The sequence below is a fragment of the Pteronotus mesoamericanus genome, unplaced genomic scaffold (assembly GCF_021234165.1).
Source record: "Pteronotus mesoamericanus isolate MK-2021 breed Mesoamerican mustached bat unplaced genomic scaffold, CSHL_Meso_final contig_169, whole genome shotgun sequence".
Lineage (NCBI taxonomy): Eukaryota > Metazoa > Chordata > Mammalia > Chiroptera > Mormoopidae > Pteronotus > Pteronotus mesoamericanus.
Window position 1 is genome coordinate 6,179,484 of NW_026555068.1, and position 139,484 is coordinate 6,318,967.

General features: G+C 38.4%; 2 protein-coding genes and 1 pseudogene across 2 annotated transcripts in view; 1 reads left to right on the forward strand and 2 right to left on the reverse strand.

Annotated features, from left to right (window-relative positions):
* Positions 1-67,018: 67,018 nt before the first annotated feature.
* On the reverse strand, positions 67,019-118,836 carry IDO2 (indoleamine 2,3-dioxygenase 2). The gene is made up of 10 exons (XM_054565791.1): positions 118,646-118,836; positions 101,844-101,939; positions 96,095-96,214; positions 93,073-93,191; positions 91,018-91,032; positions 89,676-89,775; positions 87,677-87,794; positions 75,977-76,028; positions 69,398-69,546; positions 67,019-68,131 (listed from the first exon to the last, which is right to left on the reverse strand). The coding sequence occupies exons 1-10, from the start codon at positions 118,742-118,744 to the stop codon at positions 67,776-67,778; spliced, it is 1,224 nt and encodes a 407-aa protein (XP_054421766.1). The 5' UTR covers positions 118,745-118,836; the 3' UTR covers positions 67,019-67,775.
* Positions 86,651-87,221, forward strand: LOC129064630 (cleavage and polyadenylation specificity factor subunit 5-like; annotated as a pseudogene).
* Positions 118,837-135,085: 16,249 nt separating the features above from the next.
* IDO1 (indoleamine 2,3-dioxygenase 1) overlaps positions 135,086-139,484 on the reverse strand; it is a 13,782-nt gene continuing 9,383 nt past the window's right edge. The window contains exons 6-10 of the mRNA XM_054565765.1: positions 138,829-138,928; positions 138,164-138,281; positions 137,051-137,102; positions 136,446-136,594; positions 135,086-135,441 (exon numbers count right to left, since the gene is read on the reverse strand). Of these exons, the coding sequence (XP_054421740.1) occupies positions 135,086-135,441; positions 136,446-136,594; positions 137,051-137,102; positions 138,164-138,281; positions 138,829-138,928 (775 nt within the window). The remainder of the gene's footprint in view (positions 135,442-136,445; positions 136,595-137,050; positions 137,103-138,163; positions 138,282-138,828; positions 138,929-139,484) is intronic.

A 139,484-nucleotide genomic window follows, 5' to 3' on the forward strand; every position in this document is an offset into this window, starting at 1 on the left:
AATAGAGAAATTAATTCTTTCAATCTTATAACATTTTGATGAAGAGTTTCTCCTCAGCTATATGAGGATGCTTCCTATCATCTTAAAACAAAACAAAGCAAAAAAAGACAGTCTGATGCAGTTTAAACGATTTACTTTAAAAAATTTTGTAATTTACATTGAAGCTAGGACTTTCTACTAGTTGTTCTGAATTAGTGAAATTTGTAAGTGAATGACAGTAAGCAAACTCTGGTTTGATGCTCTAGGGATGTAGTTAGTTGGCGAAGCTCTGTGCGTAGGGATGTCACGTGGCAATCAGCTGAATTCATTGCTTGTGCCCATTGCACACTGGGTAATTTGTTTTTCAATTCAGCTGCTCCCAATAAGAATTTGCACTTGGCAATTATTTTTGCTGCAAGTCAACTTATTTGATAACTTTACGTTTATTTAAGTTACTGTTTCTCTTCCTCTACCCTTTTTTCCTGGTTGACTTTTGTTGAATATACTGTTGTTTATTTCTTCAGGTTCGATGAGTTAACTTTTACATCTTGTAACAGTTGAAGGAGTTAATCTTTTTTTTTTTTACTTGGTATCTTGGTTATTTTTTGAGGTACTACTCCTGAGTGAAATCTGACTCTCATTTTGAGAGCTGTTGGCGATTACCGAATCTTTCTCTATCTTTCTTTTGGGTCTTTGGGTGTCACTTAGTTATATGTCAGAGCTCCTGGCCTGCAAAGTAATGGCCAGTAGATAAACTACAGTAATTTTCAACAATTTTCTTTATTACTATATAAAATACCTTTATTGAAGGACTTTCAGTGTAAAACACTGTCATCAGAGTAATAACCAGGTCAAATCTCAGGATATAACTTCTCTCAACGTAGAAAAGAAAGGCAATTTCATTCTTAATTTAGAGCATGTTTTGGTGGTATATGTGACTTTTTAGTTTGCAAATTTTCAACTTGCATGTACTCTTTACATTTGCATATAATTTATACATTACGGAGCCTTGTTCTCACATCAAAGTAAGTTTTAAGATTAAAAGATTTCCAATAAATAAATAAATAAGTAAATAGATAAAAGGTTTCATGGTTGTTAAGTCTCTCTCACTGACGTGATCTGAATTGTCAGTGCCGAGAGAGTGTCAGCTCAGGGAAATGAGCTAGCATCAAAGATAAGGTTGGTATTTTCATTGCTAAAAAAAATAATGACAACTTCACATATTTCAAACTTTTTAATTTACTTTTTTGTCCTCTTGAATTAGAGGAGCAGTCTCCCTGTGGTAGTTCACCGTGAGTTCTGATTTCATTTTTATTTTACCCATCAGGAAGTGCCAACAAGCTTCAATGGCTGGAGGTTTATTGTATTTCATTTCGCAGGCAAAGCGGAGTCATGGACCATGTTATACAACTCAATCTCTCTAACCCCCTTCCCTTTCCAGAAGCCTGGAGGTTGGGCTGACCCCACATAGCTCAAAACCCCAACCCTCTAATCTCAGACTGATTTTTCCAGCATACCCAGTCCCCATATTGAAACTATCTAGGGCTTCCCTGGCAGCCACATCATTAGCATGAAATCACCGTGTGGTCCCAGGGGTTAACTATGAATAACAAAGTCACCTCTACCGTTCAGAAAATTTTAAGGATTTAGAGTCTTTGCCCTTGGAACCAGGGATGAAAAGCAGTCAAATTCTTTATCATACAACAGAGTTCAATAAATTTAGCTACATTTATTAATGTTATCATAGCATCGTGTATCATAATAACTTTGTGAGGCAGGGAGAGTTTTTATACAAATTTTCACATGTGTTTTTTTAGAGATGAGAAAACAGTGAAGATGTAAAGGTGTACTCAGTTCAAGATAAAACTTCTGAGACTCTTTACAAAACCAAATAATTTCAGAGAGTAAATAAAAATGCTGGACATGTCACATATTTTCAATTTTCAGATTTGTAAGCAAAAGGATACAAGGGCTAACTCTAACATATCTCTATAAGTTAAGCCAAATGTTAAAATGTGTACTTGAATTCTGTGTTAATTATGTATAACAACAATTAAGAAATAACTTCTATGGGAACACTGATGAACTCATTTTTTGAAGAAAAAATAGAGATGGAAGGTAAGCCAGACCTTCCAATGTACAAACTACAGATGTTTGGCATATGCTGTTTACAATCATTATCATTGCTGGCAAACAAGGAGAGTGAACTCCTGTCAAAATGTCAGATTTGCCTATATCACTATAGGTTTGATTTACCTCATTCCGCCCCAACCCCCGCCCCGAAAAGCAATAACAGACTTAAAAGATTACATTAGCATTTTTATCCCTTTGTCGCAGTGGGTTAGATGATGGCTTTGCATACTATTAAACAAAAATAAAGATATTCGAAAAGTGTTCTGCTGCAATTATAAGATGAAAGGAGTCTTGTGGTTCACTTATTTACTTCATCTGGAGTCTGACTCAGCAGACAGCAATACAAAAAATGAGACTTGCTTCACCATAGAAGGTGCAAAAGGGAGGGTTAACTTAATAGGCCTTTGAGAAGGAATCTCAAGAGAGTATCTCTTTTGGCCTCCTTCCTTCAGACAGTTACACAATTCGGTAACTATTTATACTTGAGACAACTAAGGTCAAAAACTAGGTGATTGGATCAGGAATCTGTGGTAGCTCTTTTTTTAAGTATGAATGCTACCAAAATAAGGTACGCCCCAAAGGCCATGGATTTAAAATGTTTCTCAGCAATCCATTTACTTCATGTGAACATATGTGATAGAAACTGTTAAAGAACTATCTTTAAGATGCTGAGACCTCTTCAAGAAAAGACATTCATTGTTTTAGACATTTCAAGTTACCTATTTTGTATCACATTTAAGGAAAGGCTTTGCTTGTCCACTTCCCTGTGTCAATTTAATGTGATTTATTTAGATAATCATCTTAAAGTTTTAAGAGAAACTGGCTCTACTACAGGGTTGGAAACTTTTTGTTCATATAATGTGTTAGAATCATAAGCCATCTACAGGGGAATGTTTGGTTACTCTGTGACTATGAGAGAAATTATTTTCTTTCGTTCCTTGGAGAAAAGATTGGAGAGAGAAGATGCACCTAAGGCAGAGCCAGAAGCAAACCATTACAAAGGCATTAGGCTCTTTCCACTTCTGGGTAAAGGGCAAAGTCAGGTGAAGTCTAACCATAAGCCATGTGTCAATAATTGGTTACTTTTGTGGTATAAATGTAAAGTTCCTAAAATGCCCCCTTTGGGAGTAAGATCTTGTTTTGGCAGAATGTTTTCTTAACATGAGCTAGTTATTTTACCATGAACAACAGTTCTGAGGTCGGTTTAACTCCAGCACTTGTCTGGAATGTCCAGGATTTTATATTGGAACATATCAGATGGACAAATGATTCATGTTTTTCATGTATAAACAACTCATGTAAAAAGAGGAATCCCCAATAGAAAAATGGGTGAATGCTATGTACCAGGCACATTTAAAAAGGATGTATGCTAATAACCATTAAACATTTGGGGAAACTGTTCAACCTTGCTAGCAATCAAAGATGTATGATTGTTTAAATAGTTAGCAATTTTTATCTACCAAATTGGCAAGAATGTAAAACTAATATAATCTCTATTAAATGGATGTTCAGGTCATTCTTACCTTATTATAATCACTGGAGAACAATATGGTAAGTATGTCATATTTCAAAGTTTTATATCTTTGAAACAAAAATTCTACTTTTAAGAATTTATATTATGTGAAGGCATTAAGCAGTACAAATTAGTAGTCACAGAATAGCCCCAGAGAGATAGATTACAGAATACGTGATATAGTCAATAATATCATGATAAATACATATGGGGGAGGGGGATACTTGAAGCAGAGGGGGAAACCATCGGTTCACGCCTTTCTAACAACTTTGCTGTACATCTGAAACTAATACAGAAAAATATTGAATATAAACTGTAATTGATAAATTTAAAAAATTTTGAAAAGAATTTATATAAGAGCTTACAAAGATGCTGTTAAAAATGAGTGTTCATTGCAATGAGAATTTGGAAACAATGCAAACTATAGAGGACTTTTTAAATTATAGGATGTTTTATGATGAAATATTTATCATACAGTAATTAACATTATATTCTCAAAGTATAATTAGCATATGGAAATACATCCATGATATAATAACTGCAAATGGCAGACTCCAAAAAAGTACAATTCCTATTTTTTATAAAAAAAGATGATATGCCTAGAAAAAATACTAAAAACATAAGCTAAAAATTGAATACCAGGTGTCTCTAGGTATGAAAATACATTTTGAATTTGATATTTTCATAAATCTTTAGTTTTTAAAAATGAAACATGAATTACTTTTAGGGTCATAGGAGACAATGAATGTTATTTTCCCTAAAGGAATGGGATGGAATAAATAGTCTATCTTCATCAAAACTTCCTGATTCTTACTTTAAAGTAAAAGAGCATGTGAACACATTTGTCACTCCCTAATCAGTTTGATGGGACTTTGATTTGCCTATTAGCTAGTCCTGTGTGTGGCTTTAAGCTAGAGTGAGGAAATAAACACTTTGATTTGGGAGAAAATAGAGCCCAAAAGTTTCGGAGGCATTGCAGCCTCCTAAAAGGGGACCACAGATTAGGTTCTGCCCTGGAGCAGGGTCTACCAGTGGCAGAAGGGACTGTTTTCAGTTGTTCCTTTCAAACTCTGATTGTAGAGCTTTGACAGACCTTCTTTAGTGCAGCATTTCTCCAGTTCTAAAAACAACATCCACAATAATAAGTTTTACAAAGCAACCCAACACGCCCAAGTAGAGAAGAGTTCATGTGCCAAATGAACACACACACACACAAAACAAAAATGTCAATCACACACAAAAACTAACCAACCCTACCCTGTACTGATATAGCTAGTCTATTTTCATTATAAGAAAAAGGACTGGGTATCATAGCGTAGAACTTTACATTGTAAAGGGAGCTCAGCTTATCATGAGCACACAAAAATTGAAATAAGCACTAAAGATAGAGGAAAGATTCAGAATCTCCAAAGTGGGGTAAACTTATTGAGGTGAGTAAAAAAAAAAGTTTCAACTTTTATTCAAATTTATTTATTATTTTAATTTCCGCTTATGTGACTTAAAATTGCATATATAACTATTACATATGTATATAACTATAAATAAACACAGACTGGAGAATTTTGCTCAATTATTATTTTTTCCTTCACAGGGCTCTCTGATCAAAAAGTTTGGAGAACAAAGCATAGTTTATATGTACAAAAAGAATTGAGAGGTGAAGAGATGTTTGGGAATATCTAGTTAGGAAAGTTGCCCAGAAAAAAACATTATTTGACTTGAATCTTGAAAAATATATTGTATTTGGCTAAACATATGTGTAAAAGATATTGTGCAGAAGTTTGGTGTTCAGAGGATCAAATTACAGGACAATGGGCAGGACGGACCTTGGGGAATCCCAAAAGAAATGGCAATCAAATCTTAAGACAAACCACACAGGAAAATAGGTGTGGAGGGGGGATCAGAATGTTCTTCCTCCTAAAGACACTAGGAGGAAATACCAAAGACACTAGTACCACAGTGCCCTGGTACTGGGGCCTTAACAATTGTGGATGCCATCATTTACTCATTCAGATTGATTCTCCACTCATCTCCACCCACTTAATGACCCAGGAGGTCTACCCAGGGCTTCATGAGTGGATTCCCTTGCCCTGTTTTCTCCTTGGATTCTTCAATGTGATGAGAAGTGGGCATCAGAAGATCAGAGGAAAGGGAAGGGTGAGTTTGGAAAATGGACTTCCATGGTCTCCCCATGCTGGTGTGTCTCTTACAAAAGGCTACACATCATTTCAGACTACCCGGTGCTCTTTAGTTTTGGCCTCCAGGAACTACACCAGTCTTTAGCAGTCTCAGACCTGCAGGGTTAAGAGTTCTCCTCTGTTGCTAGCCCAGGGATAGCACAATACATTATTCTCCATTGATTTTCCTCCATCCTGCTCCTACTTTTGTAAAAATTTAAAAAATTTCCACCATTAAACTGTCCCAAAATTTCCCAGTTTGAGCTTGTTAGCTATATCCTGGGATCCTGACTGGCAGGTGCAATAGAGGCAGGTTGGATTTCTAGAAGGCAGAATATAGAACAACTCTAGTCTGAGCGTGGGAGGCTGGGCAGTGCAGGAAGAGAGATGCAGGTTAGTTGGGGATGCAAATACAAGGTTTAAGCCACTTCCTAAAGTAGGCATATGGGGAAGGGTCCCAAGGATGCAGGCACTCACAGTAAGGTATCATATGCCAGCCCAGGAGAACAATGAAGAAGGAGGACCGACGCAGGACTTCTAAGGTTCTGGCAGTGTGTACTTTCTTGATCTGGTAGTTGATTCATAGACATTCATTTTATTGATTATTCTAATAACTGTACATTATCTATTTTGTACCCTCTTCTGTGTGTTTATGTATTTCATAATTAAATACACAAATAGGAGGAAGAGCAGATAAGAGTATGTAGAACGTCACCTATGGTTCTGTCAATTTAACATTTGAATGTTTTATATATTATTTTCTGCTATGTAAGCTTCACCCCAGGCTCGTGAGGTAGAGATTTTTATCCTTTATTTCAGGTATTCTCAGGAGAGTGGAAAAGTGGTGTATGTTAGCTGGCAATATTGTATGAAACAACTTAACCAGGAAAAAGGTTGTGAAAGATTGCCCAGACTGTGGTGCCTCACTTTGAAAACAACCTTACTTACCATCTCAGATCAATTTGTGAGTCAGAAGCCTTTTTAATAAGTAATTATTATCTTCTCAAAGGAGATTTTAATCATATACAGGAAATTTTAAAGTTCAATGAATGTAGAGTCAAAATTCCTGCCAACTTGTGTCTAGCTTTAAAATATTTACCATATTTTTATCAGTCTGGCTTTACAAAGCTAAAAAGAATTCCAATATTTCCTCAGTTATTACAATAATGTAGAATGCTTTTAAAAGAAAAAAAACCTAAGCAGGATAAAGTTTGGCATTATATTAGGTTTCTAAACAGAAAATTCCCCGGTACATATATGCATAATGTCCCCTTGAGACTGACCTAGCAATGGGGAATGGTTTCAAGGATAAAGACAGAAAAATGTTTATTATACTCATTCCCTACTGAGAATATAAATGAGTAAAGATATTATTATTAAACCCCTTGAATTGGATTTTTTCCCAACAACTCACATTTACTACTGTTAATTTCATTTTAAAGTCAATGTGAATTCAGATGTGAGGAAGGAAATGCTTTATTCATATGAAATTTCTGCAGTGATTTATACATGAATGCTTCAGGCAGAAAGTAAGATGAAAGCACTTTACTTCTTACTTAAAATTCTTTTCCACAGTTCAAAAGGAAAATTATTTTTCACTGTGGTTATTGAGTTTAAAGCCACTTAAAGCCCTAAAAAAATCATGGAAGAGGTAGTCTCTGTTTGGACTCAGTCCCATCTTACTGCAGAAGTTGCTTAGGCAGAAGGTTTGGCATCTCAGGGGCAAAAGGGGAGAGAGGAAATTAACCAAGAAGATGGGATCAAACACACATCATAGATAGTCACACTTTAATTTCTGTAGTAGGGTAGTGGGTTAAAAGGAAGGACAACTGTACAGAATTGAATTTTGGAGAGCCTTAAAAACTAGACTAAAAAGTTAACATTTTTCAGTTATCAATAGTAAATAAGTAATACATTCTTAAATAATGGAATAATCCAATACATGTAGCGCTTCAAGAGATTTAGTCTGATAGAAGTATACCAGCTGAACTGTGTGCAGACAAGACACACTTACAGTAACCCACAATAGCAACAATAAAGGCCTGTGTAATTAGGAGGAGGAATGCACAGGGAAATAAACTTGAAATGTAATTCAGAATTTCAATGGAAGCAGAAGGCTTTAGTAGAAATATGTACATGTAAGGAGATGGGAGAACAGGGCGTAATTGCAACACTAGCAGTCTCCAGGATAAGATGGGGGACAGAGAAAGACCACTGGGAATGTGCGTGTCATTTCCCAGCGTCAATGTGCGTTTAGATTTGGGGGAGGAAGACCAGTTCGATTTGGCATGTGAAGTTTACGATGGCCATGGGACATCCAACTAGGCATATTTAATATGTAGTGTGAGTGACACAGCTGTCACCAATGTAAAAATATTGATGTTGGCTAATCCTCCAAGGGAATCAGACTTGAGCAAATAGCAGAGGAAACAAGACATTATTTTTAGTGAGAGAGAAAATTGTGCCATGAAAACAGAGCAAAGGAATAGGAAGAGAAGTAGGAGAAATAGAACATGAAATGCTGTGGAAACACAGACAAATTTTAAGGAGTAGGTAGATACTAAAATCAGACTTTTCCCTGATGTCAAGAACATGAAATTTGAGAACACATTACCTTGGATAAAGCAGTTCAGTAGAGTGGGTAGGGTGAAAGTCAGAACGTAGCAATTGAAGGTAGAGGAGGATATCCAAAGGAAGGTGTTGGATAGAGACCACAGTCAGAAATGACCAGAGACAAGAAGAAACTAGAAGATGTAAAGTAGATTGGAGATTCAGAAACAGAAGGGTCAGCTGCAAGGGTTTATTTTAAGATGGGATTCTTGGGGCATAGACAGCTTTTGAACCTGGGGCTGAGAGGCTGTATGTTTGATACACATTCGTATGGCCTTGTAGGTGCCATGACAATTTTTGGTTGTGTGTCTGCAGCTTAAAATGATGAATTTAAAAATCGGCTCACCGTCATAAGAAGAAGAAAGAAGAAATGCTAAAATAGTCTTTGCATTCAACTTCATTGTAGAAGGCAGCCTCCCAGCCCCCATCTAACTGATTAGAAAACCAACATCTTACTTCCTGCTCAAACTGTGAGGATAGATGCAAACCAGATGTGCTGTGACCTTCTCAAAACCTACACACAGGCAGGAGGCCATAACATACTGTTTAAATACAGCCCACGTGTCGCTAATCCAGGCCCTCATTTTCCATGATGAACCTAAGGGGCTGGGGCCCAGCAGCTGCTAAGGCCCCAGGCTAGAATTTTACAAAGAACATGTTGCCTGGGAGAAGATCCTGTGCCCGGGACAGGGAGGTCATGGCATGGTAACTCTTCTACACTGAGATGTTTCACCTTAAAGGAAGCCACCAGGAGAAATCTGACATATAATTTTGACTTTTTCCAATTTTCTCATAATGAAAAGAAGAAATGGAGACAGGTCCCTGAAAGGTCAACTTTCAGAAACTGGAAAGGACAAACAAAATAGTGGGGTTTTTTTTTTCCAACATGACTCAAGTAATAGACTCTTGCCACTTCCCTTGTGGTTCATTTCCACTGTCCAGTGTATCTCTCATTGGGAATTTTATATTTTTAATATTCAGCTTTGACATTTTTCTTAATTTGTTTCCATTTCTTCTTTTAGACCACCCTGAAAATATTTTTCTTTTCTGTTTTCTTACACACAAACACACGCGCACACACACACACACACACACACACACACACACACACAGGCACGCGTGCGCACAGCACCCCCCCCCCCCCGCCCCCCCGGCCCGGTTTCTTTCTCTCTCTGATTTTAAAGGACTAAGCCTTCAAGTTTCAATATAGCATGTATTTAAATATCAACTGTGCACTAATCACCCATTTATTCTTGTTTTATTTTAAAAGCAATTATATTGCTTTTAGGAAAAATAATAAAATTTTAGGGGAAATTTTTTCATTGAAAAATATAAAGAAGAAAAATTTGCATATCCCACCATTGAAATACAATATTAAACATCCATTAGCTATTTCTCAATGCATATGTATAAACATATGCGTTTATAATTTTGAAAAACAGAAAAATATGTATTTTCTATAAGCACCTCCTTTTACTCAGTATGCCATGAATATCTTTCCTAGTCAAAATGTATCACTATATTATCATTTTAAATAGTTGCATCATATTAAATAAGGTGCATACACTGCAATTATCCTAACTAGTTTCCCAGTGGTGATACTCCAAGTTATTTCATTTTTTTCTATTCAAATTTCAAGAAACAACCTTACGTATACTTTGCTTTTTAAATTTTTTTTCTCTTAATGCTTATTGTTTGTCAGTAGGTTGGCAACAGTTTTCCCTTGAGGCATTCTCTTCCTACTTCAGATTGGCTTAAGGGGTCTTGAGAGTAAGTGATCTTTAATACGAAGAGATTTTATGAAAGTCACATGTTATGTTCTGCTCTGGGCAGGTGAGATCAAAGGATAAGAGATGCATGCAGGCAAATATATGTCTCAAAATAACTCAAATAACTATTAAATAAATATAGATCTAAAAGTGTGCTGAAAGTTGCATAGTCCACTAATTGTTAAAATATCATTATTATAGTGTAATTATGAATGAAATTGCTTCATGTGAATTCCTAGGTATTTACTATGTTTGTAGTGAAGGTAGATGAATAGCTTGAGCAATTACAAGACAAATTGTTCTTAAGTGAATGTTTGAGCAAGCTGACCTTTTATGTACTTGTTTATCACTCTCATAATTTTCTAAGATTTTAAAGTAGAGGTAATAATAAATTGAGCTTTAACATCAATACCACCCCCTTAAATATCCTCCCAAACCCCAGAATAAGGTATTTATGCTTTAGTAATGGACTTCTGAACACCTTAATTTTGGCAGATTGTTGGCAGGTAAGCAAAGCAGGATGTTTGGAGTCTGGGAAGTCTTTCTGAGTGCTTATTAAAACCACCATTTTTCTAATATCTATTTATTTGTCTCCAACAGAGATTCCATGGGTCTTAAATGGGATTAATCCATGCCACTACCACACACTGACACACACACACACATCTCCACAGTTTCAGTCCTTAAAATTTTCTGGTTTTAAGGGTCACTGGATGGATAACAAAGAAATAGAAATAGGAAGAAACATGCACATTCCACAATATTCCATTATGTCTCCAGTTACAAATCATGAAAAGATGAGCCATACTAGACATCAAGGCACATGTAAATAGAGATTGTCAGTCACAACCAGGGAGTAGGGGTAGGCAACATAGACACCCTGCTTTGATAGTGAATTTCTCACAACAGCTCCCGGAAGAGCTAATCTTCTGAGAAAGCATCCTTGCCTACTTCCTAGGAACGAGGAACAGCCAGCATGCATGTGCAGAGTCTCAACTACAGTGTTCGTAGCCTTGTTCATACCAAAAAATTCATGGAAAGTATTATTAGTCCACCACAAAAGAAAAGCAGCATTATTGTAGAATGAAGAGTTATACATGGAAATTTAATATTTCCCAAAGTAGAAAGTTTCTCAAATAAACTTTTGACTTTTTAATAAAAGATGTAGTGTCCTTAAATAAGAAGCAAAACACATATAATTTCCCAGAGGCCAACTTTCTGTAGCTCTCTATTGGCCTCTGAGCCAATCTCAGAGGAATATGCTGAAATAAAAAAATAAATAATGTACATGCCAGAATTGAAGAGATAAAGACTATCTGGTATTCCACAACGGTAACAATGGCTTTCATCTTCTCTGTTATGAGCGTGTGAGAAAGAGTTCAGGAAAGGGAAGGGTCCCCTACAACAGAAAGAGTTTTCATTTGCCTGCAGCTCTTATCTCATTTTAAAATTATGCCATACCCGAAAATAATGTGTGATTCTCTTTTTTTCCAAAGATTTGCAATGGTAGTCCTTAGCATGCGGCTGGTGCTTTTCAGTTGGAGTACTCTTACCTTCAGGGTTATTTTTAAGTTCAAGCTTCTTAAATTGCTAAAATAAAACATCTGCCCACAAATTGGCTTTTCTGGAAGTTTTGGTAAAAGAAAGTTAGAGTTGTTGTAATCAAATGAAAATAGATATTATGGAGTAGAATGCGATGTTAATATACATTATCATATTTTAAAAATTATCCATTTAAGATGTTATCATGTTAATTCAACACTTTTTCCTTTATAGTCCAATGAGAATAGAACAGTGACATATTCTTGCCAACCTCAGGGATACTTCTGTGGAAAATTTTGAGAGGCATTAACCCAAGAGTAGAACACATACTCCCAGTGCGGTATTCAAAATCCTTCATAATGTGGTCTCAATAGTCCTCCTTCTCATTAGATGTGCCAGCTGAAATCTGAACATCAGCTGGCATGTCTACCCCCTCAGCATCCCTCAGGTATGCCAAGCTCTACACAATCCCCATCTCCCTCCTAGGTTGCTCCCTACCTCTGCTTCGCCCTTACTTTTTGTTTTCAGGCGATATTGGGTGCACTCAGGGTGGTATGGCCATAGATTACTTCTGGTTTTCAAAGTTTAGTTCCTGTAAACTCTTCTGACACCCAACCCCTTGGTGATTCTCTTTTCCTCTCTACCACATTAACATTTTCATTCATGTTATTTACTATTGTGACAAAATACATTGTTTGGTTAAAAAAATACATCTTCTTATTTAATTCTATTTATTGTCTCTCCAACTTAGACTGAATATTTCTAGAAGGAAGGACTTTTAATATTCTTCATTACTCCTGACACAAAGTCAAGCACATGGTAATACAGATTATAATACATGGCCAGCATATTAGAGATCATTGAATCTGAATTGCTTATTTTAAAGATAAGGAAATAAACACCAAAGGTAGAAAAGTGACCACTGGATGATTGAATGAGAGAGAAAAATAAGAAAACCTGAAGGATAACACAGAAGAGTGATTTTCATTAAGTTTTTGTAGGGATTAGTTCTACCTAAAGCCCTCTAGCAGTTGACAGGGAAATAGAGAGGCAGATAGAGTGACTGCCACCATAGCCTGTGGCATATAGGTTAGGTCAGAAATATGGAATTTTGTCTGCTGAAAAGGATTGTTCCATTGGTTTCATGCTGGCCTTGGGAGTCTTTCTTGTTGATCTGAAGAATGTCTGGTATTTCCAGAAAGCAGAAGGCTCTGCATTCTTGTGATTTCTATCTACAATGAGCACTAGTTTGGCCTTCATTTTTAGCATGGGTTTATTTTGCGAGTGTTACCCATTCACATGCAAAACCATAAGTCCCATACCAACCCTCTGAAGTATTTCTTTACAATCTCCTCCAAAGTTTTTATATAGGCACTGAACTGGTTTGTTCAGATGTGTCAAACCTTCTTGATTTAGTGTGCTGTCATTTGAGAGGTTGGTGGAGGGTGGGAGTTGAAAGAAATGGGAATACTAGAGATGGGAAATGAGACTTGTATCTACTAGGGCATAACTTGAGAGGGCAGGTCAAGTTGGGGGACTTTTTATTTATTTCTCATTCTCTTTAGAAGACTAATAACATTGGTCTGTACAGCCTGTATTTATTAACTCTAAACTCATAACAGTCTTATACGATGGGTTCCATTATAATCAGAAACTGGGGCTAAGAAAGGTTATAACTTGCCCAAGTAAGCTAGCTTAATAGGTGTCAGTACCAGTATTTGAACCCATGAAGTCCAGATCCAGAGCCATACTTCTGCTTCCTATAGTATAGTGCCTCTCAAAGAAGAGGTTTAAATTAGAATTAAAATTAATTTAGAAGTAAGTTTATGATATAAGAGAAGTTCAAATCAGTGAAGCTTAAAATGGTAGACTCACATTCTTATCACTAATTTAAATTATTTAGGGGATATGGGTTGGTCATATATATATGATGATGTCTGTCTGGAAAAAGTCCAGCCTTTGTTAATATAATGAGAATGGCTTGTGTGACATTCATGTAACCTGGCAGCCAACGAGAGTGGACTGGAATGCACATGCATGAACAATGATGACTGTACTAGTCAGTGGGGGCGGTAAGTGCCGTTGAGGGAGCATGTGTACTGTGTAGCTGTCCAAATGACTGAGCGAGTAGAACAATGAATCTGCATCAAATTTTGCATTAAGTTTGAACATTCCTCCATGGAAACCATTAGAATGATTCAGAAGGCTTTCAGGGATGATACAATGAGTGCAACACAAATAAAAGTATGGCACAAATGCTTCAAAGATGGTTGAGAATCTGTTAGAAGTGATCAACATTCTGGAAGACCTGCAACAAGCAGAACACCTGAGAATGTTGAACGTGCATGGGCTGCAATTAACAAAGATCAGTGACTGACAGTGAAAGAACTAGAAAATGATCTAGGGATTACAAAAACTACTGTGTCCAAGATTTTGACAAAAGATCTTGGCATGAAATCTGTCATGGCAAAAATCATTCCACTGCTTCTGTTATTAGAGCAGAAGGAACATTGTCTGGCAGTTGCTAATGACTTCATTCAAACCTAGATCTACCAATGACCCAGATTTCCTCAAGAAGGTCATAACTGAAGAATAATGCTAGATCTACAGCTATGATCCAGAAACAAAAGCCCGGTCTTCCCAATGGAAGTCATTTGGTTCTTCACATCCCTGAAGAAAGCCCAACAAAGTCGCAGCAAAATTAACACCATGTTAACTGTGTTTTTTGATTGGGAAGGTGTTGTCCATCACAAGTATTCTCCTCCAAGCCAAACAATTAATAAGGAATACTACCTCAATATTTTTCATTGGTTGAGAGATGCAATATGATGAAAACGGCCACACCTATGGACAACTGGTGATTGGCAGCTTCATTGAGACAATGTGCCTGCTCATGCATCACATCTCATGCAGAGTTTTGTGGTAAACATCATATCACCCAGGTGACTCAGCCCCCCTACAGCCGAGATTTGGTGCCCTGTGACTTCAAGCCTTTCCCCAAAACTAAAATCACCTTTGAAAAGGAAGAGATTTCTGTCTGTCAATGAGATTCAGTAAAATATGATGGGGCAGCTGATGGCGATGCCAACAAAGGATTTTGTAGAGTGTTTTGAACAGTGGAAGAGATGCTGGGAGAACTGTGTGAGGTTCCAAGGTGTATACTTTGAAGGGGACTGAGGCATCATTGTCCTATGTATAATATTTCTTGTGTTTTCTTCAATAAATGTCTTTATTTTTCATATTACTGGATACCTTGGACAGACCTCATTATATACACAACTTTAGAGACTCCATAGAGAATTTTAGTTGTCAAAACAATTCAAAATTCAAACATTTGAAAAAATCAAAATTTGAATACTCCTTTCTTACCTAAGTTGACAGTGTAAGAACTTTGTGAAAAAAAAATGTAATATTCATCAATGGAGAGAAGCCTCAGATGCTCATTTGTGAGTGACACCTCACCTAAAGCAAAACATCAAATACAAAATCTACTCCAAAGTGATTCAGACTGACACACTCGTTTTAGCTTCACCTTTCCTGTGAGACAGAGGTTCCTGAGCAAGAAGGGGTAGGTAACATGATGAAAGTTATATTTTCAGAGAATTGTCTGCAGGAGTAGATAGGAGATAAGCAAGGCAAAGAATGAGAAAAGGAGAAGCCTATTACAAGACTATGCCAGTACTTCAGGGATAACTTGACTGTCATAGGAAAAGCCAAAACTTTTGCCACAAAAGATTCATTATAACCCTATGACTAACCACAAAGGAAAGTTGAAAGATGAAGAAATGGAGAATGACTCCAAAGCCTGTAGCCAGGAGTGTAGAGATAAAGTGTCAGTGACAGAAATGAGCTGGCATGGGGTATAGCAGAACGTGAGACCTCCGAAGGCAAGAACTATGACAAATTTATCTTTGCACACCCAGTGCCTGTCACCTAATTAGTTCTCAGTAAATGCTGACTATGTGAATGAAAGAATGAGGTTGAGATTTTCATTTGGGGGAAAGAAGAATCACTTTGAGGGGAAGGTGACATACCGACTTTGAGGAAAGAAAAGTGTATTAATTTGCTTGGGCTGCCATAACAAAGAGCAGCAGACTAGGTGGCTTAAGCAATAGAAATTTATTTCCTTACAGTTCTGGAGAGTAGAAGGCCAAGATCAGGGTGTTAGCAGAATTGGTTTCTTCTAAGGCCTCTCTTCTTGACTTATAGCAGATGGTCCTCTTCTCCCTACGTCTTCACACTGCATTCCCATTCTGTGTACCTGTGTCCTGATTTCTTCTTTTTTAAGGACATCAGTCACATCATATTTGAGTTCATCCCTATGACTTCAGTTTACCTTAATTACCACTTTAAATGTCCTATCTGCAAATGCAGCTACATTGTGAAGGAACAGGGGGTTAGGTCTTTAACATATAAACTTAGAGAAAGACACAATTCCACCTATTAAAGATGGTTATACAACTGCATATCTTTCAAGGAACTGGAAAATTAAGATTATAACATGGGAAGAGGACCAAGGTGAAAGAGTGATTTGAAGGACTTAAAGTGGATGAAGCCATGAGACATATAGTCTTGCAGAGCAACTTGCTCCAAATAGGGAGAAAAATAGAAACAAACATGGGAGTTTCTCAGATAAGATTTGGGGAGTGACTGAATCTAGGTGGGTCCAGGAAGTAATAAAGAGAATGGAGCTTAGTCATTGTATACTGGAATCACAATCCAAACAGCGCCTATCAAAGGATCTCCCAACCTTTATTCTCACTGAGTGGGATGTAGGACAATTACTCAGTTGAGCTGCAACATTGTGCCCCAGGCAAAGACTCATCTGGCAAACAGATTTGGTGAATTTTGTGACTGCAAGAGAGATTTTAGTTTTGTGATTATCAACCTATTTATTTCTGGTACAAGAATGACACTACTTTCTCAAAAGACAAATGAGTGCTTACAACTGGGTATACTGTTAATATCAAAGGAAGCTCCCTGTCTCTTCAATTCTCACATATTTTACTTTCCTCTTAACACTGGATTGGTATGGTTGGATCCACGTGGTATATTTATACCAGTAGCGTCCTTATAGCAACTCACTCTAGGATTTGCACCAAATCATGACTATTGTGATGCTGATATTGTAAAGGTAAATCCAATAAGCCTTGTATTGGCTTAGTGAAGAGGAAGGAAAAACACTAATAGTTGCATGTTGCTATGTGAAAAGTCATAATGTTGATTCTCCTTTTTGAAGAGGTGCTATTCACTGCTAAGGGCCTCATGAAGGCATGAGTTAGAAGTCAGTCTCAGAATTAAATATAAAATTACACTTGAACAAAGACCTTCAAACATGACTTTTTGCACAACCTGCCCATGCCGACCTTTCCTGGACCAGCCTATCTCGTTAGCACTCTACAGTGATTCTCTCCTTATTTCCAGTGCCCCCACCCCAAACTATCCTATCTCATTGACTTCGACCATTCTGGAAATTCTCGGCTCAAATATGATGCCATCACTGAAATTCACACAAAGTTGGGTCCTACCAATTATATCCTTTTAGAACCCCATCTTATTTTTCCTTAATGGTGCCTATTAAATATGACTATTTGATTAATATATAGCAACTTCACAAGACTGGAAGCTCCACAGGGGGAAGACATCTCTATGCCCAGTAAGTAGAACAGTGCTGGATCTCAGCAACCATGGAATCTATATATATAATAAATACATATTATATATATTTAATTAATGAATATATTTCTGTATAGGTATTTGACTTATCATTTTAGCATCTCATGTAGCAAAAAGCAAGTAGCATGGTATGGTAGAAAGATCACAGGTTATGGAATTAGACACACCTGAGTTTAAAACAAGTTTTACATTTTATTACTCGAGATTCAGATGAAAGTGATCACTTAGTAATGGTAAGTTCTCATCCTCTTTGATTTTACTTAAAAGTGTTTCCCTGGCTTATTACTCTCTTGTAATTCTTCTTCTAATTCTGTAAACACTTCTTCAGCCTTCTTTCCTTTGTTCTCAGAGTTCCATTCTGCATCTCTTAGACAAACCATAGGACATCCTGCGTTTAAATACAGTACCCTTCAATCAGATTCTTAGACAACTTCTCAAAGCAATGAAATCCATATGGAAGAAGATATGCACTTTAAAATTAATTACAGAAGACGGCTGATATTAGGATAAGAAGTACATCATCCAGACACATTTCTGTGTTAAGGAAGTCATCCCCAAACTTACTAAAACAATCTGAAATGGAATGGCCTTTCTTAATAGAGAGGAGAAAAATTTGATAATAATCTAGCAAATATCAAACCTGTCAATCAAAGAGAAATTAGTATTATTATTTATTTAATTTTTTATTTTACTGTTGTTCTATTATAGGTGTCCTGATTTTCCTCCCATTGCTCTCCACTGGCCTGCCCACACCCCACTCCCAGAGTCAATCCCTACCCTCTTGTCTTTATACATAATCTTTGACTAGACCCTTCCCCTTCTTTCCCCCCTTCTCCCCCATGCCTCTGGTTCTGTTTTGTTGGTTTGTTTGTTTTGTTGATTAGGTTCTACTTATAGGTGAGATCATATAGTATTTGTCCTTCACCACCTGGCTTATTGCACTTAGCATAATGCTCTCCAGTTCCATCCATGCTGTCGTGAGGGGTAGGAGTTCCTTCTTTCTTTTTGCTGTGTAGTATTCCAATGTGTAAATGTATCACAGTTTTTTGATTCACTCATTTACTGATGGGTATTTAGGCTGTTTACAGCACTTAGCTATGGTAAATAATGCGGCTATGAACACAGGGGTGCATAGGTCCTTTTGAATCGGTGTTTCAGGATTCTCAGGGTATAACCCCAACAGTGGAATTGCTGGGTCAAAAGACAGTTCTATTTTTAGTTTTTTGAGGAAATTCCATAGTTTTCCACAGTGGCTGCACCATTCTGCATTCCCACCAACAGTGTACTAGGGTTCCCTTTTCTCCACAACCTCGTCAGCACTTGTTGTTTGTTAATTTGTTAATGATAATCATTTTGACTGGCACGAGGTGGTATCTCATTGCAATTTTAATTTGCATTTCTCTGATGGCTAGTGATGTTGAGCATCCTTTCATATGTCTATAGGCCCTCTCCATGTCCTGCTCGGAGGGGTGTTTGTTCAGGCCCTCTGCTCATTGTTTAATTGGATTTGTTTGGCTGTTTGGAGATAACTAGGTGAATAAGAAGCTAAAAGTTTCATGGTGGATCTTTGAAACACCTACCCTACCTAAAATCATAGCACAAGCATATACTACAAAAGCAGTTGTCTTCAACGTTAAACCTTAATTTTTTTTTTAATAGAAAAAGAAGGAAAAAAAAATACTGGAAACATTTGCCAGACCAACACTATCCCAAAACAGAAGTCAGTCATCCAACACCCTTACACACCCAGAACTTGGAAGCAAAGCTTCTCAGTCACCGATGATACCTGCAATGAGCTTTAGTCATTGACTAGTGCACAAAACTCAAAGGTATTTATTCAAACCCATTTTTGGTATCAGTTCAAAAATGTAGAAATTAGATGTAGAAATGGGCAAGCCTTAGTTTCAGCAATAATATAAATTGTTTGAACCTATTTAGCAGAAGAAAGAAAAACTACGCAAATCAGTAACCTCTCCAAGGAGCGCGTGCTACCAGGGGAGGCCAGGTAATCTGATGCGGCGCGACAGGCCCTTGGGGAACCATGCAAAAAGCCTGCTGGCCCTAAGACACCAGTGAAATTTGAGTTTAGAATCTTCTGTCAAGGAAAATGGAAATTTTTATTTTTATTAAAATAAATATAATTCACATTTTGGAATTTAAAGATGTCTTCGCTACTCATATATTTTACTGGGTTATTTCTTTTCATTCCCAAGCACATCCTCTGTTCCCTGGTACCTGATGCTGGGGCTGAATTCTCCTTTATTTTGCTTCTGCTTAGCATCTGACAATGAGAAGCACTGGGAGTCAATTGGAGACAGATGGAGGAAGGAAGGAAGAAGACGCTCCTTCATAGTTTCCAGTGTGCATCAGTTTTTCTCAAGCAGCGAGAGACAGTTGGTTACAGCCTGTCCAGGCTCTTAGCATTCCTACCATTCCTAGCACCTGCCTCAGCTGAGTTCTTCAATAATCAATCCACAAAATAGCACAATTAAGTGGCTGTTGTTTTCTACCACTGAGTTTTGGGATAACTTCTTGCGTGGCAGTGGTAACCAGAACACAAGGCTTCTTTTTTTTTTTAATTTGTCCTTGTATTAGGTGCTCAAATAATATTTATTAAATAAAAGGATAATTGCTGAGGAACTAAATGGAGAAGTTGGTGTCAGGACACCAATGATATAGCCCATTTACTCCCTAAAATTGCATCATATCGGCTCTAGAAAGAAGAAACAATCCAGAAACAGTTCGGAAAGCAAATCCCACTATACAATGTAGTTTTTTTCCCCTTTTAATGAAGAGGAAGTTGTTTTTTAATGTTTTAATTAAGGAAGCCAGTTTGTTGAATATTGACACAAAACAGTAATTCCCACGTTTCCCTTACTATGGCCTTAAATTCCCTTTTATTCTCATCCATTCCTGAGACTAGACTAGATTTTCATGCTATTTTAAGAATTCTAGGAATTGATATTAATAAAGTGCTTATAATATCTCACAGTTCCAAAATTGGTAGACTTCTGATGAGTGATTATTAAAGAAGTTTTTATTTTTAATAGATTAGAATAGACATTAAACGTGAAATTGAGATTTTAAATGTTTACATGAACACTGCAGTAGTAATGGGCAGGCACATCTAGCACAGATCTTGGTTTCTTATATCATTTACCAAATAAATAAATAGGCTCCTTGGAGAAATAGCTGATTCTTGGATTGGGACAGGAAATATGCAAGATGAGCCTGAATTATCTTGTATTTCCAGAAAGAAAGAGACTGCTCAAAAAATGAAAAAGCCCACACTGATGGAGTGTTTAATGGATAAAGGAGCCAAATAAAAAAGCTACCAATAGTCAAAGCTTAAAGAATTTGAGCAACAAAATAAAGCAGTATTGAATTAAAATCCAAAGTACAAAATAAATATCTATGAATCCATATTTATAACATAAATTATTACATAAATTGATACATTGAGAAAATGGATAAGTTTCTCATGCAGAAGAATTCAAAATAATTTATGCAGATATTCCAATCTTAAAGAAATGTACCCAAAAACCCCCACTCCTTCAGTGTGTGTTGCATAGAATGACTTCTTTCCCAGAAGTACAGGATCGAAGGGGAGGGGGAGAAGGTAACTTGACACTGGTAAAATCAATCAAAGAAAATACAAATAAACAGAAAGGTATCCAGTGCTCATGGATTGGAAGAATTAATACTGCTAAAATGTCAAACTATCAAAAACCATTTGTAGGGTCAGTGCATACTTATCAAGATTCCAATGGTAGTTTTTACAGAAATAGGAAAAACATTTCTAAAGTGTATATGGAACCACAAAAGACCATGAATAGTGAATGAAATCCTCAGAAAGAACAAAGCAGGGGGCATCAACACTTCCTGATATCAAGCTATACCACAATGTTATAGTCTTCAGAACAGTATGGTACTGGCATAAAAACAGATAAAGCAATGGAACAAAATAGAGAACACAGAAATAAACTCAAGCATGTATGGTCAACTAATATCTGACAAGATAGCCAAGAATATCCAATGGAAAAAAGACTGTATCTTCAATAAGCAGTGCTGAGCAAATTAGATATTCACAGGTAAAATAATGAAACTTGACCCCTAGCTTAAACCACTCACAAAAATTAACTCAAAATGCATCAAAGACATAAGACCAGAAACCCTGAAACATCTTAGAAGAAATCATAGAAAAACAGCTCTTTGGTATGGGTATTGGTAATGATTTTTTGGAAATCACACCTAAAGTATAAGCAACAAAATAAAAAATACACAAATGATACTATAGCAAACTAAAAATCTTCTGCACAACAAACAAACCCTCCCAAATATAAAAACAAACAAAAAAAAAACTATTAACAAAGTGTGTAGAGTGGGAATTGGAAGAAAGTGGTCAAAAGGTACAAACTTTCAGTTATAAGATAAATAGATACTAGGGATATAATGTATACCATGATAACTATAATTAACATAGCTGTATAGGAAGTCATTAAGAGAGTAGATCCTAAGAATTCTCATTACAAGGATAATTTTTTCTTTTTTCTTTTTATTATATCTATATGAAATGGTGGATGTTAACTAAATATATTGTGGTAGTCATTTTATAAAATATGTAAATCAAACTATCATGCTATATCCCTTAAACTTTATACAGTGATGTATGTCAACCATTTCTCCATAAAACTGCAAAAAAAACCCCTAATTTTACAGTGGAGAAACTGACAAACACCACTTCAAGGCAAGGTATCAAGATTAACATCAACAGTCATAAGTCATGTGATACACTTGATGTGGGCGTCCTTGAAATGATGTCATGAGAAGGAGAAGGGCACTTTACCTCTGTATTCTTTCTTCCAAAAATACATTACCTCAGTCTAATTATGAGAAAAACACCAGACAAATTCCAGTGGAGAAACATTCTACAAAATACCTGACCAGTACTCCTTAAAATTGTCAAGGTCATCAAAAACCAGGAAAGTTGTAGAGACTGTCATAAACAAATGGAGTCCAAGGAGACATGACTACTCAGTATAATGTGGTATCATGGATGGGATTATGGACCAATAAAAAGGTATTAGGGGAATTCTGAGGAAATCTGAATTAAGCACTGACTTTAGTAAATAATATATTAATATAGGTTCATTAATTGTGACAAATGTACTATACTAATAAAATGTCTTAATAATAACAATATGGGAAACTAGTTGGCATATTTGAGATCGTTCCGTACTACCTTCACAATAATTCTGTAAATCTAAAAGTGGCCTAAAATGAAAAGTTTTATTTAGAAAATGTTCACTTGTGCTGAGTTTTATCAACATTATGTTTTCATCAACTTAATTTTTGTCAACATTTTTAAATGTTGGCAAAACTAGAGTAGCTTCACTGTGTGCATGCCAGCCCCGAGGACTGCCGTCTCAATGACTAGGTTTACAAGTTTGAGTTAAACCTATAAATGTGGATACTAATAAAGGGCAACATTAAAATCTTGCCAAGTTTGGTGATTAATAGTCTGGATGCTGCCATAGTAAGGCTGTTCCAAGTATTTAGAAAAAGCAGCTCAGTCATCTGCCCACTCTCTCTTCATTAAGTTTAATTTATGGACTATGGATTTCAGCATAGTGAAATCTTGAAAACAACAGCAAATTGTTCCACAGAAATGGGATGGCATGGGGGCTGAGGCCCACAATTCTCAGAAACAAAGGGGAGATCAATTATCAGAAGAAAATAATGGTGTCACATTGTTGAGATGGTGCCAGAGCAGAAAAACTACACCTAACTTTGTTCCTACCCTTTCCTACTTAACCCAGTCCCAAAGAGTCATTATGAAGAACTTATGTATTCCATGAGAACTGCATTTTAGCCATTGTCTTAAACCTAGTGAAAAACTTAAAAATGCAATTAAAAAATTAAAGCAGAAACATACTTCTTTTTTTCAATTAAATGTATTGGGGTGAGATAGGTTAGCAAAACCATACAGGTTTTAAGTGTACAATTCAACAAATCATCTACACACTGTATCATGTGCCCATAGCCCCAAAGTCTCTTTTTGTCCTCATTTCCCCCCCTTTGCCCATCTCCACAAAGCTGCCACCGCCATTTCTCTCTGGCTATTGCCACAGTTGTCTGTGTCTATGAGTTATGTGTTATGTATATATGTTTTTTTGCTAATTCCTTCACCTTCTCTCATCCAGTACCCCCTCCCCACTCCTCTCTGACAGCTTTCAGTCTGTTCCATGTATCCATGCCTCTGAGGAACATATTTCAATATTATTAATGTATTTTCAAGAATCTGAATGATTTTAATTGATTATTTTAAATAAGCTCCTAACATGTGGTACAAACAAGAAAAGTCTAGCTGACTTTGAAAACAACCTCTGTATCATTTGGCTAACCTGTCTATCTTAGGGGGCAGAAAACAAATCAGAACCTAATAACTGACCAAAGAGATATTAAAGCCATCATTCAAGGTGAAGAAGAAGGGTGGGGAGAGGATAAAGGGAAGATAAATGGTGATGGAAGGAGACTTGATTTGGGGTGGTAAATGCACAATACAGTATACAGATGATGTATTATAGAATTGTACATCTGAAACCTATATAATTTTATGAACCAACATCACCACAATAAAGTCAATAATTTTTTTTTAAAAAGATGAAGAAGAAATTTTCATCATGGAGCTTGATGACTTTACCCTGGCTTCATGTCAAATTGCTTTAAAAGCAGTGCCCTGAAAATGAATCCAATGAAATGACCAATTCAATCAATTATTGAATTTAATAAATTATTCAATTGCTGAGTAGTTTTTAATTTTCCTTTCACTTCATACTCTTGCCCCTATCTCCCTCACCCCTGCCAGCAGCCCTGCTTGCATTTGCTTCCACTCCAGTCCATTGCTTGTTATGAAAAGAGCGGGGCTTCCCTTTAAACACTGGCATAAAGAGAGCTGTGGCATATAGTGTCAGACCCTGTAAAAGTGTAAAATTTCTGATAAGTTCTTGGGCTAAGGTAGGTACAGAATTGAGAGCAGTGACAGGACTCAAATCCACACAAATAAAGAAGTGACTAAAAAATCATAAAAAGGAATGATATCCATTTACATATAAAATGGCAAGAATAAGAACAAGAAATGTAGGTGTAAGTGCTGTATAGGAGATGAAACATATAGAACTCTGAAAAATTCTTAATATTTTGGTCTTTGATATTCTTTTTAATTGATCTATTGACTTTTTTTTCCAAATTGACCTACTTCCCTTGTACATCATTCCTCTTCTCCTCCTCTTTCTCCTCCTCCTCCTCCTCCTCCTCCTCCTCCTCCTTCTTCTTCTTCTTCCTCTTCTTCATCTTTTACTGTTTGTTTGTTTTTTAGGTTTTTACTTATGAGTTACTGTGTATCTTGAGTCAGAGACCAGAACTGTCTGAGTTTCAATATTTCTCTCTATTTAAGGGAGGAGAGAAGGGGGAGGACGAAGGGAAGAACTTCTAATTTCTGAATAACATCACTTTACATATAACTAGCGCCTGCTGTCTTGCTTGAAATAATCTCACTCTGACTCCCAAAACCTCTTTAAAAGAATGATGGAATCTTCCTGATCATTTGGGAACCAATAAACAGAGGGTATGCTAGTGATCTGGGACAGTACTGCTTCTAAATAGTGCAGGCTAAATTCCCACATTCTCAGAATAATAATATAAAGTTCTGAGTGATACTGTGTTCTACCCAGAAATCTGTTGGAAAAAAAGAGTGAATGGAGGAAGGGAGAGAGGAAAAGGAGAAAGGTATAGACATTGTGTTGAATTCTTTTGGTACGGACAACATGGAGCTCAGCGTTGATATTACAAGACAAACATTTTCTTACTTTTTTCACACTAGTTTCTTCCAGGAACAACTTTGTCACTGGTCCCTGAACACACTGTGCTTAAGCTGATTTTTCTCACCATAATCACCTTTCCTTTCTAACTTCCTGAATCCTACCTATCTATCAAGATACAGTTTAATGACCCCTCCTCTATGTCTTTCCTAGTCAGCCCAGTGTCTTCTCATCTATTCTTTCTGTAAATTTATAGAAGGTTTATAAACTCATTTGAATTTTGGCCTGTTTTTGTTTGCATAACTTTCTTAGAAATTAATGAGCAACAAATAAACAGGACATTGTTATTTCTTGTGTGTACTGGATAATAAGAGTATGAACAGTCCCACCACAATACAATGTCTTGCATTTTTTCCCTTCAGTGTTTACAGTAGTGCTGGTTTTATTTGGTGAACATATAGATTAATAAATAAATGAACAAGTGAGCAAGTGCACTGACCTAACAGTTGCAGACATAATTGGAAGAAGCATGAGGAAAAGCCAAGCAACAGAGCAAATAATCAGGTCAGAACAATTTTATTGGCCCAGCACTTGCTCTTTCCCACAGAGCTCTGAGCTTTCTTTAGAGTTTGAAACTCAGTTGTTTTGAAATAGTCATGGCAAAGAAAGCAAAAGGACTTCAAAAGAAAAATAAATGATTTCGTAAGTACGGATCCCTACATTAATAGCCTTTAACGGACAATAAAAAGTCCATAAGAGGCAACCTAAAATAAATTTCCTTCCCCAGAGCCCAAGAGAAAAATAATCATTGAACATCTTTCTTCAATCAAGTAATGAAGAAGCTGAAACAACTCCATTTCCTGTTTATGTAAAATGTTTGTTAGCGGGTGCAGGGAAAATATTCATCTTGGTGGCCTTCCCATAAAGGTAGCACCCACTCATCAATGCCCTTATTCTTTTAGAGTGCAATTCATTAATGTCGCTGCCAGTAACCCAAAGGCCATATTGAGGCTAAACTCCTGTTTTCTTTGTGTCCTGTAGTTCCATAAGGGAAGAGATTCCACTTGCCCAATATTTCATTTTGTTCCATGCCCAGGGCTTCTGGAAAGCATACTTTCAAGTGCAAGATGGGGTTTGGCTGAGCTGATGCCTTTTAGAGATCTCTTTTTTTGTAAACTGAACCAAAATGCGTAACTATTTACATGGCATTTGTTTATTGCCTGTCTTCAGCGGGCAAATGCCAAAACTATGCATTTGTTTGAAATCTATTCTTGTTCTGCCAACACAGTACTGAGATAATATCATTGAAAGCTGGCCGTTGTGACTGCTGACTCAGTGATTCAGTGGAAGGGGACAGCATGTAATTCTGACTCGGATGTCTTGTTTGGGACAGCACTTTTATAGCCTGCACACTTTTGCTTGCTTACTGGGCCCAGATGTGGCATGATACTTTCTCAATAAGATATATTTTACAGAATTTTTTCTTATTTGTTTTGAAATAACTTTATGCTTACACCATGTTTTTTCATTCTCTCTGTGTGGGGGGGGGCATGTAAATTTTTTATGAATCATTTGAGAGTAAGTTGCAAAGATATTGCTTCTTTACCACAGTATGTATTTCCTAAAAACAAGGACATTCTCTTACAAACCAGATTACAATTTTCCAAATCAGGAAATTTGCATTAGTACAGCTCTATTAGCTAATCTACAGAACTTAATCAAGTTTTATCTTTTCTTCTACTAAATTCTTTATACCATAAGAATTTTTTTCTGGTCTAGGATCCAAACCACAATTAATGCTGCGTTTGGTGTTTTGGATTTTTTTTCTCCATTAATTCAAACTAGTTCTTCAGCCTTTCTTTGTCGTTCATGACCCTAATTTTTTTTTTTAAATAGTGGTCATTTATTTCATAGTATAACTCTCAGTTGGGAATTTTCTGAAGCCTCTTTATGTTTATATTGATGAAATACATCTTTGGCAGGGACACCCCAGAAGCAATATTGTATTATTCTCAGTGCATCCCGTCGGCAGGCACATGATCTCTATTTGTCTCATGAATGGTGATGCCAACTTTTTTCACTTCGTCAAGATTTCTCATAAAATTTTTACACATTGGTTTTAGTATCTATTGCTGGTTCTTGACTAAAGCAAATATTACTATGGTGGTTCTCAAATGGTGATCTTTCTGAATACCATCTGCATTTACTATTTGCCATTCAAGTATAAAAAGAACTTTTTCCTCCTGTTTATTTAATTATTATATATGTGCTTATGAATGGTCCATATTCATATTCAGTATGGATTTGGATTAAATATGTATATACAAATACATGCATACACAAATTTATACTTCATTTTTTTTAAAAAAATCTATTTTTTTTACAAGTACACAGATATATAAAAAAATCTAAGTATATATACCAAAAACTGAGTTCTGACACCCTCAAGTCCAATCCAAGATACTAATTCTCAAAACAAAAGGCCTCCTGAGTCCCAAAAAAAGATAAATAAATTTTTTTTAAAAAAAAATCCTAGTTCATCCACATTTAGAAACATTTCAGCACATCAAGTAGAAAGAGAAAATCCAAAATGGAATCTGATAGAATACCTAAAAAAAAAAAAAAAAACTACTCGAACTCAAAAAAACATGAAGCTTTTGAAAAAATCTTTGAGTTTGTAACATTATACTAAAAAAAATATGTATTTTCTTGCGGTTTGTCATACGAATAAAAATTTGGCAACCACGACCAAGAGAAAGGGGCATAAATGACAAATAAAAAAGGACTGTTTCATGGAACTTGATAAGCTATTTTTAAAATTCAAGTGAAAAAGAAATGTGTAAGAATAACTAAGGCAGCTTTGAAAAGGAAAAAAAAAAGAGAGGAAATTCTTGTCCTAACAAATACCAAGGCATATTATAAACTTTTAAATATCAAAGCAATGTGCTAATAGAACGAATAAACACAAATAGGCTAATAGAAGAGAGCAGAGAGCTGAGAAGCAGAACTTATTAGTCAAGGGAATTTCTTCTAAGTGTGGTCTTCTATGAAAGAGAAATTCTAACGTGTTGGATGGTATTGGTACAACTAGCCATACTTTTAGAAAAATGTTCAGTTAATCAGTAGTTTTCAATGGTGGTGATATAATTTTAAAGAAAAATGCAGTTAAATATTACCTTTATATGTTGTTACATTTTTTTATAAAAGTAAAAGCAGATCAGAGAGTTGTCTAGGAGAAGTGAATTAGAAGAAGAAATGCAAATGAGCCTTCTCTGTGAAACTTGTCTGGAGAGGGGACAGGCAATGTGGGATTTAGCCCCAGCTGCTTTGTGAACTGTTCACGGTCATCCAAAAATAACTGATTTATCCTTCAGTACAGCAGGTCACGTGCAAAAGGGAACTTCTTAGAACGCACTGAGCCGGGAAGATGGGAAAGCAAAACATCAGTCAAGTCTCAAAATAACAAGGGTTAGCTTCTTGGACTTTTCTCACTTAATCACTCTGTGTCGTTAAAAATTAGAACCAAAAGAAACAATATTTTTTTCTTTCCTCACTAACAGTAAGCAAAAATTTCTGGGAGAGGGAAGTGAGTAAATCTTGTTTATCTTTACAACGCTCAGTTATGCATGTCAATGCGCAATTATCGAATGGAAAAATAAATACAAAAGAATAGGTAATTCAGTGACATTTACATTAACTCCTACCTTTATCCTGTTTTTTTTTTTTTCTGGGAAATGTTTGGGAAAAAGAAAGTGGAAAAAGTGTGAGAGCAAAAGGCTTTCTACAGTGGGGGCTTAAAATGGGGAGAGAGAGAATAATATGCACAATTTCAAAACAGAAGCAGTACAAACACTTTTAACATTATATGTGAATGTAAAGATAATGTTTTATGGAGATACTATATTTCCAAATGAAGGAATAAGAAGTAATGGAGATTAGAAATGAGGACAAGAAGGAAGTTATAGAGTTGTTGAAAACTGAAATAGTTGGGCATCTTTTATTTGTTTTTTTTTTTTTAGCAGTGACTGATAGCTTTTATTTATTTTCTTTTTTTAAAAAAAATTTTATTGTTGTTCAATTACAGTTGTCCCCATTACTCTCCCCTGCCCTACCCACCCCCACCTCCCATATTCAATCCTCACCCCCGTTGTCATTGTTCATGTGTCCTTTATACATCGTCCTTGATTTGGGCCTTCCCCTTCTTTCCCCTGCTATCCCCCTCCACCCCCTCTGGTCACTGTCAGTTTGTTCTTTATTTCAATGTCCCTGGTTCTATTTTGCTCACTTGTTTGTTTTGCTGATTAGGTTCCACTTATAGGTGAGATCATATGGTATTTGTCTTTCACCACCTGGCTTATTGCACTTAGCATAATGCTCTCCAGTTCCATCCATGCTGCTGCAAAGAGTAGGAGTTCCTTCTTTCTTTCTGCTGTCTAGTATTCCACTGCATAAATGTACCATAGTTTTTTTATCCACTCATTTACTGAAGCGCACTTAGGTTATTTCCAGCTCTCGGCTATCGTAAATAATGCTGCTATGAACATTGGGATGCATAGGTTCTTCTGAATTGGTATTTCAGGATTCTTAGGGTATAATCTCAGCAGTGGAATTGCTATGTCAAAAAGCAGTTCCATTTTTAGTTTTCTGAGGAAATTCCATGTTTTCCGCATTGGCTGCCCCAGTCTGCATTCCCACCAACAGTGCACTAGGGTTCCCTTTTCTCCACAACCTTGCTAACATTTGTTGTTTGTTGATTTGTTTATCATGGCCATTCTGACTGGTGTGAAGTGGTATCTCATTGTGGTTTTAATTTACATCTTTCTGATGGCTAGTGATGCTGAAACATCCTTTCATATGTCTCTGGGCCCTCTGTATGTTCTCGTTGGAGAAGTGTCTATTCAGGCCTTTCGCCCACTTTTTAATTGGACCGTTTGTCTTCCTGGTGTGGAGTGGTGTGTGTTCTTTATATATTTTGGAGATCAAACCCTTGTCTGAGTCATCATTGGCAAATATGTTTTCCCATATGATTGGTTCCCTTTTCATTTTGCTGTTGTTTTCTTTAGCTGTGCAGAAGGTTTTTAATTAAATATATCTTTACAAATACCACAGCCTTCGTGGTTGTCACTACAAAGGGACAGAGTGGTCAAGGTGGCAAGCTGATTCAGAATAGGTAAATGTAGAAGATATCACCAATACAATGAGCCAAAAAGAAGAATGTAAAATTCAGAGTGTCAAAGACTTGCAGAGGAAAGTAATAATATAGGGACCATGAGCAATTGTTTGGATAAAAACATTAATCAAGATAACAATTTAGAGAACTTTAGGATAACATTTGAAGCCTCTTAGACACTTTGAAAATGTCAACCAAGGACTACTTTTATAACCAGAAAATTTTCAAACCTCCAGGAACTAGGATAAACAGAATATTAATTAATATGAATGGGCATCATAGCAGTGCAAATAAGTGCCAAACCCAGCCTAAATTTGAAAGCTAGGGCAGATGCGCTCTCCATACAATTAGCTGAAAAACAACTGCACCATCAATAGCAATGCCTAAGTCATCTCGTGATTGCTCTCGACCTGGTTCTAGGATGTCAGACAAATGTGATAGAAACGGCTAAAATTGGGTAGCATCTAAAATCCAAGTGTTTTCAACTTAGTTTTATTGTAAATAATCATGAATATAAAAGTAAAAGAAGAGGAGAAAGAATATTCCTTTGTATTGTCCAACCTGGCTTCAGGGAGGGCAGAATGCCTTGAGGAAGGCAAATGGAAACACCATGAGGATGAGAAAACTGCTCTGAATGATGGGAACAATTTCAAAGACGCTACGTTGTGCTTGAAATGAAAATTGAGCTTTGTGGAATTCTAAACGGGAGGAAAGGGCATCCAAGGTTAACCAAAGCTGACTGAGAAGAGATATTAGCTCTCTGTGAGGAGAAAGTGAAATGCTCACAGAGTAAACAAATGTCCCAGACTTTCCAAGGAAGCTTACTTTAATGCACAATTTGCACAAACTTTCTGATCAGTTTTGCTACTGAAAAGAGTGAAATTAAGGCCACCACCTTTTCTTTCCTAACATTATGCAGGGGAAATCAGTTCTGTACCAAAGGAACACCACGTAGGCATTTTTTGAATTACTATGGTTTAATTTGGTTTATCTTGGTTTAATACCAGGTTGTAAATGGCTCAATGAACAATTTACTGAGGAACTACAATGCACAATATAGTAGATGCCCCCCCATGATAATCAGCGTTTGAAATGAAATGTTTGAGAAAGGACAGTCGTGGGTAGTTTTTATCACATTTGTGGGCACGTTAATGGTATATATCCGGAGAAACTCAAAGCACTAATTGGAAAGGGATGCACACACCCCTGTGTTCATCGCAGTGTCATTTATAGCAGCCATGATATGAAAGCAACCTAATGACCCATCAATAGACAAGTAGATTTAAAAAAGCTATGGTACATACAGTGTCCAGCACAAATAACACCCCTTTTTTATTACAAAATTTTGTGTTACAAAGTCATAAGCAGGTCATTCTGTCACATAACAATGTCATACTCAAGCACACCACACATTTTCGGTGAAATGTTCAAATTGCTGTCAGCCTCCTGCGAGACATTCATGTACCCTACCAACCACACTCAAGCAAACCTTACTTTTGCCAGACCCTGTATATACAATGGAATATTACTCAGCCATAAAAAAGAATGAAATCTTACCATTTGTGACAGCATGGATGGGCCTAGAGGGTATTATGCTAACCGAAATAAGTCAGAGAAAGACAAATACCGTGATTTCATTTATGTGTGGACTCTAAAGAACAAAATACACAAGCAAACAAAATTATAACAGACTTATAGACACAGGGAACAGGCTGAAAGTTGCTAAAGGGGAGGAAAGTTGGAACCCAGGTGGAAAAGGTGAAGAGATTAAGGAATATAAATTGGTAGTTCAAAAACAGTAACAGGGACATGAACTATAGCATAGAGAACATAGTCAATAATATTGTAATAAGTACATATGGTACCAGGTAGATATTTGAATTATAAGGGAGAACACTTTGTAAAGTATATGATTGTCTAACCACTATGCTATACATCTGACATTTATATAAGCTATTATTAAATGTAAACTGTAATTGAGAAATAAAAATAAAGTTATTAAATATTAGAAAAAGCATATTCTCTCCTCATTGACTTCATTGCCAACTTATTCTTTTTTAAGAAATCTACTTTGTGTCCATTTTTTTAAATGCAAGTATTTAGAAAATGCTAAATATATAGAAAAATAAACAGGCATATGTATATCCACCAGTCAGATTGAACAATTACCATTTTTTCCATATCTGCCATAGATTATTGTTTAAAACAACAAAATATCACAGAAACACTTAAAAACTCCCTGCTCTATCTCATCCTTCCTCCTCCCATCTAATATATAACCATTGTTTTGAGCTTGTTAAGTGACATTCTATGCTTATGTTTATAAATTTAGTAAATATGTGCATAGGATTTTTTTCTAACCTAGTATCTATCATATGTCCTAAAATTGATTCTTGGTGTTTGATGGTTTGAACTTCGCCTTTAGGACTTGACTCAGGAGGAATTCATTTCCATCACAGTAAGATAGCGCGTGGTCATCAGGAGGTAGCTAGCGCTCCAGACCCTGACTGCTCAGGCACAAAGCACAATGCTGCTCCTGCCACTTGCTGTTGTGACTGTGGGCATGTTCAGCCTCCTTCTGAGACTAGACCTATTGATCTGTAAAATATCTTATTGGCCTGTAGAAAGGATTGAGTGAGTTAACTCATACACAGCCCTTATGAGAACAGTGCCGTGCACATAAATAACACTCAACAAATGTTATTATTGCGATTGTTGTTTTTGTGCCACTGTTATTATCACATGATGTAGAAATTTAATTTCATTTGTTATAAATGGATGATTACTCCAACACTACCACACAGTCATTTTCCCCCCCCCACTACTGGTTTCTAAAGCCATTTCATATAACATGCTCATATATACGCAAGTGTCTGTTCTGGTCTCTCTGCTGTTCGACTGTTCTGATTACCAATCCCTGCATCTACACCGCACTGTCCTAATTGGAGTAGCTTTATAATAAATCTTGTATCTGAGATAGTGAGTCCATCCCTTTCTTCTTATTTTGTATAGTTTTGGAAATTCTTGGTCCTTCATTCTTCCATGTTAATTTTAGTATCCCTTAGTTAAATTCTGTTAAAAACAACAAACAAAAAACCCACTGTAGAGGAAGTGGTTAGAATTATAGATATTTAGTGTTTCTATTCATGAACATGACTGCTATCACCAGTTATTATCTTTTTAGCATACTCAATAAAGTTTTCTAATTTTTCATAAACCTTATTTCCTATTTTTAAAGTATATATTCCTATATACTCTTGTCGCTATCATGGATAAGATTTCTAAATTTTTATCGTCAGCATGAGACATTCTGTTATATCCAGTCACATTGGTGCAGTTTTATTAATTCTAATAGTTTATGCATTTACTTTGTTTTCTGTGTAGATTACCATGTCACCTTTGAATAACGTTCATTTTGTTTCTTCCAAATTGCACATCATTTACATTTTCCTATCTTGCTGGTCTGGCTAAGACTGAGGGTATAATTCCAAAGAATATTGCTGATATCAGGCATCCTTATCTTTTTGTTTACTTTAGGGAAAATTCTTTAATGTTTTAGCATTAAGTACAATATTCAATTTTAGGTGTTGATGGACAAAGTAATAAAAGTTAATGCCATTTTATGCCTAGTTTGTTAAAAGATATTTGTAAAACCATGATCATTGAATTTTAACACATCTCGTATTTTTTAAGATAATCTCATAGTTTATCTCTTTTAATTATAATTGTTAAAGTAGTGGATTATACTTGTAGATTTTCTAATGTTAAATGATCTATGAATTACTGAGGCACAACTTACTTGTTCACTGAAAAAAAGTGGCTGGATTTAATAGTTTAATAATATTTTTATAATAGAGATTCAACTTTTTGTCAGGTCTGAAAATTCTTAGCTACTTATCATTTTGTACATTTTTTGGCCCAGCTTTTTCCTTATTCTCTCCTTTTGGAGCTCTTATTAGACACAGAGTCAGTCATCTTTATTCTATTTGCCATGATGCTCAATATTTACATTTTCCATTTCTTTAATTCACTGGGTTGTTAAATTCTGTAGTAATTGACATAGATGAATCTTTCAGTTCACTAATTTTTTATTTAGTTTGTGTTTAAAATTATATATTTAATTGTGTTTGACATGATGTTTACTAAACCTTTGAGTATTTAATTTCAATAGTTTTATTTTTAAACATTTTTGTTTTTTCAAAACAATTTCTAAAATGCTGCCTTTTATTATAATTTTATTATATCTTTTAATTTTTTAACAATTTAAAGTGCATTTTGTAATTTTTCTATTACTTCTAATTCTTGAGGCCTTATTCCTAGTGGTTGCTATTAACCAGATTCTCTCTCAGGATACTTTATTTTCTTGTGTGGTTTGTAATTTGTGTGTGTGTGTGTGTGTGTGTGTGTGTGTGTGTGTCCAAAGTGAACTCCTACAGGTCAAGAAACAGAACTTCATTACCAGCACCTGAAGTTCCTGTGCACCTTTCCCCATGATAACACTCTTCTTCTTCCCCTATAATATCAGTAATTACAATCTGGGCCCTGTCCAGGTAACTCGGTTAGAGCAACATCCCGATATGCCAAGATTGTAGGTTTGATTTGATTTCCTGTCAAGGTACATATAAGAATCTACCAATGAATGCATAAATATGTGGAACAACAAATCAGTGTTACTCTTTCTCTTTCTTCCTCTCTTTCTCTTCCTGTCTCTCCAATAAATAATTACAATCTGACTTCTGTGATGGGATTTTGCTAGCTTTTTGTTATAGTTTAACTACTTATGTTAATTATGAAACAAAAGAGGTTACTTTGATTTTGAACATTATGTAACTGGAATAATTCTCTAGTCATTCTTAAATGTTACTTCTTTTGATCAAGAATATGTTTTAACATCCATCTATGTCAGGGGTTGGCAAACCTCTTCTGTAAGGGGCCAATAATAAATATTTTAGTCTTTTCAAGCTATGTATAATACATTCTCTGACAAATATTCGTTTGTGTTTTTTTTTCTGTTTGTTATACAAGCCATAGAAATGTAAAAAAACATTCTTAGCTTGTGGGCCATTGAAAAATAGATCAGTGGATTTGCTTGGCCCATGAGCTGTAGTTTGCTGACATCTGATCTATGTTATTGCAGGCAACTATCATTATTTATTTGTATTATTATACAGCAGACTACATTTATTCATTCTAATGTTGATGTGCATTGGAGTTTTTTTTCAAGTTTTCTGCTATTATTATTCTGCTAGAAACATACTTGTACATATTTCTTGGTGTACATATCCATGAGTTCATACTTAAGGGTGAAATTTCTTAATATGCATATATTTGACTTTTCAAAATATTGTCAGAAATATATATTCCAATTACATATACCAATTTATACTCAAACCAAATAACATTTCCTACTGCTTTATATCCTTTAAAAAATTAATAGTAATGAAACGTTAGATTTTAGCCAATCTTGGTACATAATAATATCTCATTGTGGTTCTAATTAATGTTTTCTTCATTATAAGTGAGGTTAAACTCATTTTCAAATGTTTATTGGCCATTTTGATTTCTACTTTTATGAAGTACCTGTTCACATATATTTTTTTCATTTTAAAAGTTGAGATATCTTGTTTCCTTCAAGTTTTTCTTTTTTTGTAGGAGTTATAAATATATTTTACATGGTAGTTCTTGGCCAGTTATATTGGTTAAAATATTTCTTATACTCTATGGTTTGCCTTTCTCTCTATAAATGTTATATTTTGTGAAACAAGTGTACTTATTTCAAAGTAGCTTAATTTTTCAATGATTTCTTTTTGGCATCTCATTTAATAAATATTTCCCTATTGCAGGCCATAAATATATTCTTTTATATATAAAATGTTTATATTTTGCTTTTTATTTTTAGATTGTTAACTTACTTACAGCTGATGTTTTTTGTCTTTGTATGCAGTAAAGCTCAAATTTCTTTTGTCCACATGGAAACCCAATTGTTCTAAAACCATTTCTCTAAAAATAATAATAATAATACTGTCATAAATGATGGCCCAGTACCAATGTCCTCTATTCTGTTCTATTGTACTATGCCAGTGCACATACAAAGCTTATTTGTATTTTGATTATTATTATGGTTTTATTATAAGACTTGAAATTGGTAAGTTCTTCCTTAAGAGTGCCTTTGCTTTGCCTGACAATTGCATTTCCAGGTTATTTTTACAGTAATTCCATTATATTCTAAAATAAAATACCAACAATAATGCTGGGTTGTTGTTGGTGATTGTATTATGATATGCCTTGGAGTGGTCCTCTTTGGGTCCAACTTGATTGGGACTCTGTGCTTTCTGGACTTGTATGTCTATTTCCTTTGCCAAATTAGAGAAGTTTTTCTTCATTATTTATTCAAAGAGATTCCTGATTTCTTGCTCTTTTTCTTCTCCTTCTGGCACCCCCATGATGCAAATGTTAGACCTCTTGAAGCTGTTCTAGAGGATGCTTATACTATCCTCATTTTTTTGGATTCTTTTTTCTTCTTATTGTTATGATTCTTTGTTTTTCAGTTCCTTATGTTCCAAATCATTGATTTGATTCTTGGCTTCATCCACTCTATTGTTGTTTCCCTATAAATTGCTCTTTATTTCAATTAGTGAACCCTTCATTTCTGACTGTCTCTTTTTTATGCTGCTGAAGTCCTCACTAAGGTCCTTCAGCATCCTTATAGCCAGTGTTTTGACCTCTGCATCTGATAGACTCCTTATCTCCATTTCGTTTAGCTCTTCCTAGAGTTTCGATCTGTTGTTTCATTTGGGCCTTGTTTCTTTGTCTCTTCATTAGGCAACCTCCCTGTATTTGTTTCTATGCATAAAGTAGAGCTGCTTCGACTCTGTGCCTTAGTAGTGTGCTCTGATGTAGTAGGTGTCCTGTCGGGTCCTATGGCACAGTTTCCCCATATCACCCAAGCTGGGTATTCAGGGCGCACCCTTCATGTGGACTGAGTACACCCTCCTCTTGTAGTTGACACTTGGTTGCTGTGTTGGCAGATCAATGGGAGGGATTTACCCAGGCCAGTCAGCTGCAAGGATTGCCTTTGACCACTGACCACCAACCTCTGCCCTCCATGGAGGATCAGCAATAAAGGGGCAAGGTGGCAGTGTTCCAAAGTTGTCTGTAGCTATCCACTGAATGTGCTGGCCCTGGGGTTTCCCAGGTGTTTCAGGCAAAAGTCAGCTCCAACCTGTGTTTTTCCCAGGGCTTCCCTTCCTGAGCTATAAAGCAATTTGAGAAGGCTGCTATTTATCCTGGGCTTGGAGATTCCCAAGCGAAGTCATGATGTGAAACTAATCTGGCTGCTGCTAGTGCTGGGCCTAGGACTCACTGAGACCAGCTGTTGCTTGTTTGATAGGATTTAGGAAGTTGTGAAGACCAGCCAATCATATAAAAAAGCAGCTTGTGTGGGCTTCTAAGTTGGGTGGGGCAGAGTCTCTGGGGATCTCCAAGGTGGGTCACACAGTTTTACCAGGTTGATGGAGTCTTAGATATGGTACCAGCTTACTGGCTCTGTGCGGGGAGGGCTTAGCAAAGGGACAATGGCCTCTGCCTGCTTGGGTGCCAGACACTTCAGCCTCTCCCAGTATGCCACTGGTGCCCTTCATGCTGCCACCTCAGTGCTGGAACTCAGAGGGAGTAAGTGAGTAGGTGAGTCCATGTGTGGCTTCTTTAAGAGGGACTCCTTGGGGCTCCAGAAGTTTCTTCCATTGACTCAGTCCTCACTAGTTTTTGCAGCCAGAAGTTGTGGGGACTTATCTTCCTGACACCAGAACCCAGGGCTGGGGGGCCTGGTGTGGGGTTTGGACTCCTCACTTCTGAGATATCCCTCCTGAGTTTTTATCCACCACATATGGGTGACAGACCCACCAGGGCCACATTTACACTCTGCCCTCCTACCAATCTGGATGGATGTGGTTTCTTTAACTCCATAGTTGTCAGACTTCCAATCAGCTTGATTTCTGATGATTCTGGGTGAGGGTTGTTCTACATTTTAGTCATAATTTTGATGTGGTTTTGCAAAGTGGTGAGCCATGTTTGCCTACCCCGCCATCTTGACCAGAAGCCAAAAATATTTTTTAATCATCACCCAAGGATATGTTTATTGATTTTAGAGAGGAAGGAAGGGAGAGAGAGAGAGAGAAAGAGTCACGTCTATGTGGGAGAAACATTGATCAGTTGTCCCCTGTATGCTCCTTGACTGGGGATTGAACCCACAACCTAGGTATGTGCCCTGACCTGGAATCAAACCCACAACATTTTGGTGTACCAGATGACCCTCCAACCAACTGAGACACCGAGCCAGGGCTAGACTCCTCTTTACCCTGTGACATACTGATCTTACCACCTGGCTCAGACATCTACTTTGCTTGACAACATTTGATAACTTGTGAACTAAACTGTTCCAGAAGGGAAAGAAAGACAAAAGAAAGAAAGGGATATAAAGGAAAAAGGTCTACAACACCTTCTCTTTCCCTTGCCTGGCTAACTCCCATGTAACTCCTCTGATGTGTGCTTTAAAAGAACTTGCTCAGAGATGCCAATTCTCCCCTGCTGACCTATAAAACATCTCCCTTGTCATTCTCTCTAGAGCACCCTGTCTCCCATTCATTACACTTAACACAAAATGGGTATGTTTTATCTTTACAATATTGATCTCATTCATTAGGGATAAGGTCTATTTTGTTTACCGTGATACATGTAGTGCCTAACACATATTAGGTATTTAAATGCTTGTGGCCAGATCACATGTCAAAATAAATTATTTTAAATCAAGTTAGCTAACCTCAAAGCCGGGTTGAGCCATTAAACTACTGATCCTCTACTGCTTATTCTAGGGAATCATACTTTCTCTTATCATGTTACTTTTGAGTCTGCCACCCTGAATTTTAATGATGGTCTTGGATGTGAATGCCAGAAATAATTCTTATTCTTATTCTTATGTTATCCTGACATACTTTATCCTAGAGAAGACCTCCAGAGGAGTCTCTTCAATGATTTTCTGATTCTAGGACTCTACTTCTGACAAGGTGTAAACCACATTGCAAAACCGAAAAGATCTCTGCCCTGGCTGGTGTGGCTCAGTGGATTGGGCATTGTCTTGCAAAGGGAAAGATGGCAGGTTTGATTCCTGATCAGGGCACATGCCTGGGTTGCGGGTTCACCGATCGATCAATGCTTCTCTCTTTGCATCAGTGTTTCTCTTTCTCTCCTTCTCCTTCCCTTTCCCTTTCTCTAAAAATAAAGAAATAAAAGTCTAAAAAAAAAAAAAAACAGTTTAAAAAAACCGAAAAGATCTCTTTAAAGCAAGATCACAATGAACTATACATTCGATCAGCCAGTCCAGGGAAGTTGGGCTGCTACTACTACTACAACGGGCAATGTTTTTATGTACTGAACATTTCCTACATATCAGTCATTTCACACATAATTTTATTCATTCATTTTATCTTATTCACTTTTTTCAGGTAAGTATGAGGTAAATACTGGGGTGGATGTTATTGTTTTCAATGTCAGTATCTTAAAAAAGAATAAAACAGTATCATAGTATTTCACTCCAGATGAGAAAATTGAGCATGGCAGCAGTGGACTCCATGGTGGGATTTGAACCCGGAGTGATCTGACTCCCAAACCGTAACCCTTAACTTTACAGTGCTCTCCAGTATTCTGTTTTCAGGTCCTGCGCCGGCTGCCCACACATTCACATGGAGCATAGACACAATAAGCATCTTAAAAAGGCAAAAACATAAGGAGAAATACTAACCCCTCTATCATATGATTTACCATGTCTTTTGCTAAATGACACCCCATCCAGAATGATGGGGAGGTGGAGGATAATTTCCAAATTGTAACGCCCTTATTCTTCTCCACCTTTCCCTTTCTTGGGGTCTGAATCTATACTGGGGTGGGCAAAAGTAGATTCACAGTGAGAACACAAAACATAGAGTTTAGTCGTATATTTTTATGTATTAATTATTGCATTATTTATTTGTATTACAACCATAAACCTACTTCTGCCCACCCCTGTATTATCCTACCACAGCTACACTACTTGAAGCAACACGTTACCAATCTGTGCCCACAAAAAGGAACCTTGATGGAATGGGCACTTGCCTATTCAGTGTATTGAGGAAGATATCCGATGTCGTAGTGCCCCTTTCTTAGTGCCTCCACTCAAGTCTGGGAACGAGTGCCACCAGGTCAGTTGGCCCTTCCTTCAGTGAAAGGCACTCCTTTGTGATGAGTCATCAGGTTGAGTCACCTGCCGATTAGAACTTTCTAAAAGGACCTGTCTGTAGATAGGTGCTTTTCTATGCTTGATCCATTGGTGTTTGTTTTGGTGACTGCTTGCTCCAGAAACTTTGAAGAAAATGTGCCATGGACTAAATACTTGAGAACGGCCTGTTACAGTTTCTGGCATACTGACTTTTGGATTTGGAGTTTATGGTTTTGATTTCTTTTTTTAGGTTAAAATCTGAGTAATGGAGTAAGCGAAATGTTTCTGTCTTGTGAGGTTATTTCTCATTAGTGGTACTTGCTACTTACCTGAGAGACTGAGATTTAGTAACTTTACAAGAAATGTTATCATCCACAGGTTTGAGTTGTAATATGGTAATTTCTGGTTTAATAAAACATTAACAGAAATTAGAGTAACAATATTTAGAGCCTGGAAGTATTTTTTTAAACTATAATAGTATTGGCCTTACAAGATGTCAATCTCCTATTAAAAATAATATATTTATATTCTGACATCCAAGCACCATGATAAGTAGCAGTGCCTGTATTATGCCCCATTTCACAAAAGACTTGAGTCAGCTTCAAAATTGCCAGGAAATTTTTGATTAAAATAGAGATTGAGCTTTTGGGGAGAGTTATAAAGTAATCTCATGGATTATGGGAGCTGGAATGTGTTTTAGTTGAAAAAAGCTGAACAGAAACAAGGTGACTTACCTGAGGGAAACTCCTACCCAGAGTCTGCAGGAATGTGGCAGGAAAGCGAGTAGTTGCACCATTCTTATCTCTTTCACTCTATTCCAGTTCCATGTCCAGAGCTAATGAACTAACTTTGGTAGCCTGTGTGGAAGGGCACCCAAACCTGTGGCAAGGCTGCAGTAGGACACAGTGGGAGATCCCGTCTCGACAGTGTTTCCTGTGCCTCAGTTCAGGAGGTCACAGGAGTCAGGATACCTTCAATTGGTTCAGACCTGACATTTAAACAACTCCACTTACACCCTTGCTGATTCATACACTTGTAAATTCAGAATAGCTTAGCAAGTGCCTACCCGATTAATAATCAGTATTTTTTAAAGATCACTTTTTATGTGCTGAGTTCCTGAACTACTTGGTTATATAACACATTATATAATTACTGAGTGTATAATCATCTGTTCAGTTAGGCACAGTTGCCTTATTTTAGAGAAGAATGAGTTGAACCTTAAAGAAGTAAAGGGATTTGCTTAACTTTATACAGCTGGTATGCTGGAAGTTTTAGAATTGGATCCCAGGTTTAGTTTTAGAGTCTACACTCTCTACTATTCTACATCACCTGTTAGGAACACAGTACTAACAGGGGCTTTGATAAAATGGTGCCAAAAGGAAGAGAACTGTATCTACTGCAACATTCCACAAAAACTCTAATAAAGAATAAAAGATGTGCATATGTGGAACTGGTAAAAAATGACATATAGCAACAGATAAAAGTTTTGGAATTGGAAACAGGGACTTGAAGAGAATTGTACACCCATGTTCATAGTGGCATTATTCTCAATAGCCAAAAGGCAAAGGCAACTCAAATGGCCATGAAAGGTCAAACAAGATGTGGCACATTCATACAATGGAATATTATTCAGCCTTCAAAAGAAAGGGAACTTTGAAACATGCTGTCTATAACAAGATTGGACCCTGACTTTATACTAAATTAAATATGTCAGTCACAAAAGAACAAATACCATATGATTCCACTTATATGAGATACTTGGAATCATTAAATACATAGACAGAAGGCAGAATGGTGGTTGCCTGGGGCTGAGAGCGAGGAGAAATGGGGTTATTTTTTCATGGGTACAGAGTTTTAGTTTTGCAAAATGAAAAGGGTTCTGGGAATGGGTGGTGGTGATAGAAGCACAATAATGTGACTGTCCTTAATGGCACTGAACTCTACACTTAAAAATGGTTAAGATGGTGAATTTGATGTTGTGTGTATTTTACCATGATAAAAAAAATATATATTTGCAATCATGCAGCAAAGGCAAAGACCTTGGTTGGTGGGAGGACTGTGGGAGCTGTCGGGGAAGGAAGCGCGGCGTCGAAACAGGCACTTTGGACGGGAGTAGGGCTGGTCTGTGCTTCTCCCCTTCCAGTGATGGCCTCAGAACAAAGCCACGGAAGGAGAATGCTCAAATATGTCATCTATCCAGTCCTTTTGCAGGAGCCAGGGTGATTTCTTTGTATAAAAATATAATCACGTATCTTCTTTTTAAAAATAATTTCATTGACTCCATATCACTCTCCAGATCAGGTCAGAACTCGTTTTGTGATCTAACCCTGAGGGCCACTAAGTTCCCACCCCTCCCCTGTCTTGGCCACTCCTCATTCCGAAGCTCCCATCCTTCTTACCAATCTCTCATTCTAGATTACATACTTCAAGTCTCCTCTTTCCCCATTTCTTTCCATCAACCCTTATGGCAATACTCTCTTCTCTTCCTGTTCCCCTGGCTTACACTTTGTCATCCTTCATGACTCAACAAAGCCATCACTCCCTCCAGCAAGCTTTTCTGGAGCCCCCTCCCCACTCCAACCTGAATAATGTGTTCCTACTTGCATTCCTGTATTACCTTGTACTTTCTCCAATCACAGTCCATAAAACTCCATTAAACTTCCTTTTTTTTTGGTCTATATTCTCCAAAAGATAACAAGTTCAGTGAGAACAAGGACTTTATTCGTCTTGTTTACTGTCCTTTCTTTAATGCTTAGCATAGTGCCTAATATAGAATGAGAATGCATTCAACATTGGTTGAATAAATAAAGTCCGTATATAATAATGTTTAGTTTTATTCAAAAATGTACAGAAACACTTCCTCATTTGGTCCTCTTAAAAATTTTGCTAGGAAGATCGAATAGATCTTATAGCTTTCATTTCACAGATGTAGAAATCGAGGTCTAAAAAAATTAAAGTAACAATCAATGTAAGGGTGCATAGATAGAAAAGGGTAGGGGGACTCATCTATCACCATACCTCATGTCTTGGCTTTCTACTTCATATAAAGAAGACTTCTCCTCTCTAGGTATCTTTTCACTTCCTACTCACCAATTTGCAAATTCTGTGTGTGTCGGCTGACTGTAGCAGGCACTATCGATGCTCCACCCCATCTCCCCACAGTCTACCTCTGAGTTCACCTATGGTGGAGGTAGATAGTTTCCACAATGTTGAAACATTTTACCTCAAGCACTTACATTTTTCTTCCCCTGCCTAAGGGTTTTCTTCTGTACCACTGAGCTTGTGTTCAGCACACCAGCATGGCCCAGAAGTGTGTGTAGGGGGTTCGTATCCTTGGGAGCAAACCCCAATTCATGGCAATGGGAGTTGCTGGGTAAACCACAAAGCCTCCATGCTCTCTGGTGGTTCAGTTCTGAGGTGTGCTCCTTTCTCATGGTGTCTTGCAGGGTCTCTGTCAGGGCTGAGCCCCAGTTTCCTGTAGAGGGGAGCCCACACAATAACATCTATTGTAATGGGTCTTCTCCCTCCCCAAATCACTGTCATCGCTATCATTTGTGCTTCAAGAGATTATTTCACAAATAAATTACTGGCATCCAAGTCTTTTCTCAGGTATTTCTTTTGGAGACAACTAATCCAAGATATTGATAAATCCATAACAAGTAAGGAGGACATGGAAAATGACATAGCTTTGTCTCCACTGCTAAGTATCTTTGGAAGACACTCTCTTGCCACTTTCCTCACCTGCCTCTTCATCAGATGATCCTTCAGGCCCCATTTATCTCTGAGAGATCACCCATTCCACTCACGTGTACACTTGTTCACCAAATGCTGAGCTCAGTGACAATTGTTCTTCCCAACATTGTGTTCCCTCAGGACACTGACCTGTGGCAGGCTGGTAACTGGCATAGAGCAGGCAATTTCCAACCTCTGTGCCAGTTCTCTCTGTCCTTTGTTTATCAGAACTGGCTGGAATTACTGACTAGAGTCCCTAAGGGGAGGACAGAAGTTGCAAACAACCATGGCTCTCTACACTCCATTAGCTGAAGCAGACAGAGCCAGAAGCACAATAGAGCATTAACTTCCAGACATACACATTAAGTTTTAGACAGTCCGTGAAGAAGGGTGGGGAGTGTACAGACTAAAACATACCCATGCAGCAAAATGCAAACAAGAACCACACCAGATGCCCTTGGTCAACTATTACACAACAGGTTTCTGAAACCAGTTCCCCCAGAGTTGCTGAAATGATTGTTTGTTCAAGGAACATTTCTTTAAATTCCAAAGGTCAATGTAGCTGATTCGTGGCATGCCACCTCCGTCACAAAATGTGCACTTCTTGACTTGTGTCCTCCTTTCACCTCTCCCTGGAGATAGTGGTGGCTACCTGCTTAGCAGGATCTGGGCACCAGCTGACTCTCTCCTGCGCCCCTAACTGTTTAATCTGATGTCTGCTCCGCCACACACCACTCTACAGAAAGAAATCACAGGTGCAAGAAGGCAAATGTGTTTCACAGGCAATGGGTTACACTTGATCAGACTTTGAGCACTTCAGGATATTTTTTTCTTCTTTGTCTTCATGTCCCATTCCTAAGCCAAGTGTCTGGCACTTAGCACATGCCTATTAAATATATGTTGAATCTTTGGATGCGTGCATGAATGAATTAATGACTACATGCATAATTCTTCTAGCTGGAAAGATGGAGGCTTATGCTATGAATATATTTCCTGAGTAATTAGTTCTGTGTGTAGTGGGTGTTCAATAAATGTGAATTAATGAATCAATAATGTGCCTAAAAGAGCTTTGCAGAGAATAAATCACCATGGAGGCTTGTGAATATGCTTGCTGTTGGTGGATTGCATGTTGTACCCACTGAATGATTATAGTGTCGTGTAAGTGATTTTTGTGATAGTTTGCATTGCTGACATTGGTAAGACATAATTTTAGACATCATTTAGTTGGTCATTCTCTTTCACCTTGTACCCCTTTCTATATCTTGTTTAATATTAGTTTTTTTGAGGCATTTCAGCAGGGTAGATAATGGGGAAAGACAAGGGTTATAAGTAAGTTCCAGACTAATTTCTTAATTGAATAAGAGTTTTTCTGTGGTCTTAAATGTAGGCAATTAGTCCCCAAGGGAAAGTACTAGTTATGTTACATATAGTACACTGTGGACATGCAATACATTTTATGAAGCCATAATAGAGTAATAGTACAATCATTGATTGTTATCTTTAGCCATTTAAAGCTGTTTCAGAGTGCTATATAAAATATGGCCTCTTTTTTTTGCTTTAAAACAATATTGTAAAATTGAGAGAATATGTTTTTCTACTCTCATACAGCATTGAATGTTTCCAGAAAATTGTATACATAGTATACCTTTAGTTGACATGCCTTATATTTAATAATCATGAGATAATAATTATAGTGATAGCAGTTCCCATTTTAGAGCATTTTCTATGTGGTAGATTCTGTACTAGATGCTTTATATGCATAAATGTAGTTATTCCTTGAATTAAGTTTTTGAAGCACTTACTATTATTTTCAGTTTACATATGAATAAATAGAAATTTAGAGAGGTAAATAACTTGATAACATTATGTTGCTGGTTGAAGTCTGATTCAAAATCCTTTGCTTTTATGTACTAGTATATATGCAAGAATGCTTTGCAGAAGGCTAAAATTAGCATCACTAGTTGATAAATATTTTATGTTATCTCCCTTAGATTTGTAATCAAGTTAAAAAAACAAATCTTCATTCTGAGGTGATAAAGAAAAAAATGAGACTTGCAATAATAACAGCTGTCATTAGATGTTAAGTTGTCTCATTTAATATTTAAGCTATGTACCTAATAAACTCTTTATTAGAAGCCTTTCATACAAAGGAGAAAATCTAAGCTTCTATAGGTCATGCAATTTGCCATAGATGACCAACAACTAGGTAGAAGACCTTTGACCTAGACCAGCTCTGTCTTACATTAAAGCCTTATCAGCATCCCCACTATGCTTCACTGTAGAAATTGCCAACCTAGCCATACAGACATTTGTCATTTTTGTCTGGATAGCATTCATTCCACCTTCTTATTGACACTTTGATTGTTTTGTTTTCTTTTTCTGTAGAGGAAAAGAAGATCATCTCTTGTTATGTACATAGAGTTATTGGACAATGAATCCACATTTTATCTTTTACTAAAGAAGCTGAAGAGACCAGCTTTTACTTTCTGTCAACTCATGTGGACAAGATGTGGACAGATAATCTAAATTTAAATTAATTGAAATAATTTTTTTTCAGGAACTTGAAACTTGATGGTCTAATACAGGTGGTTAACACATGATTGGAATATATTAATCTCATTCCTTTTCCATTGAATTTCCCTGCTATGAGATTATTCTTGTGATTCCCACATCACTATAACCTTACTCAGGCATAGCTCTGAAGCACAATGAAGAAAAAAAATCATCCATGAGCCAAATTCTAAAAAGCACATTTCATCAACTGTGCTTAGGAAAGGTGGTCTGAGGTAAGATTCTTACTTAACCATTGGTAGTGGCCAATAGTCTGGTCAGATGATGAAAAGTTTGGAAGGTGCCTGATTAGGAAATTGGTGACAAGGAGTTTTGAGGAGAATAGTATGTGGATGGATCTTAAAGAATGAATCTTACATTATTTAGAATTTGGTTCAGCTTATACAACAGAATACTCTACAGAAGAGTAACCAGACAAGATGAAAGGTCATTTTTTGTTTGTTTTGACTTCTGTTCTAACATAAAAGAAGGGGTAGGGGGGTATCCAGGGCCGATATAACTGTTCCATAGTCATCACATTTACTCCATAGTCTTAAGAGGTCTGCTGCGACTCCAGCCAATCACATTCTAGGCATTGCAAAGGAAGAAATGGAAAACAGAAAAAAGAGGAGTGCCTTCATGTTGGGTCAGCTTCTTTTAAGCCATCTTTGTGGATTTCCATACAATATTTCCATTTCCATCTCATCTGTAAGAATTTAGTTACCTGTCTGCACTTAGGTACAGTGGGAATAAGTGTAATTCTATTAGCTAGATGGTTTGATACTGTAAATAAAAGTCAACATTCTATTTCATATAAATTATTACTCATAGTTTAGAACTACAAAAGGGAATCTTAGTAATCATGTTGGCAGACTTGTTTTGTATTAAGTTCTTTTACTCACCACCCAGAGCATGCTCAATACACCCACAAACAAAGCAAGCATATTGGCAAACATGGAAACTGCACTGGCTCAGCCACCAGGACGTCCCCCAACCAAGACTGATATGTGACTGACTATAGCTGAATATCCAATAGGCCCCCGTTGCTGAGCACCCAATTTAGCACCATTTGCCAATAAAAGAATTCAGCATGACGACAAGTAGATTGTTCACATTAGGCCCCTTCCATTATGAAGGGGGCAAAGATGAGATTTTATTGGCACCAACAGTTTTTCTAGATTTGGATTTGTTTCCCATGTCTGTCATGACTTTGTCAGTACTATAACCCATGAGCTTGTAGTAGCCTTTTTGTACCATCATGATACCTTATAATTTTATAGTATCAAAGCTATTGCCCCAATGTCAAAGTAGAAAGGCAATGGCTCCATGCTGATGGTATTCACTGATCTTCTGTATCTTATCATCCTGATGAAACAGTTTTACCAGAGCTAAGAGTAAAAAAACCTTGCCAAGTTGTGCTGATGTCCTAAAAGCGTAACAAATGCCTTGAGGCAGTACCCAAAATATGATGGTGTTTCAGCCACAGCTAGAATACATGGTTCTTAGAAGTAAAAGATGAAAACAGACTTGGTGCTTCACAAGGTCACATATCTACTTGCCATCTACAGCATCCTTGTTTCCTGTTCTCAGAACTTGGAGATCTGAGACTTTTAATACCAATTTACTTAAGAACTTTGGGTCCCTCATGTCTCTAGGTGAATAGGTCAAAAACAGTGTTTTGGCTTTAACTATATGATGAAATTGAATTATTCATATGCATTTGGGCAGGAAAGTCATTACTTTTGGTGCTTCCTTGTACAACTAATTTTAGTAGCAATGGTTAATGAACATCTTTGATAGAAAGACTGCCAAGGTCTCAGTTCCCTCAGTAAGTCAAAGGTTTTGGTCACCATGTTAAGCAATCCTATGATGAACTTGTTTTTAGCAGATGGTAAGTGTAGCACATGTGTTGGAGAAAAGGAGAGAGAAATATTATTTACAGTCGGGTAAGCAGTTATAGATATGAGATCTATTGTCCCTATCTTTATATATTTACTGTTATGTTTACACAATCCAACACGTATTTTTATATTTCTGTTAAATTATCTTATTTCTTTTTCTGTTCTCTATCATTTAATAATTGTATTTGTGGGTTGTAGAACATAAAATGAAATCACAGCAGAATTAGTGGAGGATGAATGGTCATCAAACAAAGTTCCTTGATTTGGATGTGGATATATAATTTATAAGTCTTAAGTATACATAGTTTTTATTGTATGTTAAAGAGTTGTAGTATGTTAGTGGGATGATGTATTTCAGAAAGTTTATCCAAAGGGAAAACAGTATGGTTATTGGGCATCAAAACAGATGATCTGTAGATCCCATTTGATGGACATTGTGTGTGAAGGAGTCTTCCCAGTATTCATTCCCTCTTATCCAGAGCAATCTATTGTTCTTCAGGGAAAATTTGTGGTTGTGATTGAACAAGAAATAAAGAAGCCTAATTCAAAAATGAAAGTTGTAAAGGCCAAAATGACTTACTTTTGTTATGGCGGGGTAAGCACACGTCCTACGCTTGGTTATATGATTTTTTTTAACTTTAATAGTTGGAGATTACTCATCCTAATACTGGCAACTTGACCAGCGTGGCAGAGATCATTATTATAGTTCTTGTTCCTTAACTCCCTGCTGAGATGTTTTGCTTTTTGCCTTTTTTTTCAAAAAAAAAGTTATAGGACTTTTAATTACAGAAAAATAGAAAAAGCACAATCCCTGCCTCCCTTCCCTGCAGCCCTTAAGTGTAACTGAAATCCCTTGACATCATGTGTAGAGGAATTTAAGAATACCCTGAACAGTGGAGATTAAAAAACAGGCAGATTAGGAACCTCAGGACCCAAGTAATGACATGGTGGTGAGTTCACTAAATTTTCTTTTTGCCTCATATATGTCTGACTAGATATTGTAGAAGCCTGCAAACCTGAAATGCTAATGGATATAGATCGTAAAAGAACCAACAAAAGCCTGTTGTTTCTAGCCAAAGAGTGAGGAAATGGGAAGCTGGTCAAACAGAAAACTTCTAGAAACTAGCCAAATTACTCCAGCCAAATCACACAGAAAAAGTGCTGCACCTCACACTTGCCAACAAAGGTCCAAGGAGAAAAAGGTGCAGGGGTGCCTTGTTATTGTCCTCGGTGAGGTCATGGTGAGGTCATGGTGGGGAGAAAGGCCTCTAGAGGGTGGTGATTCTCCACTAGCCTCCTCTCATACCACTGCACAGACGGTGGTAGAAATCCAGGGTCCCACATGGTCTCCACTATCATGTAAGGTGGGAAGGTTCACTACTACCTGGTGATGATAAGTGTCCTGGGTCTTCACTGCCTTTTCTAACAATACCTTGGCTAAGACATGAAGAGACATTTCACCCAAGAAGATATACGGCAGGCAAATAAGCACATGAAAAGGTGTCCAATGACATTTGCCATTAGGGAAATGAAAATTAAGACCACAATGAGATGCCACTATACACCTCTCAAAATGGCTAAAAATAAAAATAGTAAAAATACTAAATTCTGGCAAGGATGCAGAAAAGCTGGGTTTCTCATACATTGATGGTAGAAATGTAAAATGATATAGTCTCTCTGGAAAATGGTTTGGCAGTTTCTTAAGACTTATGACATGGCAATTACACTCCTGGGCAATTTATCCCAGAGAATTGAACACTGAGGCCCACACAAGAAACCTGTGCAATGATTGTTCCTAGCACTTTTATTTGTAATAGCCAAGAACTGGGCACAGTTAACATGCCCCACGGTGGGTGGATGATTAAACAAACTGTGCGCCCTCAATGTCATGGAATCAAAAGAAATGAACTATTGATACATCAACAACTTTGACAGATCACTGGGGCATTATGCTGAGTGAAAAGCCAATTTCAGAAGGTCCCAGACTGTGTGATTTCATTTATATAACAATTTTGAAAAGATAAAATATAGAGATGGAGAACAGAAAAGTAGTTGCTGGGGTTAGGAATGTAGGGAAGGAGGGGATGAGTGTGACTAGAGAAAGGTTTAAAAGGGATCTACTTGTGGTGACTTTATTATAGTGGTGGTTGCATGAATCTACACAGTTGATAAAACATCAGAATATACATGCCTACTCCAATAAGCCAGTATCAATTTTCTGTTTCAATATATTATACTATAATTATATAAGATGTCACCCTTGAGGGAAATTGGCTGAAGGCTACATGGAACTTTTCAACACTATCTTTGCAGCTTTTTGTGAACCTATAAGTATATAAAAACAGTTCTGAAAAAACTGGTAATATACAATAGCTTTCCTTCACTTTCATAAATTTCTAACATCTTTTCAATAAATCCCTCTTTTACTTAATATACCATGTCTTGCTTTTATCCCAGTTATCCTAACTGATATTCAATATGTATGTAAATGATTCATTTCTTCCTTAAAAGAATAAGAAAAAAAGCTTCTAGGAAATATGCATCAGAAAAAGGGATCAGAAACTAGAATTATCTTCTCTTTCTTTGCTTATGTTTAAGTCAAATTACGTTAAATTTATTTGGGCTCTCCTTTCTGTTGAACACAATTACATATTTCACACATCCCCTCATCCCTACCCCCACCCTTGCCTTGATCTGTTGGGAGAATCAGAGCCATCCTTATATTTGGTAAAGAAAGCACTACATTTTTACATCATTTATTAGACTTTTACAGTTGATTGCAAGAGGCAGAGTCACCAAGCTAGCTAAGCACCAGGAACACAGTTGAGGAATATTAATTTCTTTCATGTACAGTGGATTAGGAAATGAGTTTTACGTGGATATTCTAAAACAGGATCTTCAGGCTGTATTTTTTGAGTCAAGGTGTTGATTCATGACTTTCTTTGAAGTCTTAGAGTGTGCCTCCTTCGGGGTGAGTCAAGAATTCAATGTGTAGATGTTCTCTCTGCCTTTCCTACTTTCATCTGCTTCACTCTGGGTCCCAGGAAGACTGGGTGACATAGTACAAAACATGGCCTATTAGGTCGCCTGGCCTGTAGGCAGAGCAGACTTCCTTAGAAGGGAATGTGAGCAGAACAGGAAATGATCACTATCACTGAGTGTGGCTTTGCTTAAAAAATGCTGGGAAAGCTTCAAATCCTACAGACTTGCCTTGCCGCAGCACTGCTTGAAATCTCATCTGCATTCCTTTGTAGTTAACATGTCATTGGCTTCCAAATGCAGAAGTACTAATATGGACATTCTCCTACCATTAAGGTGTTTTGGTTTTTTTTCCCAAGAACTACCTGAATGGAGTTTCAATCTCATCTGTGTCCGTTGTTAGTAGAGTTGCTGTGTGCCTTCAGGTCAAGTGGGAATAGCACAGAAAACCTGGAGGGGGATGAGACAGAATCTGCAGGCAGTGTGGTGGTGGTAGGTGGGCTGTGGTAGCTGGCAAATGGGGAATGCAAGTCTAAAACTTAATTATACTGCAAAAACTGAGCCAGGGGCATGGCCAGCATGAGAAATCTACTTAGCACCAGGGAGAATATAACACCTTGTCTGGAAATGTATGAGCATGAAACTCTTAATAACTTTGAGGCCGCATTTGGCAATGTTAAACAAGGAAGCCAGGTACAGATTCTGGGACAGGTGAATAAGGAACAGTGAGGACAAATAGTTGTAGACAGCAGTTCATTGTGTCTACTGTTGTTGTTTTTGTTGTTGTTGTTGTTATTGTTGTTTTAATTTAATATAATATATCTACTTAGGTAACTAGAAAGTCCAAGAGCAGAGCTGGCTTCTGTTACAGTGGCTTGGAACATGTCTTCTAATCTCTCTCACTCTCTCCCCTCCCCTCACCCTCTCTCTACCTTTCTCTCCCTCTCCCTCCCTTTCTCCTTTCCTCTCATGACTCTGGCTCCCTGTTTTTGTACTCAGACAAGCTCATTCTATAGTTAGCCCCAAACCTACATTTATATAAACTTCTCTCGCACCCAGATTGTCAAAGTTAGAGAAGGGTCTGATTGGACCCATTTGTGACCAAGATAATAGAGTACTCCGTTCCAACGTGATCAAGTCACCTACCTACATCTGTGGACAGTGAATCGGAATTGGCCCCACTGGTAATACATGAAATGGAAAAAAAAAAAGTCATTCTCACCTTGATCCTAAAGTACTAATGGGAGTGGAAGGGTACTCATGCAGGTAAGATAGAGCCAGGCAAGTGGGAAGTTAGGCATTGGGTACAAAAGCACAAGAATGTTTGAGAAGATTGCAGAACAGAAAACAGTGTGGAAGAGAGCACTGCAGCCAAAAAACTTGCTTCAGCATTTTTTTAGGAAGGACATGTATGGGAGGAGGCCACACCTGGGGTAATTTTGCCATTGATACCACCTTAGGCTAGTTATACAGAAGGTCAAAAAAGGAAACATCTGAGGTCTGAATTTCCCTATGACCACAATGCACTGAGTTTGGACACAACAGTAAACCCTAGGGGTTGCCATGTGGAAGAAAACAGCTTCTAGCTCGGGAAGAAATGAAAAACAGGTTGTGATAGGACAGCTTGGATGTCTTGCTGAGGACTGTCAGGAAAGAAACTGAAAATCTGGGCTTGGGCTGAGCTTTTAGCTACCCTTAAAACCATGAGTGCAATATCACAGAAGTAGGCCAAGAATGTAGTCCACAGAGCAAGTCTTTTTAAAATGCTAATATGTATGAAGGGACAGATGTCTTGAAGCTTTTTACCTGGTAGCAACATCAAATATTATTAATGCATCATTTTATGCCTGAGGCTCATGGTGTCTAAGTACCAAACAAGGCAGAGTTAGTCCTGATGTTTTGAAAGGTGGTGTAAACTCCACTGTTATTTCATATTCTGGGTAGACGAACAGCTCTGAGGACATGTCTTGAGACTACATACACGTTGGGGCAAAAGTAGGTTTGCAGTTTTTCATATGGAAAAAAATAAAATTATAATAAATTATAATAAAGAATAAACTCTTGTGTTTTACATACTCACAAATCTACTTTTGTCCTGCCCTGTATACGTAAAAGTTGGCTTAGAAATGAATGCTCTGAGGATCTGGTATCTGAAGTATGCCCTCGGTTTAGAAACATAAAGTCATGTCTCCATGGTTTTTATCCCTTTCTAAAATCAATTATTTTCCACATAGAAAAGCTTATTATGCTGACAATGTTTCAGCCCCTTAGCTGTAAGCAACACCCCTATCAGGAGCTCTTTGACAGCATTGCTGGGAATTTCAGTCCAGGATCTCTTATGCGTGGGACAGGCAAGCCTTCTTTTGCTGTTTGGACAGAACAATCTTGATGTATACCTCTGGGATATCATTAGGGTTTCAGAGATGAGCTCTAAAGAAGCACCAAACCAAATGCTCTTCTGCTTTCTCCACCCAGGTCCTGCTAAAAGCTGGGGAGGATATTTCAAAGCCACACCTGTGGAATTCCTTCATTGTTGCTGCAATAAAGGGTGGCTTACGGTAACAGGGTCTCTGGGTGACTCCCAGAGCTAAGTGGGCAGATCGCAAATGCAGTTTGTACTACTTCCTCTTTCACCCCAAGGAGCCCCGAAGGTGACCACAAGGCCAGGGGTGGAGGAGGAGATACTATATAACTGTGACTTCTACTGAGGACAAAAAGGGGCACCTGCTTTCATTTTCCACTCTCTATGCTCTGTGAGGGGACTTCCTGTATTGCTCTTGCCATTGCGCCTGGCTTTTAAATTAAAGACTTCGGAAGTAAATGGGACTGTTTATGAAGTATGAATTAAAGATTAGAGTTAAATAGCCTGACTCACTGGTGATTGAAGGGTGATTCACTGCAGAGGAAATCTCTGCTCAAAGCCATTAGCGTAGATCCGCCAATTAGGGCCATTGCTTTGGGATCCTGTATGTCTGGGTTTCTTCTGCCAGTGTGGCACTGAAGCTCAGAGATGAAACATTGGGACAGGAGTAAAAACTACTAAATGCCAAGGCTAAAGGACTGAATCTTCAGTTAAGTGACTTAGGAGACTGAGACAGACAGACTTTCAACAAACTCCTCTCTCTCCCCACCAGACAACATATATGCAGGGGTTTTTTTTGTTTTGGTTTTGGTTTTCAGTTTATTAATTCTTACAGAGATAGAGACAGACAGACAGACAGACCCTGGCTCACTGTTCCACCCATGCATACACTTACTGGTTGACTCTCGTATGTGCCTTGACCAGGAATCAAACGCGCAACCATGGTGCATTGGGATGATGCTCCAAGCAACTGGGCCACTTGGCCGGGGCATGCATGCAGTTTTGGAAATCGTTTCTCCTTTGACATTTGACAACTACATTGTGAAATAACCATACAGAGACCCTTGTATCAGGAGCCCCAGAATCTGGGTTTGTGTTTTAGTTTCACCATTTACTGTGCTCTTGAGCTTGGGTGAGTCACCTAACTCCTTTGTGTAGGTTTTTCTTTACTCAACAAAGAGGGTAAAAATTTGTTATAAAAAAATAAATGGAATAATAATTTGTGAAAGCCTTTCATGAGTTATACACATCATTGTTGTTGTGATGCTTAAGTTTGAGGTCTCTCAGTGTTCAAAGCTGTGCTTGAGACAAATTTAAACTGTACTGGGGTGATGAGGAAGGACTCATGGGGGAACTTGTCCTAAGCTGCCAATTGTAGAGGGGCCAGTAGGCTCCTGTTCCCTGGAAAGGCTGTTTTTCCCCTGTAATACAAATTCCAACTATGCTTACATTGATGACTCCACCTCAAAGGGGCTCTCCTCACACACACTCTGGGCTTATTCATTCCTTCATTCAAGGAATATTTACTGAGCACTACCTATGCTTGTCACAGGGAATACAGAGGTGAATTTATGAAGCTCATAGTTGAGGGAAGGAAGCATTTATAGAACAGATAATTATAACTACTCCATGAGACAAATCCTACCCTGGCAGCAAGACCAAGCTGTTAAGCAGCAGATAGGTGACAGGCGGGGTGCCGGGGGGGTTGTTTAGAGTGGTGTAGGAAGGGCCCCCTGGAGCAGACACCTGAATGGACTCTAGGAACGCATAGGAAAAGACAGAGGGGGTAGGTGCTGAGGTAATTCCAGGCTTTCCGGCTGTGTTGGAATGAAATAGATTGACTTAGCTAACTATCATAAATTATGAAGAGATAAGATAACATGATTTAAAACAGCAATGATTACCCAGCGTTCTGTGATACTGTTTTGAAAGAGCAGATGGTCGTGATACAATGATGGCTTGTTCAATAGAACTGGTAGCTGTGGGCCGGGTATTTCAGGTAAGGGAAAAGATGGGTTTCTCTGGTAAATTTCATTGTTAAAACATGATTAGGTGGTTTATTAATTAATTATCATTCTTTTTGTCATAAGCACTGCCTATGTTTAATGCAAACAGGCAGAGTTTAGCCTAAATGGTAATGAAGCAACTAGAAATTAGTCAGAATAATTCCCAATTGATATTACAAATAGAACTAATTCCCTGTGTACTCAGCACAGAACCAGCTCTTGCACGCTCACTAGAGAATCACTGAATGCTAGAAAGGAGAGAGAAGCAAGAGAAGGCAACGTGCCTCAGGTGGGCAGGCAGAGAGGAATAATACAATCATTTAGCTGCACAGTATATATTTATTTGCAGAAGAATCCTGATATGTATTAAATATTTTCCAGCTCTATTCTCATTAACTTTTGAAAGAGTATTTTATCCATTAATTTTATCATCACTTAAGAAACATACCACACTAGTTTTAATTCAAGTCTGAGAACCAGCCTTCCCTCTGATAAAATCATGGTTAGTCAGCAGTTGATGTGGGATTTTGACATTTTGCGAAACCGTCCATCCCCTTTCCTGTCTCTTTTGCCCCAAGCTGTCTTGAATTTTTTTCTTATGCCCTTTGTTAGACAATAGCATTTCTTTGTTCCTGAAACTTGAATTTGTTTTCTATTTCCGTTGAAACTTAATGGTGCAAGAGACTGATCAAAAGAAATGCTCCCTTTAAAACATGTGCAAATACTTTTCTGCATATTTTGGGGGAAGGATGGGTATGTGGGTCATCGAAACAATTTAGGTATTTTATGCCTCATATTCAGATGAGTATAAAGAACTCAAAATATCCCCCTTCAGAAAGCAATGTTCTCTTTCATTAAATGTGAGATGGATTACAGGTAGTGGTTGATGGTGCCTGTAATCACGTGAGTGCAAAGAAAACTCAATATACCAGTGGTTCTCAAACTTTAGCTTATAATGCCATCACCTGGGAACTTGTTAGAAAAGCAAACTCTCAGGTCAAACTACAAACCTACTGCATTTTATCAAATGCAGGGCTAAAGGTTCAGATATAGACTTCTGTAAACTTATGGAATCCAATCCATTTAAAGAATTTACCCCTCACTATGAGAACAAGTAGTAGAATTTCTTCTTATCTGAGAGCAGGTCTGTTTACAAAGCCAGGACTTCCCCCATATCAGCATGGCTGCAAGTCGAAGGTGGTATTACCACTTCTAGTGTGGGCTGACCAGCTGAGGGCGAGGTGTGAGCGGCCTGTGGGCTGCGAGGCATACTCTGTTCCATCAGACGTTGCCTCTGCCCCTTTTACCCCCTCTCCCTCCGCAGACAGTTTACTAGCATTGTTTAATAACTACGTAAGGCTTTCATGCTGTTATAGTTCCAATTCCTTAGGTGGAGTTAATACCCTCACCCTTTATCACTCTCTTAAACAAATGGAGGGAGTTTTAGATTCCCTTCTGAGAAAAATTTTTGAGAAACATAAAGGAAACTGAAAATCAGGCTTTTAAGAAAGGTGAAATATAAATGGATTTTACTGCCTACCTTGATAGGCATTCAGCCCGTTCTATATTTTTGACAGAACTCTTTTTTTTGCTGAGTGTATGACTTCTGTTGAAGGACTGCATTTGCCTATCTCCATTGTAACAAGGGAGGCTATATGAGTAAGATATAGTCAATAAAAAGCCAAAGGTATGTAGGGGACTTCTTGGAAGTCCTCTCAAGAAAGTGAAAATTGTCCTTTCTTTTTCTTCCTGAGACCTGAAAGGCAGACAGAAAGACTGGCGCTCCAGCAGCCATCTTAAACCATGAGGTGAGTGAAATCTCCAGAGGCTATCAGGACAGAGGGAGAGAGAAGCTTGATTTATTAATGACTCTATGGAGCCACCATGTCACCCCTGAGAGAGAAACAAACTTCTCTCCTTGGGATTTTCTTAAAATTAAATAACACATAACATTGCCCTGATAGAAGAGATGTCACCAAATGGGGGTTGGCTGCAGAGAAAGGGGAAGTTAGAAGTATGGAAGCTAAACTTCAGATATTTTACAGCTTAAGCAATCCTATCAAGCTGTACCATATTACATTTCCTCTTCTAGAAAATTAGCACCCCCTGCCAATATGCTTATAAGTCTTCAGCTCTATAAATCCTACTTTTGATTTTTTTTTTCAAAATCTATAGTATCTCCACTTTTCTGAAAGAGTGCTGTAAGTTCTTATACTAACACTAATATAACTTTAGTTAATTTTAAGACAAGATATTTTATATCATTTAGAATTTAGGAGAGGGACTGGAGAAGTTCTCGTATATTAAACATGACAATAATCAAACAATGTCAGAAAAATATTTTCCTAAAAAGAAGAGTATGCCATACTATAAAAATTTCTCAGTTTTTCCAAAGACCTTCCTCTGCGGTTCTTAGATCATAAAATTTCTCTTCCAGATGAAGCCCAAGAGAACAAAAATGAGTGGAACTCTTCCATGACTAGTCCCTGGATTTAAAAAAAGTAAGCTTTCCTTCCAGTTATTGCAATCATACAACAGTATGTCCAACAGTCCCTGACAATTAATAATAACAATAATAATCACAGCAAATATATAATGTTTGCTATAAAGACACTCATCTAAATGCTTTATGTGCATTAACTCATATGATTATCATCTCCTATAATGTAAGTGTTCTTATTAGCCTAAAATTGACACACAAAGATGTCACAAATATATTGAATGGAGGAACTGAAATGTGTACCCAAGCAAGTGACTAAAAAGGAGGAGCATTATGAATAGAAGATATATGTGGTTTTCACACTGAATTTATGTTTGCTATGTGGCTAAGGGAGATTGAATAATATATAGTCTAGATTTGTTGTTTTCATTAGTTTTACATTAGAATTTTAAATTTTCTGTTCATTACCTTTATTAATCATTGGAAATTAATGGACAAGGGAGATGATAAATAGGGACTATTTAAGTTTGCTTTCTTTATGCTTGTTCTGTATTTTAAAATAAGGTTGAACTTGCTAACCATGGGCAGCTTAGCCAGGTGTCACATTGCCTGTCTGATCCAGGGCCTCAGTCCGTCCAGGCTTTTCCCTCCAGGGACTGAATATAACTTCACCAATTGTCACATTAGGACATTTTGAAGTGAACTGTCTATTTGCATTGCCAACTCTGTCTCTGGGCTCTTATGATAGGTATTACACAGGAGTCACGCAGGGCGGAGTATGATAGAGTGGGGGTAAGTGTGGGGGGCAGCAAGGGGAGAAACATTCACTCAGTGATGACATTTGTCTCTTCTTGTAGACAAAATGCCAGCTAATCCCTTCCTAAGCCCAGGGCAGTTTTTTTGGCTTTTCATCTTTGTAGTATTTATGTGATCTTTCTTGTCCATGCTGAGGACTGTTACTAATCTTTTCACCATTTATCAGCATTTAAGACTCTCTAATAACACTGGTCACTGAAGTAGGATGAGGGATTCCTCTCTAACTCTTAAAAACATACATATTAGTATTTTTCTTTTTAATAAGAAATATAAAAAGAGGAGAGTACAAGTTGTATAAGAGTCTACCCCCTAGAATATCTCTAATAAAATTTACAAGTAAATGAAATGTGACTTGCTTTGGACACAGAGAAATCTGTCTGGATTGATTTAGCTTGGTGCTACTAGAAGCCAGAGCTCTGGGTGATAGTTTTCAAGATTCCTCACAGTTCCACTGTACAGAAAGAGGTATTTTTTAAAAATAGGAAAATAGTTGGGTGTGTGAGGTCAGCGGAGAATCCACACCTTACTTTAAGTTTGGTTGAATATATTGCAGGTTGCTATTGCCCTCTCGTGGTAACAGAGCAGACTTACAAGCAAAGTCTATATTTTCCTAGTAAATCCCACCCCGATGTTTGCCAGGGCCTGAGATAAAGTGTAAATGAACATCAACCAGCTATCTATATACTTATCTGAAAGTTGTAAATCAAGCTAGAAAATTATTAAATAAAAGATGTTCTACCAACTTACCTAGAAAAAGATACTTTCATTACCACCCGAGAGCCCATACTTAAGCTAAAATTCTCAGACTCCTTTGAATTCCATGGAGACATGAAGACAGTGTCAGGCCTAGCCTCACCTTCCCCGCCCACTCTGACGCACACTTCCAGGGAACGCGCCTTCACTCCTGTAGGTACCCCAGCCACCTGGCTAAGCTTCATCCACATACCTGCCAAGAGCCCCCTCCTCCCTACACACTCAGTGCAGGTCCAGGCGAATCCATACCAATGGCATAGTCATAAGTACACTCAGGAGAGAGTACTATGCAGGTCCTAGAGGTGGTCTTGGGACCATTTGGGCAAGGCATTTCTGCAGTTCCAGGTACCCAGAGTACGATCCAGAAAGCGGTGGTGGACATGGAGGTGGTGTGAATTAACAGAGAGCTAACGGGCTGAATACACTGGTTTGCCTAAATCTGTCCTGAAAGTCCCCTGACTTGAGAAACCCACTGTCAGGATGTCACAAGTTCCATTTTCTGATATGGCATCAAGCGGTTAAAGGAAAAGTATAAAATTTATTGGACAGCTCCCAAATAGGGGCTAAAATGAACACTCATTAGTGTCAAATATGGTGTAGATTATCCATCTTCCGCAGTCATAGTCAATTTTCCCCCTGATGGCTGATATTGGCAACTGTGATTTGTGGTTTTCAATGATGGGTGTGACTAAAATGTGCAATGTAAGCACATTGTAATCCTAAATGTCAACAGTCTGTTTGTGACTTTGTGGATTAACATTGTACTTTGTACTGAGATAGCACGAGTTTGACTTTTTCACATGTGTTGTATTGCGATCATGTTTTCTAAACTCATTGCTAACTGCCACTGTAGGTAACTATTTTGTTTAAATAATAACATTCATGTAACAGAAAAATAAGTAATGCTGAATAGAATATGATTTCAAGTAGATGCATATTTTTCATTTTTAATAATAAATTAATAACACCTGTGCATCATTACTATTATATCATTGTTGCTGCTGCTGTTATTTTGTCTGGCAGGGTTGTGTCTCTGGCTGGTTTTCTAAAAAGCTGGTCATTCTAAAGGCAAGTCCCACGGGCCTCCACACTCCTTGCCTAGTGAAGAGGGATAAGGCCTGATCCAGGCCAGGGTGGGGTTTAAGGGCTTCCAGCATAGGGTTCAAGTCAAGTCTCTGGCTGAAAACTTTAGGAAGAAAAAAAAAAAAACTGTTTATGGACTATTAAAGGCAGATATATAATTGAGTTTGGTTTGAAATCTATATAGGCTGCCAAAGAATCATGTGGGCCAAAAGATTTGTGAGTTTACAAAGAAAATTACTTTGCAAAAAAAAGTTGGGTTTGATGATGTTCACATTCAAGAACTCAGTTTTTCAATATCACTGGAAGCATATGTTAAACTGCAAAAATTAACTAGAGATTGCATTTCAGAAAGCAATGATATCCGACTTCTTTATTAAGTTTACCCTTAAATGAACAAAGAAGGAGAAGAGCATTTCTTCCATTAGCCAAGCAGACAGGACATCTGTGCACAAGAAAATGCAAGACAAAATTTGGCGGGTGAAATTTATTGTTGGGGAAGGAATAATTGCCTTAAAGGTACCGAAAGTGTTATATCCCACATCTTAAATTGGATCGGAACTCACAGGTTTTAAGTGTTTCTTTGTTGTTTATTTTTATCTTAACCTTGTATTGGTTGCATGGTGACAACAAAAGAGAAATTCAGACTAAGGGCAAGGGGAGGAGAGCCCAGTTTCTGAGCCTCGCTCGTTTCGACTTGACATTCTGCAAAGAGAGACCCCTCTGTGTCCAGGTCTGAGGGATGCCGACCCTGCAGGTAACCCCCAAATCACGATAGGGCCCGTGAGCCCCACAGGATGAGCATGATATGTTAGAGCCATGACATCTAGCTGGTGTTTCTGTGACTCATTTTTGCATATGCGCTTTTAAACTCATTGCTGAATCTTTAATAAAATTTTCAAAAATTACCAAATCAATCCTAGCTGGACTGGACGATGTGAGCACAGGATAAACAGAAATCAGCTCTCCCTTGTCACAAGCAGGAGTAGCTGGTGGAGGCAGCCAAAGTGAAAGTCAATCTTGTGTACAGGGATTTAGGCTTCAAGGCCCTGTCCTCTGTTTCCAGGTAAAGATTGACCCTATATTCTCAACCTCAGAGCAGTGGGTTGTTACTCTTATTAAGAAGACAATGGTTTCATTCTGCATAGATCACTTGGTATAAAACTCTTTCTCATATTTTTATTATTCAGTTACAGTTTATATTCAAATTATTTTGCATTAGTTTCAGGTATCCAGCATAGTGGATAGACCATCATATACTTCACAAAATGTTCCCCCTTATACTTCAGTACCACCTGGCACCATACAGTTATTACACCATTATTAACTATATTCCCTATGCTGTAACATACATCCCTGTGACTCTTTCGTTGTACTTCTGAAGCTATTCACCTTTTCCCCCAGTTTCCTACCCCTCTCCCCTCTGGCAACCATCAGTCTGGTCTGTTTCTCTTTTGTTTGCTTGCTTATATTGTTCAGTAGATTCCACATACGAGTTATAGGTTGGGTTTTTCTTCATGGCATTCTCACTTCTCTCTGGTAGCTTCTAGGCAACCACTGCTGCATCCCATTCAGGCATCTTATAAGCAATAGCTATAATCTGCACCATTTTTGTGTCCTCTCCATTTTTGCAAAGGAGAATTCTTCTTTTCCAACAGAAGGTATGTGTCAGATACCATAACACCCTAATTCAGGATCTTCTCAAGGAGGCTTGTGACAGCTAATTTTATATGTCACCTTGGCTGGACCACGATGCCCAGATATTTGGTCAAATATTCTGAATGTTTCTGTGAGGGTGTTTTCTTTTTGTTTGTTTGTTTTGGTGTTTTTTGTTTTTGTTTTTTTAGATAAGATAAACATTTAAATTGGTGGACTTTGAGTAAGTAGATTGTTTTCCATAATGTGGGTGGGGTTCACCCAATCAGTTAAAGTTGACAGAACAAACACTGAATTCCCCCTGGGCCGGAAGCAATTTTGCCAACAGTTGGCACTTCAGACCTGAACCACAGCATTGGTTTGTCCCTGACTCTCCATCCTGCTGGTCTATCCGACAGATTTTGGAACTGCCAGCCTCCATAATCACATGAGCCAATTCCTTAAAATAAGTATCTCCTCTCTCTCTGCCCCACCCCTCAACACACACACACACACACACACACACCCCTATTGGTTCTGTTTCTCTGGAGAACACAAACTAATACAAATCTTTAATTAAGGAAACTCAAATAATTGCAAGGCATTGATAAGGAATCTATAGCTTAGCACAAATTTGTGAAACTTCGACTTGAACATTTTTTTAAAAAGAAAAAAAAAACCAAATAGAATATTTAAGTGGCATATGCTCTAACTATTTGTAGGACTGGCCCTCTACCATAATTGAAGATTCAACCTTCCTAAGCTCAGAAGAAAACATGAATTTCCCTCCACCTCCACTTGTCCCTGGCAGTGAGTCTGAGTAACCTGAAAGAAACTATTTTCTGAAAGCAAGAATTTGCAGAACTTGCTACTGTTTCACTCAATCTGAGCATTGGTTTATTCTATAGTTATTGTGAAACTACTATGTGTAAAACATTATAATTGGTTCTGATTATATCCAGATACATTTAAAATACCGGGTCCAGCACAAATAATGCCCCATTTTTATTACAAAATCATAAGCATATAATTCTGTAACATAACAATACCACACTTAAGCACACCATATGACATTTTAGATGAAATATTCAAATTAAAACTACAAATTATTACACCCACATTATTGCCCTACCCACCACACTTAAGCAGGCATTACTTCTGCCGGACCCTGTATAATCCCATGACAGCATCTTTCTTGGTTCTTATCATTATAAAAAGAATTACAAATCCTAGAGTATGGGGAACCAATCCTAGAGTCTGACTCTGGGCTGACTTGGCAACCTCTTTGTTCTCAGTCATAATTTTCTATCTTGCCACCACATACACACATATTATTCCGCACATGCCCTAAGAAAATGGTTTCTGTAGCACTTCTTGGTTGCATATCTGTTGACCTCGTCATTCTCCTCAAAACATATAGAGTGGGAGAGAGCATGTTTTCCCTTTTCTTCCTGTTTCTTTTTTCTACAGTTGTTTTCTTATTCAGATCAAGGGGGCAATCTGGGAACATACAACATCATCATAGTAATACCATTTACTCAGAACCTGCTGGCTAAAAAACACACATTGGCTTTACTTCTCACAAAAACACTGCAAGGTAGCCATTATTACCCTCATTTATACATGTGATTACTATGATGCAGAAATGTTAAGCAAGTTGAATGACTTATGTTGTAAGTAAATAGCAGAGTGAGAGTTCAAACATGCATGTGTCTAGTTTCTAAGCTCATTCTTTTGCCATTCCTTCAAACTTGCAGTAGTACCCTCATATAGTAATACTCATACAATTATTTCTACTATTAGAAAGTCTTTTTTTTTTTTTTTTTTTTTTTTTTTACTGATATGGACACACCTCTTATCCCTAGAAATCTGAGAAAAAAATGTATTTTCTTCTGTACTGGTTTCTTTACTTGCAATACTGTACTATGTAACCAAAAATGGAATTCACTGGCCCAAGAAATCAAACCTTGACACATGAATTAAAACTTAGTTCATTGGAAAATAAAATACAGTTGTTTGAATTTATATCATCCTTGTGCAATGACTATATATATATCTGAAAGCTTTGAAAGAAAAAAAACTTATTAAATCTCTCTTTCCACCCCATTTATTCTATCTGGTTTTTCACTTATTTAGTATTTATAAAAAGTCTGCTCTGAATTAAGCTCTGTGGTCTCTTTGAGTAGGCTTGCCTCTGTTGAAAGTGTACCATTTAGGATGATTCTTTACAATCCTGTCCTTTGAGGGACAAATCAGAGCCTCATTTTGTACTAATCTAGATTTAAAGCCTGAAGTGACTGTCATCCTTTCTTAAGTTCCCAAAGGTCTTATAATTATTACTCCCCACATGTGCCTACATTATTTCAAGAAAATTCCAGGTTCTATCTTGCTTTGCTTGCTTGCTTGTTTTAAGGTCACATTCTCTCTCTTTCTCTTTCTCTCTCTCTCCCTCCCTCCTCCAAGTACAGGGAAACAAGGAGATAGAAAGCTAACTCCAGCACCATCCCTTCTGGTTTTAGGAACCCCTAGACATGGTTTCTTCGAGTTCAAGGCTATATATATATATATATGAAAATAAAAGTATAATAACCACTGTTTCATTACTGACTCTAGATATTCTTGCTCCACACAGTATTGCAATGTTCCTTCTTTTACAAGTGAGTGAACTGTGGCTTTGAAAGATTAAACAATTTATCATTATAAAATGTGACAAAGCTGGGATACAAATCCAGATTTTTCAACTCTTTAAGCCCACACTTTTGTCATTTTCTACTTTGTAGTATCTCAAACAACAAATGATAAATGGTTGTTTTACTACTATGCAGACTCTGTGATTCCAGGAAGCTTGAGAAATAGCATTCTTTTTTTTATGCTTTGAGCTGTACCTCACAGCCAAATAAACTTTTATTGGCTTTACCCTTCTTGCCAAGAACTATCCCTTCTGTTACTTATATCCACCCCAAGACCAATCTGATTATCTTGATTTTATGATAAATAGGAAGCTGAGGATTCATGATTTTCTGAAGCTGGTCAAAAGCCACATTGTTTTAAAAAATGAAGACATCAAAATTCAAACACAAATCTTATTTTAAAAGTCACATTATTTTTACCTGAGAAAGATATTGGGACAATGTTTTGAATCATTAGCCAATGTGCTTCTATCTTACTCCCCAACCTAGTCCACTCGATCTACCTCCTTGGACCATGGCATATACCCAGGCTGGGCAGTTAAAACAGTCTGGGTTAATTGATACCAAGGTAGGGCAGTTAGAGAAACAAACCCGAGAGAAGTAAGCATATCCACGCTCATTTTCTGAGTTTCATAACAGACTTTTCAAACACAGGACAGGGAGAACACATGGAGAGAAAGGCTTTTTGAGCTATGACAGCCTAGGTCTTCCAGCTGAGATCTTGACCTAAACAGAAAGCAGAGAGGACGTTGTCAGATCCAGCATTTTCCCTTTTCCCATCCGGACTAGAAGCTCTTACCCCTCATGGTCTGTCTCCCTCATTTTTGCCAGACCAAGCCCTCAAAGGACTGAGGAAATGAGAGCCCTCCTTGTACCCCAAGTGGGAGATACTGGTTCATGACTTCTTACCAAGGGCCCTGAGAGTTGACAAGGGTCCAAAGTCCCCTCCTCCACCCCCACACACCACCATGGCACTACAGAATGAGGATAGTTGCAGTAGGTGCTGGGCAGACACTTTGAGTCAATCCTGGATTCTCCCAATACTCCCAGGGGATGTGGGAAGTCATCAAGTGGTTTTCTAAGTGGCATGATAGGACTTTGAGGGATGACAAATCTGAAAGGTCCCTTAGGCAGGATAAGACATACTGCAAGTTCCATTTGACCAGTATCTACAATATATGGAGAAGGAAGCTGTTTATCAGACACTAATTTGGACAGAAGCTGCTCCTCATGATCAGGTATCTATTCCTGATGCCGCAATGCTAGATCAGTGCCATGAAATTTACATACTATCCCGGATATATATGTGCACACAGTGGGAAGCAAGTCTAAATTAGTGAAGTTTATCCTAAATAGAAGAGATTAAAGTTTTCTAGCTTCGTACTGTCAGGTGGAATGAGACCTTGTAAACACATGAATTTACTCTTTATTCCCACTGTACTCATTTACTTCCAAGGGGTCAATTAATTCATTTTACAAATACAGACTCAGTGAAAGAAGAAAGAATTGTTCTTCCAAAAATAGAGAAGGGAACTAAAATAGCATTGAAAATTTATGAGCCACGTGGAAGAGCCTCATCCGTTCCCATGCCTTTAACCAGCCACTTCTGCATTGGGGACTCCAAGTCTCACTGTTAGCCTCCTCTTTTTCCCATCTCCACGGGAGCATTCCAGCCTCCCACCACCAAACAACACAAGCAGGGAGACGAGGGCTGCACTGGGGCCACAGAAATCTTGGTCCATATTCCTAAGCCAGGGCTCAGTAGCAACTTAATACATTTTAAGTGAGTGAATGCATGGATGTTTAATTTGTTATTTCAAGAAATCTACAAGGTGATCTGTCCACAGGCAATGTTATTTGGTTTCTGAAATTTAGATTGTTTTTCAATCACTTTGCAAATAGAGTAGGGATCCTCTTATCCCCCTGTGGGGTTCTCACTGAGGGAGTGTCCAAAGCTGTTTGTGATTAGCCAGCAATCAGGTAAAGAAAGGAGAATTTCTGGCCATGAAAAAATCTCCTCTGTGAAGACCAACAGGTCTCAACAAAGGAGATGATGTTCTATGGAGCAGGAACATGAATAGGACTGAGGTGGATTTTGTATCATTTCTGACAGAACACGGACCCTCATTCTTCATGCCCATCTGCACTCAAGTGGGACGTTTGCTGTTTTTCCATTGCTGGCGAGAAGGCTGTCTCTCAACCACTTTGCGGGAGGATCGCCTCTAAGGTCTTATTCCTGACACTCTTCAGGAAGCTCAGAACTGCAGTCCCTCCTGTGCCTCTCTCTTCTAAGGCCTGAGGTGGCCCAGGGAGATGGCTTGGCTTCCTGCTCTTTGCTTTGGCGGCAGCTGTGACAAGGTATTTGGTCACCACAGTTATGTGGTAGCTGCGCAGCTCTGCCAGGGCCTCCACACACTGGTTGTATGCTGTCAGAAGTGAGCCGTTTCCAGAGGACAGGACATGATGCCTCAGCGAAGGCGCTGCCTGTATTTCTTCTATGAAGGCCTTATGAAAAGGAGGCATGTAGTCCCTCATTCTGAGCAGAAAGTCACCTGAAAGAAACAACCCGGAACAATGTCTTAGCTCCACATGGAAAGGTAAGAGAACCTGTCTGCTTTTCCAAACATCAACACAACAAAGATTATTGCTGTCCTCCTAACTATCCAATCTACTTTGCTGGCTCTTTTGCTAGTAGACTTCAAAGACTCAGATGCACACTCGTGACTAGTGACAGGAGTTGGGGAAGGGAATAAGAAGCAAGCACATCTCAGATAGCTGAGTTGGAATTGTATCTATCAGCCAGTGTATCAAAATGTTTATAATTTATCAAATGTGAGCAAAGTATCTTGCTAGTCACTCTGCTAGAATAGTTACAAATGTAAGACATAAACCCTTAAACTATGTAGCTAGATAATCTGCTGAATTTTGTTTCTTAAATGTTTTGTTTTGGAGGGAGTGCTAAGGAAGAAGAAAATAATAGAATTTATAAGAGCAAGAAGATAAAGAATGCACAACTCTTTTCATAGTGGCCTTTCTAAGTCAAGTTGTATAAAAATCTAATTAATAGATATTTATAGAACGTTTAGATAAATTGTTTCTAGAAAATCCATTATGCATTTAATATGATGCATGGTAAGTCAAACACTCACATTACCAAGCCTAACTCTGTGAAAAGTTACCATGGTTCTACAGAACTGACTTCTGTGGATGAGACTGGACCCTATGACACCAGGTTGCAGTTATTTTATGTTTTCTTCTAATTCATCTTGAAAACAGTACTGTGAAGTGCTTTTGGCAGTTGTTGAACATTTGGCTCAAGGCTGGCAGGTAAGGAAATGAGCAATTTCAAGCTTCTAACACCGCTAGCCCTTCCCCTTTCTGGTCTAAATAGAACTGGCTTGAGGCGGCACCGCTTCCAGATGAAGGGCTCTTGAGGAGGAGCGTAGGCCGATTACCAGCACTCCCCAGACTTGTTGACAACGCGCCACTCCCTTCAAACCCCACAGCTCTCTCCCATTTTAGAGAAAGGAAGCCACCACCTAAGATCCCAACAAAACTGCAGTGCACAGCTGGAAATACAGCACTGTTTTAAGACTGGGAAGTGAAACTCAATATCCTGCTGAGATCTGATATTAACTTGATGACATAAGAACATACGAGTATGGCAGGCACACCGTTTCCTGGGTAATTTGGAAAAGTATAGACTTTGTGACATTTTAAGTTACGCTTGGTTTTTATCAATTTGTAAAAACACCTCTGCTCTTCTTCCTTGTTATGGAAAAGAAAAAGAAGAAGAAAAAGAAAAACGTCCGACTTACCACTTTCCTTGCTGTGATGAATGCCCAAGAACTCATCAAAGGCGTGAAGCACTGTGCTCTGAGCAGCACTCCCTCCAGAGTATTTCAGGGGCTCTGTGGACACTCCCTCATATATCAGCCCCACAGGCATTGCTGGGTTATCTTTCCATCTGAGCAAGAGTAAAGTTAGAGCGAAGTGGGTACTCGAAGCTAAGAGTACATTTTCCGATACAGAAACAGAGAGTGAGCAATAAAGAGAACACGATTTCAATGATAATCAAAGACTGGATATCTTTGTAGGCTGGGTACCTAAGCATCATCTTGACCCCAGTTTCATAACAGGACATAGAATGCAACTCTTCTTCTACCTCATTTAAAGGAATTTTAAAGAGAAGTAAAGAATATATAGAGAAGAATCCTTAGCTTTGTTTCCACAGTGTATTCCTTTAAAAAATCTATTCATAAAGACAACATTAGGACTGATTAACAGGAACAAATTAGGGACTCTGGAGCCATCTTCTCTCCTCCTGATAAAATAGTTTTGATGCTATAATAATTTCACAAGTAGAGATTTAAAAATACTCACACAAACAAGCATACACGCACATATAAAACACACACCCACATCTCTTTGCCCTTCTCTGAAATAGTCATAACACTTGTCACATTAAACTAGCATTTCTAAATACTACCTGACTTCATGGGAATGCTTTTATCAAACACTTTGTTGATAACAGGTATAGATAATAAGGATGATGGCAAAAAGAGTGCCATACAGTCCTGCAGGTTACCAGAAGCTCAGTCCAGGGACATGTAGGACTGGAATAAAAGGCTCGTAGTCATGCTCAGATTAAGTAGGTTTTTCTTCCTTCTCCTCTGTTTCCTTCTCTCCTTTCCTCTCTTCAGTCTTCCTGATTCCATTTCTTCATCTTTTTGTCTCTGAGTCCCCTTTTTCTTATCTCCAACTAGTTTACTCTTGTCCCTGTCTGACTTTTTAGAGTCTTAAACAATCACAGAGTGTATGGGGATGGCCCCATAATATGACAAAACCGACACCCAAAATACGTATATTTGTATTCATAATGCTTAACAGTTTATGAAGCAGATTCACATTCATTTTCCCTTTTGACCTCTTTTGAGTAGATCAAGGCAGGTATTTTTAAACCCAGTTTACAGATAAGAAACAAAGATTCAAAGGAGTTAAGTCTCCAGGGCCACATTGCTTAGGAGCAAGAGAACCAGAACTTAAATCTTAAACTTGTAATTTTCTATTTTAATGTTCTCAAGACCTGCACATGTGGATTTCTGCCTTTTCTAAGAAATAGAATCATCTTCTTCTATTACCAGGAACAATATACCACACTGATGGTTAACAGTTTAAATAAAAGGCTTACGTGATATCTCACCTTCTTCTCATAATTCTAAAACTTTGCTCAAGAGATGGGAAACATCTAGTTCTCTCTCACATATACAAAAACCACAGAAAAACACTTAGCTTCCTGTCTTAATGAACTTATTCAAATCTCTCTGAAGTAGAGAATGTTACAAGAAACTGTTTTTAGTTGTTTTTTCTTTTTGGGGGTGGTACTGTTTGGGGTTGGCTGTTCTACCATTTTCATTGTATAGATATCAGAATGGCCTTTGCAGGTAAGGTAATATCACTCTAGAAAGAAATGAAGCGCAGGAAGCAGTCAAGGGGACAAGTAGGAAGAACAAAAGGAGGATTCTGACTCTAAGATGTTCCTGTTAAGAAAGAAGGCTGTATTTTAAACTGATATGGAATTTAATCGCAGGTATGATATTTACTGACTGTGAGACTTGGCTTAGGGCTCTTTCCTGAATCTCAACTTCCTCATTCAAGTAACACAAGTATCTATCTTACTCGATTGTTGTGAGAAGTAATTAAAATAACATTTGCTCAGTGCTTGGAACATATTATTATGCGTTTGATAAATATCAGCTATTGTACGGTATTATTCAGAATGAGCTGGAATCCCTGTTCTCCCTTTCATTATTTTGTAACTTTGTACAAACTCTTCTGAGTCTTAGTTCTCCTAATTTGTACTTACTTTGTAAAGCTGCCAGAAGAATTAAACAGGCTTCTGGGAGTTTTCGTGACTTGTCAGAATTCAGAACACTTGTTCAATAACATTTCTAAAGAACATTTTATGGGTAAGCAATCTTGAAGACATGGCTGCTACTGCACGGTAAGTGTACTAGATACAATACCTGTTCAGATTTTCTTTGTAATCCCATTGATAATTTTACATAGTCACTTTGATCTCCTTCACTAGTTTCTACCCATTATGACCACTTCTAAGTGTTGGACTCTGCCAAAGTTCAGTCCTTCAGCTTCCCACTACTTGCATTTCCCCAGTGATTTTATCTAGCCTCACAGATTTAAAAACCTATTCTGACTGTTTACAAATTTGCACCTACACCTGAACCCCTCCCCTGTATTCCACACTCATATATTCGAATGTCTACCAGACACCTCCGTAGGAAGGAACATATCCCAAACCAACTCCCTGATTCCCTCACCCTTATGTGAACCTTGTTCTGCCTACAGTCCTTTTGCCAAACTTACTCTGCCTCACCGGAAAAACTGGCAGTTACGTCTTTTCACCAGATTGGGCTGAAAACATTAGAATCTTCTTTGGTTTTTGATTGACCTTTTCTCTCCCATTCCCTGTGCAATCCAACAGTAGATCCTGTCAACTTTACCTTCAATCTAAATCCAGAACTGGCCATTTCTCAAAGCCTCTGCTGTTAGTACCCTAGTTAAAGGTATCACCCTGGATTGTAGTCAGAGCTTCTTAAATACTTTCCTGGCTTCCATTCTTGTTTTGAAATAATCTATTTTCCGCTTAGAAGATAGAGGGATGATTTGAAACTTAAGACACATCATGTCCCTCCCTTCATTCTTGCCAGCGTTGCCCGTCTCATGCAGAAAGAAGCCAACAGGACCCTATATGAGCTAGTCCTCCACTCTCAGGTGATCTTTCTCATTCTACCCAATATTTACTCCATTCACGCACTGCTGGCCTCGTTGCAGCTCCTCCTTCATGATATGCTGTCACTTCAGGGTCACTGTAATTTCTTTCACTTTCTTCAGGTATCTGCATAAACATCCCTTAGAAGTGTGGCACTCCCAGATCGTAGTAAATAAATAAGAAACTTCGGCCCCCACCCTACCACCCCATCGTGCCCTGTATCCCACTTCACATTTCCTCATATTGCTTATTGTTGTAACGTATCTTGTAGGATGCTTGAACTTGTTACATATATTTCTTCATCTGCCGCTCATCATTAAAATTTATGTAAGTTCCATAGAAATGAAGAAATGAAAGAATGTTTTGTTTTATTTTCATTGCCAGCACCTAGAACTGTGCCCAGCATATAGTAAGCACTCATTAAATAGCTGATGAATGAGTGAATAAAATGTTAGCAGTTTATAATTACATATTATATAATTAGAATATGTAGACCCAAGTGTACTTCTTAAAAAGACCTGGCCAGCTTAAAAGAGTTATCAAATGCTCAAAAGGTCAAGGTGTCAATGAGTCTTGTATTAGAGCCCCAACCTGGGGAAGACCTGTTGAAGTCTCACAGAAGGTGTCAGAGGAAATACCAGCATGAAAGTCAAAAGAGTAAGAGAAGCGTATCTACTTTCAAAACCCATATATTCTCCCCTGATGATGACAATAGTCTGTGGAAGGAAAACTGAGTTCCTCTGAAAAACCCAAGGATTGCTCCCATGAATTCTCAGGCCCAAACTGCTGTTTATGAAAGAAAGGAATTATTTTTCTTTCAAACCTCTGTAGGCAAGACTATTTTTAGTCTTTCTGGTAGCATATTTCTAGCAAACCCAATAAAAGCAGAACATTTAAAAGGAAAAAAAAAAAAAAAGAAATGAGATGTCTTCCCCCCCCCCCACAGGGAATATTAACTTCCCTGAGAAATTTAATGTGAGTGGGAGATAAAGGGAATATGTTTCATCTGCAGATGAAATCTCTCAATTCTCCTAAATAAAAATGTTTTAAAAAGTAAACAAAAATAATAAATCAAACATAGGACAAATAAAGAACAGAGGAGCAGATTTAGATTTTTCAAGACAGCCCTATTGGGAATTGCCAACAAGCCAGATGTTTTTGGTCATCTGTACTTATCAATACACTTAGGATTTGATACTGGTCACTTAGTTTAGCTACATGGGAAATATTTTGAGGATAAGAAACAGAGGGGAGGCATTTATGTATATGACAGATGAAATGTGTCATTGACCTGGAACTTAGTTTGATGAAAACAATAGCTATGGAGAGCACTCTGAAGGTTGCCAGATGGGAGGGGGCTGCGAGGGAATGTGTGAAGAGGCGAGAGCGTTAAGAAGTACAAATAGTTCTTAATCTTACGAAGGTAGTTACAGAATAGCCATGGGAATGCAAAGTACCGTATAGAAAATGAAGAAGCCAAAGAACTTATATGCATGACCCATGGGCATGAACAACGGTGGGGGGATTGCCTGAGGGAATGGGGGTTGCAGGTGGAGTGGGGCAAAGAGGAAAACTCAGGACAACTGTAATAGCCTAATCAATAAAATATAATTTAAAAAACATTTTCAAATGGTTTTTTTTTCTTTTGTCTAATCCTACCAAAGCATATCTCCATGGTTTGCTTAATATCTGTTGCTTGAATCCCTTTCCTATACTCAGATCTTGTCTTGGCCCTGGGCACATGAAAATCATACAGAGAACAAGAAGAGCTCTGTCGGGTAACCTCTCTGGAGAGCATTTCAGGAGGGAAAGACACACTCCCAACTCGGTATCTGTCACCTTCCCCTTTTTCCCTTTTTTCCCTATAAGCCAGACACCCATTACTTTCAAATTATTCCATAGAAACCTTCCTGCTTTTACTCTCTGCACCCTCCAATGAGGAAGCCCCACCCAGACCAGCCTCCCTTAGAGAGGGAAGTCACTTCCTCACACTCTAGACCAACCCAACCTATAGAAAATAATTAGTTAATGTTGTCACTCTTTTTGTACCCATGGATTATACCACTAAATCAATAAGTTTATTGATTTTGGTGTTTGGCATGTTTCTTGTTACATCCAGGCACAGCTTTAGATTCTTTCTGTCAATAATACTTCATTCATGTCCTAGGTATACATATGGCACACTAGATAATATTGATTGCACATTTTTATCTCATCCATCCATGACCTGCATCTTTCACTTTTCACCATTAAAACAAACAAACAAACAAACTCAATTTCTTACAGTGACTAGGAAAGCGATCTCATTAAAGATTGTCAACGTACGATGAGTATATGTAAAATAGAAAACAGATCTACGAGTAGAGTTCCTTTTTTGGAGAAATTACAGATCATGCTGTTACAGGGAAAACTCGCTTCTTTTTGCTGACACAGTAAAGAATTACTACAGAACAGCAAGTCTGTTAGCATGCAAGCAAAGTTTTTTAGTGATAGTTCTCATGGAAGAGAAGAGGCCTAGCCAAGGTGGGGGTGAAAGGGCCCAGGCTTGGGTGACAAAAAGCATCGGGGCCTTTGTCCTGAGGATTTATATAGATGGCAGGGTGAAGTTACATATTGATTGGTGGGTAATGGTGGTGTCAGCGTCCCCTGAGGGATGTGACTACTGAAAAGTAGGTACATGTCGGGGTCTTTTTCCCAGAATTCTTATCTTGCTCCAGACCACTTTTGGTCATCTTGTTATAAAACACATACATGACAGGGGGCAGTTAGTTAAAGTTGGGCCAGTTACCCAGTGATTTATGGGCTCTTTCTGAAGCACTAGGGACACCCTTGTAAAACAGTGACCAGAGGTAGGCAATTCACCAAAGCCACTTTATGAGCTTTTCCTTTGGGCACTGTGACCCCCTCCTCTTCCCACTTCCAGACTTTGGGATGAACTCATAGTTTCAAAGGCTTTCTTTCCCAGACAGTGGACATGCACATACAGAATTTCAAGGGCTCCCCCCGTCCTGTACTAGCTTGGTGTTTCTGGTGATGTTGGAATACCTGGCAATCTTATCGGACCAGGATCAGGACCGCTGAGTCAGTAAGTGAGACATGCCTTCCTCCCCCTCCCTGCCTCAGTCTACTATCTATCCTACCTAACAATGTGACAAAAACGAGAGTACACAGAATGTGAGAAAATGGTTTGGGGCAGCTATTTTAGGAATGTTATAAGAAAGCTTTCAAGCTACTGTCTATACCTCCATCTGTCTCAATAACAAGGGAATATAAATGGTTGAGCTTTGAGGGTGACATACTCAGCTTTTTTTTTTCTTTCTTTCTGCCATCAAGGTGGCGTTCTAAGAAAGGTAAAGACCAATAAAAATAATGTGATAACCTGAAGACAACTACTCTAAACTTAAATATTCAACTTTTAATGTCATTTGTCATGCAGGTGGTACCCCTCTTCTTTTAACCAAGAGCAGATCCAAGTGACTACTTTGCTAACAAGAGTTACTTGGTGTGTTTCTTACTCTAGGAAGATTATATGTCGGTTTCTAACCCCATAAATTTGGAAAATGTTACAAAGGCCTCATACAAGAAAACAGAACTGAACTATACTTACCCAGAGAGAAAGATCCGGATGACTGCATAAAATATGTCTGGATCTACATAATCTGAAAGAACAATCAAAATTTTAACTTAGGCCAAAAAAAAAAGGCAAATTGGTTCCGTGTGCATGGGCCTTGCTGTGCTCCTGGGGCTGCCTCTCTATCTGATCTGCATGGAAACCTGGAGTGAAAGCAACAAACAAGAGGTGGATGGAATGTTCTTTTCTGTAGCTGCCCTCACTGGTGCTTACAGAACTTTTAAACAGTTCCAAATGCTGCCCTTTTCTATTTGTGGTACTTCCCCTTGCTGTACTTAATAACGACAAATGACAGAGATCAAGGCCATCTTTTAAAAAAATTAGTAATTTAAACAGATGATGTTTGAGAGTATATGGGAAGTCAAAGGAGAAGGCAGGGAGAAAGACACACCTCTCTCAAGGCTTTCCCAAGAGAGGAAAACTAAAGCCATCAATCGTCAAGTGGTGTTCTCTGTGCTCAACAAAGGACTGAGGAGTGGTAAGAGAGTGTCTCACCAGGTCAAAAACAGTCTCATTTAGCTCTGTGTTTAGCTGTGTTCATTAAACTGTGCAGTTATTTTGAATCTAAGCTAATACTTGGTGATAACTGATTTCACTAGTTAATTATATTGTATGTAAGGAAGCAGGTTTCCACAATTGAACTAAATATCTTTTTATCAACTTTTGAAGATTATTCTCTTTCTTCATATAATGGGGCCCCTCTGTGAACAAGCATATTTATTTTATCCATTTTCCTATCTCTTGGTATCTGAGAGAAAAAAAAAAACACTTTTTATGTTACCTAAATAATCACACCCCTATACTATCACTTTTCTTTTTCTACCATTACACATATATCTGGTCTTCTGTCTCTATTTTCTCTAAAGCCCCATGGGCTCAGGTAATTAATGTATTCCTTGAGCCCCTGAGTGTCCCATTGTTCCTGAATGGTGTCACATTCTCTCTGCTCTTCTGTGACAATGCTTTTCTGGGCTTTTTTGGTGGGTGTTATTTCTGGATCTTACCCATTTGGTGTTCTTTTCCCAAAAATGCTAAATATTATATAGAAACTTTTCTGAAGCAGTAATGACTGGCAAAAATTTAAAATTTTACCTAATGTATCATATTTAATGAGGAAAAGAAAAATAATCATTTCCATAGGTGTAAAATGATTCTGATATAAAAATTTTAATATATATTAAAAAATCCAGTCATGATAAAAACAAATAAATAAAACATTTTAGCTAATTAGGATTAGGAGGGCTCATCCTTGAACTGATCATAAGAATACATAGAACACCTATAATACATATTATACTTAATGATGAAATGTTAGAAATGAGTCTTTTAAAATGTAGAAGAAAACAAGGGTTAACACTTTCATTTCATACTGTGTTGGGAATCCTAGCAAGAAGAATAAGAAACAGAAATTAAACAAAAATAAAAGCTATAACTATTGTAAATGAAGAAACAGAGGGCAAGATGGTGGAGGAGTAAATGGAAGTCACACTGACCTCCTCCCAGGACCAATCTGGAATTACAACTAAATGGTGGAGAAATCACCTGGAACAAACAACTGAACAATAGTGAGAGAGGAGACTCATAACCTTGGACAGACAGAAGAATCAGCTTTAGCACAACCTGACTGGCAAGTAGTGCGGTAGAGACTTGAGAAGGCAGGTGGAGAGTCCACGGTTGGCAGCAACAGAGGGACATTTAAATGGCCAGTTGGATACCCCTGAGAAGAGTAGGGTCTGAGCCATAAGTGGGGATCTCCAGCCTACAGCACCAGAGTCCCAAAAGTACACAGAAAACAGCCAGCTATGAAAAGTGGCAGAGTTGCCCTCTGCCAGAGACAGGCAGCTGGAGATGCAAAGAGCCATTTAAAGGGCCAATACATAAATTTTTATTTGCAGCCACTTACCCTGGGCTCCGGGAAAGGTGGGGGCAGAGTGGGCTGGAGACACCTGAGGAGAGACTGGGGAGGGACGCTTTGTGGGGAGAGCTGGTGAGGTCCTGGTGCTGACTCATGCCCATGTGGCAACGGCCATCTTGCTCAGGCAGACCATCACCCTGAACTGCAACAGCAAGAGAGAACACAATAGCCCCACCCTCAGGAGGCTCTGACCTGGCCCGGTGGTGCTTAAGCTTGACTGCTGAGTACAGAGTGGCAGTCAGAGATAGTAGAGCACTGGCTAAAGGGGGCACAGAGTGGTCTAGAGACACCTGAGGAGAGACTGGAGACAGAGGCTTTGGGGAGAGAACTGAGAGAGTAGCTGTTGGGATCCTGGTGCTGACTCTTCTCCCATATGGCAGCAGCCATCTTGCTAAAGTAGACTACTGCCCTGAGTGGCATCAGCCTGAGAGGACCCAATAACCCTGCTACCAGGAGGGACTCTGCCCCGGCCTGGTGATACACAAGCCTGACTACTGAGTACAGAGTGAATAGATTAACAACTGAAGGAGACAGTCACAGATAGTAGATTCCTGGAAGTCTCAAGCAGACTGCCTAAGGTCAGACAGGGTCAACATCTGACTTCATCAGAGACAGACCCAGAAAGAAAAAACAGCAGTCTCCTACCATAGAAGTTCATACCACAAAGTCAGGAAATCAAGACAGATCAACTTAAGAAGAAGAAGCAGAAGAGAAGAGTCTCACATATAATGGGAAGAAAGAGAAACACCCCCTAAATCGAAGGGAATGGATGAAACCCCAGAAAAGGAACTAAAAGAAATAGAGGCAAGTAAACTATTAGATATTGAGTTCAAAACAATGGTTCTAAGGAAGCTCAATGAGCTCAGTGAGTTCAGAGAGAATTACAAAAAACCACAGGGAAACTACAAAGAACTTACTGAAAACTATATGTGCATGAAAACGGATATAGAAACTATCAATAATAGGCAAGAAGAAAGAAGAATACAATTTCTAAATTGAAGAGCACAGTAGAAGAAATCAAAAGCAAGCTAGATGAAGCAGAGGATCGAATCAGCGAGCTGGATAACAAGGTAGAACAAACCTCCCAGAAAGAGCAAGAAAATCAATAAAAACTCAAAAAGAATGAAGAGGCATTTAGGGAAATGCAGGACAACCAGAAACGTAATAATATCCGTATAATGGGGATACCAGAAGGAGAAGAGGAAAGGATAGAGAATATGTTAAAAAAAAATAATGATATTAAACATCCTAGTTTGAGGACAGAAAAAGACACACAAGTCCAGGAAGCACAGAAGGTTCCATTCAAGAGGAACCCAATGAGGCCCACTCTGAGACACATAATAATTAAAATGGCAAATATCAAAAACAAACAGAGTACCCTAAAGGTAGCAAGGGAGAAACAGGTAGTAACATACGAGGGGGGCCTGGATACAGCTAGCAGCTGACTTCTCAATAGAAACACTACAAGTCAGAAGGGAATGGCAAGAAATAGTCCAAATCATGAAAAACAAAGGCCTGCAACCAAGACTGCTCTACCCAGCAAGGCTCTCAATACAATAGTAGGTGAAATAAGGAGTTTCCCAGACAAAAGAAGGCTAAAAGTATAGACCTTCACCAAACCAGCACTGCAAGATATGCTAAAGGGACTGCTTTAAAAAGATGAAGAAAAAGAGTGAGAAAGAGAGGAACACACGTACAAAGGGAAAAAAAATCAATAAGTACCTATCAATAATGACTTTAAATATTAATGGATTAAATGCTCCAATCAAAAGCCATAGGTTAGCTGAATGGATAAGAAAATATGATCAGCACATAAGCTGCCTACAAGACACTCACCTCAGAACAAAGGACCTACACAGACTGAAAGTAAAGGGATGGAAAAAAATATTACAAACAATGGACAGGAATAAAAAGGGCAGGGTAGCAATACTTATATCAGACAAAATAGATTTCAAAGCAAAGGCCATAAAAAGAGACTCAAGCAGACACTTTATAATACTCAAAGGAAGAATCCATGAATATGACATAAACATTGTAAACCTATATGCACCCAACACAGGAGCATCCAAATACATAAGGAAAATCTTGGAGGACTTTAAGAAAAATATAGCAAGCAACATCCCTATAGTAGGGGATTTTAACACTTCACTGTCAACAATGGGTAGATCTTCCAAACAAAACATCAACAAGGATATTGTAGAACTGAATGAAGCATTAGATGAAATGGACTTAAATGATATATATAAAACCTTTCATCCCAAAGAAGCAAAAGCAAAATACACATTATTTTCCAATGTGCATGGAACATTTTCAAAGATAGACCACATGACAGGACACAAAACAAGCCTCAAGAAATTCAAGAAAAATGAAATCATAACAAGCATTTTCTCAGACTACAAGGGCTTGAAACTAGAAAACAATCTTAAGGAAAAAACTCAAAAACATTCAAACTCATGAAGACTGAATAGCATGCTATTAAACAATGAATGGGTCAATAATGAGATCAAAGAAGAAATCAAAAAGTTTCTGAAAACAAAGGAAAATGAACAGACAACAGTACAAAACCTATGGGACACAGCAAAGGCAGTCATGAGAGGGAAGTTCATAGCAACACAAGCCTACCTAAAAAAGATAGAAACATTTCATATAAATGACCTAACCCTACAGCTTCAAGAACTGGAGAAACAACAAAGAAAGCCCAGAGCAAGTAGAAGCAAGGAAATAATAAAGATCAGAGCAGAAGTGAATGACATAGAGAGGAAAAGAACAATTGAAAGGATCAACAAATCCAGGAGCTGGTTCTTTGAAAAGGTAAACAAAATCAGCAAGCCTTTAAAGCAGACTCGCCAAGGAAAAAAAAGACAGAGGACCCAAATAAATAATATCAGAAATGAAAGACGAGAAATAACAACTGATACCACAGCAATACAAAGGATTATAAGAAATTACAATGAACAATTATATACCAAGAAATTTGAAAACCTCGATGAAATGGACACATTTCTAGAAAAATATAACCTTCCAACACTGAATGAAGAAGAAGCAGAAAGCCTGAACAGACCGATAACAGCTGGTGAAATTGAAGCAGTAATCAAAAAACTCCCGGTACACAAAAACTCTGGATCAGACAGTTTCACAGGAGAATTTTACAAAACATTTAAGGAGGAGCTAACCTCTGTCCTTCTCAGACTATTCCAAAAAATCCAAGAAGAAGGAAGACTCCCAAACTCTTTTCATGAGGCCAGCATCACCCTAATCCAACAACCAAAGAAAGATACATCCAAGAAAGGAAACTGCAGGCCAATATCACTGACGAACATAGACGCTAAAATCCTAATATTGTCAAACCGCATCCAGCAATACATTGAAAACATCATCCACCATGAGCAAGTGGGAGTCATCCCAGGGATGCAAGGGTGGTTCAATATTCACAAATCAATAAATGTAATACATCAAATACACAAAAGGAAAGACAAAAACCACATGATCATATCAATAGATGCAAAAAAAGCATTTGATAAGGTACAGCATCCATTTATGATAAAAATACTCAGCAAAGTGGGAATAAAGAGGGCATACCTCAACATAATACAAGCCAGATATGAAACACCTACAGCCAACAATATACTCAACAGGCAAAAACTAAAAGCTTTCACACTAAAATCAGGAACAAGACAAGGTTGTCTACTTTCACCACTTCTATTCAACATAGTAGTGGAAGTCCTAGCCACAGCAATCAGACAAGAAAATGAAGGAAAAGGTATCGAAATTGGAAAGGAGGAAGTAAAACTGTCATTGTTTGCAGATGACATGATAGTATACATAGAAAACCCCATAGACTCCACCAAAAAACTATTCAACCTAATAAGTGAATTTGGCAAAACAGCAGGATAAAAAGTCAATATTCATAAATTGAAGGCATTTTTGTACACAAACAATGAAATATCAGAATCAGAAATCAGGAAAAAAAATCCCATTTGCTATAGTAACAAGAAAAATAAAGTACTTAGGAATAAACTTAACCAAGGAGGTAAAAGAGCTGTATGCAGAAAACCACACAACACTGGAGAAAGAAATTAAAGAAGACACAAATAAATGGAAGCATATACCATGTTCATGGATTGGAAGAAATAACATCATCAAAATGTCCATACTACCCAAAGCAACTTATAGATTCAACACAATCCCCATTAAAATACCAATGATGTATTTCACAGATATATAACAAACATTTAAGAATTTTATATGGAAATATAAATGACCCTGAATAGCCACAGCAAATTTGAAAAAGAGAAACAAAGTAGGAGGGATCACAATAACTGACATCAAACTATATTACAAGACCACTGTAATCAAAACAAACTGGTACCAGCATAAGAACAGACACATAGATCCATGGAACAGAATAGAGAGCTCAGAAATAAACCCATGTCTATATGGGCAATTAATATTCGACAAAGCAGGCAGAAGCTTAAAATGGAGTAAAAATAGCCTCTTCGACAAATGGTGATGGGAGAGCTGGACAGCTACATGCAAAAAATTGAAATTCAACCACCAACTTACATCATCCACAAATATAAACTCAAGATGGATAAAGGACTTGAATATAAGTCGTGACACCATAAAATTCCTAGAGGAGAATATAGGCAGGAAGCTCAGATATTCCACACAGCAGTATTTTTACCGATATATCCCCCAGAGCAAGGGACATAAAGGAAAGAAGAAACATATGGAACTGCATCAAAATAAGAAGCTTCTGCACGGCTAAAGAAAACATCAGCAAAACGAAAAGGGAACCAGCTGTATAGGAAAATATATTTGCCAATGACACCTCAGTCAAGGGTTTGATCTCCAAAACATATAAAGAACTCAAATGACTCCACTCCAGGAAGACAAACAATCCAATTAAAACATGGACAAAGGACCTGAACAGATACTTCTCCAAGGAGTACATACACAGGACCCAGGCACATAGGAAAGGATGCTCAACATCACTAGCCATCAGAGAAATGCAAATTAAAACCACAATGAGATACCACTTCACACCAGTCAGAATGGCCATCATAAACAAATCAATAAACAAATGCTGGCAAGGTTGTGGAGAAAAGGGAACCTTAGTACACTGTTGTTGGGAATGCAGACTGGTTCAGCCAATGTGGAAAACATTTTAGAATTTCCTCAAAGCACTAAAAATAAAACTGTTTTTTGACCCAGTGATTCCATTGCTGGGATTATAACCTAAGAATCCCAAAATGCCAATTCAAAAGAACCTAAGCATCCCAATGTTCATAGCAGCACAATTTACAATAGCCAAGTGTTGGAAGCAACGTAAATGCCCATCAGTAGATGATTGGATCAAAAAACTATGGTACATTTACACAGTGGAATACTACGCAGCAGAAAGAAAAAAGAACTACTAAACTTCACAACAGCATGGATGGAACTAGACAGCATTATGCTAAGTGAAATGGGCCAGGGGGTTAAAGACAAATACCATATGACCTCACCTATAAGTGGAACCTAATCAACAAAACAAACAAGCAAGAAAAATATAACCAGCAACATTGAGAGAAAAAAGAAGCCTACAGTAATGAGAGGGAAGGAGGGAGATAGGTAACAGGGAAAGGAATGGGAAGGAACATGTACAAAGAACCCACAGACAAAGCCAAAGTGGGGAAGGATTGAGGGTCGAGGTGGAGGTGGGCGGGGCAGGGAAAAGTGGTGGCGGGAAAATGGAGACAAATGTATTTGAACAAAAAAAAGAGTTATGTCTTTTTCATGAAATGATAAAAAAAAGAAACAAAACATTGTTCTCAAATAATATGATTTCTACATAGAAAACCCACATATTCTATCCATATTTATTGAAATGAATAAGATTTTTTATCAAGGTTCTAGATTCAGGGTTAATATTCTAATATCAATTTTATTGTATAAATAAGCAACAGTCAATAGTTAAATCACAGATATGGTGTTTACTAAGAAAAAACATATAAAGTAATTATAAATAAAAGTGAAGATAGTTAAGTCTTTTATCTTGAAAGAAATTAAAGAAAATTTTAAAAATTAAAGAAAAGTTTGTCCATTTCAAGAAAGTCAAGAAAATTCAGTATCAATATCTAAGAGAAGAAATGTATCTAAAGAAGACATTTTTATCTGAATAAACTTCAAGCTCTATGACAGAAGAATATGCCCTAATATGAAGACATGATTTGAGGTAGCTTGTCCAGGAACTATCTCTTTAGTAGAGATAGTTTATGCTATCTTTACCTCGCCACCTGCCTTGATCATCAGACAGAAGTTCTGGATATAATATAAAAATCATGCAATTTTTTCCAAATTAATATATAGATATCATGCAACTTGAGCAGAATTCCTAACAAAGATTTTTAGATAAAATTTGACAAGCTGATTCTAACAGTTTGTAAGAGCGGCAAATGCTCAAAGATAAGAAGAGCAAGGTGAGGGGGTTTTCTCTACCTGGAATTTAGAAACACTGTGAAGCTATAGTTCTGAAGACAAATGATGGTGGTGAAGGAAAAATAAACAGGCAATGAAAGAGAATAGAGAGCCTGGAAGCAGATCTAGTCATTTAAGAAAATCTGGTATAAAAATTAGCTAATATTGCACATAAGTGGTTATTCATAGAAGGGAAATGGAATTTATTTCCTATGTTATACTACACATAGATAATAATTATATGTGAATTAAGAACTGAAACATGAAAGATAAAACAGGAATTTCAAAGAAAATGCAGGAAAATATATTTATGACCAACGATTTTAAAGTATCTCATGCAAGACTTCCTATAAGACTTTTATGAAAGACATGAGAGATACTTTGACTATACTTAGATTAAAATTTTCTGTTTTCAGAAGTCATAATAAGATGAACCACGACAATTACAACACATGTAACTAAGAAAAATTATGCTCAAGAGTATACAAAAGCTCATAAAAATCCCCAAGTAAAAGATGAAAAGACCATTAGAAAAATAAAGAAAGACATGCATTTAACAAAAAAGAGACGTGAGTGGTGAGCGCACAGCACTCATAGAAAGAGAGCAGACAGTTAACGCATTGAAAATCAGGGAAATGTAGGACATCCTTATCGTGGTGGAATAAGAGCTTCTACTGTCTTTCCCCCACGAGTGCTGACTCAGACAGTCACCCATGGACAAGAGAGCCTTTGTGGAAGTCCAGCAGTCCAGCTAAGAAGCTGCAGCATGCCACTAGAGTAAAAAAAAGTCCAAGACTGAGTGCACTGAAGAGGGTGAGAAGAACATTTCAGTTTACCTACCTCACCTGTCCCACAAGGAGACACAGCTCAGGGCCAAAAGAGACCTTACTGGCTTGTAAATTGTCCCATGAGGAGAAGTGAGTGAGAGCACGTGAGTGAGTTCTTGGCTCCCCAGCTGTATGGAATGCTTCCAGAAACCTACTTTTTTCCCACCCCATCCAGAAGGCTGAAGTGAGCTGCAGACTGAGAACACTGCAGGATAGAAAGTGGCTGAGAAAGTGGCAGACAGGGCTCTTGGCGGTCAGCAAAGGGATGTGGAGCCTACTGACCGCCTCACAGACTCCATCAAGACATCCTCCCACAAGTTGCTGGGGATGCCACTCTTGCGGATCCCCCAACTGGCCCAAGGGCACCCCTAGTGTTCAGGGTGCTTCACCCACATACGACACACCCACACTATGGCCACTTCTTTGTGTACACAGTGAAGACAGCAAGAGTGAACCTTTGTAGAGAAGGGAGAACAAAGTTGGAGGCAACATGCTCCCTGATTTCATATATTACAAATCTATAGCAATGAAAACAATATGGTGTTGGCAAAAAAACAGACGCACAGATCAATAGAATGGAACTGAGAACCCAGAAGTACACCTACACATCCACAGGCATATGGACAATTGATATATGGCAAAGAAGTCAAAAACAGACAATGGAGAAAAAAATCATTTATTCAATAAATGGTCTTGGGAAAACTGGACAGCCACAGGGGGAAAAATGAAACTAAACCACTATCTTACACCATATTCAAAAATTAACTGAACGTGGATTAAAAGTTTGAATGTAAGACCTGAAGCCATAAAATTCATAGAAAAAAACCATAGGCAGTAAGCTCTCTGACATAGGTCTTAGTAATATTTCAGTGGATTTGACTTCAACAGCAAAGGAAACAAAAGCAACAATCTAACAAAGAAAATCAGCCACAAAACAAAAAGGCAACCTACCGAATGGGAGAAGATACTTGCAAATCATAAACCTGTTAAGGAGTTAGTATTCAAAATATATAAAGAACTCATACAACTCAACAACAACAACAACAACAACAAAATTATCCCATTTTAAAAAGGGCAGAGGATCTGAATAGACATTTTTACAAAGAAGACACACATAGCTAACAGGCACATGAAAAGATGTTCAACATCACTAATTATAAGAGGAATGCAAATAAAAATGAGATGTTACCTCATATTTTGAGCACAGCCATTATCAAGACAAGAAATAACAAGTGTTAGAAAAGATGTGTGGAAAAGGATATAGTGTTTGTGGGAATGTAAATCGGTGCAGTCACTGTGCAAAACAGTATGGATATTCCTCAAAAAATCAAGAATAGGACTACCATATGATCCAACTATTCCACTTATGGGATATTTATCTGAAGAATATAGTTACTAATTTGAAAAGATCACTATGTTCATTGCAGAATTTTTTACAATAGCCAAGATATGGAAACTACTAAGTAACCCAAAGAGCCCCTCTGTGAGGACAGCTGTGTTGCAGTCAGATTTGGGGACATGAGGGAGAAATTTGATAAAAATTGAAATGAGGAGGACTGTAGAAATTGTTCTGATTGCACATGAGCACCAGCTACGCCATGTGTTACCGCTACAGCTGGGAATGACTTTCTTCAAACCACTGGTGGTGAACTTAACTCAAGAGAAGATGAGGGACTAAACTGTTTAAAGACAGAGAGGTACTAGGTCATCAAGATGGAGTCCTGCAAGACTGCGTCACTGATGAAGACACTGGTAACTTGTGGGTACCAAGTTTTGAACTTCCGAGTGTCCTTCTATTCCTGCACATATTACAAAACCAAAAGATAAGAAGTTGTTTTCCGTTCAACTTCAAAAGAAAGTCTTATTTGCAGTCTCTAAAAATTACAAGCTGGTAGCTGCACCATTATTTGGATTGTATGACAATACACCAGGGTACGGACCCATCATATCTAGTCTTTCTCAGCTTTTGAGCTGGTTCAGCTTTGTATATACTGAATTTTATATATATCCTGCACAGTGAAGAAGTAAAAAAAGCCACCTCTGTGAGCTGTGTAGGGTATACAGTAAACATGATAGAAAAATTGTTTTTGTTTTATCTCTTCCCCAACCCCTAAGTTGCCACCTGCTTTCTATTGTTTGCATAGTAAAGTTGATATAAACAACTAGACAACAGAGCGAACACAATGTGATAATGGTTTATTTGCTTTATTTCTATGAATACCTTTTTGTATATTAAAGAAAGTAGAATTTTTTTATGTGTATTTTTTAATTTCACATTAAATTTGAAAAGTTCTTACAAAAAGAAAAAAAAACCCACAAGAATATGTTTTCAAACTGACAGATCATTCCCCGATAGTATGAAGAGCAATCAGTTACCGTAAAACAAAGCTAATACACCAGTGCCATCTCAGATGTTGGCCAGCCTGCAGGCCCTTTGCCCCCAAACAGAGCCCTCAACCTGCAGAAGTCCCATACCGTGCATTTGTCCTAAGGTTCTGGTCATGTCCTGAATGGAGAGTCTCAGTTGCTGCAGGGCTTGGAGCAGGGAGTACTGGTTGGCCTGCAAGATGGCATTCACTGCTTGAACAAGTGCCTGGGGAGAAGATTCATTCATGCAATTCATTAGCATTCACTACTGTCCACTGGGGGAGGTGAGCTGAGCATCAGAGCCATGGGAATCAGGGGAAGGGCACCCTTCTCACTGCCAGACTTTTGCAGGGTTCCCCTAAACTAGATTTGCTGTGAGGGCTGCCCGAAAGGATAATCTATCTGGGCATTTCCCAGATAGACCCTTCGATATGTTTTTCTGGATCTTTCCTCTAATTGCTACTTCTTATAACTCTCAGGAGCATAACTCTGTCATTTCTCTCCTTCCTTCTTCTGTATTTATCACACATTCTCATCGTATCTACATCTGTATCTTGAATTAGGGCACCCTCACTTTTGAGCTTTGTCTTTCCTAAAAGCAGACATTCTATAGAGCTCGTGCAGCATTTAGTTCTAGAGCCCCCTCCGTCATGAAGCCTTCCTAGCAGTCTCTACCTTATCTGAGGGACTCACCACGCTGATGAGAAGTCAAGTGACCACATAGTTTCACTTTTGAGAGTGACAGAGGGTGCTATAATTCTTATGCTATGACTGGTGAGGTGACCCTACTGAGGCCATAGTGAGGACTCAAAATGGGCTTACCAGGGAAGGTGGTGAGGAAGGACAGACATCTAACGAATATCTTTTGGCAAGGCATGGATTCTCTGGCTCCATCCCCTGCTGCTCTGCTGTCTTTTGTCTTCCTAAACCTGACCTTTCTGAAACTGCCTGACCCCTGAAGGAATTTAAGTTTACAACCCCCCAGGGCTAGGTGAGCTCAGTGATCATTCCTTTTCCTCTGAGCCTTTGCACAGCAGTTCTCTCTGCCAGAAATATGTCTGTCTGTTTGGCTTTCTGTCATTTTCTTTCTCTCTCTCTGTTTCATTCCTACATATCACTCAGGTTTTAACTTTAGCTCTTTCCCCTGGGCAAGCTTTGCCTGACCCTTCAGTTCTGAATTAGGTTTGAGATGTCTTTTCATGAAACACTGCATTTTTTTTTTTTAAAATTACCCTATTCATCAACCCATCTTTCTCCATTAGACCATGAGCTTCCGTGCCAGACACAACAGTGTCTGTCTTGTTCTCCCAGATATTTCATTGTCCAGAGCACTGCTTGTATGTTGAATGGACAAATAGTCAATTACAGGTTTTACAGGAGCTGGGAGAAAGTAATAGCTCTGAGGCAGGAGATAGGAAGGAGGAAACTCCACAGGCACCCCAGGGCTAAGATTAAAAAAACATAGATAAAGGACAGAGACCCTGTTCTAAGACTGGTATTTCCTGCTTTCTGGGAAAGCACTGCATCCTAATGAATCATGAATGCACCTGCGCAGAAGATGCTAGCTGACCCCTGCTTCATTATAATAGCATTATAAAAAATGAGCATTGTGGGACCCTTCTTCCCAATGGCCAATCAAGGAAATCATGGGAGACCACACATGCAGTAACTTTCAAGTAATATAACTATTTATACATGTGCAATAAAATCCCACCAAAACTAACCAGGAGAGGCCTGCCCTATAAGAATAAAAACCCTCTAGCCCCTGAGGTCTGGCCTGTTAGGCTCTGCTGAGCTCTGCTCTACTCGAAGTTGGCCTGCTCCCATGTTCTGTATGGTTTAATAAATCTGCTTTCTCTCACTTTCTGCTGTAGACTCTGTGTGATTGGTTCAATTTTTTGTCCACAGTCACCAAGAACCTAATTACCTGTGCCCACCTGTGACAGCTCTGTGGGCTAGAACTAAACCTCTTTCCTCAGACATAAACCAACAGGACAAGGCCTTCGCTCATCTTTGTAATTCACAGAAGGGAAAGAGATGGAATAGGGAGTAAAGCTCAGATTAATTCCTCATTTAGGAAAAAAAAATGCTGTGGGTGAAAAGATACCTTAATCCCAGGTACTGCTGCTTTCTCCACCAAAAGAGTCACCAGTATAAAACCACGCAGGCTTTCTCCCCCAGGAAATGAGAAAATGATATCCAAGTTCCTTGGGAAGGAGATGACCATATGGTTAAAGAAGCTTGGACACCGTGAGTATGCATGGGCCATAGGTCCCCTCAGAGTTAGACAAGTTCATCTGATCTGAGGACTCTCAAAGTCCAGGATGGCCCTAATGGTCCCAGGCCATCCACCCAACGGGACAGGTGAAGCATGAATGGTCATGTATTTCCGCTTCCTCACAGGACCAATCTATGGCCCGTCACACCATCCGTGTCAGGGGCACAGGCTCTTAGATGACCTCAAGCAACAGCTAATTCCTTATAAATATAATACATAAATATATGTATGTCTCCCAAAGAAGCAAAATAGCTTGCCCAAGGTCACATAGCTGGTTAGTCACAGGACCAGATGGGGAATAATTTCGTAACTCAGGATAGTGCTCTCTCTAATATATCTGTATTTTGTTTTGTATAATAGGGTGAGAGCTAGAAGATTGTATAGAGGAAACACTTTTAAATGACCTATGATGATATAAATTCAAATATCCCAGATACACAGCCAGCCTACAAAACTTAAAATATCACTTCACAAATCACTCCTGCTTCTAACACATTAAGCATGAGAAAAAAGGAAAAACAAACACAAAATAAAACTAAGTAAAGGATACCACTGTTGCAGCGGTTCCGTTACTGTGGGCAAAGGTGCCTTCATCCTTTCATCCCTTAATTTCCTGAGCTACAGCTTTTATACTGAACCCCTTTATTGTGCCGAGGTTTGATGATACAAGAGGCGATGCCAGTTTAGACGGTAACTTCACTCTCCAGAGAAAGAGGAGCCTAAGGTGTCTCGGCCAGACCTGCCTCAAGTGCTCCAGCCCCTGTAACACATTATTTCAAAGGAATTCTTCTGTGGCTGAAGCAGCCTCTGCCTGCAACACAACCTTTTGCAGAAGTTATGGTGAGATGAGAGGTCTTTTTCAGATCATTAAAGAATTGATGAAGTTTTGTCTTTTGCATTGTGTTGCACTTTACTTGTTTTATTATGTACAGAACTGGGATTATATAGTAAAGAAAATTAACCCCCAATTTTCCTTACAAAGCAGAGGCAACCACTGTTAAATTTTACACCGTTAATTTTGGTACCTTTCCTTCTATCCTTATTTTTGCATGCACTTGTATATAGCTTACACACTATACATACAATTTGGTATGCTTTCATTCTTGTTTTGTTGTAATCTTTTAAAGTTAGCATGGATTCTCAAGTGAGTGAAGGATTTCTGAGAACTTACCTGATGTCCAGGGGTCTAGTTAAATTTCAGTTATTGACAACCACAAATGTAAAAAAGAAAATAAAAGAACAAATCAGTTTGTTAACTAGGGTCATATGTACACAGGCACACACACTCATGTGCAAATGCACACATACATTAACATACGCACAGGCTGGGACTAGACTACAGGCCACCATGTGACAAACAGTGAGCCAAGTCTCAACTCATATGTCAGCCCCAGGACATTTAACCAGCTGCATCATGATAAATTATATTGCTCATTTTATATTTGTGCAACCACCACAAATCCATATTTTTGTTGTAGGGACTCTACTCCAACTCACATTTTAACACCTACTTTAGATCAAGTTCAACCCTCTCACAAAGCTTTTTCCTAATTTTAAAGCCTGCCTTGGTGTAATTTCTCAGAAATTCTAAAGGTTTATTGTTTGTGTCACCCTGACATTTGCCATGAATTGCTTTATTTTGTTATATAACCACTCTGGGTGAACTTTGCTTTCATTTCTTCATTTCACTTAGCTCTGTGCCAGGCATATTAAGAAACTAAAACAAATAATAACTAAGAAGAAGAATAACTACTTAACCCTGGGACTCTGCATCTCTGGGATTAAACTAGCTCTTCATTCTCACCCACTGAGAAACTAGCTTTTTGTTGCTGCACTTTTGACTTTAACATCCTAGTCCAGCGATTTTTCCCTTCAACCTTCCCCACTCCTCTCTCTCTATTTTTTAAATTCTTTTTTAAAAAAGATTTTTATTTATGTATTTTTTTTAGAGAGGGGAAAGGAGGGAAAGAGGGAGAGAAACATCAATGTATGGGTGCCTCTTGCATGCCCCCTACTGGGAGAGGGGACTTGGCCTGCAACCCAGACCTGTGCCCAGACTGGGCATCGAACTGGCAACCCTTTGGTTCACAGGCTGGCATTCAGTCCACTGAGCTATGCCAGCCAGGACCCTTTCTCTTTGAATTAGAGATTCAGTTTATTAAATATTCAATGTCTTGACCAGAATTATTTTTCCACATCTATTTATTTTTTCATTCTGTCCAAATTCTGAGCCAGATTCAGCACCTTTCCATAGGAGTATTAGTCACCAACTTTGTTATTAAAGCAGAAATTGTCAAAGGTCGTAATTCATCATTATAGAAACCAAAATCCCAGGGCTCAGAAGTCCTTAGACAGATGAGCGGGGCCCAATCTCACTCCAGGGACACATAAATTAGTCCTAAAAGCTACGTTCTTTATTAAGCATTTAATTCTTTAAAGAATATTCCCATCACCTGGGGCAATCCGGTATTTACCCACAACACTGACGCAAAAGAGGTTCTTCCCTCACATATAACTTACATGTCCCTTTAGCTATTTTAGTAAAGCACCTTAGTGTTATCTCTTGCATCTATAGCCTGAAATAAATTTGGTTGTGAAAATAAAGTTCAAAGGGAAATTTAATACTTTGCCACTTCCACCCTAATCCATTTACTGCAACTTCTTGTTTTTAAAAACTCATGCTATTTTTTTTCTTTAGACAAATACCAATATCCCCAATCCAACTGTCAAAGGAATTATGCCAGTCAGGCAGAATGGATAGCATTATTAATCAAAATTTTAACCTGACATACCTAGATCACATACTCTGAATTCATACGTAATCATTCATTTATGATTATTGTATAACGATCATTTATGGAAGTTCCTGGTCCAAACTTGACTTGAATGGAGGGCATGTTAGGGGTGATTGCAGCCTGACTGTGCAGGAGCTTTAGGGTCAGGTAGAGAAATTACAATTTGATACAGAAGCAAACAAATAAAACTGGTCTGCACCAATGCATTCGGTGTGAGTTGAGAGGCTATTTCTGGGACCTGTGATTTTTGAACTTTTATTCAAATTCATCTCTTCTTCACAACCATAAAACAGACAATAAATGTGAACATTGTTAATCACAAAATAGCTGAAAAAGCCTGGGCCTTTCTGGCAGAGGGAGTACAAGTCACAAGACTGTCCCTTACTCAGTTTCCATTTGTTCAAACGCAAAGCACTCTTTCTTTTCCTTACCTTTCAGGATCCTTTGTAGTCCAGTTCGTCAACACCAAGTCTGCGTGGACTAGGATAGGAGGGAGTCCCAACTTCCTGGAGACTTCCACAAAGGGAAGGGCAAGATTTCTAGGCAGAACCTTTTAGATGTAAATCCTCACAATTAGCACATTCTAGAAAGGATATAATGGAGAAAGTAATGATGGCTCTCTTATTCCAGTGAACCTGTGGCAGAGAAACAACTTGGGGATAAATGGGGATTAGTTGAGTGATCTGTACACGTACAATTTACTCTCATCATTTTTCCTGTTAACAGCCCAGTGGAGATATTGTTTATGAGTGCAATCTGAAATTCATGTGGAAAATTATAAGACTGGAACACACATATACATATAATATAAAATAGTACCTGAATATGAAGTATGCAAAGAAGGGCATTGCCAAAGGTTTAAGCATAAATTGGGGGCTGAAGTGATGAACAGTAGGAAAAAAAAAAATCTATGTAAATCTACCTATCTACCTACCTACCTATTTATATGCATAGATATGTAGATATATGTATATAAAACTAAGAGTATGTATATGTCATACATGGACATGTGTGTGTGTTTAGGTGTCAGTGAGAGAGAAATGGGAAGGATAGAATAGCCAATCCTGTGTGGGCACTGATTCCATCATCCACTTCGTAAGTCAAACCCAACAACAACTTCAACTAAGTCACCTCAGGACAGTCTCTAGCCCCTAGTCACATTTAGCCCCTAGGTTACCTGAGTAACTCTTGAGTTATGTGGGGCACTCTGAAGAGGCTTATCTGCCCATAAATCCAGGAAAGCAACTCAGATCCATGGAGGGGTGTCTATCTGCGGACAAGGCTAGTCTAGATCCCAAGAAAACATCCTTAGGTTCCCTTTCTCCCATTTTCATTTTACTTACTCTTCAGATAGCAACATCTATTTAGAAGCCTTGCTTCTGCTTTTGTTTTTCCTTACAATATTTTAAAATAGACTTGGGATAGAGCAGTTTCTTAGGTAAAAACAATGAAGAGGTTTATTTTATTTTATTTATTTATTTTTAGAGAGAGGGGAAAAGAGGGAGAAAGAAAGGGAGAGAAACATGGTGTGCATGTGTGAGAGAAACAGCGACTGGTTGCTTCTCTCATGCCCCCAGCCAGCGACCTGGCCCACAAACCATCCATGTGCCCTGAATGGGAATCAGACTGGCCCACAGGTCAGAGCTTAATCCATTGAGCCACATCAGCCAGGGCAAGAGCTTTAAAGAGTTTTAAAATTCAAACTTAAGTCAGCTTCCCTCAGGAGGCAGGGCAGGAGGATAGTGCAGAAGGGCGGTGTCTATTTAGACACAAAGAAAGTGAGATAGGATCCGAGGCCGGAAGACAGGGGGCTCACGGGGCCTGGAAGTACAAAAATATGCGACTCCTGTCACATTTCTCTACCCCTTCCCTGAGGTGGTATTATGGTTTGGAGACCAGGTTGGGGAGGGAAACCCAGTGGGTTATTGTGGGCCTAGATATTAAACTTTCCAACACCAGAAACATGATTTAAAAAAAGTTATACATACTGACTTTTTTTACTTTTACTAACATTTGTTTTATGTTAAATTTACTTCTGGGCCATAAATTTTTGTTTCTTCTGTGCAACCTGCTCTTCTGATTTAGGAACAATCTGCTTTTTCTCAGTAAGGATCACCGCAATATGGCAGGGAAGTGCTGCGGTGAATCTTGGGAGCTTTGTTCACATTATGTGCTCAGTGACCACAGAATCTATATTTAAACCCTTAAGTTCAGCATTACTCTCTGCAGTTTTAAGCACATGCAGCAAAAACTCAGCACCCTTTTTGGTCCACCAACTCTGCATCCAGCCCCAGTGACCATGCATTGAGCCCCACCATTTGGCCTGGGCACAGCTAACCAGCTCCACTATTGCAACAATGGAATGGCACACATTGCTTCTCTCAAGTGTCATCCTTTGGGTACTTGGTGGCTTTTCAGATATACATACCTTTGATGGCCTGGGCAATTTCACATGTGTTCTTAAAGTAAACCTGAAGATCTGAGCCTCTTGATTTGCATGACTTTGTGGGTTTTTCTGGGCCAAGTAGTGAACTATTTTCAGAGGTCACCTCAGGCTGCTGCTTATAGGAAGTGTTAAACTGATATTTTAAAAGTCCGAAGCAGCTCTATACTTTTCTTTCTCCCTTTCCTTTCTTATTCTCACAGGGAGTTGCAGGTATTCACTTGAGAGATAAGAAGTAAAATCAACCAGGCAAACAAAATGGGTGTTCCCATTAACCATGGAGGGCCAGAAGAAGAGCTCTGATTTCTGGAAAAGGTACATTTATATCAAATAAAAGGCAGTCATGTTTTACACAGCAATTAGTGGAACTTGGAGACTTCATGTCTCAAGGCTCAGGCTGACACTGTAAAATGTTATGCAAAGGTTCGGAAAAGATGTAAATGAATTATTAAGAGACAAACCAGTAATTGGTAGAGAGCAAGCAGTGGTATTGTAAATGTCAGTGTATGCCCCTGGAAGAAGGAGTTTACATTAACAAAATTAGAAGGTTAAGGGTCTGGACTTGGATTTTCCACAAACTTGCCACCTGACTTTGGACTTCTTGTAGTCCTCAACTGTCCATAAAATGGGCACAGCTTAGCTCTAGTTTCCTTATGGGACTGTGAAAATTGACTGAGATAATATATGTGCTAGGAGTACAAGCTGTAAAATGTGAGCTATCGTTAAGTTTTTTAGACAACCTCAAAACTTGCTTTCAAATTCAACCCTTCAAACATTCCTGGAAGAGGATGTCAGAAAAAAATAGATTCTAAAAGTAATAAAAGGCTACCAGTTCTAAAGAAAACTAACTTCCTGGTCAGGGAGAAAAACTCTCCCATTTAAACGCGCCCTTTGCCCTTTCTTCAACTGACACCTAAGAAAAGAACAAGAAAGGACCCATTTTCCAGGAAAACATTGTGGTACAAGGCAGGCAGACCTGCCCGATGACAAGACTTCTATTTATCCTTTACCTGTTCAGGCTGTGCCTCCCCTTCCTGCCAGACATATCCCATGGTAATAAAGCTCAGGACCACGTGGGCCAAGCGCTGCTCCCGATGACTCTTGAGGAACTCGCAGTTCAGCAGGGGCATCTGTGGAAGAGAATTTCCAGAGATTATCTGTTGGAAAATGCCCCCCCTGGTTTCAGGGACTGTAGCCCTGCCGACAGGCAAGAGGGCCCCAAGGCTGGAAATAATCTAGGAGGCCTTGGGAAAACAGGCCACTAAGGAGATGAAATTTGTCCCCCTGGCAGGAGCTCAGACCCTGCCCCCTTCGCATCACCCAGCTTGGCCCTGTGATGGTTGCTTGTTGATGATGGGTAAGTTTTTCTCATGAGGAGAAAATGACCTAAGACAGACATCAGCCGGTATGGGCAGCAGACACGGGCTTGGGGGACATGGAGAAAGGGCAAAAAGGCCTGCACCCCTCGGCTCAGCTTGGACTTGGCCAGAGTCCTCATTCTCTCTGAAAGAAGTCTCTGTCTCTAGGCGGCTCTGCCCCGCCTGCCTGGCTCAGGCTTGAAACAATGCTAAAGGCCCTAAACTGGATCGGGCAGTTCCGCGGACAATTAGGCCTAGAAGTTCGTTCCTCTAAGCATGCTTTGTTCTTCCCTCAAAAGTGATGATAACCGGCTCATACTGGGAAGGAGATTTACATTATTCATAGACCCTGACCTGAGGCAGATCTCTTGTGTTCCTCGAGTTGTTATCTATAATCTCTGTCTGTTTTCAGTAAACATAGCCTTTTGACATTGATTGATGAGCTTTGCATCTATACCCCTGTGCATATGGTTCTCAATAAAAGCCTTTGGACACAGCGTTTGGGGCCTTCTCTCCCCTAGAAGGAAGAGCCATGCTCCTCTCCAGGCAAACAGAGAAATGTTTGCAATGACTTGTGTTTATCACCGCTCCCCCCCCCGGTCATCCGTGACAATCTGGGACGGGCTCTGCAGGATTCAGAGCCCCTCTCCCTCCTCAGTAGGCTCCGGACAGTAACCCTCAGATCCAGGAGCGCCTGTGCTCTCTGCTCCCCCTCGACGCGTTGCTCCCTGTGACAGTTATCAGTTGCAGGGACAAGATGGCCACAGGGGTACTGAGACTCGAAGTGTCCTTTGGGCATAAGGAACCTTCTGTTTCAATGCAGGAAACATGCACACCCATTTCTCCCCTGATCCCAGGACAGTGCAGGATAGGAAGAGGTATTCCAAACTAGATCGTTCTGGAAGTAGCTAACCACTCCACCCATGCACCCAAATTGTCCCCATGGTTGTGCCAGACACTGGCTTCCATCACTGAGGTGGCCACTTGGCTAAAATATTCTAAAATATTCCCCTCGAGATCATTTATTTCATGAGAGTCCCCAATGGCATCTTTTACAATTCTGTCCTTTAAAATTGCCTCTGCGCTGTGGGCACTAATGTTTCCATTTAATTAGCAAGTAAAACTGTCACCCCATGGAGAGATTCTTTGAGGTGTGGCAGGAAAGAATTTAGGGACACACACAGAGGAGAAGCTCAAGTGGCAGTGGCCAGATTTATTAAAGTGAAAGTACACCCTCAGAGGGAGAGGGAGCCCAGCAGGCTCCAAAAGTGACTCTCAGGAGATCTTTATGTGACCTTTCTTATATTCTCTTGGGCTGGGGAAAGAGAGGGTTAATTTTGAACCATCCAATCCCTGAAAAGGGAGGGCTTATTTTTAAACTATTCAACACTACTCTCTGATTTTCCTTGGGTGGTGTCCTGCCATTTTGGCTCTTACCCATTTGGCTTTTGCCCACAAAGCGGGTGAAAACCACAATGCTAATATATTACGATCAGGGTATAATTGAGGAGAGGTCACTTCAATGGGGCTTGTGTGCAGTCTGCGCATTCGCTAATAGTAAGAATTTCCCTTGGCTCCCAGTTCCCCTCCCCAGGATGCCTTCAGTTTTTCCCAAGCCTGTTGACCTGGTGGAACTTTGGCAGTTCCTCTTTGGGGTGATAGCAAACTATTTACCTGCTAAGTCAGCTGTTCTGTTCCTGTTCACTCTCTTTTTGTTAACATCTAACTAGCTGCCTATTCTCTTATAAAACAAGGCCCCAAGGAGGCAGTAATTTGATGAAAACCCTAGAAGGAGTAGCTGAGCTGGGCCAGACGGTTGTCCAGTTCTGCTTAAATGCTCTCTGCCAGCCGAGCTGGGTCTTTTCGCCTCTCCATGTCCCTTTCCTCCCTCTCAAAGTGTGTCATCCAGAGGTTTGAAGGTGGTGTCCTCATTGAAAGCAACAGCCTATACAGAAGTTAGTTATTACTGATAGCAATGTCCAAATAAATTCGACCAGTTTTTGCTTGTTGTGGCTGACACCAGACACCCCTGAGCCCCTGCTTTCAGGCACAGAGCTCTCCGCCTGCCTCCTGCCTCCACACTCCCGCCCCCCGCCCCCCCCCCCCCCCCGCCCAAGAAACAACCTCATCTAGATCTTCCCTGGTGCCCTCATCCAGGTCTGAAACCCCTGCAGGGATGGCTGTGGCCCTCTTGTGTTTCTCCTTAAGCTACAGGCTTTCCCCAGAGATAATATTTGCCTTTTTGTTTCATTTTCTTAACGTTCTATGCACCTACCATTAAATTTCCCCAAACTCACTGCAGAATTTTAAAATTTCTCTCAGTATAGTTAAGTAAATCTGGTAATCCATGGATATTATGTTTTAAGGGCATTATTTTTCTGAAGGCTTTCATCCCCCTGGTCGTGGGCGGCCATCTGAGACGCTCTTTCACTAAGAGCACACAATGTCCTATGTCTCCCTCTTGTTTTCTGAATCTAAGTTTTCTTCTCTCTTGGTTGGTCCCTGTTTTGTTTTGTTTTGTTTTGTTTCTTTTCTGTTTTTTTAAATTGTTGTTCACATTGGAATGAAGAAATGCAAATGCACTGTATTAAATTACTTGAAATTGGGAAGTTGCTTAAGTTTATGAGGAAAATATATCTAGAAGAGTGTGCTAATCACTCTCAGCCTGCTTTTCATTCTCTGAAAACTACAGTGCTGCGTTTGAACATGCCTAAGTTTAATTCATACCAAATGAGACTGGGGAATGCTTAACAGCAGAGTACAAATTCTAAATACAAGCTCTCCTCTTTAGTAGTGAGTAATCTTACATTCACAAATTATAAAACGTGTTCTTTTGGGAGATATTGGATAGTGTCAAAAGCAAAATAAGATAAAACAAAACAAAACAAAAAAGCTCCAAACACCACCAAGGGAGCTGGGACCCGGGGATCCTCCTGTCCTGGCGCCGCCTGTCCAGGAAGGTCGGGGACGAGGAGGTGGGGGGCGTGGGGCGACTGCTGGCACTTGAGCTTCTCCGAAGGAATCCTTCCTCCGCTCTACACTGCGGGGCAGCCTTTCCTAACCTGTGTGCGCGTTCCTTTGTCTTACAAACTGGCTCTGGAGAAAACTCTGCTTAATAGTGCCCTAGGCCTCTGTGGGAGGCGAAGGGGAGATGCTGAGTTGTTGCATTTAACGGGAACCAGCGTGAGAATTGTAACAGCAGTTACTACGTACTTATTCTAAGACTCTTACTAAAGAGTGTCCAAAGGCATAATGTTAAAAACTTCCCATGCAGAATGGTTTTTCATCTTGCCCCAAAACCACAGAGAGGGTAAGGTGTTTGAGCTGAGTCACAGAGCCCGGAGGGGCCGAGGCAGGGCGCTATTTGCGCCAAGAACCATTTACACACAAGATTTTCTGTTAACTTAAATTTTCAGTTTACTTGGGTAAACACTTACGAATGTGATTGTTGGGTCAGGTGGTAAGTCTATGTTTAATTTTATAAGAATCTGTCACCCGTCTTCCAAAGTAGATGTATCATTTTGTATTCCCACTGGCAAAATAAATAAGAATCTCTTTCGGGACACATCCTCAGCAGTTAGTTAGCGATATTGCCAGGTTTTTAAAAATGTTTTAGCCATTGAAATAGATGTTAAATTGTCGTTTAATACTATTATAAACAGTCTGTTATTCTGTAAGTAATCTAGTTTTATTTTTATTATTTCATAATTAAAATTAGCAAATTTTTCTTTGTGTTCTAGAAAATTAGAAATTTCACCAGTGTGTCTGTGTGCCCTCCCACCCGCCACTGTCTTTCCAACAGAATTACTTAAAGGAGATCTAAAAAATGGTATTTGTGTATGGTTGAAGCTTTGCTTTCCCTCTATCTTCATTATTCTGCTTATAAGAGCTCTGTTTTCTGGAATTTGAATCAACCATCTCTTTACTTCACATATCTTTTCCAAGAACTGGCATTTGTTTCACTTCAGGCTTCATGAAAACTTTTTGAGGAGTATCCTCAAATACTACTTTTTCTCCAGTTTATTTGGGTCTTTATAGCTTTTTTTGTTTGTGGGGTTTTTTTTTCTTTGCTTTTCTAATAGTTCCTTTTGTAGAATCTTCAGTTATTTTTAAGAAATCAATATAATTAATTAGACATCAATTAGTTTTAATTAAGAATTTAAATTTAACTAAGATGTTAAAATTTTTAAAAAAATGTATTTTCTTTTGTTTTAATTAAGTTTTAATTAAGAATTTAAATTTAACTAAGATGTTAAAATTTTAAAAAAAAATGTATTTTCTTTTGTTTTGGAAGCCGTTGGCTCTAAATGTCCAGTTCCTTTACATCTCTTTTACAATATCTCTAATCTTGTGACTGCACTTAGCAGACATTGAATATGTCTTTTAAAATGAATTTTTAATTATAGATGTTACATATGTATTACGAAGGAGGATTTTAGAGAGTGGAAAACATTTTTTGTATCTTTAAAATCACATAGCACTTCAAGTTGTTAAACTAAGGCAGATGCAAAGAGACTAGTGGGAAGTATATATGAACGCCACTGTGTGACAGGAAATGGGAAAACCTACTTCAACAGTCATTCGGTCTTCACAACAATTCTGTGAGACCAGAATTTCTCCTATTTTATAAATAAGGAAGCAGAATTATAGAGGTTAAGTAACTTGTTCAAAGTTATATAGCTACTAACTAATAAAACCAGAATTCAAACTCGGACCTGCCAGAATCAAAATCTATATTCTTCCTATTATAACTTCTTATCATCCCTGCGGGGTTGTTAGTTCTCCTGGGACCAAGAAGTTTCACTGGTCCTTACATACTCTTGGAAAACATCTCTCATCTTATCCCACATGGATTTACAGACTTATCTTAAATGAGTCTACAGTCTTAAGGCTGTAGATAAGATAAGTCGACAGATAAGCAGAACCTACAGAACCTGACAACCTTGACCTTATAAACTCAGAAATTCTCTTGACTCAACTATCCTGTGAGGGCCCTACGGTGCTATCAAGGTGGGCTCAATCAGAGAGGCAGGGGAGCACTGGCAATGTGACATGGAGTGAGGATACTGGGACGTTTTGGTGCTTGTTCTTTCCCAAGGAGATCTTATCTATCGGCTTGCCTGAAAGTTACAACCAGACTGTCTTTCTAAACAAATACTTGTTGATTATCTAGGTATTATTTTTGTGCAGGCTCTGCAAATTCTAGGGAAACACATGTGTCAAATCAGAAATAGGTCACTTGACTCTTCAGGAAGGATGGGATCCTTTTGTCAATAAGCTCGGTGACAATAGCTGGTGTCCTTATGTCAGCTGACTCAGTTCCAGAATGCTGAGAAAGAACAGCAGCATTTAAATACGATGGTGAGGAGGGGTTAAAGAGTACAATATAAAAAATACATACCTTGTTCACTTGAGTTCGAAGCTGGTGACTCTCGATCAAGTGAGAAAGTTTGTTGGCAATTTCCATCCAAGGTCTATAATGATCTGGAAGTTTTTTCTGCATTCAAAACAGAAATATCTCTGTATTTTTAGACCTCTCTGAGAAGCAGCTCCAGAGAGTGGCTGCTTTGAGATTTCACTATATGCTGGGCCCTGTGCTCAGCAATGCAGATGCACAGAGTAAAATCTCTGTGCTTAAGGAACGTAAGGTTTGCAAAGGGAGAAAATATGTAGTGAGATAAGTATCAAAATAATGTGTTCCATTACTGATGTGTGTATAAGCTTAAGAACTTGGAAAGAGGAGAAAGTACTTAATTTATCAACTGCTGTAGAGAATTAAAGGGAAATATATGCAGAAATATGACAGCTGGGGCCAGCTGCAGAACCTGAGAGTGACTTTTCTATGTGGAAATTTGAGGATGGGAAGGCAGTAAAACAGAGGGGATAGTGGATAAACAGAGGGGTTAGTGGATAAACAGAGATAATTATGCTTCTTGGGAGTATAAATGATTCATTATTAGAATATAAAGCTCAAGAAAAGAGTGATGGCATATTCTGTCCAAATGACAAAACACTGCAAGTGGGAACTCTACAGGAATAACACTGCATTTATCAGAAAGCTCTGTGGTTTATTGGAAACCCCATATTGGAAACTCATATTGGCAAATTTTGGTGGCAGAGACCTTTTGTTGACAAAACAGGATCAGCCACATTCCTATCTGTATTAAGCCCACCTGAATCCCTAATAAATAACAGGAAAGTAAACACTTTTCAGCCAATAGGAGTGAGCCACGCCCTGTGAGTGGCTCATAAAAGGTAGACACAGCAGTCAACTCTTACTTCTGATTCTGGACGTGTCACAGGGAGGGTCTTTAATTTGAGCTCGGAGATGGATTCAGGAACGGAAAAATTAGACTCCCAGAGCCCCTCCATTAGAGGCACCATTGACCAGCCTCCCCTCCAAAAGAACTCTTTCGAAGAAAGGCACTCAGATGTGGATCAGAAACTACTAGAAGAAAAAGTCAAGACTTCTTCCCAGTTAAGAGAGAATGGCGTCCAAAGACGAGGGTCAGAGGCCAAGACAAATGAGAAAGAGAATTGTACGAAGAGGAAATTCAAAGGCAGAAACAGCTGTCATCTATCAGAAGCAGAACGCTGCTCCAACTGGGAGAGCTCCCGGAAGAGGAAAAGCGGTTCCAGGGACAGCCCCCGCAAGGGAGCCGGGGCCGCTCTGCAAGAGATGTACAGTGTGACTTTGGAAAAGATAGGAGAGGTCTCTGATACTGACCAAAGTGGTGACAGCAAAGAGACTGGAAATGCCTGCCATAGGAGAGCCCAGAGAAGGTGCACTGAGCATAGCAAGCGGCCCAGATCGCAGTCGCCGGGAGCGCAGACGCCTCTACTTCGGAAATGCCTGGTGATGTCCCTTCGCACCATGTCTGAGGCAATTTATCAGAACATAATTCTGCTGCAGGACCAGCAGCGTCCTTCCCCGCTAAGCTGGGAGAAGTATGCTATGCTCGCCCAGCTGCGGGAACATCTGTGCACCCAGGAGCAGACCATCTATGCCATGGCCACCCAGGCAGCCTTTGCCTTCCCTGCTGAGGACTGGCTTGTCCCAGCCCCTCTGCCAGGTCCCTGGGGTCCAGCACAGGATGACCGAGAAGCCCAGAGCCCCTTCTAGGTGACAGACCTGGCAAGGTCTGCCTCTTCCCCAGACAGGAGATGACTGAGGCTGCCCGTGAATTGGATTTGGGCTCAGCTAAGGACACTGGACCCCACTCAGCTGATGCAGCTGATGCAGCTCTGGGGCTACATCAGGGCTCTACCCATTCCCAGATTGTACCAGATGACCAGCAGGGCCTCTTTTTCAGGCAATGTGTTACTAGTAAGTTGTAAGAATTGTCATTAAAAATTTTTAAAAACAAGACTCAGATGATGAACTCTGGGTTTCCTTGAGGACTAAATTTCCAAAGTGTACATTTTATGTTAGACATTTTCATGTATTTTGAATATCTTAGGAGAGCCAAACATTATTTGAAAATAAGAACAAAAATATCGGTGAAATTCTCAATGGAATACTATGCAGCAGAAATAAAGAAGGAGCTCCTACCCTTTGTGACAGCATGGATGGATCTGAAGAACATTATCCTAAGTGAAATACGCCAGGTGGTAAAAGAAAAATACCATATGATCTCACTTATAAGTGGAACCTAATCAACAAACAAACAAGCAAGGAAAATATAACCAGAATCATTGAAATAAAGAACAAACTAACAGTAACCAGAGAGAAGAGGGGAGGAAATAACGGGCGGGGGGAGGGAAGGGTCATCAAGGAACATGTATAAAGGACCCACGGACAAAGCCAAAGGGAGATAGGATTGAGGGTGGGAGGTGGGGGTGGGTGGGGGTGGGTGGGGGTGGGTGGGCCCCGGGGGGATAAGTAGGGGGAAATGGAGATAACTGTAAACATGTAACATGGAGATAACAATAAAAGAATTTTTTAAAAACAGAGAGGGTGATGGCAGATGAGATTACAAAATCAGATCAAATGTACTTTTTATAGAATATGTAAGAATTTTTTTATGTAAGTTGATCCCATTATTTGATTTGAATTTTAGGAAGTTAATTTTTTTATAGGATTTTAAGATACACAGTCAGATTTGGAAGCCTTTGAAATATTGTTGAAGGACTAAATATAAGCGATGGAAATGAATTTGGAAACGAGAAAACATGTATTCAGAAAATATTCTGAAAGTAAAATTAAAATGACATGATGCTTAGATTTAGAGGTGAGGGTGCTAAAGGCAAGGTGATTCCTCGCCCAGTAGCACCATAGATGTGCCCATTCTGGGCCCATGATTTAGCTAAGTAGAACATAGGCTGGATTTGAGGAATCCTGACTCAATCCCAGGAAATGACACACTATGCTTACTGCTGTAATTAAATTTTATTGGAACACAACCACGTTCATTTTTGTTTATAAATCATCTATAGCTACTTTTCATTACAGCAGCAGAATTGTATAGTTACAACAGAAACTATATGATGTCAAAGCTTTAAAGTATTTAATATTTGGCTCTTTACGAAAAAAGTTTACCGACTCTGATGTATCTCATAGTCTGGGCCTCCTTTTTTTTTTTTTTGAATCCTTCCTTACTCAAGGACATTTTTTCATTTCTTGGTGTGGGGACGGAGAGAGAGAGATTAATTGGTTGCCATCTTGTACACACCCTGACTGGGGACCAAACCAGCAACCTAGGTATGCTCCCCAACTGTGAATTGAATCAGCAACATTTTGATCTACTAGATGACATTCCAACCAACTGAGCCACATCGGCCAGGGCTGGACCTCCTTTTGGGGAGTATAATCTGCGCAACTGAATGTTGTGGCTCTGCATTAGGAAGGAAAGGAGGTAAGGGCGATTTCCATGTTTGTGAATTAGGTGACTGAATGAATTGATGGGAACACAAATTGAAACAGAATTGCAGGTTGAAATGAAGGGAAGGGCTTAAAGATAGTGAATTTCTTTTTTAGATAGATACAGCCTAAAATATCTGTGGAATGTCAAAATATTGTATGCTAGGAAGTTGGATATACAGTTTGAATGAGAAAATTAATACTAGAAATATACAACTATGAAACTGACTGTAGAACTAATGCGTTGTGGTAAAAACCGCAACAATGGAGAAGGTCATAGGGTAAAGTTTCTAAATGAAGGAAGATGCCCTAGAGCAACACACTGGGGGATACTTTCAAGGCAGACAGAGGAACTGAATCCAGCAATACAGATCAAAAAGGCATTTATAAAAGGTCAGTGAAGGGAGTTACCCTACATAAGTCATGACATTAGGGTGTTTTACAAAAAGTGGGAAGTTCAGAAAGTCAAATGAGATGGTTCCCTTTGGGGGGAAAATACCCCAAAACTAAGAAGTCTTTCATTGTCTATGGCATAGAAATGTAATCAGGGTCATGGGAGCCGGGTTGAAATTTTACTGTGCTGAAGAAGTAAGAAAATAGAGACCAAAAATGTAAATTACTTTTTTAGGAATGGTCATAGGCATTGGCAAGGGGGAAATTTGTGTTTGAGGGCTACGGCCATTTAAGAATGAGACACTTAAGCCATTTTACTCTGACTATAGCAGGGAGTGAGTGAAAAGAAGAGTGAAGACTTAGCAAGAATAAAGGCAGAGACTTATAGCAAAGTGGCTCTGAACTGACAACTCATTTTTTGGTCTCAATTATATGATGCATATGTTTTATGAACAAAATTGAGTGTAGTTACAGAAACAATGGAATATAATCTTCATAAAGGAAAATCAAAGATGCAGATTTGCAGATATTCAGGTCTTTTAAAGTGGGTTTTTAAAAAAGAAGTTGTAACTAAATCAGCACCTCTGTGCTTTCTTCTTTGATGCCCAGATAAGAAATCCTGTCCTGAGAATTACATTAAGCATCTGGATTTCTGCTTCCCAACTTGCACGGAAATTCTTAAATAGCACATTTTGCCTCAGTCTAAGTGGCACTCTAGTCTTCAATTTTTACTTTTTCTTTTCCTTTATATTGCTAGAAGAGTCTTTCCCTTCTTTCTCTTTTTCATCTTCTCCCTTCTTTAAAGAATTCTAATTTTTGGACTTTTGTATTACCATACAAACACACACACACACACACACACAAAACATGAGTTTTGAGAGCCTTTGACCTTTCCAACTGTGGTCCCCAGTGAAGCAACTGGACATCACTTGGGAATTTGGTAACAATGCAAACTCTGGGGTCACCACCCTAGGCTTGATTTGGAGGGGTCCCAGCAGTATGTGTTTTAGCAAGCTCAAAAGGTGACGCTGAGGCACCCCAAAGCTTGAAAAGTACTGCTCTGGGGACCTTCAAAGTGATGAAGAGGGAGAGAAAAAGTCTAAGGATGTTTCACGATGCATTAAACATGTACTCTTTCTTTTGTCTTTTCCTGTAGAGACTGAAGAAAGTATTGAATTTTGTAAATTACTTTTTGATATCAGACTTTTTTTTTAAAGTTACACTGTGGAAGACAGTTTCAGCTGAAGAGTTTTTCATTAAATAGCATATCTTTTAATGTCAGTTACTGCATATATATCACATTTGTTTTAAAACTTGTATACTATTGTAATATTTTGTTAATAATTATTAGCAATTGCTTATAATTTTTTCAAGTCTGAAATAATCTTCTTCATATGCGTGTTTTTAGATGTCTCATTATTAAGACAAATTTCAAAAAACGGATTTGCCACATTAAAGATTGTGCACATGAAAAGGTTAAAATCTACCTGATTTTCTTACTAAAAAATCACATGAATTTATAATTGCATTTATAATGTGTTTTATGTATAAAGGAAGGGCCAGTTTATCTATGATCCTAGGAACATTGAACATTACCAACCTTTTTCGTTTTGTAGTTTTGTAAGATATGATATGTATTGCATTGTTGGCATTAAAATTCTATAATTATTTTAATATTTAATACATTTATGGTACCATTCTATTATTTAAATTTACATTCCTACAATTATCAATAAACTTGAATGTGCTTTCATATGCTTTGGTCTTTTGCATTTTGTGTGCATTTGTAAAACACTTAATTATAACAGGGTAGTCAAATGAACCAAAGTTTTTCCTTGTGCTTCTGGGTTTTAAATCATGCTTAGGAAGTTATTCCAATCCCAACAGTATTTCTTTTAGAGTACTTCTAGTTTTATTGTTGATGTTTGCATCTTTAATGGATCTACATTTGTGCTATACATGTTGTAAGTTAGGACATATTATCTCATTTTTCTTTTGAAATAGAGGAAATGTAGGGTAAATGGAGGCAGCCTGGCTTCCTCACGCAGATGTCTGGGCAACTAAAGGAAGCAGTTTGCCATAGCCTTGAGACTGGGTCCAATAAGTGTTCCTATAGCCTTGAGTAGGCTCGCATGCACAGAATCACGCTTTGTTACATAATGTTTGGGCACCCTGCCGGCTTTGTCTGTATTCAGTATATCAGGGAGTAAGGGCTCCCTCCTGGGGATGCAGGGCCATGAGGAGGGACAGGTGACATGCAGAGACATATGTGAGGACATGCAACTTGCAGCATGCATGGATTGTCTACCCTTGAACAAGGGCATGTCAGACATCCCAATGACTCTGTGAATATCCTTCCTTCTGCCTGAATCCTGTGAATCTGTCCAGCCTTGAAAGGTCACAACTCAGGAAGTTAAAGCCCAGAGCAGTTGAGTGACTTGCCCAAAGTTAGACATCTGGTCAGTGCCCAGGTCAAAGCTCTTCTGACTCAAAGTTCAGAGGACTTTCAGTTACTTCCCAGGGAAAACACATGGAGAATAGAGGGACAGAGGGGGAGTGCAGGGGATAGGAAATTAAAGGTAATTTACATGTTTTTCTTCCCCTTAACCCAATAATCAGAAGACTGAGAGTGGAATGGACAAGACTAACATAAAATATTTGGCTTTCCTTTAAAACCAATTTTTCATTTTACATTATTCTTTTCCTAGATTTTTATATCTGCCAAAATATAATTTTCAAAAAAATTTTAGAATGACTAAAGCCAACATAAAATGTGCGTCCAAAATATATTGTATTTTGCTGTGTATAATGCATACTTTTTGCCCAAATTTTTGAGGGAAAAATAAGGAGGCACATTACACATTGGTACAATGATTACATACCATCGGTATAATAATGGTTATAATAATCCCATGTATGCTGCACACAAAAACGTGAGTGAACATTATACACAGCAAAATACAGTAGTTCATTCATTAATGAGGAAATCAGCAAGATGGCACTGTTGTTTAAAAAGGACTTGATAAACTGAATATTTACAGAGTTTAAAAAAACAATGTTGAAATCAAATTGTTAGGTTAAAGATTCACAACAGCATGGATGGAACTGGAGAGCATTATGCTAGGTGAAATAAGCCAGGGGGCGAAAGACAAATACCCTATGATCTCACCTATAAAAGGAACCTAATCAACAAAACAAACAAGTGAGCATAATAGAGCCAGAGACAAGGAAATAAAGAACAAAGTGACAGTGGCCAGAGGGGAAGGGGGAAGAGATAATGGGGGAAAGAAGGGGAAGGGTCAAGTCGAGGAACTTGTATACAGGACCCATGGACATGGACAATAGCAGGGAGGATTGAATGTGGGGGGAGGGTAGGTAAGTCAGGGGAGAATAATGGGGGGAAAATGGGGACAACTGTAACTGAACAACAATAAAATTTTTTTTTTAAATAAACAGATTTGTAGAGTAAAAAGAAAGATATAAATGATCAATATCCTATTGGTGTGTACAATCATAAGTTTTAGGGTTATATTTTCTACTCAACAGACATCATTTTCAGCTTTTTTGCATAAAAATCTACAAGTTAATTTGTAACTCCAGAGATTGGGCCATAACGAATCATAAGTAGCATGTAAGACACACGATTTAAATAACCCTAGAGTGAGACTGTTAGTGCTCCAGGCTAGTATTGAATGAACAAGGGGTCATCCTTTTGCTTTATTCTGGCTAATTTTTCTTAACACACTTATAACCTAAAAGAGAGTAGACTTTTTAAAGTATTTATAGAAATGATACATTCTTTGTTAAATTAACCCTGGTTAAGTTAACTAAAACTTCTGGTTAAGAAAATAGCACAGATAGATGATGCATTATAGAATTGCACACCTGAAACCTATATAATTTTATTAACCAATGTCATCCCAATAAATTCAATAAAAAATTTTAAAAAGCAGGAAATAGCACAGAAAGTTTAAAAGCTTGAGTCAAAATAAATCAGACAAATATCAACAAAGGGAAGTTGAGTGGCAATCTTAATATAAAAATTAGAATTTAAAGTCTCAGACAGATTAGAATTTGAAGCAGATAGTTTTGAAAAAAATAAAAGACAAGTTTCAATAGAAAGAGGCCAATGTGACATTACTGCAAATTAATGTGAGGAGAAAGAGATATTAGGTGACTTTGAAGAGAAAGGTTAAGCAGCATGAGGGGCTTTGTAGGCTACACTAAAACATTTCATTTTGTTCTAAAAATTAATAGAAGAGTTTTTTTAAATTATATTTTATCCATTATGTTATTACAGTTGTCCTGATTTTTCCTCCTTTTACCCCTACACCCAGCACCCCCTACTCCCTCAAGCAATCCCCCTATCCTTGTTCATGTCCACAGGTCACGCATATAAGTTCTTTGGCTACTCTATTTCCCATACTGTACTTTACATCCCCATGCCTATTCTGTAATGACCTATTTGTACTTCTTAACCCCCTCACCTCTTCACCCACCCTCCCACAACCCCCCTCCCATCTATTTATCTTTAACTTTTATCATTTTAATTATGATGTGTCTTTGCGTGGTCCTCTTTGCGTCCATCTTGTTTGGGACTCTCTGTGCTTCCTGGACTTGTATGTCTATTTATTTCACCAAATTAGGGAAGTTTTCTTTTATTATTTTTTCAAATAGATTTCCAATTTCTTGCTTTCTTTTCTCCTTCTGACACCCCTATGAAGCGAATGTTGGAATGCTTAAAGTTCGTCCCACAGGTTGCTCACACTATCTTCGTTTTTTGGATTCCTTTTTCTTCTTGTTGTTCTGATTGGTCATTTTTGTTTCCTTATGTTCCAAATCATTGATTTGATTCTTAGCTTCATCCACTCTCCTGTTGTTTTCCTGTAAATTGTTCTTTATTTCAACTAATGTATCTCTTGTTTCTGACCGAATCTTTTTTATGCTTTCAAGGTCCTTACTAAGTTCCTTGAGCATGCTTATAACCAGTGTTTTGAACTCTTTATCAGATAGATTGCTCATCTCCATTTTGTTTATCTCTTTTTCTGGAGTTTTGACCTGTTCTTTCATTTGGGCCATGGTTCTTTGTCTCCTTGTTCTGGTAGCCTCACTGTGTTTGTTTCTATGTATTAGGTAGAGCTGCTTTGTCTCCCTGTCTTGGTAGTGTGGTCCAATGTAGCAGGCGTCCTGTAGGGTCCAGTTGCCTTTCCTATCACCCATGCTGGGTACTTAGATGTGCATTTTGTGTTGGCTAGTATACCCTCCTCTTGTAGTTGAGTCTTGGTTGCTATTGGTACATCAATGGGAGGGATTTACCCACGCCAGTCAGTTGCAAGGACTGGCTTTGACCACTTACCACCAGCCTCTGCCCTCTGTGGAGCATCAGCTGTGCAGGTACAGGGTGGTGCTCTAAAGTGGTCTGTAGTTGTCCACTGGGTGTGCTGGTCCTGGAGTTTCCCAGGTGTTGTAGGCCAAGGTCAGCCCTCAGTTGTGTTTTGCCCAGGGCACCCTACCTGAGCTATAAAGCAATCTGAGATGGCTGCCTCTTGTGCTGGGCTTGGAGATTTCCAAGCAAAGAAAAGCTGTGATTCTAGGTAACTAGTTCTGGGCCCAGGGCTCACTGAAGCTAGCTGCTGCTTGTCTGAGAGGATTTAAGAAGTTGTGAAGCAGCAGCCAAGATCTTCACTCATATGGAAAAGCAGGTTGGGCAGGGCCCAAGAGTCAGGTGGGGCAGAGTCTCTAGTGATCTCTAAGGTGGGGTCTAACAGTGTTTGCCAGATTTATGGAGTCTCAGAGATGGAACCAGTCTGCTGGCTCTGTGGAGGGAGGGTCTAGAAAAGGGACAATGGCCTCTGCTAGCCTCGATGCTGGACACCTCAGCCTCCCCCTGCACACCACAAGCTACTACCCCATCGTCAGAGCCCAGAAGGAGTGAGACTGAGTAGGTAAGTATGTGTGTGCATTCTTTAAGAGGAACTGCTTGGGGCTCCAGAAGTTTCTTCCACCGACTCAATCCTCGTTGGTTTTTGCAGCCAGAATTTGTAGGGACTTACCATCCTTGCACTGGAACCCTGAGCCAGGGGCCCTGATGTGGGGCTGGGACGCCTCACTCCCAAGATATCCTTCCTGACTATTTATCCACCACACACGGGTAGGGGACCAGCCCATTCCATATCTGCGCCCCTTCTACCAGTCTGGGTGGATGTAGTTTCTTCAGTTCCGTAGTTGTCAGGCTTCAATTCAACCGGATTTCTGATGGTTCTGAGCGATGGTTGTTCTATATTTTAGTAGTAGTTTTTTTGTGGTTGTGCAAAGAGGCGAGTCATGTCTGCCTGTGTGGCCTTCTTGACAAGAAGTCCCAATTGGAGAGTTTAAAGAGCAAAGTGTCATAGTTTAATTTTTGTTTTTGAAGAGTCACTCTGCTCTGCAAAGTGTTTTACAGCTGGACAAGCATGGAAATAAAGAGACAAGGTGGGGGACAATCCAGAGGAGAAGTGAAGCTGGATTGAACTAGGATGGAAAAAGAGAAAGGTGAACGGCCAGAAGGTATATTTCAGAGAAAAAGCTGAATTCAGTACTATCAAATGAGTCATTTTTGAATAGTGAAGATTATTGAGCGGTGCAGATGAAAAAAGTGTAGTTAAGGTTAATAATATAAGGTCTAGGACAAAGAAAACACTAACTAAATAATATTTGCTACTCATATTATATATTATAAAAGGGGTATAACAGGAAATTAAAAACTCAATTCTTAATAAAATAGAAGAAAACAGTATAAATAAGTTTTATTAATACATTTTAAAACCTGAATTGAATCCACATTTCAATTGTAAAAGATCATGATCTTTTTTTTTTTTTTTTTTTTGGTCTAGAAATAGGAAAACTAAATAGGCCAATAGGCATAGAGAAAATGGAAAATACGATTAAAACTTATCACCTAAGATTTCTCTGGCCTCAAGAATTATGATATATTATCTACCACACAGAGTAGTTCATCTTCTCTAACCTCTCTCTTCACCTAGAAGGAGAGCTCAATTCTTTGTCATAATAAACACTGGGCAAATATTATAGACTATAACTCTTAATTGGCACCAAATTAATTAGTCCATCTAGGATGCCCAATATTTTGGTTCTCATCTCATACTCTCTGTCAACATTTCTTCAGTCTAGGAGTACAGAGCTCATATTTGTCTTATTCTCATCTGTGTTATAAGTACTACCTACATGCCCGTAGACATAGAATGTAGTGAAAAATATTTGCTACATTGAAACAATGAATGAAATGCCAAAAAAAAAGGGGGAGAGAATAGTAAATCGGAGGAGGGTAATTTGACTATAGAGACTGTAAATGGTTGGCGGTTAGAATGGAAAGTGGGGAAGGGTTTTAAACAATTGTTCTTAGAATTAGACAGTGATTACAAGTTATTTTTAGGACAAGATAGGGAAATTTTGTGGTTTGAATTAAAACTTTGAGGGTAGAACAAACACAGAAATTTTACAGTGTCAGTTTTATTTATAAAGAGAAGAAATTAAAATTCACCACATGTCTAATCCATGTAAATTTCAGTGTTATAGCATACAAATGGGATTTGATGCAACCATTAAAATTATATTTAGACTGATTAATTTCAGGCAGTTTTTATAGTTTTAAGTTAAAAGTGCAGAACAGATTTGGATATACAATAGGGTTACAACTTTATAATTTTGCAAACACACACACACACACACACACACACACACATACACTCTTAGATGAATTACCTATCTCCAAACATCACAGCTATTTTGATTTTTGTGGTGGAGCTATGAAAAATTAGTTTTATATTTTTAAACATTTCCAATTTTTATATAATATGCTTCCATTAATGTAGTAATAAAATTGCCATTGTTAGAATATTTTTTCATAAGAATAATGTGGCTAATGATAAGCCACCATACCTACCATACATCAGTAGTCTTCTAATTTCTAAAGATTAATAATAGAATAAGTTATCAGTAAAGAGAAATGTAAAGTAAGATTTCATACAGTGGATTGTTAATTTATGGGACTCATTAACTTGAGTTTATAACCAGAGTGTAAGAATTATATGGGGCTTTTACGTATTAGTAATATCTAACTTTTATTAATATCTTACTTGCTTACTGATAACATGTTCATGAAATTTTATTCTCACAGAAGTAAAATAAGGTTCAAGAGATTAAATATGACTTGATAGTTTTAAAACAGATCAGAGATTTAGCTGGAATTCAAAATGATACCAGTATGACTATAATTAACTCTCCCTATGCCATTAATCAGAATTTGTCATATTGACTACTCCTTCTCAACTAGAGTAATGAATAAAACTGTCTTAAAGGAAAAATGCTGATAATTCCCAGAAAATAATTTCTCAAGGATTCAAAGATCTCAGATGAAAAAATTGAAGAAACTAAAATCATACAAAAGTGTCTGTCAGTTACAAATTATCACTGCAACATAAGAATTTTGTTTTTATATCAGAGAATAAACATACCGAATTACTTAGTCCTTAAGCACTCTCAAGAATATCTTTGCTCCTCTTTTCTCTCCCTACTCCACAGGCCAAACACAGGCTCAGAAACATGATTCTAGTTTATCCATTTAAATTTATGCAGGAGAGAAGACTCCCACTTAACTGTTGTCACATAATTACTGTGTGACAATTAAAAGAGGTCACATATTAAAAAAAGGCTGGACTTGAGCTTAAGTGAGCTAAATTAATCGCCTACCCTTTGCCCATACTGTGTCTCATATTCTAGCTTTCTTCTGACCTTAAAGCTGTAATTTATAAGATCTATCTTCAGCATATCAAGATCATGCAGTGAACACGGGTTAGCATTGTCCTGACAAACCAGTCAATGATATTGGACTGTGTCACATATCTCCGTGACCGATTTGTACTTTACACCCTCATTTTTCATCATCTTTAACCCTCTCATGCCCGAATGGTCAGGTTTGGGAATCTCAGAGCAAAACAAAGTTTTCATTTTCATTGCCCAGGTCCCTCTAATTCTTTATCTTTTTACTCTCTCCCTGTAATGGGTTGAGTGCTGCACCTCCCACACCCCAAATATATGTCCACTAGGAAACTGAATGGAACCTTATTTATGAAAAGGGTCTTTGTCGATGTAACTCAGTTAATGATCGCAAGATGAGGTCATCCCGGATTAGTGTGGATCCAATGACAAGTGTCCCTGTAAGAGAAGACAGGAGGGTAGAAGAGGGACACAGAGAAGACTTGTGAAGAGAGAGGCAGAGAGTGAAGTCACTCTGCTGCAGAGCCACAAGAAGATGGAAGAGTCTGGAAGGATTCTCTTCTGGAGCCTTCAGAGGGAGGACGGATCTGTGGACACCCTACAGACTTCTGATCTCCACACCTTTGAGAAAATAAATTTCTGTTGTTGCAGGCCACCAAAATTGTGATAAATTCTTACAACAGCCGAGGAAACTAGTATACTTCCTGAGCATCATTTTGACTAAAAGTAGCAGGTGTGTATCTTCCTATGCCTAATGTGTTCATCCTCTCTTAGGCTGTCAGCTCATCTCTTCCCATGTTGTTTCAAAATATTCTGAATAAGGAAACTCTACGTAGCTTCATTGTTTCAAAGTCCAGTTTCTGGAGACTATCTTGGCTATCCCTCCTTCCTCCCCTCCTCACTCCTGTCTGTCTGTTTCCCTTTTGGTTTTACTCACCTTTCTTGGTTCTTAAATTTTAGAGCAGAAATCCATACCCCACCCAACCTCCTTCTGTATCAATTAATGCTAATTGATATGAAGTCTGATCTCTCTGTTTCTGTCCTTACTATATCGCCATTATTGCCTCAGATTTCTAGTCAACATGATGATCCAGATCCTAGCAGAGCCAACAGTTTTTCAGGGAAATATCTGAATTCTTTCTACGTATAACTTCTATCTGGAAGCCATAGCCATCAGCAGCAATTATTTTGGTAGTCTTCCTTCTAAGCAACTGGAATCCACTGCTTCTATTAGGCATTTTGAATTTCCACAGGAGATTATTATCTATTTTTCCTAAAGGGTTGCTTGATGACTTTAAAGAATAAAGCTTCCCACATCCTCATGACCATTTGCACTAGTCCTTCTGCTCCGTGGCACACTTAAAAGTCCTCCTTTGTTTCTGTATCTGAACTACTTCCAAGGCCTATTTCAGTGATTCTCATAACAATGGCTCCTTTATGTCCACACCCAGCCGTTTAAGTGGAACCCTCATTTCTCATCTGGACCTGCATTATCCTCTATGTATTTCATGCTTATCAAATCCTGAGCTTCTTAGGCTACAGATTCAGAATTAACTGTTCTGGTTGGGACTGTAGCATCAGTATTTTTTAAAGCCCCCCCCACCCCACGAACCAATTGTTGGGTGCAGTGCAGAAATCGCTGTTCTAACCCACCCTGCGCTTAACATTCTGCTAGGAAATTTTGCAAATGCCCGTTGCATTGTGTCACGTAAGCAATCTAAATTCCTGAGGCTAACTTTCAAGCTCTCTTAATTTTACTCTAATGGAATCTCCTAACATAATCTATTTGGTTTCTCTTTTCCTGCCACGCTAATTTCCTCATGTTCTTTTCTCTAAATGTACTCTCTGCCAACTCACACGCACACACACTCACGCACACATGCAGGCACGCACGCACACACTCATGTTCTGCCAAAAGATTTTTGTGGAATATTTATAGATATGAGTCTGAGACATATTTATTATCCATACTGAAACATGGGATCCTGGAAATGTTTGAGAGCTTATAAAAACAGTGGAGTAGACCAAGTCAGCACTCTCTCCCCAAAGTCAGAATGTTTGCTTGTTTATTAGCTTGACTGTGATTTTTTCAGAGAGACATTGAAGTAAATATTTATAGTAAACAACTAAGCTTGCGGAAAAAAATCTTTGGGCCAGCTGACATGAAAACTTCTCCCATCGCTTGCTTTAAGCTAAAGGAGATCAAAACCTATTCATGCTCTTAGCCAAATCGGTGATTGACCTCTTCCCTTCTGATCAATTGCAACACTTCTGCTGCCTCCTAACACAGATGTTAGAATCTCTCCTGAAGGGTGGAGAAAACAAGGGTGGAGTCCTACTTCCCAGTCTTTTCCCAGAAACGGAGGTGTTTCTTCTTACACAAATGAGACAAAACTAAAACTGAAACAAACTGTGTTTTTTAGAAATCTGGCACACAGGTACGATAAAGTTTTGCCAGGGACTTTTTTTTTTTTTTAATATGGCTTCTGGAATGGGAATTTCCACTAGGGGACATTCTATAGCATCATAGGGAAAATGTGGTCTGGCTCAGTACATCCCAACTTGATGTTGTTATTGTTTCTCTTTTTAATTTATATGTAAAAAAGAAACAACAAAAGGGAACTCAATAACCGTAGCTCTACAGGATGTTCATGTACTTTATAATATTTTTCCTCGGCTCAGGGTACATATTTAATCCCAGTAAGAATTTCTTGGCCTAAGTGCATTTTTTCCTCCTTGTGAACTGGAGTGATTCTAGGAGTGATTGGGGTATTCTTGCATCAAATTATATGCACAGAATGGAGTTTTTAACAAGCACTGGACTGAGGGTCAGGAGAGCTGGTTTCTTAGTCCTTACATTGCGTTTATCGAAGTGCTTTTAGGCTCCATAGCAATCCAGTGGGTGGGGGTGAAAACTGAGGGTCAGGCGCTGCTTGTGATTCACTGAAGGTGTCATGAGTTTGTTTAAGTGCAAGTTAGCAGGACTAATGCATGGTTTAGCATGAAAGTCCCACATCATGGGGATCCCTTCAGTTCCTAATAAACGAAGGCTCCTGATGACCCAGGTGGCAGTGGCAGAGGACATCATCCCGTGCGAAGGGCTGCAGTCCTGCTCTGCATAACGCCCTGAAGTTATTGCTTCTATTTATTTTAATGCTCAAATTACTTGCAGATGTGTTACTTGGATTCACAACTAACAGCTTTACAAGAGAGTTTTTAACTCTCTTAAAACCAGGGGATGGATCCTACCTATCTTCACCTGTATTCATCTAATAATGCTCTGAAGTAAATAAACATCAGAGTAGGTGTTCAATAAAAGCTCATTGAATTCCAGACCATTCTTTTCTCACAGTGAAATGACAATTTACGCTTTTGGGAGGAAAAAATTGGATATGTTATTGCAATGATGGTAACTTTGGATCTCTAGATTTAAACTGAGTGATCTTGCCCCTTATTTACAATATAGTAGAAAAAACAATGTCACAATGTCAAGAGTCTTGAGTACTGGTTCCACTTTTGTCACTAATATGACCTTGAGAAAGTCACTTTTTCTGGATTTTAGCTAACCCAAATGTAAAAGGAAATGACTGTAAATTCTGTGAATTCTCACACTTACATCATTGTAGGCTGCAGACCACATTCAAACAGGAAACATTGTTAAAAAATTTAACTGACAAAAAAATTACACTACAGACTGTATCTTGGGTAGAATTAGGAAACAGGTGCATTCTTTCTCAAGTTTTTTCCTGTTCTCTGTAAATATCTAATTCCTCCTACCAGCCCCGAAAGCACTCAAGGTCCTTTGTGTTTTCTTTTCTGTCCCACTAACTAGACAAGGTAAGCTTATTTGCCCATATAATTGATCTTTAAGTTGTCTTTTTTTTTTATAACTATTAGATTTTCTTATAAGTTTACTGACCTGACAATCTATTACAGAAATAAAAAAGCCTGACATTAAAACATTCCATTTAGACTATCCTTTACTATAACTATTACTTCTCTTTTGTTGGTAATTTGCATTGCATTATTTGTAGCATTTTTTCCCAGATCAACAACTTGGTATTTGTGTTGCATTTCTCTTAATGACTACATAAAACAAACGAACAAACAAACAAAACAAACAAACCAGGATCTCAATAAGCTTATTCTGACCTGCTCAAAGCCTCCATGCTTACCAGAGGATTTGGAAGGAGAAAACCATAATCTTCAGAAATGTGAAATCTTCCTATAGATAATGACAGTACTGTCTTTAAATTCCGACTTTGACGTTCCATGATTTTGTTTGAAGTATCTGCACTGAAGCTGCTACTGAAGAGATCACTGCTCCAGATATACCAAAGACCCAGGTTAAGGGAACTTCAGAATAACATTTTTGCATTTCAGTTTGTTGCTAAATGTCAAGGCAGCAGGGGAGAACCTTGACCTAAGGTTGAATTCCAGACTGCCATGGGCTTTCTCTGACAACAGGCTGAGTAAACAATTGCAGACTGCTTATTAAAATAAGGAGGCAAAAAAAAAAAAAAAAAAAAATCACTTCAGGAAACAAATTCTCAATGTTTTTCATAGATGTGTAATATGAAAAGATTGGTTTTAAACCCAGAGACAAATTGGTCATGGCTGATTGCAAATACACTGATAGGAATCTGATCCACAATGAACCTTGACAATTGGGTCTTTATCCAAAAGGAAAAAACTGTTTCAACCAGAAATTAGTGACATATGGATAGATATTTCAGTGACTGGTGGTAAGTAGGGTAGAAAAGAGGACTAGATGGATATCAGAACCTCAGAGGTGTTTGATATGTAGTTTGAACAATATATTTTAAGATTATAATCACTTCAATTTACCTTAAAAGACAATATTTTATGATTTTTAAAAATCTGAGCACATTAAAGGAGGATATGTATATCGTTAAGCTTAACAAGTCAAGTAGTAAATACTAACAAACTTGAGAAGAGCCTGAACAGATTTGATTTAACCCCCTACTTATATCCAACATCTTTTGAGAGTCTGTCACTAAGATGAGCGATCTTATCCATTACATAGGAACGACCAGATCCATTTTACAGACTAGAAAACTAAGGCACACCCATGTGAAAAGCCCTGTCCACTATCATACCACTAATTAAGAACAGAGTGAGGACTGGAGTGGAGGTATCCTTATTTCCAAGCCACAGCTCTGTTCACTAGCTCAGGCTGCCAGGTTGTCTGTCAAAGATGCCTTCACGGTTTGAATCCAAGGCCATGGATCTGCACTGTAAGAATTCTGAAGACTACTCCATCTTTTGCCCAATGGACCCAAAACCTAGGTCACAAGCTTGTAAACAAATTTATTTGTAAGTTAATTTATCTATCCATATCTTCTCCCTCCTCCCATTCTGTAAATTAAATATAAAAGCTAAGAGCAGGAAGTACAGTGCTAATTCACTTAACAATTCCCATGGAGGGTTTAGCTTTGAAGGTTTCATGTCAAAGTAGCCTAATCGATTCATGGTTCATCAGACACCTGACAGCCATCCTCAGTTATCTATTTCCATTCAGCCCAATAATCAACCAGTCTCCAAGTTCAGTTTCTTATACCTACTAAATGCAATTTCTCAAAATTCATGTTTAATCATCTTCTTCCCTGCAATCTTGGATTAAAAGATGATTTAGTTATTTTTGTTTATGCTAGTCATTATTTTTTATCTAATTTTCTGCACTCTCTCAAGAAATTAATGTAACACTGTAAAAGCATAGAATCATAAATTATCAGGCGTGAAAGTAACATTATAGAATAAATGATCTAGTTCAACACCCTCATTAAATATATGACAAATTTGAGATTTATAGGAGTGAAATGATTTAGCGGGTACCATCCTGGGAGTTCACATCAGGATTGGATTAGAATTCTGACTTGCTCCCTCTGAGCCCAGATCTTTCTCCCTGCTAGGGCGGCACAATCTACTTAAGTAAAACTTTCTACTCTGTCACCTATTAACTATATGGCTGTTTAGCAAGTGGGAAACAAAAGTAAGAATTTTAATACTGAGCCTCTGTTTCCACATCTGTAGGAAATAGTAGTGTTTATCCAAGATATTCTGTGATGCTCTTTCCCCTGCCTTTTATAAATCCTTTTTTAATATCATGTTTTTTTGATTTTCTCGCCTACCATTTCGAGTATACATTTTCTGTTTCAATTACTACATCCTATTTTTCTATTTCAGCCCTGAACATTTAAATATTTGCAGTTTTATTATAACTATTTCTCTACCTCAGTGTTCTTATGTGTTTCTATCTGATCTTAACCATCAATTCTATGCCCAGTTCCCCAAGTCTGCAAATTCAGTCTTGATCTTCCTTGTTCCCCAGATTTAGGTCCATGGTACTTGTGAGTCAGCGCACATCTCAGATCCTGCAATAAAACCTTTGAAGAACTCCTCACTGTAAATAAAATAAAGTTCAAATTTCCTTGGCCTGGCACTTAAGGATGTCTATCACCTGGCCCCCAAACACCTTTCTAGCTGTGCAAAATTCTACAATAACCTTGGATTTCCTTCATGTCAGGTTTCAAGCTCTACCTGATTTGCTTTTTCCTAATGCATTTCTCTCGTCTTGTCTGTTACCATAAGCACCTTGCAGGAAACGTATCCAACCCAATTTTGTATTTTCCAGCGTCTGGAGCTCAATAAATGCTTGTTAAATGAATAACCTGTCAGAGTCTTACTGTGAGCCCTATACTTTTAAAACTGGAGTCTTAATGCCAGGTAGAGGTTTGTGCTAGTCTCTGCAGTTCACTTTAAGCACAGCCCCTGCATTAAGGACCACAGGGGCCTCACCCTCTATGAAGCTCCATTTTGCATCTTTCTTATTAGAAAGAGGAAGTTGGTCAAACATAATTTTCCCCAGGAACTTCCTCTTTTAGCAGTAATAATTGGAGTTCCACAGTCTTGTATCCTATAATCAGCTTTCCCGTGAGTCACACTGGTTTCAATATACAAGAGTTCTGTTTCTCTTAAACTAGGTATTAGAGCTTTTCGGAAATGGACCAAGAAGTATTGAGAAAAAGAAGAAATAGGACATCATTTCATGTTTACTGGTTGTAGCATCAGATATACATAGTTTTAGTTTCAAATTGATAAAGTTCAAAGTCTGAATTATCAAAAACAATCGGCCTAGAGAGTACTGACACACTGAGACTGTTCTGGTACAGCTTATTAATTATTTCTTTGTTCATAAATCAATGGGACTTTCTAGTTCTTCCCTTGACTAACTATTCAGGCATCTGGAGTTTGGCCTACTTTCCCTTTTTAAAAAACAAAACAAAACAAAACAAATCCCTCCAAATCTCTCTTCTCCTCTTAGGTTCTCCTATGACATGTATTCTTTCTTTTTATATTGTGCTTAAAAGTAGTAATAAAAAACTAACAGTTAACATTCACTGATTTTTCTTCTACGCTAAGCCTTATGGTAAGCATTTCATAGGGACTGTCTCATTGCACTCTCACAGCAGCCCTGTAAGTTAGGTACTATGATTCCCACAATTCATTGGAAGGAACTGCAGCTTGGAAAAGATAAATAAAAGCCTAAGGTCACACATTTGTAAGTGGTGGCGTCAGGACTGGAGCACAGACAATTTAAAGTCATCACTCTTAGCCACTTGGGGCATATCTTTCCTTCTTTGGTTATTATCTCCCATTTTCCTATTTGTAGTTTTCTGTGGGTGGTCTCCATAGCTCAGCTTTGCCATCCTTCTCTTCTCAGTTTGTTCCCTGTCCCTGGACGAACTCATCTACTCCCAAGACTTCAACATCATCTCTAGGCTAATGATTCCCCACATTGTATCTAGTTGAATCGATCCTGTCATCTTCACTTGATAATGCTTTATAAAGCATTATCAATGCTTCATTTGAAATGTCTTAACACATCAAACATATACTAGGTACCTTCCATTAAAACAGAAACAACAGCTCATGAAATCTCCAGCAACTAGCTTAAGGTCTTAAGCAGGGAGCCCACAGCCTAGTAACAGGCCAAAGCTGTTTTTGACACTTATGTTCTCATTATGAGAACAAAGATCATTTTCCTTATCTATTCCATGTTTTGATGAATAGTATCTCTCAGAACTGAGATACTATTTGCAGGCTCCAGTAAAGAATGAAAATAAGTACCCTTGCTAAAAATCATTAACGATTTCAAGACACTGACAGTAGAATATTAAGCCTAGTATGGGGCCTTTTTGCATGCAAGACTCCATGTGACCGCACAGTTTGCCTATCTGTGAAGCTGGCCCCAGGACCTCTATTGCCATGGTGAACCGGTTACAGACCTAGAAGTCATCTCTCCATCACATCCAACAGAACACTAATATCACCAGTCTTACTGCCTTACTATTTCTCATGTCTCCTTTTATTTCCAGTCCAAGCATCATTATTTTCAATCCCTTGCCATTTAATAATGAAAAAACCCTAGCTTATCTCTCTGTCTCAAATCTAATCCCATAATATTTGCTAATTATTTTAGAAATGAATTATTTTTACAACCTTCAGAGTTATTGCCCTGCTTTTATTATTACTCCCTATTTTATCCCAACCCTGTATTTTTGTTGACGACTGCCAGGGTTATTTAAATATTTATTTATTTACAATGGGAAGTCCCTCATTTAAATATTAATAAAGTATGCAAATATAATAAGTCATTCCTGTGCTTAAAGCCTTTCTCTTTGTTATGCAAGATATCTGAGATTATTGCTTGATTTAGGGTTTTATGTTTTCACAATTTACATATCAGTCTTGTATCCATTTTGAGTTTCTTCTTGTATATGGTATAAGTTGGTAGTCTAGTTTCATTTTTTTTTTTTTGCATGTACCTGTCAAATTTTTCCAACACCTTTTATTGAAGAGATAGTTTTTACTCCATGGTATGTTTGTGCTTTTTTTTTTTCAAATATTAATTGACTGTAAAGGCAAGAACATATTTGCCAATGATACATCCAATAAGGGGTTAATTTCTAAAATACATAAAGAAGTTACGTGCCCTGTCTGGTGTGACTCAGTGGATTGAGCACCGGACTGCAAACCAAAGGGTCACTGGTTCGATTCCCAGTCAGGGCCCATGCCTGGGTTGTGGGCCAGGTCCCTGGTGGGGGGTGCACAAAAGGCAACCACGCAATGATGTTTCTCTCCCTCTCTTTCTCCCTCCTTTCCCCTCTCTAAAAATAAATGAATAAAATCTTAAAAAAAAAGACATGCAACTCAATACCAGGAAGACAAATAATCCAATTAAAAAATGGGCAAAGACCCTGAATATTCACTTCTCCAAAGAGAATATATGAATGGCCAATAGACATATGACCATATGAAAAAATCCTCAATGTCAATAATCATTAGAGAGATGCAAATTAAAACTATAATAAGGTATCATCTCACATGTGCCAGAATGGCTACCATCAATAAATCAAAGTACAAGTGCTGGCAAGGATTTGGAGAAAAGGGAACCTTCGTGCACTGCTGGTGGGAATGCAGACTAGTGCAGCTACTGTGGAAAACAGTACGGAGTTTCCTTAAAAAATTAAAACGGAACTGGTGTTTGACCCAGCAATTCCACTTCTGGGAATTTATACTAAAGATCTGGAAACACCAGTCAGAAAGAATATATGTACCTCTATGTTCATAACAGCATTATTTATAATAGCCAAGATCTAGAAACAGCCCAAGTGCCCATCAGTAAATGGGTAGATAAAAAAGCTGTCATCCATTTACACAATGAAATACTACATGGTTATTAAAAAGGAGGATCTCCTATCCTTTGGGACAGGATGGATGGACCTGGAAATTGTTATGCTGAGTGAAATAAGCCAGAGGAAGACAAATACTATATGATCTCACTTATATGTGGAATCTAATGAACAAAATAGGACCAGAAGCATGGATACATGAAGCAGACTGGCAGATCTCAGAGGGGAGGAGGTGGGGGGGACTGGAAGACATTTGTCAAAGAACATGTATGCATATATGCATAGTCATGAACATGGACACCAAAGTGGTGAGGACCAGGGTCTGGAGGCAGGGATTGGGTGAAGGGGGACAAAGAGGGGCAAAATGGGGGGCAATCTGTAAGCGTCAACAATTAAAAAACAAACTTTCCCTTTGTTTTCAGAATAATTTGAAACTACTTTCCTGTGTGGCTTTTGAAAACAGTTATGGTTTAATTTCACCTACTTAACACTCTTAATCCTTTCATGCTTCAGTTGTATTAAACTATGCATATTTCCTCAAATAGTTAATGTTCATGCCACATTCTTTACACATCTTTTCTTTTCTGGAATTTTCCAACCTTTTTTTTCCCTTGCATATACACTAATGCATCATTTAAAACTTATCTCATGTATTACTTCATCAACGAAAGTCTAGTATTGCCATAACCCTTTCTAGTACCTCCTTTTACTTCCCTATTTTGTCCGTAGAAAGCCCCATTCTTGGTCTTCAGCCTTCTCTCTGGTTTAGGGATTACAGCTCTTCGCTCCTGTGCTCCCTGTTTATATTTATTTAAGCCTTATTCCATTGTGTTGAAATAATTAATTTGCCCAGTTGTATAGTGAGCTCCTTGAAGGTAGGATTGGTGCCATTAATCTTTTTAATTCTGTTATCTAAAGAACTTGCATAGTCTGCCTATTAGATGGTTACTGAACAAATGAGTAATTAGGGTAGAGATTCTGATGCTTATAGGGTTAGGTATAACCCTATTAATGAAACAATATTCTGACTCAACACTGTATTTGTTCATTCTTTTAATAGACACTATTTTAAATACATTGATATGTGCTATGATGTAAACATGGAAAGGATATGGATATTATCTACAGGGAACTACAAATTAGCAAGTGAAATAAGACACACACACATGCACAATCATAGCCATAGTTACTACACAAGAGCAAAAGAAACATATACTAAAAGAGAATAAAATAAATATATGAGAATAGAGTTGAGAGAGAATTCCTTGCAAGTTAATCCTGCTGTTGGGTGGGTTTGGACAATGGCCTAAGATAGAACTGGGTAGGTAGAAGGTGGTTGCATTGGCATGGTCACTTGGAGTTCTTCCCATAGTCCATGAGGCTGCGACTGTCTTTGGAGAATTAGATGGTTTTGCACGTTTATCCTTCTAAAGACAGTCTCTTAAAAAGACAGATAAGTCTAGCATTGTCTGCTTCTCAGTTACCCTGCTTCCACTGTTTTGAGAGTCAGCACAAGATAAGAAAATAGTTTTTGTTTTTACTTACTGACAAGGTTATAGATAGAAAACAATGCCATTGACTGAAAACACCTGTTAATTTCTAAAATATATAAATATGTAAAAATAGTTATTATACCAAGTTATCGTGTTTATAATTTTAAAGTAATATGTTATCCCACTTTTAAACACATATTGATATTTTGTTGCTTAAAATTTTCATTAGATTAACCTAGTTTATTAATTGATCTTTTATGGATTGATTTGTAGATCATATATATGATCGACTCATAGACTTGGAAGGCCAACAAGACAAAAACAGACAAGAGAGATTAAGTGAATTACCTAAGGTTTTCTTCTTAATAGACTTTCTTTTTTGTAACAGTTTTAGTTTCACAGCAGAAAATAAAGGGAGTTCCCATAAGCCTGCCCCCTACAAGCAGAGCTTCACAAGCCAGAGTGGTGTACTTGTTACAACGGATAAATCTATAATGACAGATCATTATCATCAAAGTCCATAATTTACATTGGAGTTCATTCATTGGTGGTGTTTCTTCTATGGGTTTTGAAAAATGTATAATAACATGTATCCACCATTATAGTGTCATATAGCATCATTTAACTGCCCTTAAAATCCTCTGTGCTTTATCATTCTCTTTCCCCTAACCCTTGGCAATCATTGATCCTTTTACTGTATCCATGGTTTCACCTTTTTCAGAATATCATACAGTTGGAGTCATCTAGTATACAGGATTTTCAGGGTGACTTCATTTACTTAGTAATATGCATAAGTGTTTCCATGTCTTTTCATGGACGAATCACTCATTTCTTTTTAGTGATGAATATTATTCTATTGTCTAATTATTCTATTGTTCTATTTTTAGGATCTACCTAAGTTTAGCCATTCACCTACTGAAGATTATCTTGGTTGGTTCCAAGTTATGGCAATTATGAATAAAGTTGCAATAAATATCTGACACAGGTTTTTGTGGACTTAAGTTTTACTTGCCTCTCAGATTACTTATTCCAGTGCTAAACAATGCAATAACTCTTGCTACCATGGATCAGACATATTTTTATGTCCTCTTTTAAGCTATTTACTTTCTCCTATCAAGACGTGAGATGTCTCAGTTTTTTCAGCTGACTTAAAGATTCTCTTAGGGTGTTGTTGTCCCGTCCTAAAACCAAACTTCAAATTTGACACCAAGGTGTTTTCTGCCCAGATGCATTTATAGTACCTTGTAAAAATAAGTGATTTTTTTTTTTTTTTAGAGACTTAGATCTTACCAGCTGAACAAATATGCAGACACATTTCTACTTCCTTCAATACTTTCCTGGTAACTTATATCGATGTTACCAGTAGATGAGCACTGCCTACCAACAAGATAAAATTTTTCTATCATTTGAATAAGAAATAGTAATTGTATTTTAATCGCTAGATATATAAACAAGTCCTTTAAAAAGTTTGCACATACCTCCTCTGCATGAACTATGTTCGCCACTCCCCTTTGAGTTATAAGTATGATTTATTTTATTTTATTTTTTTATTTTTAAAGACTATTTAGTTTTAGAGAAGGAAAGGGAGGGAGAAAGGGAGAGAAACATCAATGTTGGTTGCATCTCGAGTGCCCCCTACTGGGGACCTGGCCTGCAACCCAGGCATGTGCCCTACACTGGGAATCCAACTGGAGACCCTTTGGTTCGTAAGCCAATGCTCGGTCTACTGACCCACACCAGCTAACGCCAGCCTGATTGACTTTAATATGTGAACAAAGGAGATGTAATGTACATTTCTGATATCATCACAGTGGCTCCATACACTTTGCCTTATTTGGAAAAAATATGGTTAGCATTTCATAATCTGCAAATACCACTTCACTTAAAGTGTTCTTGATTATGTGATTGTTAAAAGGTGGCCTCCCAATAAGTAACATATAAAGCATACAGCTCATAGAACAAACACTACCCAAGTCCGTGTGCACTTAGAGTTACAATTTCTGGATAAAATGAAACTAGGTGTTCCACATAAAGTATAATGCTTTTCTATGTAGCATTTTCAATTGAGTTGCTAGCCCCAGATCGGCAATCTTGATGTTTACCTTATACACAAGAAGGAGGTGAGATCCTAGGATAATATATATCATGAAAATAAAGACACCATTCTTGTGAGTATCTGGTGCATGAAATCTTAAACCGTGCTTTTGAAGAAGGCTTTCATTCTATTCTTTAGATATCTGTTCCTTTTCCTATTATGGTACATTTCTAACACTAGCTACACATAATCACTATCTTCAAAATAGTCCTAGAGCTCCAAGGTGTATTCCAACTGGCAATGTGTTTTCACCTCATGTTCAATATTCTGTACCATTCCAACAATCTTATCTCTTATTTTGCTGCAAATTCCAAACCAGGGCAAGTAGACTCGGCTCTGTAGACACCAGCAAGTGCTTTTACCAAACAGATTTCCAACTTTCAAATCTCCATTCTTCTCTCCCATGTAAGTCACCATATTCCAGACACCAGCTCTGTCCCCAGCAGGCTCAGCACCCATGGCTGCAGCCCTTCTGGCAAAAGCACAGCCACCAAAAGGGCTTCAGGGCACCTTCTAGGTCAGGGTTATGCCTCTGAGCTCCTATTTTGAAAAGCTTGGACTGGCTGTGCCACACAGCAATAATGGGAACAAACACAGGTCTTTTTACAACCCCACCTCCTCTTCTCTCTTGTTACTAGGACTTAATAAAAAGTCACGCAGGCATTGGGAATTTTGGAGAGAGCCCATTCAATCAAATATTCAATATTTTGATTGTTAAATTCAAAAGGAGCAGAGTTCACTTGTAAGGAAAATATTTCCTTCAATGGAGGTTGTACTGTAATGGTTTGAGGCAAGTTAATAAAAACCTGAGAAAATTCTTTGGCAAGTGGGATAGGAAAACTAAGACAGATGGCTGGGAAAAACAAAAACAAAAAACTGACCCAGCCCTGTACAGCCTGGTGCTGACAGTCACCAGGGCAGGAGGCCCTGAGTGCCTGGCAAAGCTGGGAAAACGAGGGCCCCGCCCACGGTAACCTCTCCACCGCTAGCCTTCCCTCGCTGGAGAGAACATCGAGGCCTCAGTGGTGTTTCAGCTCCAGGCCCAGAAAAGTGGCAAAAGAAGACAAGTGACACCACAACTGACTTCGGGACCTGCTGCACTGAACGATGACCCCTGCCTGGCACGAACCGAATCAGTGGAAGCCCCTACCTGAGAGGCCATTTGTGTCCTATTGTCACCAAACAGCAAAGAGAGCCCTGCTGCCCACTGCCACTCACCAGGCAAAATTCTGGAGGCAAAAGTTCAGTGAGAAAGGAAGTGAGTCTACTCAAATGTCAGGCAATTTGGGAATAAAAGCTTTCCACTAGCCACTTAAGCCTATCAATCAAGGCTCAACTCTTCAAACCTTTATCACTTAAGCCTTTCCATTAAGACTCAAATCTTTAACTCCTGAGTTCCCCTATCATTCCGCTTGTTAGTTTGTAATTATTTCTATAGGATTAGTTTACAAACTAAAACAAGGTAAGATGCACTGATTTGGGAAGAATGTCAGGCGGCTGTCCGGGAGCTCCCCTCCCCAGAACACTCACAGTAGGACACTCCTGCCTCCCTCGGCCAGGCCAGCGCAGCCCAATGCCAGGCTGCGCCCGGAGGTTCTTCTCCCGTCCAAAACACCGTCCTTTCGGAAACACAGGCAACTGCAGCGTGGTCATCCAGGCATCCCTGAGGAAGAGCGCCTGAGAGCCAGTCTCTGCCCTCCTTTTATTTTAAACCTTCTGGTCCATAATTCCATGTGCTTCCAGCTTCTCATTCAGCTTCTCAGCCAATCCTATCCTAGACTGTTTTCCATTGCCTTGGACAACCACCTTCTACAATCCCTCCTTTCTCCTCCCCAGTGATCTGGTCGGATCTCTCTCTATCACTGTAACATCTTCAGAGCCAAGGCAGTAGCACTTCAGCTCTCCTGTTGCTGCTTCTGTGTTAAGCCTTTGCTCATTTTACTGTCCCCAGCTTTAATAAATGTACCCTCATAGTCACTTGGACCAAGTTGTGAAATCTTTGCTGCATGAATCAAGAACCCACGCAACGGGCTTGCCCTAGGCAGACCTGAGAAGGGCCAGGGCCCCTTCCTGGTAACAGATTGACATATTTCAGTCAGATTATTTGGGTTTAACTGTTTTTCTTTTTTTGCCATATAATCACTGTGCAGCTTTTGAAAGCTACTGGACTCCATCAGGTCTCAATTTCCTTAAAATTACCCAGCTCTTTCTCATAGGCCGATTGAAAATATTAAGTCAACTGCTATATATGATACTTTTAGAATAGTAGGAGGTACCTAGAGAAATTAAATAATTATTAACTATCTTATTAATTTATAGATTGAAAAGTTGCTATATGATGATATTCCATATATTGAATAATTCCGATGTTCACTTGCAGAATTCAAATTGTTTATATTTAATTCCTGAATTGTATAAGGCTGGATTGACCAGCAAAGTTATATTTTTGCTTGGTTATTTAATACTGGAAATTCAGGTGGGATTTTTTTTCTGTTAAATTGTAACAATTAATTAAACTCTGGAGGTCACCATGAAATTCTCCCGTAAGAAACTTTCCTCAACCCTTCTAATTAGACTAAATCTCCTACTCTGTGCCTGTATTATTAGTCTAATGATCAGAAAGGTAATATCCTATCCTTATACGATATAACCAATGGAAATATCATATAATGTTTTGTCAGACTATAAACTGATTCGTGAATGTGTTTTATTAATTTTAACTCCCAGGTGTCTCCAAGAGGTCCCAGATGCGAAAGTGAGTGGAGCTTCTATGGTGTTAATGACTTTAACTTCCTCTTCTGTATAAGTGTTGTCAGTGAGAGTTCCGCTCTTCCACCGGATCCCAAGGAAAGCATTCCAAGGACCCACGCGTGAGAGATTGCGGTGTGGCATGGACTAATGCTGTGGAAATAGAAGCTGCCACTTGGGTTTCCAATGTCCCATCACCCTCTGTCCCGCCAGGGGGAAGTTTCAATCTTGTTCTCAGTAGGGCCAACCCGAAAGCCAGTGTCCAGAGTTTCTGCTTCATAATAAAGCTTTGTCTGTTGGAGCCTGCAGGGGGCTGCTAAGCAGTCTCAGTGTCCATCCAGGTAGCTTAGCTTCTTCCTAACTGCTCCAGTGGCAGAGTCTGCGTGGCTGCCGGCCATGTGGCTGCAAAGGTGACATGACTTTGGAGAGAGAATGTGCGAGTACGCTGGGTGGACACGTTAACAGGTGGGGGAGAGAGAGACAGGGAGAGAGCTTCTTTGTCCTCCTGGGGTTATATTAGCTTGGGCTTTTGACAGACCAGGTGCCTTTTCAAAAGAACCAATCAACTTCTCACATTTTTGTGGGCCTTGGATGGGTTAACACCTCCTAGTTAGACTGACAGGCCTCTATGGTTCAGCACCTCCCCCAGGGCCCCCAACAATTAGGTACTAGAGTGGGGGGGAAGGGAGGAATGTTACTCTTCTGGGTGGAGCAATGCTGTGATCCCCTGGGGTGTGAAGCTGTAGCTTCCTGGCTAAGCAAGCAGGCTGATGCTCCCCAGTTTATTAAGTTCAATGTTTAGTTCCCTTGTGCTCTCCTCTTCTAGCTAAATACCAAAGGCAAAAGAACTATTCCCTCAGAAGCTGGGTAAATTTCCTCCTATGGTGGGTAAGAGCTCAATCTTGATCCAGAGTACCTGAGTTTATACCTAGCTTTGCCTTTTACTTGCATTTTTTAAATATATTCCTTGGCTCCTTGGTATCTCAGTTTCCTTATCTGTAAAATGGTGAGGATAATGTTACTTATTTCATGGAGTTGCTTTCAAGATTAAATGAGTTAATGTACAAAGACCAGCTGGAGCAGTAATCAGAAGAGAGAGCTGTAAATAGGAGTTGGCTGTATTGCAAGGAGCGTTGGAGTGAATGTCCTGCCATTGTGTCCCAGAGGCAAGCAACTTAGAGAAACTCAGGTGCATGCTTATATGCCAAATTTTAAGTATTTTGGAACTAACTTTTCAATTGTTTATTGTCACCTAAAACAATTGTGTGAAAATGAGCAAATTTCTGTCTTTAACCCATGGGTGACCAACAATAATTCTTGACACTAGCTCTTAGATAAGGGTAAAATAAGTTTAGAGTGGTATGAATTGAATATTACATTTAATATATTAGAGTGAGAAAAAAGACAGAACTTATGCATAAGGAACTTCAATTATTTATTGTATAAAGTTAATTATAGAAAAAAGGAGATGAAGGATACTTAATTTTCTGAATTCGTCATATGCAAATGATACATATTTTAAGCCAAATTCTCCTCATTTAAGGAAAACAACATGTGGAAGAATATACCATTACAAACTCCTGATTTTACTAGGACAAAGACAGGAAAGGAATTATCATTAACTCTATTAAATAAGATCCGTGTTACTAGGAAGTCATTACATCTAGCTAAAACCTTTTCTTTCAGGAGGATATTATCTTTACCCTCTGGCAACCCTTCCCAGCAGACCACTGGCTTTGATGAGCTGAGACCGCATGGCAAGGGTAGAAGAAATAGCAGAACTTCCTTAGAAGCTTATCTAGGATTTTGTTCTACCTCTCTGATTCCAGAGACAAGAAAAATCAGGAATCTCTTTTTTTAATTCACAGTGATTTTGTTTTTTTAAAATTTTCAACTACAATTAACATTCAACGTATTAGTTTCAGGTGTACAGCATAGCGGTTTGACGTTTATATAACTTACAAAATGTTCCGATAAGTCTAGTACCCACCTGACATCATACATTATTATTACAATATTAGTGACTATATTCCCTATGCTGTACCTTACATCCCTGTGACTATTTTGTAACTGACAATTTGTACTTCTTAATCCCTTCACCTTTTCCACCCAGCCCCCCAACCATCTGGACACCCTCAGTTTATTCCCTGGACCTATGAGTGTCTCTGGAATCTTGGCCTCTATTACTTGGACAGACAGAAGAGGCTCAACTCTGAGGAACAAATGTGTACACTCCCTGCAGAGAATGTGAAGCTATAGATTTCAGTCTGTCCGTCACCTACATAACAGCAGTGCAGTGTCAGTGACAATGCCTCTGGCTTTCCCCTCCCTCTACCCACCTCCCTGCCCCATGTCAGAGGGATGTATTGTTCTGAAGGAGAAGATGCAATGCAGGGCCTTGCAGAGGAGACCAAAGAAGCGCTGCGTGTCAAGGTGATTCAATGCTAACTAGGTAAATCCAACTCTGAAGGAGGAACTCCTGATATGTAGCCCTGTGATGTATAGCTGTGAAGCCAGAGTGACCAGTGTAGCAGAAAGGACAGAAAAACTCTTGACTTGGAGCCAATAAAAGATCCTTCCAATTTACTTACATATATGCTAGTGCTATTTTATATTTTCCAGTACTTTGGCACTCTATTTTCTTCTGTCCTCACAGCTACCATGTGAATGAGACAGGGCAAGTATTTTCACTCATTTGACAGAAATACAAAGTGTTGGCCCAAGGTCACAAACCTATGAGATGTCCAAAATAACCCCAGTTCTTGGTCTCCTGACTTTCAGGCTAGTGCTTTTGGACAGCATCAAAGTCTAAGACATGGGGTTTTCCCAGTGACCACTTAAAAATTACACTCACATGAATACACATATGTATTGGGTATGCACGTATTCATGCATGCACATTTTTTATTATAGACTTATATACGCTTATTGAAGAAATATTGGCTGGAGAATAAAGAAGGGAATGTGTACCATACACCATTAACATGTGAAATTTTTCTGTGAGCAGAAAGGTTCCACTTGATTTCCTTGGGTCAGGGTGTGTTTGCGAAATGATGTTAAAATGTTTTTGGATGTTTGACTTTAGAAATATGTGACTACATTTCCTTCTTCAAATGTACTTGGGCATATTCAACCTATCCCCTCAGAGCTGGGCTTTTTATAAATCGAAAGTGCTCCCCCATCCTGTACCCACACAACCATCGCGCCTTTTTTTCTCTTCTCACCTTTAACAGAATACCCAATTTCTGGCTAACTATTTACTATCTCATGAGATCCTATTAGGTCATCTCATTTTCTCCCCAAGTTCCCTTCCTTTCTAACCCACTTTACTCCAAGTCAAGTGAAAAAGATGGAAGTTGTCAACAAAGTTAAGGTCTCCTCCCATTTTAAACTGATTGTGTGACCCCGAGTAAGCAGCCTCACTCTGCTGAGCCTCAGCTCTGTCATCTTTGCAATGAGTGTGGCTCATGTGGTGTTTGAGTCCCTCTCCGGCCCTAACTCCCTTCAATTCCATTAATAGACAGCTCATGCCAGAGTGGGAATGCCTGATAACTCTGACCCCCCAGGAAAAATTCTATTTCCAATGTGACTTCATGGTAGCACATATTGATTTATTCATAAACTCATTCAATCTTTTACATATCCATCTAACATATTTATTACATATGTATTAACAACTGGGCATGCATGGGTCTGGGAAACAGTAGTGTCCCCGGTATCATGAAGCTTATATTGTAATGAGAATTTAGACCAATCAGCAGGTGATTAGGAAAAGTGGGACATCACTAAAGGGAAAGTACAGGACCTGTCAGCCCTGTTTGCAGTGTAGCAATGTGGGGTGGCTCCCGCTGGGAGAGCATTTGATTACAGTCACGAATAAAGCAACGTTTAGGTATCTGATTATATAATTCAATTTTCATTATTACATTCTGATTACAATATGCAGATAACCACACTTTTAATATAATTGCTTTTTTACATTTTTTCAGGCAAGGAATTCACAGACATCAGAAATAACATTTTAAAATCTTTGGTCATGCACTGTTAGGAAGTTGTTACTTCCTAACTTTCTTTTTTTTATTTTTTCCTTTAAATCTTTTTTTAAATTTTTTTAAAATTTATTTATTTATTTTTTCAAATAAATTTGTCTCTGCCTACCCCCCACCACTTTCCCTTGCCCCCTCCCGCCCTCTCTCCCTCCCTCCCTCAACTCTTCCCCTTTGGTTTTGTCCATGAGTCCTTGCTCTATGTTCCTTGACTTTCTCTATATACATCCCTACCCCCCCACCACTTTCCCTTGCCCCCTCCCGCCCTCTCTCCCTCCCTCCCTCAACTCTTCCCCTTTGGTTTTGTCCATGAGTCCTTGCTCTATGTTCCTTGACTTTCTCTATATACATCCCTACCCCCCCACCACTTTCCCTTGCCCCCTCCCGCCCTCTCTCCCTCCCTCCCTCAACTCTTCCCCTTTGGTTTTGTCCATGAGTCCTTGCTCTATGTTCCTTGACTTTCTCTATATACTTTCTCTATGTGGTCCTGACAAAATGTACCTTTGCTTGGGTTACATTAAGATTTCTTCACAAGGGCCTGCATAGTTGTACTTCTTACATTCTTTAGAAATTTAATGACATCAGTACCTCCAGTTCCTTTACTTTCCATTTCTGATGGGTCTTTAGAAGTTTGGGGGGTTTTGGACTGCTTGCTTGCAGGAATCAGAATGTACTTAGTTACTATTTGCAAATGGTAGTCTCTCAGAGAGCACATAGCTTTCACACACTCATTATAAGCTTTTGTAAGGCTATCATCATTTTCTGAAAGGACAAACTTGCGCACTGAGGGGCCCGACTCTAAGGACTGAAGAAATTTCTGGTGAGCTGGTGGCATGTACGTGCGCATTTCCTGGAGGAATGCCGCAGCGGATGCTGAAGAACAAGAGGGAGAGGAGTTAGTAGAGAGACAGAAGTTTCCGTAATCCAGAGTGGAAGGGCAGAGAGAGGGCGGAGTGGCTGGACGATCACAGGCCAACAGTATAGCACAGGACAACGAGTTTGGAACCATCCTATTAGAAAGCTGTTACTCTTCTTACTAGTAATGGCAATTATTGTAAAATAATTACTCAATTTTGAAAATCAGATGAGCTAAACTCAGTCTTTCATAATGAAGATTTTTGTTTGTTTCCTTTCTCACTTTCCTACTATATTTGATCATTCAGAGAAGTCGGTGACAGAGACAGGGTACATATCATTTGTACTTGACAGATTGTGGCACCAGGTCCAAGAGAGTTGAAAGGATCATTTTTCAAAAAGCGAATGGAGTAGGAAGAAAGCATATTTTTCCTCAGCTCTATCAAAGAGAAGTTTAAGGAAAAAGAGAAAAGTAGAACGAAGTTCTTCCTTCAAGCCCTTAGAAGGAGCATAATGAATGTGGCTCATCTTCACACTTTAGTCCAGGCATGGCCCCTGGGTTGCCATGGCAGCGCGAAGGCAGAACAAGAGCTGTGTCAATCCTCTTGTCCTTGAAGTTTCCACCCCCCCAGCTTCCACTCACAGTCCTATCTCATTTGCAGGTGACCTTTTCTTTCTGGCTCTGATCGTATATTTTTGGAACATGTGATACAGGTTTCACCACCATCAATCAGGCCTTATCAGTGCATGTTTAAATGCCAAGATTGAGAGGACGATGAACCTGGGTTTGGGCTTTGCCTTCAGTGCTTTCTAGCTGGTTGACAGGGAACCAGTCACTTATCCTCTTTCACTACCTGCTTCTTCATTTGAGAAACGGGATGATGGCAATACAATCTTTTCTGTACTAATTCTCCTGAAAACATCAGATAAGCTCAGATAAGACGTGGAGAAGAAGGTACTTTTTAGATTTTAAAAAACTATTGCATTAACAGAAGAGATGATTATTGTCGTTGTCTACTTACCTTCACCAGCATTCTGCTCAATGCCCAGCAGAACATCGAAGCACTGAAAGATGCTGCTTTGGCCTGCACTACCCCCAGCAAACTTTTTTGGGATGTCCGAGACTCCTTCATACAACAGACCCTCTGGCAGCTTGGAGTTGCCTTTCCAGCTGCACCAGGAAGGAAAGAAAATCATTATTTGGACTAATTGCCAAATTTTCAGATATAAAATCTTGCAATAAAGGAGGAATGGCAGATGACATGAGATAGATACCACTATTCTCCTCCCACATTCCCCTTTCCACGGACGTGCATGCGTAAAAATAACACGTAACAGGGTTTTGAGCAAACTTGGTCTAAGTACTCAATGATTAGAGCCTGCCTTTGCGTTAGCAAAGATCATCCTTCTCTCTTTAAAATAACTAGCTTTTCTGTCCATATGCCACTGGGGGGTGATCAAGTAATAATAGGGATGATAGCCTATTCTTTTTCTACAACACGTATTTTAGCATATTTAAAGAAAAGTATTTTCTAAACACAATGGCTAGTAGGGACCATTAGTGGGAACTTGGTAGATTCTTTATGTTAGTTTTGTAGGAGAAAAATTCAAACATAAGGTTACATACCCAGACAAGTATATGCGAAGAACATTGAAAAACTGGTCTGGGTCCACATGTTCTGTGAAAAGATTGGACGTGTTTAGTTAGGGTATGAAGGGAAATCAAGCTATTGCACACAACTGACAGCGAATTTCAGCAGAGGCTGCAGGAAATACAATCAGTCAGCCTGCACAGAGAAAGCCCCTGAGGACAAGCTCATATTCACTTGTCCTCTCCCAGGGGAGCCCTGCTCATCTCCTGTCTCCTGAACAGGTGCTAGCATGGGGCGAACACGTAGCCTGTGTCCGAGAGCCTGAACCCACCGACCGCTCATCCTCAGATCAATTAAACTGTCAACATTTCTTTAATGGTACTTCATGTACTTTCTGACATAGCAGATCATTTACTTCCATAAAGGAAAAAACAAATCTCAAAACAAACAAACAAACAATCAAACAAGAATTCCAGCAGTCTTATGGACCACATCCCTAGGATCCCCTGCACCCCCAAAGCTTGCTAATGTCTTTGAATTGAAGGTCAGTCTTCTCACCAAGCACCACTCAGCAGTAACTCAAATACCAGTGATATAGTCACATATTTGTTAAGGCCATCCAGAAGGGCAAATTTCCTTTTGCAAACCTTCCTTATGTACTTTTTTGGTTATTATTGTTTAGTAGCTGTTAATTTTGCAATACTTTTGAGTTTAATGGTTTTCTTTGTTGTTTCTTTGTTAACTTGTGAAATAGCAGAGTTTGTATAGAGCTCCTATCAAGCAGAAGCTAAATCTTTCAGAACTTAAAACAGCCTGCATCTTTGGCAAGTTTCTCCAAGGTTCTTAGTGAGAGGAAAGGAGGTTTTCTGCAAGTTAAATATATTCAGCTTGGAATTCTGCCTTCACTATTTACTACCTATGTAGTCTTAGGTCATTTATCTTACTTCTCTGAATTTAGATTCTCTTCTCTATAAAATGAACATAATAAAAGCTACCACTTGGAAAGTACTGGTATAGTGAGATAAAATAGAGTGAAAATAGAATCACTAAGTGAGAGTGTTTTTGATTCCATTTTGTCAACAACTCTATATCTTAGAAAATAAAAAAACGTTTGAGGCCTTGAATATCATATGGTATGGAATACTTGCTATGAATTTGTTTAAACACTTCATGGGCTTTGTCCAGACAATCAGATATGTTAAGCAGTGTCTTCTCCAAAGTATCTTTGTCCTGATGTCGTACTGCTTTGAGTATAGTGGGAATTTCCTATAAAAAAAATTAAAAAGAAAAACACTTAAGATTTCTTAAACAGTGGCATAGAATAAAATCCTCCTAAATCTTAATCCTTAAATTAAATCTGCTATTTTCTCTTTTTTTTTTTCTGAGCTGAGTTTCTCCAATTATTTAACTAGTTTTCTTATACACTCTTAAGCTTGGATTTGTCTTTTATTTATCATTTAGAGATAAGTTTAAAGAGTTTTATATATTTCTATTTCTACTCTTAATAGTCAATGCCATTAGATTTATGTTACTATGTTCCAAAGCCAAATTGCATTAAAATATTCCTCTTATTGAGGTTTCAAATGTGATTCCAAATAAATGGCTCCTACATTTTATATTTTAAGAAAGATATAAAAATAAATTAAGTATTTATTTCTTCCAGATGATCCTTTACCTTCTTCAATTAAATGACCAAATGCTATATTTATTTAGTCAGGATAAAGTTACTTTATGCATTACATAATTCAGTTACTAAGTGATTGCTCTGCTTATACGAATTAAGATACATATTTTGTAGGGCAGATGGACATACTTTTATTGCAGAAGCAGCTTCTAATTCCACCAAGAGAGAAACTAGGAAGAATCCTTTACTGCAGTCCCCACCAGGAAACGAAAACAGGATGTCCATGTTCCTGGGAAAAATCAATCAAGAAAGTCAAGAATACAATAAGAATATTGGTATAGTTGTTGACTACTTTATAGTTTTTATGCATTTGTAAGCATTTTAAGTCTTATTTTATTTTCAAAATAATCTCGTGAGATAAGTATTACAGCTTTTACAGTCTCCATTATATGGAAATATTAATTTTAAACCCATTGTCTAAGATTATATCATTAATAGAAAATTAAGCTGGGCTCTGACTGGTGTGGTTTAATGGGTTGGTCATTGTCCGGCAACCTGAAAAGTCACTGGCCAGTCAGGGCACATGCCAGGGTTGCAGGCCAGGCCCCCAGCTGGGGGCATGCAACAGGCAACCAATAGATGTTTCTCTTGCACGTCAATATTTCTGTCCCTCTCTTACTTCTTCCCATTCCCTTTCTCTAAAAATAAATAAATAAAATCTTTAAAAAAATAATAAGATTAAGCTGAGACTTGAAATGCCATTCTAGAACTAAGAACTAGAAATTCCAAGACCATTTCTCTTACTGCATTAATTTTTCACATATCGGTACATACACACATACATA

Coding starts and splice junctions, on each gene's coding strand:
- IDO2 (XM_054565791.1), bottom strand. CDS start 118,744: ATGGAACGTCAAAGTCGGAATTTAAAGACAGTACTGTCATTATCTATA. Junction 96,215..101,843: donor TTCGAACTCAAGTGAACAAG/GTATGTATTTTT, acceptor TCTCTTCCACAG/ATGCCCCTGCTGAACTGCGA. Junction 76,029..87,676: donor AACCTTAGGACAAATGCACG/GTATGGGACTTC, acceptor TTGTTCTTTCAG/ATTATGTAGATCCAGACATA.